General features: G+C 40.0%; 1 protein-coding gene and 1 long non-coding RNA gene across 4 annotated transcripts; one reads left to right on the forward strand and one right to left on the reverse strand.

Annotated features, from left to right (window-relative positions):
- Positions 1-46,694: 46,694 nt before the first annotated feature.
- HERPUD2 (HERPUD family member 2) lies at positions 46,695-77,656 on the reverse strand. Of its 2 annotated transcripts, XM_080818815.1 has the most exons (9): positions 77,274-77,656; positions 76,699-77,096; positions 65,910-65,987; positions 62,350-62,463; positions 60,573-60,727; positions 52,005-52,127; positions 49,088-49,411; positions 48,261-48,378; positions 46,695-47,556 (listed from the first exon to the last, which is right to left on the reverse strand). In XM_080818815.1, exons 2-9 carry the CDS (start codon positions 76,843-76,845, stop codon positions 47,395-47,397), a joined length of 1,221 nt encoding a protein of 406 aa, XP_080674941.1. In that variant the 5' UTR covers positions 76,846-77,096; positions 77,274-77,656; the 3' UTR covers positions 46,695-47,394. The 2 variants fall into 2 exon arrangements, with proteins under 2 accessions (XP_080674941.1, XP_080674942.1); XM_080818816.1 differs by lacking the exons at positions 65,910-65,987; positions 77,274-77,656 and having other exon boundaries at positions 76,699-76,975.
- A 35-nt stretch (positions 77,657-77,691) lies between these two features.
- On the forward strand, positions 77,692-120,100 carry LOC308352565. Of its 2 annotated transcripts, none has more exons than XR_013967662.1 (6): positions 77,692-78,014; positions 79,028-79,148; positions 82,044-82,243; positions 105,004-105,277; positions 115,413-115,562; positions 118,387-118,563. It is a non-coding gene; the product is annotated as an uncharacterized lncRNA (long non-coding RNA). The 2 variants fall into 2 exon arrangements; XR_013967663.1 differs by lacking the exon at positions 82,044-82,243 and adding an exon at positions 118,649-120,100 and having other exon boundaries at positions 77,735-78,014; positions 118,387-118,527.
- The last annotated feature ends 1,796 nt before the right edge of the window (positions 120,101-121,896 follow it).

Raw genomic sequence — 121,896 nt, forward strand, 5'->3', positions numbered from 1 at the left:
ATAATGTAAGTCATGACATGCACCAAGAATGAGCTTCTACTAGCAAATATACCAATACGGCTGGGACACTGGTTTTGCCCAGAAGAGACTGACAGAAACGACAAATGAACACACATTAACTGAATGAGAATTGGAACACCCAAGGAAAGAACGAGAATATGTATTCAGGCCTTCCTGTGTGCTGAGCCCTGCATTTTATATACGTTATAACCATCTCATCTGTATGCTAATTCCCTTGGACAGTTAGGGAAACAGCATCAGAGAGACTGGGCAACTTGCCTGAGATCACACATAAAAAGAGGCAAAGGCAGCACTCGGAGACCTCAGGCCTGTCTAATCCTAAAGCCCCTGGTCTGTCCACTCACGTGTATGGCCAAGTGGCAAGCAATGTGTTTTCCTCATTTTCTCTTTGCTTATAGTTTCAGTCCTATGCCAGAGCAGAAAGCCCATTGTCTAGGCATGGCAGAGCAGAAGTTTGAGTTTGAACCTGGGCTTCAGAAAGTCCTAGGATCTGGTAAGGGACTTAGCTGCTGCTGCAAGGGAGGTGGCAGGACCACAAACTTTGAGGAAGACAGGCCCAAGTTCAAATCCTAGCTCTGCCACTACTTCTTTTTTTTTTTTTTAATTTATTTATTTGACAGACAGATCACAAGTAGGCAGAGAGGCAGGCAGAGAGAGAAGGGAGGAAGCAGGCTCCCTGTTGAGCAGAGAGCCCGATGCGGGGCTCGATCCCAGGAAGCTAGGATCATGACCTGAGCCGAAGGCAGCGGCTTTAACCCACTGAGCCACCCAGGTGCCCCTCTGCCACTACTTCTTAATTAAGTGACATTACACGAGATCCTTTAACCTCCGAGCCTCAGTTTCCTCATCTGGAGAATGAGGTTGATGATAGATGCCTCAGAGAATTGTCATTAAGTGTTTAAAGTATATTTAAAGTTAAAAGTAGGGTGCCTGAGTGGCTTAGTCAGTTAAGCGTCTGCCGTTGGCTCAGGTCATGATCCCAGGTCCTAGGATCAAGCCCCATATCAGGCTCCCTGCTTGGCAGGGAGTCTATGTCTCCCTCTGTCCCTTCCCTGCTCATGTTCTCTTTCTCCCTCTCTCTTTCACTCTCTCTCATGCACACCAGGGAGCCTGCTTCCCTTCCTCTCTCTCTGCCTGCCTCTCTGCCTACTTGTGATCTCTGTCAAATAAATAAATAAGATCTTTAAAAAAAAAAGTTAAAAGTATACTTACATGCTATCATACACCTGCATGCTCCAGTGTACCTGCACACTGTAGTATACCTGTAAGCTATCGCACACCCCACACTCTAGCACACCTCTATGCTACATAGTATATAGTATGTAGTGTATAGTATATAGTGTATAGTATATAGTGTGTAGTATATAGTGTATAATGTCCATATATTTAGTGTATAGTATATAGTGTAGAGTGTAGAGAATATAGTATATAGTGTATAGTATATAGTATATAATGTATAATATATAGTATATAGTGTATAATGTATAGTATATAGTGTATAGTGTATAGTATAGTCTGCCCTCAACTATGTCAGTTCCCTTTCTCAATGTGAGCAAATGATAGGAATTGATCACAATGACAGAGATGGTATCACGAAAGCAGTAGTTAAAAGACGACACCAAATAAAACTATTCGGAAGAACTAAAGGTAGGCTTTTTCCATGGAGGCTCACATCCTGGTGAGAATCAGATCCTCAACTACTCAGGAAAAATGTACAAAGCCCAAACCTCACTGGAAGTACCAAGCATTGTAGACCACCTTCTGGGACGATCTCCAGTGATCCCTGTCTCCCAGTGTTCACACCCTTGTGTAATACTCTCCCGAGTGTAAACTAAACCTGGTACTTACTTACAACAAATAGAACACAGTAAAATGTCATTTCTGAGATTAGGTTACAAAAGGCTGTACCTTCCCTCTTGCTGGCTTGCTCAACTGTTCACGCTCCACCCCCCACTTAGGTAAAGCCAGCTGCCATGTTGTGCTGCCTTCTGGAGAGGCCGCTGTGGGAGAAACTGAGGGTGGCTGTCAGCCGAGGGGGAGACATCTTGATTGGAACCTCACTGGAGATTCCAAGCTGGAAGACCCAGGCAAGCCATGCCCAGGTTTCTGACTCATAGAAACTGTGACATGATAAACGTGTTATTTTAAACTAAGTTTTGGAGTAATTTGTCACACAGCACTAGATAGCTAAAGCACCTAGTAGTCTACCCTTGCACAATCTTTCATTTGAGTAAACATAGTCCAGAAGTTACAAATAATTAAAATCAATCCCAAGCTTAGGACATCTGGCTGGATCAGTTGGGAGAGCATGGGACTCTTGATCTCCAGGTCCTAAGCTGGAGCCCCATGTTGGGTGTGGAGATTACTTTCAATAATAATAACAATAATAAAGCAAATCCTCATTAAAAAGAAATCACTCCCAAGCTTCACTGCCACTTTGTGAAAAAAGTCTAAGCAAATACCACCATCTAGCCACGGCCATAGCACAAAGCCTCTGCCACTGCTTCACACCAGTTATGTCTCCCAGCCAGTGGCTGCTCCACAGCTTCTCTCTCCTCACACCTCATTCTCAACTGCCTGCCGGAACTCGCCACCAAATATGGGCCCTCACGGCCCTTCTCTGGACTTCTACTGTCCCCCTCTTCAATATCTATCGCTTCTCCTCTTTGGTAAGTATACCTAGACCACATCAGACCAAAATCACTAGTGATTCTCCTTCAGTTTTGCCTCTTCTGGCCCTAAAGCGGTTAGAGAACAGAGCAAGTGACAACAGCGTTTGCCTTAGAGAGCAGGGTACTGGGAACCCACACTCAGGGTGAGGATTTGACCCTGTCGCCCCTGTGAGGGGCTTGGGCTGTTCCATGAACAAGCACAAACCCCACAGCTTGTGGGCTTCAGCTTAAAAAAAGAGTAGTAGGTCCTCAGAGAGGTAGCACAGGCCAGGGGATAAGTTGGGGGTGTGTCAGCCACCACTTCTAGACAAATGCAGCCTTCTGGAATGAAATTTTCCTTTAAGAAAATTTTTCAGTTTCTCTTTCCGTTTGTGATTCTATTTGGAAAGGGGAGATTACAGATATTTTTGAGCTAGAGATGTCTTACATCCTCATGAATTAGGTTAGGGTTTTATCCCACAAGTCACATTATTAGAACTAAGAATGTCTTCAAAATAAGAAAAAAATAATAATCATCATAAAAAGAAAAATATCTTGGGCAGGAAGAATGCCAAGTTCCACCAATCCTGAATTTCTCAAGGCCCTGCTAGCTAGCCGGTGTCTGGTTGAAAATTTGCTACAGCCTCGTTTGGGGCATTCAGATAATTCTGAGTATACCCTGATATGCTGGGCAGAGTCATTATCTCCCCTAAGTAGATCCAGTTCCAAGGGCAGGAAATTAAATAGCTTATTTTAGCCAAGAAGACTGCGGTAAATTAGCTAACTCCATTACCTTCATTGCAGTGCTTATCTTGCCCTAAAGGACAGCCTCGGGGCAGCACAAGAAACTCTTAACCACTGAGAGCGGGCGTGGCTTGCGCTGCCTGAAGGCTGAGCCTCACAGTGTCTGCAGAGAGAACAGTGCCATTTGATGCCCCAAATGCCACCACTTTGGGTTCAAACAAGAACGTCTCAGGTTATTTTCAACAAGACAGTGAGCTCTGTGAAGACTAGGATGGTATCCTTTATTTCTGAAGATATTGTAAGGTGCTCTCTGATTTTAGCTAAACCAGAATTTTTTATTCTATAAAATGAGGATAATACATGCACATGTTCAGAGCTGCAGAGAAAATGACCAGTTGTGCACACTGAGCTTCGAACAGTTTCTGACATATATTAGCTACTCTATGTTAGTGAATGGGGAAGAGAGTGAGTATCACAAGAAGAATAATGGAAATAAAATCAACCATAAAAACATATCTTTATTATTATGTATGCTATTCGTCTGGTACCATTTTCAATAGACAGAGAGAATCAAAATATATAACAGAGACCGTATTTTTACCATCTGCAAACTTAATACAGTGCAAGTAACTGATTTGTGTATCTATTAACAATTTATTATGACCATTTTATGAGTGAGAAAACTGCATATTTCAGAGATTAAGTAATTTGCTGAAGCTATTCACAAATCTATAAAAGGTTCTTATAACAATGATAGTATCTTTTGAGTACATACTATTTACCAAACACTTTACATACATGAGCTCTTTTAATATTTTCAGCAACCTCATTATTAAACTAGAGACCATTACCCTATTTAACAGGGTAGGAAACAGGCCCACAGAACTGTCAACAATCAGTAAGTGGCAGAGTCCACGTGCTTCCTCCTGACAATATACCCTGTTGATTATGTAACCAAAAATCCGCAACAAAGTTCTAGCAAACCAAAATGAACCACACACTGAAAGGATCATACACTTCGATCAAGTGGGATTCATCCCTGGAATGCAAAGATGTTTCAAACATACACAAATTAATAAATATGATAAACCACATTAATAGAATAAAGGATAAAAGTCACAAAGAAAGCATTCGACAAACTGTGACACCATTTTAAGATAAAAGTTCTCAACAAAATGGGTATAGAATGAAAATACCTCAACATACTGAAGACTGCATATGACAAACCAGCAGCTAACATACCCAGTGGTGAAAAGCTGAGAGTTTTCCCTTGGAAATTAGAATAAGACAGGATGCCCACTCTTACCATTCTTATTCAACAACAACAAAAAAGAGAGAGAGAAGAAACAGTCACCCTGAACTGACACTCCCAAGGCCAGGTGTTCTGAGGCTGTGTATTTGCAGTTGAACTTCCTCTTCCCCTTAAGACACCCTGTCATTGTGATGAGCAGTAGCCTGGAGTCAGTCAGTTATCAGGGACAGAAGATTCTCTTTAACAACACCTGAAGCCAACCACAACAGGGAGAAACAATTCCAGGTAATAGATACAACAAAGGAGGAATGAAGGAAGAAAAAAGGACTCAGTAGATTAAATCTCTTTTCAAGTCAGTGAATCAAAAAAAAAAAATCAGTTACAGTTCTTGCCCCTTCCCAATGAAATGTGTGTGTGTGTGTGTGTGTGTGTGTGTAACAATTCTTAGAAATAGAATAGCACCTGTTAGAGGTAAGAGAAAGATGGGTTATCTTCCTCAGATGATAGAAGGCTTGCAAATAAGAAACAGCATTCCACTAACGTAACATAATAATAAATAAATAAATAAAGTACAGACTCAACCATTAAACTTTTAGCAAGTTGAAAAAAGAAATAGCATGTGCACAGGTACAATTAAAGTACATTTTTAAAAATAATTTAATTTTTTTAAGATTTTTAAAATTTATTTATTTTAGAGAGACCATATAGGCATGAGATGGGGGAGGGGCAGAGGGGGAGAGGGGTAAGGAGAGGTACAAGCAGACTCCATACTAAGCAGGGAGCCTGATGCAGGGCTCGATCTCATGACCCTGAGACCATGACCTAAGCCGAAACCGAGAGTTGGACGTCAATGTACTGAGCCACTCAGGCACCACTAAAATGATATAATTTTAAGATTCGATTTTACATAGTTTTCCAGAGAAATATCTTATCTGGGTTAAGTGAGAACATTTCTGCCAGCTGATAGATATTGCTTAATATAGTTCAGCCTGGTCCCTCCTGATTGGACAGTATATTGTCCCTATCAAGGAGTTCTGGCAATAGGGGTATGACCTGAAGCTAAAGTAAAGACTGATCAAGAACCTGGAATCCAGAGGAAAAATACCAATCAGTAAGGTGCTTTGGATGACTACTGTTTCCAAGTTGTATCGATTACATGATATGGGACCAAAAGTGTGATGGTTCTGGGAGTTCAGACCAAAGCTTTTGAAGGTCATATCAGAAGCAGTTCAGTCTGAGAGGGGTGTCAAAGGGCAGGGAGGGAGAGTAAGAACTCTAGCAATGGTTGAGCCCTGCCGTAAACTTGATACCAAGTGCTGGTTTTCACGCTTATGCTTTACCTGCCCACTGGGCACTTACCTCAATCTGTGGTTTCTCCAAACTGCCGTATCTTTGGCCTCCCCAGGAATAACCATCTCAAGGAAACTGAGATAACACAATGGCAATTAAACAGCTGGGAAGAAATGAGTTCTTGCCATCATGGGATAAAGACCCCCAAAGACACCGGTTTGGTTGCTAGAAAACATGCAGCTCAGTTCAAGCCTAATGTGGGAAAAAAAACACAGTATCAGAATGCTGGAAAGGTCAAGCTCTTTCCGCAGTGGGAGCTGCTATGGTTGGCCGGCCAAATGTTAGCTCCAATTCAGTAACAAGAGATAAGGAAGGGACAGTGCAAACCCATAAATCTCTCTGCCATGCAGCCTTTTATCTGAATATGTTAAAAAAAAAATCGAGACAGGAAATATGTAACCCTAAAGCAGTAGCCTGATACATTTATTAGCTATAACTGGGTTTTCCAAACATGTAACATAAGTTAATTGAGACTTCAACGGAAGCCTTAAATTGCTAGCCTCTTCTACCCATTTAAAATTTAGAAAATCATAGTGTTCCTGATGAGAATCAAGAGAGCTGTACTGTTTGAAGAAATAGGCCCAGGAACCACTCGCCACTAGATGTCTACGTGTAGACTGCAACAGTTGATCCCTGCTTTGGTACCATCTTGTAAATGGTGAGTCAAGTAAATATGACTAGTCTATGCTAAGGCACTAAATGTGCAAGTTCTCATTATTCAGTGCCCAAATAAGGCCCAAGATGGCCAATCCTGTCTACCAGTTCAGATCTCTCCTCTAAAGAGTTTCTTTTAACTTAAGAAACTTCAAATACTCACTACACAACTATATACACATTAGACTAGATGTCTATCCATCTTTTTATTTATGTTATTAAAGGTTAATGTAAGCATAAATACATACACTTACACGTTCAAATACCATATAATCTGACATGGTTCTAGAATTATCTATCAGTCCTTCTCCCTAGGGAGTTTCGACAGGCACGATTAGGCTAGACTGGTGCTCAACCAATGCCTCCTGGAGGACATTTGACTATGTTTGGAGACATTTTTGATTGTCACAATTTGAGGTGAGGTGCTACAGGCCTATGTGGGTAGAGGCAGAAATGCTTCTAAAAACCCTAAAATGCCTAAGACAACCCCTCAAAACAAATTAGCCAGTCCAACTTGTAGAAAATTAGGATATTGATCATCTTTCCTTCATCATCCTGGTTCCACTTCTACAAGCCTGGCTCACCCATGCCTCACAGCTCCACCACCAGTAAACACAAATGATCAGTTCTGAAATGATAGCAATTTCCCTAAATCTCCACCTGTCAGATTCTTCACTGCAAACTTCTGAGTCCACTCTACCTCATTTAAACAGAAAACGAGGGGCGCCTGTGTGGCTCAGTGGGTTAAAGCCTCTGCCTTCAGCTCAGGTCATGATCCCAGGGTCCTGGGATTGAGCCCTACATTGGGCTCTCTGCTCAGCAGGGAGTCTGCTTTTCCTCTCTCTGCCTGCCTCTCTGCCTACTTGTGATCTCTATCAAATAAGTAAATAAAATCTTAAAAAAAAAACAGAAAATGAATCTATTCAAGACTATCAAGCAACTTGCAGAATTTCCGAGGTGGGGCGGGAGACAGAGAATCAGTTTGGGGGGCTAGGCACCTGGAGCAATGTGCATCCCACCATGCAACAAAACACCACACACACACACCGGAGGGGCCTCTGCCATCCCTGCACCAAAAATTCGAGTCCAGCTAGGGCCAGCTTTCTCTTGTGGCTTACTTCTGCACTCGAGGTTCATACAGATAGCCCCAGTTGGCAGAAAGAGAGTAAAAAAATACCTCCCATGTTTGATGACAGGATGGAAAAGATGGAAAAGCAGCTTGACTTGTGGATTCATAAGACGACAACCAATTCTTAAAAAGCATAGTGGGCAGCATTGTTGTGAAGCTGAAAGCCAAAGGAATCTGTGGTCTCCTACTATAATTAAAATATAGTTTCACTAGAAAACACCACCTTTAATTAATTATGTATAAAATACATATTAAATAGTGTCTTTAAACAGAAACCCACAGAAAACAAAGTTATGGATTAATGTGTGACCAGAGGCATGCGGGAGCCCCACCCTATATTTATTTCCTCTAGGAGCAATGACTCCATGTTCGCTAATTTGGTATTCATGCTAATTCAATATGCTACTGCACATAATGAGAGAACTGACTGCATCTTAGGAAGGCACTTCTCAGAATCAACATCATGCAGAAGTATAAATTCCTGATGGTATACACTTGCCTGAGGGCACATTTGAAAGGCTTACTGAGTGGCTGGTGGGAGGTTCACTGCAAGGAAAGAGAGGCAGATCAAAAGAAGGGACAAATGGGAGGAAAAGACAAACACCTCCTACTTCCACGTAAGATTACGGTTTTGCCAAAGATCCAACAACTCAGCAGCTCCTGGAGTGAAAGCCCAGTGAAATTAAAATGATTTGCCAAACACCAAATAGCTCAGTGACCATGGCGCTCCTACCTGGAGTATGGTTCTGTCTTTTCTGCACTTGCCCCACAGTTACAGAAAGACTTCCTCATGAAAACGTGGCCAACAACACAATATACAGTCATGCCTATGGGTACGCCAGCCATGTCAGGACCGCCCATCGGCAGCTAGCCACCAGCCAATAGTCCTGGAAAGGATTAGCACCACACAACATGATTCGGCCTATGGATATCTTGTTAATCAATTAATTAATTTAGAGAGAGAGTGTGCAAGCGGGGGGAGGGGCACAGGGAGAGAGAGAAAATCTCAAGCAGAGATTCTCAGCACAGAGCCCAATGCAGGGCTCGACCTCACAAACCTGAGATCATAACCTGAGCCAAAATCAAGAGTCAGATGCTTAACCAACTGAGCCACCCAGGGGCCCCTAGCCTAAGGATATTTTAGAAAATAGCCAGGCTGACTGGCTATTCTAGGACTCAAGACCATTACAGACTTCGCTCAACAAAGAATGACATTTCTCAATCCCAGAGAATATACCAGAAAGTATATGTCTGGTAATATTAACATCAACAAAAAAGATAATGACAATATTTATTGAGTACTTCCTCTGTGGCAAACATTGGATTCAGTGTTTAACTTGTTACAAATTGAGAGTTTAGTGTACATCAAAGTCACGCCAACTAGGGCATCATTTTGAAGAAATGGTTTTTGTGGACATGGAAGTTTCTTTCATACTGATGTAAATTTGGGCAGCTGTCATTTCTGAAACTCTCCCTCAGAGACGTGTGCCCTGGCAGTAGATGATACTGAGAACTTAACAATGATCGTATTACATTATATTTATTCATGGAAGACTATTTTGGAAGCCCCCAGTGTGAGAAAGGGAGCAGGCTGGGTGCCAAGCACACCGAGTACAACAGGGCCTCTGCCTGCAGGAATTACAGCTGGCAGAGGACAGGAGTCATGAACTGAAGTAACTGAAAAGGAAGCAAATAGGACTGTAAGAAGCGACCTGTGGTTGTCTCTAGAGAGGTTCAGAGAACGGAGCAAATTCTCCTGCATAGGAGACACTGGGAAGGCGCTTGGAGGAGGGGGTGCTTATACTGTCAGTGAAGAGAGAGCAATGGGGTTGGGGTGGAAGAAAGGGGGTGGGTTCAGAGGCAGGCAAAAGCTAGAGAGAGTCAGTCTCTGGATAGCACCACGCAACACGTGTAAAACGGTATCCAGCATTCATCATGTCCCAGGAGCCATGATAGAGCTCAGATCCAAAGATGGTTCGGCAAAGGTCCAGTCTTTGAGGGGGGCTCCTGCGCTAGAGCAATGCTCCTCCAAGCGCGGCCTTTGGTGAGATAAGGAGCACTCATCGGAATGAAAAGCAACCTGTTGATTCTTTTACTAAGTCTAATTGGAAACAAGTGAACTGATACGGGCACAGACGTGATTTCCATGTTGGCCCAAGGTCACTCGATCGCAGGCCTGCCGCTGACATGCCATACTCAGAAATGTACTTCTCTAGAGCAACAGTCTCCAAAATGGGGCACATGCAAGCAGACATACAGGAGCACAGAAAGAAAATACTGAAAGTCCTTCCTATACAGGGCCATGATCTCTTAGTTACAATCTTTGGGGTCAGATGTGTTTTGCACTTTTGGGGGGGTGCCAGAAAGGCAAATGTGCACACACTGTGTATTGTATGACATACCCTATCGGAGGTAGGGCAACACCAATTAATCAGACACATGAACATTTCTACAGCAAAATTTGTGACTGATTCTCAAACAGCATAAATACTGATCCCAAATAATCTTTTATCAGTGAAGGTCATGCTTTGCTGATGTTGGGAGACAATTTTCTCCACATTTCCTGTCATTTCTACACAGTCTGGTTCCTCTGAGCAAAGGCATTGACAAGCTCTGCTCCGAAATGACTGAATAGCAAACACGCCTTAGAAGCTGGAAAGAGTGAGCATATATGATAAAGATAGAGAATATCTCCCTCCTTGAAGACATTCCAGGATTATAAAGCTTAAAGATGCCTCATTCCTCAAAGAGGTTCCCAGGGGAGTAAAGATAATTTCTTGTCTTCCTCAGAGGCATCCAAAAATAGCAGCCTCCATCATTACTCCACCCCAATGCCCCTTCCCTGGACCTTGGGCTCAGCAAAGTTAATCCAGCAAGGTCACACAACCAACACGCCATGGAACCGGGTTGGAACACAGTTCTAAAGGGTTCTGTGGGATGCCCAGATCTACTCTTACCCACTGAACTTGGATGAGGATGTGCCAAGAGCGCTAGGAAAATCACCAGCGATTAAGCCTTATTTAAGGTCTATCTCTTAATTTCTCTGTTTTGTTACTTGTAGAATGGGGCTAATACTTTCCTATCTCTGAAAACTGTGAGGATGTGGTAAGATGATTAAGAGATGGTACAGGCTGAGATATTTTGGAAATTAAAGGTCAATGTAAAATGTAAGGGATTATAATTTATGTTTCTGAAATCATTATGGTCCTAAAATAAACAAAATGGAAATTAGTAAAGTGACTTAAGAGTCTTGCCACTGCCTCCCACTGCAGCCGGGAGAGGCCCAGCACAACACCCAAGAGCCCAGCCGTGGTGAGTGGACAGGCCTTGTCTGACAAGACCTCCAGAGCATGACCAAGCAATGAGGGCAAGGGAGCTTTGGCCCTTCAGAAACAGAATCATCCTGTTTTCCATTTCTTTCATTCCAGAAATAACAAGGCCTTCTCAGTGGGGAACGGCTATGTTTTGATTTTACCCAGAAGTTATCCAAGGGAAAGAGCAGTTCCAGAGCCCCTCTGAGCAGGAATGAGGATCATGCACTCAATTCCTACTTAGCCAAACACTCTCCCTTGGCTAATCTGACAGAGTTTAGAAAGAGTAAATATTTTTTGGAGGATTAAGCAAGTGATTTTGTTTTCTAAATACATGCTGACATATGGTCTGGATAGAAGAAATACAGATTCGGATTAGGTCTAAGGAATAGGAACTCACATTTGAGCCCCAACTGTGTATCAGACACAGAGCTGGGCATGTGCACAGTCTTCTCCTCACTCTTCATAGCAGCCCATGAAAGAATGACTGTCACCCTCATTTTATTACAGATGAGGGAGGAGAAGCTTGGAGAGGCTAACTGGTCTACCACAGACACAGGTGGCAAGTAACAGAACTGGGGTCTCAATGCAGCTTGCCTGTCTACAACACCCATGCTGTTTCCAGCACACCCTGCTCAGCTGAGTTATTTCTGACCCCCCCTTCATTGCCAGCTAACCAAAGAACAGACACTGTCACACCAGCACCTCTTCATCTGTCCAAAACCATAACTATTTTTCCCTTGGCAGACGAAAAAAGTAGCTCTTTGAGACAATAACATGGTGCCATTGGCTTTTCCATCTTACCCTAGAATAATAATAGACAATACCTTTAGAAGTTGACAGAGATGGCCTGCTTTCTGTGGTTTCATTTAGCATTCAATTGCTAGGTTTGATCTGCATGCGTGATGTTGCCAAAAGGTGGAGAGCAAGTCAGCCAGTTACCAGAGGCGGTGCACCTGACACTGGGTCCAGCCCCAGCAAAGGCCACAGCTCCTGAGAAGAATCTGGGCTCTTCCAACAACAGTGACAGCTTACTGGCCTCTGCTCCTGTAACCCCAGGAGCAACAGAGTTTCTCCTGCTCATGGTCACACACTTTTTTATTGACACCCTCCTCCCAATTTTCCTTGCTATGACTTATATTGTAACCCAGCCCTGGAGGTTCTAGGTCCAGTTTAGACTTGAAATGGAAGGGGAGATTTGAAAAAGTTCTGGAAAAAAGCATTAAACACTGTTAAAGAGTTTAAAAATCAAAGAGATGTTGGAAGAAAGATATGGGGAAAGGGGGAAAGAAACAGAGAGAAAAAGAGAGGGAGGGAAGGAGAGAGGTAGGAAGGAAGGGAGAAAATAGTCACTTTGCCTAGAGAAGGGGGCTAGAGTGGAAATACAGCCAACTCTTTATTTTGGAATGCATTGTTTTTGTTGCAGAAAATCCATGGAGAGATCATCTTTGTTATATCATTGGGCATCCACTATACAGTAGGCACTGGTCTAGCTCTCTACTCACTTTATCTGGAATGGGATGCTCCTTCCAGCACACCCATATTACATATCCACTGATGCCTTTAGAGAGAAAACAGGAATGCAAATAAGGAAGAAGAGGAGGGAAGGGAGGAGGAGGAATAGGGCAGGGGAAGGAGGAGAAAGAAAAGAAACTATTGTGGACATGCATGTCCCAGCACTATGCCTGGCATGTTCCAGGCATCCCAGCATTTCTCCTCACATCCACTCTGCAAACTTCAACATAGGCATGAATAGTGCCATCTGACAGATGAGGAAACTACAGTTCACATTATGGTCACATGGATAATCAGCGAGCTCTCACTGAACCATTACACTAATTTGAGTCAGAGCTGATGAGTGGACCAAAAATTCTTCTAGGAAAAAGAGAGGGATAAAATTCCTTTGTTCCTAAAATAATCATGTCACTAGGGCAAAAAAAATGAGTTTTATTAGATTATTGGGTTACTTGCCTTCCTTCTAAACTTCATATTCATATTCTGTAGAGACAGTCTTATGTTTTAATTCCAGTGCCACATGGGACAGTTAAATCCAAAGTTGTATTACCAAACCTAGTCACTTTATATCTACTAATTTTTTTGCAGTTTTTGTTGAAGTATAACAAACTCGAATCATATACTTATCAATGGAAGCTGCAACCAACCCTCAAGGCCAACAAGGCCCTGACAAGGGTTGCGTGGTTTGGAGGGTGAACATCAAAAGCCTTCTTGGGGGTGGGGGGTCTAAGGTCAAAACCAAGTACATGCTGGGGGTCAGAGAAGCCCAGGAACCAAAGTCTAGAGCCAAAAGAAGGAAAAGAAGCAGAGAAATAGGAAAATGAAGAGCTGGCTGGAGGTGGTCTCAGATGAACAGACTGAAGATAAGTCTGCTCCTTGTGACATGTGTTTTACCTGTTCCAAGTGCACAGGGGATGAATAAATCAGAACTATGTAAAGGAGCCCATACCTGACACACTCTAGCCTGTTGAAGTTCGGATTTTTCATCACATATCCCTGAATTTACCATAAACCAGAATTTACCATTCTGGTTCCTATCCAGATCTCAGTGCTATGTCTGCTATATGGTCAGCTCTCTATAAATATTTGCTCTCTATAAATATTTGCTGCAGTATATGAATTAACAAATTTTTAATATACCCAGAGAGTGAAGTTTCTAGATTCACAAACCTTGACCCCATCTGAGGAGAGATCCACTTGAGTCACCAGTGGGCAGCTCATAATGATTCCTCTGCCTCTTTTTTAACCATCAAGACCCCCAGTTTGAACAACATAGCTTTCCCCTAACCAGGAAGAAGTTTCTCTGCATCAGCACAAGAAATCCGGGCTCATCTCTCAGAAAAGAAGCATGAAATCCTGTAACCTCCACTTGTCCCCCAGACAGTCATTATGTAGTGGCTCCTTGTTTTCGTAGTAATGGGTTATCAGCCTTTCCTAAATGCTTGATTACCTACTCTGAACTCTCACAGTGCAAAGATTTCTGTATATGTGGAAGGTAATACTCAAAGCTAATGACCATGTCTGACTTCTTTCCACTTAATAAGAAATACTGGTAGAAAGAGAAGAAGACTTCATACAATGCAAGAAGAGTGCACATATCACCGAAAATACATCCCTTTCACACTGGTTGCCTGGGTCAGCCTGCATTCCAAAGGCCTTGGCTTGTCGCACCGGGAAATAATTCACAGGCTAGTACAGTGCACGATTATGTAATAGTACTCAAATATATTCAACTAATGGTGAGTTTTACTATTAACTCACTTCAAAACAGCATTATGAAATATTTGTTATCTCCATCTTATAGATGAGGAAACCAAAGCTGGGAGAATAAAGCTACTAAAAAGCTCTATCTGTTGCTGCCTAATATAAATAACCCCAGAACTTCGCTTAAAACAATAGACATCTACTATCACACACAGTCTCTCTGGGTCAGGAGCTGGGAGACAGTTGGGATGAGCACTTCCGGCTTTGGGTTTCAGTCAAGCTCGGACTACGGTCTTCGGAATGCCTGACTGGGGCATGGCCGGTAGGCTGGCGTTGACTGTGGGTGGGAGTCCTCAGGTCTTCCCTAAGCTGGCCCCTCAGCAGGCCGCTTGAGTGTCCTTATGACGTGGTGGCCAGCTTTCCTCAGAGTGAGCAATCCAAAATTTTATTCATTTGGCTGTCCATCATATCACGTTGACTATATTCCATTTGTTAGGAACAACTCACTAAGACCAGCCATATTTAACAGAGGGGGAAATAGACTCCACTCTTTTAGGACAAGTGTGTCTAACAATTAGCAAAATATTTTAAAATCACTACAGGAGTGGAACTGGAATTCTCATTTATCCCTTTTTCACTTTACATCTCCAGCTCTGTCTTTGATACCCAAGGTAGGAAAAAGGTGGCATAAGTATTTCCATAGTTGGCCTCCATACCTGTAGGGGACATCATAAGCAGCCCGGTGTGCATTCTGCTGAAGCTAGACTTGGCCTCAGACTCTCTCCCACTGTGCTTGAGGAAATCACCACCAGTCATGTGGAGTTGGTACATAAGTAGAAACCTATTCCGTCACTGCCTATTGCATAGCTATGTAAAAAAGCCTCTCAGGGGTGGTAGGTTTTGGCTATCTTAGATTCCCTAAGCTATGGATTACCTCTTGAACCCTCTGTAAAACAGCATTTATAATAATAAACCCCTCTCACAAAAGTTGTCTAAGAAGGAAAAGTCTTAAGAAAGCCTCATTTGTCCTATATTTTACAAGATCCTCCAAACTCAAAAACCCCATTATAACTATGTACTCCACACTCCAGTGATGTCATTTATCCTCTAATGACAGAAGAACAGGACTGTATCTAACACCCACAATTTTCTTTATTTGGTACAGGGGCCCTCACTCATGGGTGCACACTGGAGGCACCAGTACTGGGGATTGACTCCAACCCCAGGGATTCTGATATCTTTGAGTTGGGATGTATCCTGAAACCTAGAGCCTTTTCAGAGCTCCCCACATGATTCTAATGTTCAGCCATGCCAGGACAATTGACTTAGCATTTTGTTTTCATGGTCAAATAAGTAATCCAGCTGTGCATGCACTAAAATATGCCATGTTGGGACGCCTGGGTGGCTCAGTTGGTTGAGCAGCTGCCTTTGGCTCGGGTCATGATCCCAGCATCCTGGGATCAAGTCCCACATTGGACTCCTTGCTCAGTGGGGAGCCTGCTTCTCCCTCTGCCTCTGCCTACCACTCCGTCTGCCTGTGCTCGCACGCTCTCTCTCTAACAAAGAAATAAATAAAATCTTTTTTTAAAAAATGCCATGTTGTCACTGGTTAAATGAGCATATTAATAGAATTTAGAGAGTGATTAATCCCCAGGGAATATTCAAAATTTGCTCCTTTGTTTCAAAATGCCAATCTCATTTTGACTGTAGCTTGCCTTCTTCCTGTAGTTTTTCCCATCTTTATTAAGTGGATCAACTTCCCTGATTCGATAAAGATCAAATTACTTTGCACATGTATGTGGCTTTAACACGCATTTTCATAACCACCTCTAAAACCCCCTTTCTTTCAGACAACATTCATTCCCTCTATAATCCATCCCAGTTTCATAAAAATAGAAGATCATCTCGTAGCAAGTATAAAATTCTGCTGATCTGGGGCACCTGGGTGGCTCTGTCAGTTAAGCATCTGACTTTAGTCAGCTTGTGATCCCAGGGTGCTGGGATCGAGTCCCATGTCAGGCTCCCTGCTCTGAGTAGAGCCTGCTTCTCCCTTTGCCTCTGCCTCTCTTTCTCTTTGCCTCTCATGAATAAATATATAAAATTTTTAAAATAAAAAAAATAAAAATAAAATTCTGCTGATCTGGAATTTAATGATAATTTTTAGTAAAATATTTAGTAAATACTTTTCCCCTCCCACATAGTCAACTCTCACAGAGAGAGATTAGTTACATAATCTAAAAAATAAAGAGGGAGATTAGATGATCTAAAAAAAATCTAAAAATTTTTTCAATTATCACATCTATCCTAAGAGGGACATATTTTTAACTGAGACATTTTGGTCTTTACACCTTAGTCAAGGCAAGGATAGACCATCACAAGACACTGAAGGCTTCTGGAGACAAAGGGATGGCTACAGTTCCCTCAACACAGTTCCTAAACTTTATTTCTCATTAAATCATTTTTTTAAATTTTTTGCTTAAATCCAATTAGCCAACACATAGTACATCATCAGTTTCAGATGTAGTGTTCAGTAATTTATCAGTTGCGTATAAAATCACTTTTCAGTTGCACCTCATATATTTAAATCAGAACCACCATGGGGTGGAAGTCAGGCATTTGTAAAATTTGTAAAATTCGTAAAATATTTCTAGGTGGTCTCTAGATATAGTTCGAAAACTATTGCCTTAAAACTTTACTGCTAAATCTGTATGGATCTGTGAACACAATAAATTTTCTATATAGTTGAACTATTTCAAGGAAAAAAATACCTACTCAGATAGGAAATACCTGCATATACAAGTTCATAACGAGCTAGACTGTTACACAGTTAAGAACGTGAGGAGTACATGATTCTTCACTTATCAAGATTAAAAATTAAAGGAGAACATATTATTTCAATAAAGTATTACCCTTTGGATTTGGAAGTTAAGCAAAAATGTAGTTTATCAGTGTGTTCATTGTTCTCCATTTGCTATAGCTGACCGACTTGTCTAGTTATGTCATATACGTCTCAAAAACAAAGACTAAATTAAAACTGATATCAAGAATCAGGTAGTTTTAAAATTTTTATTTATTTATTTATTTGACAGATTGAGAGTGAGAGAGGAAACACAAGCAGGGAGAATGGAAGAGGGAGAAGCAGACTTTCCGCTGAGCAGGGAGCCAGATGCAGGTCTTGATCCCAGGATCCCGGGATCATGACCTGAGCCGAAGGCAGATGCTTAACCAACTGAGCCAACCAGGTGCCCAAGAATCAGGCTTTTAATCACAAAAATAGTTTATCTTTCTATTGCAAGGAATAACTACTTACTAGCTTAACTCACAAAACTTAGCATCCATACCGCTTTTTCATTTCTTAATCACATATTGCAGCCTTGTAACTTCATTTACATAACTGATTTATATCATTACTACTTGTTCAGGATTTTTATTTTCAGTGTGTGCCTTACATGGATTGTAAGAGAAGAGAAGACATCATATACATCAACTAATAGTTACTAAGTATGTGCTATGCATCTGAAGATATATTAGCCCATCAAAACTTTTGTGCTCCCTTTGGCTGTGTTATTCAATTTGCCGTTTACAATCAGTAATAAAATCAGCTTAGTGGCCTGATCCCCTTTTAGTTAATGACACAGTGTAAAACAGAAGAAACTAGGAAAGAATGGCAGATAGCAGTATGCTCCCCACATTTTTTTTTAAGATTTTTTTTTTTTATTTGACAGACAGAGATCGTAAGTAGGCACAGAGGTAGGTAGAGAGAGAGGGAGGGGGAAGCAGGCTCCCCGCTGAGCAGAGAGCCCGATGTGGGGCTCGATCCCAGGACCCTGGGATCATGACCTGAGCTGAAGGCAGAGGCTTGAACCCACTGAGCCACCCAGGCGCCCCATGTTCCCCACATTTTAAGGGTAACTTCAGTTAAGTGAAACTTTGTTTCAAAGTGTGTGTGTGTGTGTGTGTGTGTGTGTGTATACAGGATTGTGGAGCCTTGGAAAATCAAATAGAAAAATATATGATGATGATTAATATCTTAAACTAATTTTTTAAATGCACGTTAGTTTTTTACAAGACTAAAACTCGCACACAATCTGTGATACTCAGGTACTTTATAACTCACTAATAGCCACAAACTGTCCACCACACCTATATCCCTATGATCCTGATTGTGATTAATGTGGTCATTCATTCCTGCTGTTATCCATATAGTATATACAACCCATTTATGGTTTGGACTAACTGAAATGAGGGGAATATGGCCACACACAATGTCTGTAGGAAATTACAAAGTGGTTCAGTAAAAATGAAGCATTGTATTTTACTACAATGCACACACAGTTTGAATGCTGAGAAGACACATATAAAATGATTCAACTAATCAATATTTGGGTACCTACCATATGCTAAACACAAGAAAATTAAATATGATTGTTTATACTATGGAATTATAATAAAGTTCCACCTGAATTAGTGGTAAGTCAAAGGAGGCCACTAATTGCTATATGGATAGAAAATGGTGAAATTCAGAGCAGACATTAAATAATTTGAACAAATTTTAAAATACTGAAAACTCAGAATGTCACAAAATGTAAGAAACCATTGAAGACAAAAATTTCATAAGCCACAAACATACATGACTCACATCAAAACAACAGACTTCAGATGAGGTTAGCTGGGTAAGCATTGCATGAATATGTATTGACAGATAGAACTTATAAACATATAAAATGTATGTCTGCATCGATTATGTTTCATTCTCAAAATGTTTACAATTGGGAGGTAATATTTGGCATACTTGCTTCCTTATCAAGTCATTACAACATTTTCATATACTTTCCCAAATCAGTCTTTACATGAGCTATAAGAAAACAACCTGTGTGCTCCATGGTTTAAATTGTAGTGTGGATGTTCATTGGCCTTCCTTTAGGTAAGAGGCAATAATTGGACAACGATCTTCTCTCACTGCAAAGGGAAGAATACAGTCTTTGCAGAATGTTTCCCATCCTTTATCCTCCTCTCGGCAAAGGAACATTTGCCAAGGCCTTAGACATAGTGTGATAAGCAGGAGTGCTGTAATCAGAAATGGGCTCCATAACACCGAAAAATAGCTTTCTTTTGGAGGAATATCATTTTGAGTTGAAAGATCTAATGAAGGGTTAGGAGAAAGATTTGATAATCACTGTTTAGGCTAGTTGAATTCTGCCTGGAATAACCAACTTTGCTTTAGAGTTTTTTTCCCTCAAAGGATGGGAGCTTTTATTCTTGCCCAGTATAATCATGGTCTTCCAGCTTTTATCTCCACTCTAGGGAAAAGTAAGATACTGAGATACCAAGTACACATTGGGTTATTTTATCAGTATTTGCTCATGATTCTTGTTTTCAGTTTCTTCTAGAGTTTTTATTGCTCGTAACTACTGTTTTTCTGTTCTGATTATAATCATTATAGAAACTTTCAACAATATTTTGTGATTATAGTTCAACTCCAGATCAAAGTAAACTATAATCCACATTCAGCATGTCCGTTCAGCGTCCATGAGAAAAGGCTACAGGCTGGAAACCAAGGGATCTGAGTTCTAGCTCAGCTCGGTCATGCTACTGCGTGATCCCAAGCAAGTCTCTGGCCTCTCGGGCCTGAGTTGTTTCATCTACAAAATAAAGAGCTTAGGGGCGACTGGGTGGCTCAGTGGGTTAAAGCCTCTGCCTCTGGCTCAGGTCATGATCTCGGGGTCCTGGGATCAAGCCCCACATCGGGCTCTCTGCTTGGCAGGGAGCCTGCTTCCCTTCCTACCTCTCTGCCTGCCTCTCTGCCTACTTGTAATCTCTGTCTGTCAGGTAAATAAATAAAATCTTAAAAAAAAAAAAAAAGCTTAGAGGAGATGTTTTCTCCTCCTTGAGATGTTTAAACCTCTTTCAGTGCTAAAAATTGTATAGTTTGGGCTTAACTCTATCACCTGCAAGACCTCTGCACTAGACTTTGTGCATTGGTTATTCACATGCTATCCACAGCCCCCTTTTCTCTTGCCTTCCTCAGTCACGGGCTGGAAAGCTAATGTTCTGGATTCCCAGACTCCCTTGCATTTAGATGGGACGGCCATATAGCAAGTTCTGGCCAATGATGTTAGTTGAAGCCTCTAATAGGAAATTCCAGAATAGCTTTTTGAAAAGAAAAAGCTCAGTTATAATAACCCTTCATCCTTTCATCCCTCTTCTACCTTCCTGCATGGATGTGGCCTGTGAGCCTGGAGCCACGGCATGTGACCATGAGGCACAAACATGAAGATTAAGGCCATAAGCTAATGTTAGCAAAATGTGAAAGGAACCTGATTTGAGAATGCATCCCCAAAGTATCATCCCAGACCCAGCTGGTCTACACTACACTCTTGTTGCTTGAAACAAATAGATCCTTGCCCAGTTAAAGCACTAATTGGGCTTTCTATGCACTGCAAAAGAATGCAACCACAATAAACCTTAAAAATGACCTTTCCAAATAGTAACGACTGCAGAACATACTCCTGTACACTTTAGAATCCTCCTTCTTGAAATCAGTGTCCACTTTGACATCACTTTCTTCACCTTATTTAGAGCTCAACTAACTCCCCCTCAGCATTCAAGACCCTGCTCATCCCCCTCATCCTGTAGAAGTGCTCTCAGACTCTACCAAGTAGAGCCAATCACAGCTTCTTCTGTGCCACCACTGGACCTGGCACTCTACTCTGTCTTTGCCCCATCTCATTGTACTGGGATTTTCTTGGTCTAGCATTCCTCCTTACCAAATCACGAGGCTCCAGGGAGCAGTCAGCATTTCTTACACAGCTTTGTTCACAGCAAGGATGGCTTTGAACCTGATATACATAGATGTTCAATAAATGGCAGTTTAACTATTTAATTTTGAACAAGTGCATTAATTTATTAATATGATTATCATTTGCCAAGCTCCTTGTTATGTGGAAATGGTTGGAGACAACAGGACTTCACATGGATTGTTCTATGTAGAGACTGGATATCCTACCTAGACTGGATAATTGACTCTGCCATTCCCCTCTACATGCATTACAAACTTACTTTAAAGAGGAGTTTCTTTTTTTATTATTATTATGTGATGTTAGTCACCATACGGTACATCATTAGTTTTTGATATAGTGTTCCATGATTCATTGTTTACGTATAAGTAACCCAATGCTCCATGCAATACGTGCCCTCCTTAATACCCATCACCGGGCCAACCCATCTCCCCGCCCCTGTCCCCTGTAAGAGCCTCAGTTTGTTTCTCAGAATCCACAGTCTGTCATGGTTCGTCTCCCCCTCCGATTCCCCCCACTTCAATTTTCCCTTCCTTCTTCTTATGTCCTCCATGTTATTCCTTATGTTCCACAAGTAAGTGAAACCATATGATAATTGACTCTCTCTGCTTGACTTATTTTACTCAGCATAATCTCCTCCAGTCCCTTCCATGTTGATGCAAACGGTGGGTATTCATCCTTTCTGATGGCTGAGTAACAGTCCATTGTATATATGGACCACATCTTCCTTATCCATTCATCTGTTAAAGGGTATCTCGGCTCTTTCCACAATTTGGCTATTGTGAACATTGCTATGAATGTTGGATACATATGGCCCTTCTTTTCACTATATCTGTATCTTTGGGGTAAACACCCTGTAGTGCAATTGCTGGGTCATAGGGTAGCTCTATTTTTAACCTTTTGAGGAACCTCCAGACTGTTTTCCAAAGTGGTTGCACCAACTTGCATTCCCACCAACAATGTAAGAGGGTTCCCCTTTCTCCACATCCTCTCCAACATGTTTTTTCCTTGTTAATTTTTGCCATTCTAACTGGTATAAGGTGGTATCTCAATGTGATTTTGATTTGAATTTCCCTCGTGGCTAATGTTGATGAACATTTTTTCATGTGTCTGTTAACCATTTGTATGTCTTCATTGGAGAAGTGTCTGTTCATGTCTTCTGCCCATTTTTTGACTCGATTATCTGTTTTTTGGGTGCTGAGTTTGAGAAGTTCTTTGTAGATCTTAGATATCAGCCCTTTGTCTGTAGTGTCATTGTGAATATCTTCTCCCATTCCATGGGTTGCCTCTTTGTTTTGTTGACTGTTTCCTTTGATGTGCAGAAGTTTTTTATCTTGATGGAGTCTCAAAAGTTCATTTTCACTTTTGTTTCCCTTGCTTTTGCAGACATGTCTTGAAAGAAGCTGCTTTGGCCAATGTCGAAGAGGTTACTGCCTATGTTCTCCTCTAGGATTTTGATGCATTCTTATCTCACATTGAATTCTTTCATCCATTTTGAGTTTATCTTTGTGTATGGTGTAAGAGGATGGTCGAGTTTCATTCTTCTGTATATAGTTGTCCAAATGAGTTTCTTTCCAGCACCAAACCTATGTCTAACTCAGTCAATCTCCCACCTTTTTTGATGCAGCAATAAGACTGATCCTAAATTTTATTTATTAGCTTAAGGGAAATAAAAGATGTTATTAAGGTCCTGAAACTTATGGGAATGATAACAAACAACAAGTAAATATTTATAATGTTACATTTACAATGCCTAGGAGGCATGCATTATGCCTTTCCCGGGACAGCATTATAACAAATGGAAGAGATGGCAAGATATTCATTCTTTCTGATCTATTGATCTGCTTGGCATAGCACGGGAAGACATTCAGAACTACAGATTGTGTGTGTTTTTAAGGCAAGGAGCACCCTAAAAAGGTCAAAAAAGTAATTTGAATGTAATAGGATTGTGTGAGATTACATTAAAGCCTACAGTTATTCCGTTTATTACATTTTGCTATGAACCACTAAAATGTCTATCTATCTAAGCAAATGGAAGCTGATTCAGTTATGCTTACGAATGCTCAGATAATTAATATTTTAGTGGACCTCATTCACTAAAGCTATGGATAAAACATGTTTTCTTATGAGGAGTGGTTTGTCTAGTGAAAAGCACCATGACTGAGAAAAGCATTCTGAAACTTTAGTAATTCACACACCGAATTCTCAATTTGGGCCACAGTCTTTTCTGTATTATCATACAACTAGTGTATCTGTTGTTTTACTTTGAGAAATTCATTCTTTTTCCTTTCCTACTTAAGTAAATTTATTTTAAAAGGAACTGCACATATTTAAATAAATATGTGCATGCACACACACACACACACACAGACACACACACATCCTTCAAAGCTCCCCAGCCTTGGATAATGTGTGTGTGTATATATATGCATATGTATATATACACACATATATATACTTACATATATATTAGAGATACTGTTATCTGAAGGCTCCGAGCCTGGAGGCCTGATCTTTCTCTACTCAAAAGTGAAATAAGAACACCATAGAGAGTATATGTTAACTAACCAGAATTTAAATAAAAACTTGAAACATAAAAAAAAATAATTAAAATTAAAAAGAACATGGTAAAAAGGTGATGGCATTCAGTATGGGACTAACCTGAGACTTCTCCATTGACATATTAATAAAAATAATTGAAAAGTGAATAACTGGGGCGCCTGGTGGCTCAGTGGTTTAAGCCTCTGCCTTCGGCTCAGGTCATGATCTCAGGGTCCTGGGGTTGAGCCCCACACTGGGCTCTCTGCTCAGCGGGGAGCCTGCTTCTCCCTCTCTCTCTGCCTGCCTCTTGGCCTACTTGTGATTTCTCTCTCTGTCAAATAAATAAATAAGATCCTTTTTAAAAAAAGCGAATAAAATTCTGTGAAAATGTAATTTTGTATTGTATCCCCATGCCACATAAAGTCTGTTTAAATACCATCAGATACACACACAACACAGCTTGGCAAGTATGAGCATAGTAGAAAGAACACCAATTTTGGAGGCAGAGAGACCTAGATACAAACTCCAGCCCCACCACTTCCCATGTAACTTGGACAACTTCCCTTATCTCTCTGTGCTCCACTTCCCTCGTCTGAAAAATGGGCATAACAAAGTACCACAATGGCATACAGTCGGAAAACAGAATGTCATAATTTGCAAAAGCATGCTGATGTATGAAGACAACTATAGTTTAGGTCAATAAAGAGTTCACATGTAATGTCTGTTAGAAAAAAATTTCAAACCTCAATGAAGTAAAAGAATACAGTAAACACCTATGTACCAACTTCTTATATTCAATAATGTTACTGTTCTGCCATTTTGCCATTCTCTTTTCTCTCTCTCTCTATCTATCTATGTGAGTGAGTGTGTGTGTGTGTGTGTGTGTGTCTTTAGAAATTCATGGATGGAATAGAAAAGGGCTTTTGGGGGAGAACAATACATTTTTCAAAACTCTGTCCTTAATCTTTCTAGCCTTATAAATCCAACTACTGACTCAGCTCTCCTTTGGTTGTCTCATAAGCAGCCCAAATGTAACAGAAACCTTGACTCATCATTTCCTACCCCAGATCTGCTCCACCTCTGTCTTCCTCACTCTAGGAAATGATACCACTAACCACTCAGTTGTTCAGCATGAAAATCTTGGAATCAACTTTGATTCCCCTCTAACATGGGACACTTTGAAAAAAAAAAAAAAGATGTAGGGGCAATGACCCAGAACAGGAGGGACCCTGATAGCATGGAGGTTATGAGTATGGATGCCCTGAGTTCACTGTTAGGTAGCTAGCTCATGAGATTTGTGAATGTGGGCAAGATACTAACTACTCCAACATTCAGATTTCTCCTATGAAATATCAAGATCACAACAGTATCTATGACTCCAAAGTTGCTGTAAGAATTAATAAACTCAGAGTGGCAGCTGTCCAAGGTTAGCTCACCCAGGGCACTACAGAGTAAGCCTATTTCTGGTTCACAGTCTCCTCCTTGCAGTAATGGTAGAAAGGTAGAGTGAAAGCTACATGATTGTCCACCTACAATAAGCTAAGCAGCATCAGCAAGGGACAGGACCCATTGCCCCAGAAGCTCCTTCTGTAATTACATTTGGGTTTACATACTTTAACCAAACCAAACCATTTTCTTTGTTTATTCCCTCTTCTAACTGTTTACATTTCCAATCACAGCCCCTCTGGGGGTGGGATGCCTGGTGCCACCCCTTCCATGCTCACGTTAGGCTTCAACACCCACCTCTCTGTGTCATATAGCCACTATGATATGGACCCTAGTTTAGGACACTTTCCTGCCTTACTTGAAGCCTATGATGCCTCCTCATTGGATATGATTTAATAGTTTGCTTATTAAAATGAATGTATTCAAATGATAAATCCAAAATTATAATGACTTCTGGCTTACTGTCAACCATGCAATAAATAAGTTTTCTAATTTGATTAAGTGTCAGAAGCAGATATATTATCATTTAAGGACCAAGTTCTGTGCTATTTCACTCACTGATGAAATAATCATTTAAATATATGTGAATGATAGGAAAAATGTTCAAGATAAACCCAATATAATATATATATTGTTCTAAAATATACCAATAGGTTAATTATATTTTAAAGCTATAGTTAAAATATTTATATTTATCATTTATTTTTATATTTATATATCTGTATATATCTAAATACAGTCATGAAAGATTATTAATAAATCCTTCACTGTAAATTATTACACAAATAATTTATAAAATGAGTAAAACTAGAAGTAGGATTTTGTTATTCAATAAAGTCTGTGCCCTTTACAATATTATTTTTATGTACACATTATCCCTACTCTGAAAACTAGTTAAGTTTGCTAGCTAAGGGGGAATTTATGCTAAGGTAAATGCCTCTTACTTTGCCAGCATGAATATGATTGGAAAAATGAAACGGTCTATGATTAGACTAAAAAAAAGAAGAAACATGACCTGGATCTCTGGAGAAGACCCACCTGGACTCTGGGGCATGTTTTCTTGGCCTGGGATTAGTCATCTGGCCCTGACTTTACAACTTATTACAAAAACTAATGTTGTTCTTTCATAATTGCCTATCTCTCACTTGACTGGCACGTTCTGTACTGTCAAAGATGCACAAACACTGTCAGATTAGATTATTCAATGATGCATCCTTCAATAAAAGGAGCAAGAAGTACTAATTTGTCCAAGTACAAATAATGCTTTCTGGACAACCTCCTGATAAACAGAACCTCAGTAATGGTGAAAATCTCAGTATTGTGAATTAATGTCCTGTGGCCTCGTTTTATCCAAACCTTGACCAGAATGAGAGTTAGACAAATAAATCTCTGAAAGCCAACAGCCGCACTAACAGCAAGACCATGAGGTCCTACCGAAGATAAACAATTTCACAGAACACCAACATCAGATGAGGTCACTCTGGGATCATGTCAGTGAGATAAAAGTGAGACTCCTTTGAAATTATTTCTGAGCACAGACAAGAACAAGGATATTGGGAAAACCATGAAAATAATCAAATGTCTCCTTCTCTCAGCTAACATGAGTGACCACGGCCTTTTTACCAATTTCATCTTTAGCTCCACTCCACTTCTCCCACCTCCTGATAAAAAGGATTAAGTTATCCATGCATAGATTTAATTTGACTTCCTTACAGTATCCAATCTGGAAGAGTACTCTGCTTCTTTGAACACTCCACGAAATCACCTAACACAGGCTCCGATCCCGAGTTGTTTTCTGGTGTTCTCTGTTTGCAGCAAGTCACACAGGCAAATCTGTTCCCCCACAGATATGGTCTTAGGGAACTCTGGCTCCAGAGAGTGTTAACACCAAGAGCTACACTGAGTCATTTGACCCAAAAATGATCCAATGACAGGGGAAACAGAAGAAATCAGAAATAGAAATTGCAATTATCACTCACTAGATGTGTGTCAGGAGGAATCTTCACATGTTTGCCTTTGTTTCACACACCAACTCCATGATTTTTTCCTTCCCTCACAGCCTCTGAGCAATCCACAAGCAGGCTTCCTTAACCCCCTCACAGTGCATCCCCAACCTGACCACGCCTCATCACCTCCACTGCACACATCAAGCCCAGCCTCCCTCAGCCACCACCTGCCCTGTTGCCCTCTGCACCTCAGCTGTGGCCTCCAGGCCCCTCCCATGGCCCATTTGTCTCACCATAGCCAGAAGGCACTTTACAAATAGGAAATACATATGTATATGTCATACTGAGTTTACGAAAAAGTGCTCGATGTCAACAAGCACTTCAACGTTTCTGAATTAAAGTAACACAATGCTCAATGTAGTACTTGGCACAAAAGCACTACAAAAGACTACTCTGTGAATATTTATTGTGTGTATGAAGAACAATTTTTCATCCAACAACTGGCAAGATTTAAAAATAGAAATTCACAGTATTGGCAAGGGCTCACCTTATTCCATGCACTTCTGGAGAGATCGTGCATTTTATCAGAACATTTGTCTCAAAAACCTGAAATGTCCATACACTTTGAGAAAGCACTTTCATATTTAAACTTGTGATTTAAGGATTTAATTAAGGATGTGCACAAAGCTCTATGTACATTCAATAGTCCAGGCATTTTCTTTCTTTTTTTTTTTTTTTAAGATGTATTTGCTTATTTTAGAGAGAGAGGAAGAGAGAGAAAGCGCAAATTGGGGGAGGAACAGAGGGAAAGAATCTCAAGCAGGCTCCACACTGAGCGTGGAGCCCAATGCAGGGCTTGATTTCATAACCCATGAGATCATGACCTGAGCTGAAATCAAGAGTCAGTCACATAATCAGCTGAGCCACCCAGGCACCCCAGTAGTAGTCGTGACATTTTAACTAGCTGTTTAACCTTACATGTTTAAGAATGGATTTTTTCTTTTGGGTTATAAAAATCCATCATGAAATAAAAAGATACTCTTCTGTTGTTGAACAGTGTCTTCATCCCCTACTGCTACTGCTACCATCACTGTTTACCCCAAACTTGTGGCTTAAAACAACATAAATTTATTATTCTAAATAAATGGGGGAGGGAAATCAGAAATGGATCTCATTGAGCTAAAATCAAGATATCAGCAGGGCTGTGCTCTGTCTGGACACTCTAGAAGGAAATCCATTTCCTTGTCTTTTCTGTCTTCTACGAGCCTCCTACATGTAAGATGCCTACATTTCTACAGTTCTTGACTCACGGCTTCTTCCCCAACTTCAAAGCCAGTGGCTCATTAATTTCAAATCTCTCTGTGATTCTGACCTCCTCTTCTGCCTCCCTCTTCCACTTTGAAGGACCCTTATAATTGCAACAAGCTCACTTCCATAACCCAGAATAATATCCCAATTTTAAGGTCAGATGATTGGCAACTAGTTCTTTCTGCAACCTTACTTCTCCCTTGCTATGTAATATAACATAATCAGACATTCTGGGAATTCAGCTATGGACATTTTGGAGAGCCACTATTCTGCCTACCATGGAGGGGTAAGAAAATTTTTATCTCAATTCTAAGATAATGATGACCCTCCCAACTTAGAAAGTTGGTTTCCAAACTTCGAAAGAAGGCTGGAGTTTGCAGCCTTGGCTGCAGAAAATGAGAAAGACTAATCAGCACACTCCAAATACCTTTGATGAGGACTGTAGTCTTGGTGGTTGGGAATCAGCATTGTTCTTATTGTTTGAAATCCAAATATTCAGGCAAATAAGGTGGACTGACCAGAGCCCTGGCGGGTATTTGATCCTCAGACGCTAGGTTCAGTCTACTTGAAGCTATCTGGAGGGGAGGAAGGCCAGAACTTGAGTTCTTAGGCCATCTGAGAGTCAAAATTGAGAAAACAAAGTTCAAATACAAAACCCATGCAGCAAAAGTAGGGCTGACATGGTGAGACCAAGCCAGTAGCAGAAACCAAGTATAAGAGGGATAAAACTGGAATTAAGCATCCAAAAATTGAGCCCATTCAGCTAACACACCTACTGTGTGCCTATTTGACAACTGCTCTCATGGTGTTCAGACAAGTCAGCCTGGCTTAAAGGTATAACTTTGATTGACATCATTTTTCTCAGAGGAGAAATTAAAATTTTCCTTTTTCTCCTACAGATTGAAAAAGCTCAGTAGTTAGAAGATGAACCTTTGGCCCCATGCCTAATAATAATTTGAATGTGGAAGTGGCATTTGGAGCCCCTGGCTGGGGTCTCCTTTCCCAGAACCTCTGCAGGTGATTCACTTATAGTGCATACAAGCAGAAGGGACACAAGATGGAAACCAGCATCTAATGCACACCACTCACACATTTCCAAAGAACCCATATTGCACTGATTCTCCCCTTCCATCCAGGTTTATCTTATACATTTTCTTTCCAGTAATAATGGAATGCCATTTGTGAAGGAAACAATGCATGAAAACTCTAGCTTGTTCCTCTGTGGTTCAGAGAAAAGAGATTTAGTGTTCACACCTCTGACTAATGTGCTTCCTTGATTTGAACGAGTAAAGGAGAAAAAAAAAAAACTATAGCTAACTTCATTCTGAAACACGGAAGGTAGGGAGGATTGTATAGGACAGAGATAAAGGAAGAAAGACAGATCAACTAACTCTATTTTTCCCAACAAAGGATCAAGAAAACAAAAGCCCAAATCTTTACCATAAACTACTGGGTGTCAGACTCCTAAAATTCTTAGGACTCTTGAACCATTACTAATAAGCTAAAAGAAAACCAGGTCAGTGGTTTCTTGAGGTTCCATCACAAATTCTGGTCTCCCTTCCCATACCCTCTGATGTGACTGGTTGGTAGGAAAACAAATTGTCTCCATTTGACTGCAAACGAAGCTCACAGAAGAAACATTTCTTTTGACCCCAGCCTCTGCTTCATCCAGTGCTTATGATTCACTCAGGGCCAGGCCCTGGGGCCCACCTCAGGGGTGAGACTTCTCTTCACCCCGCAGGAAGGAAGCAGTGTTGAAAGCAAAGTATTTGATTTCAAGAGAGGAAGGCCTGTTCTCAAGGCCTAAACATTTAACTGTAAAATGTGTAAACGGTGCCATGGAATTCTGGCTGTGGTATGTGTCAAGCTAAGAAGGCAACATGCCATCTTGCCACTCTGTGTTACACAGAGGTACAGAGAGGCTGAGATAGATAAACACATACAGAACATAGTTCATTGTGATATTCAAATAAGAAAGCCACTCGGAGAACTTCTCTGCTGCTGAAAAATTAAATCTACCATTGTATAAAAGCCATAGACATTTTGGCTTGATATCATCATCAGTTAAGCTGCAGTTATGATAATTTGTTGCTGGAAATGGATAAAGATAAGGGAATACCTTGTTTTTCACTTCACGGGTTTCTGAAAACATGGAATGTATTTTGTAAGTGACATCATACTGGGCATACCACTATTTAAAAACTTTTTTCTATAACACTGACTACCTTCTAGTATATAACTCACTTACTTGTTGCATTTATTGTTTATTGATTCTCTCCCTCATATTGCAACATGCAGATCTTTGCTTATGCTGGCTGCTGCCACTGCTGTGTTTGTTGGCCCAGGACCCTGCGAAAACCTCAGCCCCAGGACTTCCTACTCCACACTTAGATTTCTTTCTTTACCTGCCACTCCACTTTGCAAGCCTAGGATGCTAACACTAACACTTCATTATTCTAAAGGAATTATAGGGTGGTTTAGTCCCCAAACAGGCAGAAGGCATCCCTTTTACCAACCCTTCCCTGCAATCACTATCCCAGGTTAGCATGATGTTCCCACACAAACGTACCCTGATTCACTATTTCAACCTCAACATTTTTCGACAACTAATACTTAATGAGCACCTACTATGTGCAAGGTACTGTTCTGGGTCCTTAGGGTATAAACAGACAAAGCAGACAAAAATTCTTGAATTAATTCAACTAATATTTGTTAATATCCACTGAAGTTGATCCTGTATGCAATGCCTCTCTATAAATTTACCTTATATGTCTAACTCCATGCTTACAATCAATTCCTCATTAAAATCTCAACCTGACACTAATTTCTGATGCTTGCCTTTAAGATGAGCAGACAATAGGGCTTATAATAGTCCAGATCTCTAGGGTTTTTGTGAAAATATCTTACTTTACACGTACTGTAAATGAACAGGTGCTCACCTCTCATATGGCCTTGGGGAAAGAATCATTGAGTGTAAGTATCACAGGCTGTACAAATCTCGTAGTCACTTCAAGGAGACTCCTCACACTCCCCAAGTAACCAAAAAGCCAAATTGAATTATTATGGAATTCTGGAATAAATCTCCTAATCCTCTCAGAAATCTCTGTCAGTCTGTTTCCATCTCAGCATACTGGTCCACAATCCACCCAAGCAGAAACTCCTGCCCAGGCAAACCAATGGACATTTTTAGTTGGAGTGTAATTTATGTGCCATGTTGTAATAACTATCTCAAAAATATTATGAAAAGTCAATATAATGAAAAGCTTTCTCTTGTCTCATTCTTGAAATTCTTCTCCAGCTTAACCCAATTGCATGAGTCACTTAGAGGCCTTTAAACAAAATGAAATCCTAATGACGTCTCTGCCATGAATAATTAATTGTTCATGTACAATCTTCTCAACAAAATCCATTCTCATTAGATTAGAGGTTTCCTCAAGATGCGTGAGTTCATTATGGACATTTTTACCTCCTTCTTGTATCTTTCTTTCTTTGTCCATCTTATCTGTGTCTGTGATCTGAGATTCCATCACCCTGGCAGCCTTCCAAAGAAGAAGAGTTGGAAGGCATTTAAAGAACTTTGAGAAGTGGTCAAATGCCTACTGTTTTAGAACATAGTGGCTTAACTGAGACAGTAAACAACAGATAGTGAAGAACTAAACTCACCATGGTAAGGAAGGGTAGTTTGCTCTTTCAGTGGGAAACAAGGGGAGTAGGATAGGTATGCTTAGCCATCTTCTTAGAAACTCACTTTTTCATCCATGAGTCTTCTGTCTTCATGAGAAAATCTTGATGGTCAAAAAGCCTTGGGAAAAAAGAAAGGTAATAAAGTCTTGTAATTTCTTTTCAGATGATAGAACGCAAGGTCATAGACACAAGAGGAGAAACTTTAGCGGTCATCTCCCACTTACTTGACAAACAGCTGAATGTAGCCATCTGTTAACAGTTCTAGCCACTGGACCATAATGAAAGTAGTGCCTATCCCCTTCACAACCCTTCCCTTCCATACTTCCCTCTTCCAGGCTTACACACAAGTGGGTTCAATTCTTCCAGCTGTATTGCTGAACTGAATCAGATTTATTATATCTGTGTTTGAATTTTTCTAACTACTCTAGAAGAAGAAAAGGATCCCATCTCCAACTTCAAACACATACTATTTCTATTTTCCTCCTAAACATAAGATATACACATTGGATGATGCCTAAATTATCATTGTTGTTCACAGTAATGGTCTAAAGAACACTTTGGCATAAAGTGGACTTGGCATATACTAGGTACAGAGCTTTTTGTTTCACAGTTTTTTAATATAACTATATTCATCCAATAGATTTTGTATTCTCTCCTTTTTCGTCTAGCATATCATATGCATTTTTGAGTTTACAAATAGGCTTTACAACCACCATTTAGAAAAGGTGAGTGACACTCCTTCAGATGGACACACTCTACTTTAACAAACCATGCTCTTTTCTTTCCATTTTTCATGATTATTAATAATACTGCAATGAGTGACATCTTTCTGCATAAACCTTTTCCAATATTTAGTATTATTTCTATAGCTTCAACTCTTAGAAGTGTAACTACTGAATTAAAGGATCATATTTAGCTTGTTGATATGTTGTGAAAAACTTTCCCAAAACACTCCTCCAATTTATATTCTTACATATTCTATTCAAATTAACAGGATCAATTAATGTGCAATTCAAGGTGATCAGCAATGTACAGAAAAGGGTAACTTTAAATGTTTATTGTGAAAGGTATTTTACATGCAGAAAAATATGTAACATACATGGAGTTTAAAGAATAATAACAAAATTAACACTCATGTATCCATCACCCAGTTTAAGAAAGACAATATTATGAATACCTTAGAAGCCCCCTTCGTATATTGTTGCACCTACAGACAGATCTCATAATCTCAATAGATTAAAATTCATATACAGACACATACACTTATATTCCATTCATATCCTAAGGAACTCTCCTTGACATAATTTTGGGCGTTTCCGTCTTACAATTTTGCCATCTTGAACCTTTTTTTTTTCTGCCTCTAGTCAAGTATGACAAAGAAGAGAGACTGCATGGGGGTGTCTGGGTGGCTCAGTGGGCTAAGCCTCTGCCTTCAGCTGAGGTCATGATCTCAGGGTCCTGGGATAGAGCCCCACATCAGGCTCTCTGCTCAGTAGGGAGCCACTTTTAACTGCCTTTCTCAAGAAGTAACACATCTCCGCTTTCTTTGTGAGAACTGCCTCATGGCCTCAACTTTACAGTAAACAAGGTTGGCAGATGCGGCCTCTGTCTATACCCAAACGATGCTGCCCATCACATACAACCTCTGCAATAGCCCCCTTCCCCAAGTGACAACCCCTTCTTGACTTTCCTGTTAATCACTCCCTTGCTTTTCTTTATACTTAAAAACAAATTGCCTAGGAAGCGCAAACCTAATTGTGTGAGAGAAGTACCCAGAGTGATATTCATTCTAGACAATCTATTGTTGACTGACTTCTCAGATGCATTCCTTCTATCATCGTTTTTTTTTAAAATTACTGCCTTCTACATGCAAAATCTAGAAGGAAAGATGCAATTAATTTTCATGATATCACATAGTACTTGGCTCCATCAGTCCATCAGCAAACTTCCCTCATGAGAAAATTCTAACTGTAATCAAGGAAGTAAGTATCTCCAAGAGCTCCTGGAAAAAATGGCTAATTCGAGGGCTGGGGCAGGACATTTACAAGATGAGCCTGGAGCACCTTGTTACACCAGGAAATAAGGGAAGAAAGGGAAAAAAGAAAAATCCCAGTTCGAAAGAAAAATCCCAGGGATGGGAACATGTCAAAGGGACATAGGAGCCAACTAAAAGCTCTCACGATGGCCAAAGCTGGACAATTTGAGCAGCATTGGATTAAAATGCAAAGTATAAAATATGTTAAGATCCATGAACCCAATGGACATAAATAAATGGAAAATAAATGGGAGAGAAGAGACAAATCTTGCATGTAGAAGAATTCTAATTTATGTAGTATACTCCATCTGCAAAGTGGTAGAACAGAGCTCCGTATGACTTAAGTGTGGGCTATACATGGTGACTTCTTACAAAGAGTAGATTATGGAAAGGGAATAATTTTGCAGTGAAGAAATCTGACAAACACTACCTCAACCAGGTGATCACAGTCAATGTCAACAGTGGCAAGTCATGTTGATGGAATGTACCCCTGATATGATGTGAAGAAAAAGGCAATTCACCTCTCTGATCATCCCCCCAAACACATATGACCCTAGTCTAGTGAGAAAAACAGACAAATCCCAAAGGAGGGCCATCCTATAAAATACCTGACCAGTACCTCTTCAACTGTTAAGGTCATCAAAAACAAGTGAAATCTGAGAAACTGTCAGAGCCTAGTTTAAGTAGACAAGATAACTAAATGTAATGTGATATCCTAGAGGGGATTCTGGAATAGAAAAGGGACATTAGGTAAATATTAAGGAAATCTGAATAAAGTATGGATTTTAGTGAATAACTACATATCAGTATTGGTTTGTTAATGCAATAAATGTACCTTACTAGTGTCAGCTGTTAATAATGGGGGAAACTGGGTAAAGGGGACATGGGAACTCTCTGCACTATCTTTGCAATTTTTTCTGTAAATCTAAAACTTCCAAAATTAAACATTCATTTTTTCAAGTTAAAGAAACTAAAGGAAAAGATCAAAAGAAGTATCAAGCGATTGCGGCCACTTTTATCTATAATCTTGAGTTTTAGACAGTAATAATTAAATTCCTGTAATAAGAGCTGAAGGCTGAAGAAAAATGTCTCCCAAGGGAACCATGGGTATATGGCATGAGGCAAAGGGTGTTATCTCACTACCAAAAACTGTGGTCTTATTGGTGAGTTTTCTGTGCATTTGTCCAAAATAGAGGTTGTCAAAAATTTCAATGACCCTCACCTGAAAAATAAAGGTCTGATTCAACCACCAGCAGTCAGCTCTGCACACAGGAAGATAGTGACAGCAATGCTTAGCTCCTTCCGGAATCACTTGCCTCTCTGGCGCCCCCCTCCAGCACCCCTGAGGCACCTGCACAAGCCATTATTCTCTGCATTTTTCTGTATGCTTGAAACATTCCATAATAATATTAAGGTCATGTTTTTCTAGAATTTTTTCCTATTGAACCTTCAATTTTGAAATAATTCCAGGCAACAATTTGCAAAAATAGTACACCCTTCCCCCAGTGTTCCTAAATGTTAACATTTTACATAGCCATAGTACAATGATCAAAACCAAGATGCTAACTTGGAAGGAATACTATTAATCAATCTACAAACTATCTTCAAATGTCACCAACTGCCCCACTAATGCCCCTTTTCTGGTCCAGGATCACACACTGCATTTAGCTGCCACATCTCCAATCTGGGGTTGTTCCTCTGTCTTTGTCTTTCATATCCTTAGCCCTTTTGAACAGAGTAAAACAGTTAAACCCATGGAGTTTACGGCAATCTCCCCAAAACAGTTTCATTGAAGGCAGTTCTTCAAATCGTTGCCAGCACATCAGGGAAGAGCTGTGATATGGGTTCTTACCTGAGAGGACGCAGTCACCTCAAGCGAATTCCCAGGAGCAAGAGGAGAAATAAGGAAGTGGCTGAGCAGGGGCAGGACTATCCTGCACCCAGTTTTAATGCTAAGGTCTCCTGAGCCTCTGCCACAGTGCCAAGCTCCTAGAAGCCCAGAAAAGCTCACCTCATGTGCAGGAACTTCAGAGGTAGGGGGGCCCCACCGTGGGTAAGTGTGTGCCCAAGTCCCCTCAGCAGGGCTTATGGAGGAGTTCAACCCAACACTGAGAGAGGACCAGGCTGTCAGTACCACGCATCCTGCAGCTGACTGGGGGCCATGGTCTTCAGCTTTCCCCACGTTTAGCAGGAAAGACCAGACTATCAGGTCCAAGAGAGGGGATCCTCTCTCGCATGCTTTCTCATGCCACTGTGACATAGCATCCTGCTGTACAGTGCCCCCGAGCTCTAAGTAACCTTCTTCTAGGACTCCCAGCAATAGAGATACACAGTGGCACATCACCATCTAGTGCTGAAATAAGGAAGTGCAACAATGCTCTTCCCCGCCTCTCCAGTTGCTGTTATCCGAGGCAGAAGACTAGTTATTCCGCAGAGGTTGACAACCTTGAAGAAGCAACATGCCAAGATTTAATCAGTTGACTAATTTCATAGTATGACAAGTCAATGTGGTTTATTGGGCAGAGAGACTTCGGAGTCAGATGGACCAGGAGAGAATCCCTTCTCTGTTCATATTCAATGTGGCTTGTTCAGCCTCTGAATGTCACTGACCCTTATTTTCCTCACATTTAAAATGAGGGTAATATAATTACATTTAAGGTTGTTGTAACATACCTTGATAAGGCCTGGGTTCATAGTAGGCCCCCAATAAATATGCATTTCCCTCTCACGCTCCTCTCTATGCCCTTGTGTGCAATTTCATTGAGATTGAGGTCATTGAAAAGAGTTCATGAGAGGTATGATAACATTTACCCAAAAAGCCAGACACGCTGTAAAATCCAGAAACCAGACCACATAGTGCTTAGAGCAGAGACTGTGACAGGGGACTGCGTTGAATACCAGCCCTGCCAGTTGCTGGCTTTTCCCTCTGTAAAACAGAAACAGTAATAAACATACCTACCTCCTAGGGTTGTTGTGAAGTTTAAATAAAGGAATACCTGCAAGGCACCTAGAAGAGTCAACATTTGATGAGTGTGATCTCATTAATAATATTTCTTAATGTCGCTGACCCCAAAATGCAGGGCTGGAAGTGCTAGCATTTATTTGATTTATAAAAAGAAAATGTTACACCTTTTTTGTCCTTTTGAATATCCCTTGTTTTTCCCCTAAAACACACACACACACACACACACACCCGCACTCTATCTCCAAATAGTTACTTTGAGTCTGGTGCTTCTTGACTGTTAGCTTCCTGGGCCAGACGAAGATGCAGCGGGACCTGGGCAGCCTATCTGCGCTTCATAAACAGCTCAAACCCCCAGAGAGTTGCACCTTCCTCATAAAGTGAATCTTCTCTCCCTATGAAATACCCCTCTTACTCCAGTAATGCTTCTTACCTTAAAGTCTGCTTTGGATACTAAATACACCAGCTTCCTGTTGATTCATAATTGCATGGGAAGGCATTTTCAAACACTCTTTTACTTTCAAACTTCCCATATCCTTATACTTCACACTTGTTGTTTTTAAGTCTCATAGAATTAGGTTTTGTTCTTTAACCAGGTTGGCAATATTGACTTTAAATTGTAACGTTTAGTCCATTTACACATGATGTAAATATTGATGCATTCACATTTAAATTTACTTTACTGTTTGCTCCACTTGTCCCCATCTGTGCTATGCGCCTCTTTTCTCTTTTCTTGCCTTTTTCCCAATTTTTAAAATGTCATATTCTCTTTCCATTATCTGTTTGGTTTACATTTTAGTTACTCTTTTAGTAAATACCATAGAAATCAAAATATTTACCTTGCTTTATTATTTCCTAATATAAATTAGTGTCTTCAACATTTCCATTTCCAAGACAATTTAAGGACCTCAGGATTTTCAATTCCATTTACCTCCCATCAGACGTATGGGTTACTTTTGTAGTTCATTATATATGTAAGACCCCATAGAGCATGAAATTCCCATTTTATGGCATTATCTTTTTAGATTTATACACACATTTACCTTTCCACTGCTTTTTTATTCCTTTCTGCTCCTCCGAGTGATCTGTGGCCATTCTCCTTATGCTGAAACACCCATTAGTGTTTTCTTTTGGTACTTTTGGTACTTCCAGATGGAGACAAAGTCTACCTTCATTTGCCTGAAAATGTCTTTTGAAGGATTTTTTTGTTGCAAATAGTCTCCCACATCGGCTGTTGTTTTCTTTCAGCTCCTCGAAAATACCACCTATTAGGCTTACTTACTGTTGCTTCTTTGAAAGTTTTTCTCTGGCTACTTTTAAATTTGTCCTTTTTCAGCACTTTTACTAGGAAGTAATTGGCGTGATTTTCTTTGTATGCTCTGCTCACCACAGTGTAGCTACCATCTGTCTCCATATGACATTATTACAATACCATTGACTATATTCCCTATGCTGTACCTTTTATCCTTGTGATTTATTCATTCTATAGCTGGAAGACTGTATCTCCCACTCCCCTTCACTCATTTTGCCCATGCCTCTATCCACCTCCACTTTGGTAACCATCAGTCTATTCTCTGTATTAAAAGTTCCAATTCTGCTTTTTGATTGCTTATTCATGTTTTTTTTAATATTCCACGTATAAATGAAATCATACATCTTTCTCAATCTGACTTATTTCACTTAGCATAATTACCTCTAAGAGCATCCATGTTGTCACAAATGGCAAGATCTCACCCTTTTTATGACTGCATAATAGTCCTCTGTGTGTGTGCGTGTGCGTGTGTGTGTGTGTGTGTGTGTCTTCATCCTTTTGTCTATCAATAGACACTTAGGTTGCTTCTGTATCTTCGCTATTATAAATAATGTTGCAATAAACATAGGGGCAAAAAGATAAACACATCTTTTCAAATTAGTGTTTCTATTCTCTTCGGATAAATACTCAGTAGTATTTGAGTAATTTTTTGTTTTTAATTTTTTGAGGAGGCTCCATGCAGTCTCCCACAGTGACTGCACCAGTGTGCATTCTCACCAGCAGTGTACGGGGGTTCCTTTCTCCCCACATCCTCACCAACACTGTCTTCTGTTTATTATTTTAGCCACTCTGGCAGGTATAAGGTGATAGCTCCTTGGGATTTTGATTTGCATTTCCCCGATGACTGATGTTGAACATTTTTTCACGTGTCTGTTGGCCATCTGGATGTCTTCTTTGAAAATATGTCTATTCAAGTCCCCTGCCCATTTTTTAATTGGATTGTGTTCTTTTTTTTTTTTTTAGTGTTGCATTGTATGAGTTCTTTATATATTTAGGATATTAATGCCTTATCAGAGATACCATTTGCAAATATCTTCTCCCATTCAGTAGATTGTCTTCCGTTTTATGGATGGTTTCCTTACATAAGTTAGGGAAATTTTCAGCTATTATTCCTTCAAATACGTTTTCTGCCCTTATCTTTCTTCTCTTTCTGGGACCGCTATAATGTGAATGTTTGTTCACTTGATGTTGTCTAAAAGATTCCTTAACCCATCTTCATGTTTTTTATTCTTTTTTTGTTGTTTAGCTTGGGTGCTTTTCATTACCCTGTCTTCCAAATTGCTAATCCATTCTTCTATATCTGTCAATCTGCGTTGATTCCCTCTGGCATATTTATTTCTGGCGTATTTTGTAGTCTTCAATTCTGATTCTTTTTTATATTTTCTATCTCTTTACTGAAAGTCTCACTGAGTCCTTCCACTCTTCTCTGCAGCCCAGTGAGTATCTTTACAATCATTACTTTAAATTCTTTAGCAGGCATATTGTTTACCTCCATTTCATTTAGTTCTTTTTCTGAGGTTGTGTCTTATTCTTTCTTTTGCAGCATATTCTTATGTCTCCCCATTTTGCTTGGCTTTCTGTGCTTATTTCTATGGATTACACAGAAGAGCTACTCCTCCTTAACCTGAAGGAATGGTCTTGTGCGTGGTAATCTCCTGAGTAGACTGTGTGTGCCAGGTGAATGTGCTGACTGGCTGGAGCTATGGGTGGCATGGGCTAGGGGTCCCATGGCTCTCCATGCAGCAGGTGCCCTGATAGGGCAGCTAAGGCTAAAGTTAGTGCAAGCCGGGGTATTCTGAGGCTCTACACGCAGAAAGCAACTGAGCACAATAGCTGAAGCTGAAGTAGGTGTCATCTGGGGTGTCCTGGGGCTTTCCATGTAGAGGGTGCCCTGGAAGGCTGGCTGAGCCAAGGTACATGTCAGGAAGTCCTGGGCCTTTGTACACAGAGGGTACAGGGAAAACAGCTAAAGCTGAAGTGGGTGCAAGCCTGGGGTTATGGGGCACTCTCTGCAGGGGTACCCTGCTGGGGCAGCTAGAGCTGAAGCAGTGTGTAGGCTGGGAGGTCCCTGGACTTGTGCACAGAGGGTGTCCCGGCAGGACAGCTGAATCTAAAGTGGGTACCAGCCAGGGGGATCCAGGGCTCTCTGCACAGAGGGCACTTTGGCAAGAAAGCTCTAGCTGAAATGAGTGTAAGCTGGGGTATTCTAGGACTCGTCACACAAAGGGTGCACTGGAGGGGTCACTGGAGCCAAGGCACGGTCCAGGCCAGAGGGTCCTGGGTGCTCCGCTCAGGGGAAGCCCTGGCGGGACACCTAAAGCTAGGGTGGGTAGAGGTTCCTGGACTCTGTGCAAAATGCACCCTAGCAAGACAGGTGAAACTGAAGTGGTTGCAAGGGGGGTGTTCTGGGGGCCCTCCACACTGAAGGCGGCCTCGTGGGGCAGCTGAGGCTGAACTGGGTGCAAGCCACGGTGTCCCGGGGTGCTCAGCTCAGGGCCTGACGACTGGAGCCAAGGCCAGTGCAGGTGAGAGGGGATACCCCCCACAGGGGGTGTCCTGGCAAGGGGGCTGGGGGTTCCCAAGCACATGCGCTGGAGGCTTCCGGGTAGGGCAGCTAGATCTGAAGGAGAGGTCAGCCGGAGTGTTCTTGAGAGCTCTGGGCCGGGGTTGCTCTAGGAAGCCGTCTGAAGCCCAGGTGGTGTGGGGCTGGAGCGTTCCGACGTCAGCCAAGGCTGCGGCTGTAGTGAGCACTAATCAGGGGTATCCCCGGGTGCAGCGCCCCGAGGCCGCCCTAGAGGACGGCTGGGGCTGGAGCAGGCTGGGGACCCGGGGCTCGTGAGGCGGCAGGCGGGATAGGGTGCTCAGCCTGCGCCCTCGGGGCGGAGGGGGAACATGGAACCGCGGACGGCCGCTCCCACCCCAGAGCCGTCCAGCAGCTCCACGCCTAATGGCGAGTCCTAGAACTGACTTTTCTATGCCAGTCCCTCTCCTAAACCCCGGCTTTTCTCCCCGTGTCCGAGGACAGAGGGGTCTGCTCCCGGTCCGTCCGCACTCGCCCTCCCCGTGGCCGTTCGCGGCGCCGGCGGCTTGGGGTTCTCGCCTTACCTTGTCTCCGTCTCTCTTGCTGTTCTCTCTTGCCTTCTGTCTTTTGTTGCGCCGGAGCTGTTCGGTGGGCCCTCAGTTCTTCCTCCGGAAGAACTGCTCGATAAATCCGTGAAATCTGGCGCCTCAGGTGGAGCGCTCGGCGAGTTCGGGCTCTTCCGACGCCGCCATCTTGGGCCGGAACCTTTCATTCCTTGAAGCTTTTAATCCCAGCTCTCGTTAAGGTCTGTCAGATAATGCTAGATACCTGAATTTTCTGAGGGTCTGTTTCTATTCGGTTTCTCGTTTTAGTCAAATCCTATGTTTCTGTGTTCTTAGTTACCTTTTATTAATGAGCAGAGTTCTAAAAAACTATAGAGAAAATTGAGAAACTACATGTTATCTTCCGCCGGGATTTATTTTTGCTTCTGGCTGTTACTAGGTTTGGTGCAAGTTGCCTTATTCTGTGGGGGATGGGGGTGGTTTGAGACTGGGCTTTGGTTTCTGTAAGAACAGGCCCATTTCCAGTTTGTGTACTGGAGGGGGAGGTAGCCCTTTTTGGGTGCCAATAGAAAGCCTGGGGTGCTCAAAATCATTTCCACTCAGTTCCACTCCTGGACTCTAGTTTTTGTTAACCGATGAGTGTCCCAAACATTTTTGTGCCACTTCCCAGCCACTACGCTTGACTGAACAAGGCTTTCAGGTCGGAAAAAGTGGCACCAAATGTAGGTCACACCTGTCTGGAATACTGGCCTTTGCTTTCTTGGTAGCTCTCTGGTTTCTTATCGGACACACATGTTCTGACTTTTCTAGTTTTCTCAGCAGAAGGGTTGGTGCAAAACAAGCTAATCACCGATTGCTGGAAGCTGAACTCTCCACATGCCTTACTTGAATAATTAATTTTAAAGAGTTCAAGTTCTGAAGTAAAATAAACAAGTTCAAATCTTGACTGTGTCACTTACTAGCTATGGGACCTTAGGTGAGCTATTTAACTTCTTTGTGTCTTAAGTGTCCTCATCTGGAAAAAAAGAAGTAACAATAGCCCTACCTTGAGTTCTTTTAAGATTTTATTTTTTTATTTGACAGAGAGATCACAAGCAGGCAGAGAGGCAGGCAGAGAGAGGGGGAAGTAAGCCCCCTGCTGAGCAGAGAGCCCAATGCTGGCTCTATCCCAGGACCCTGGGATCATGACCTGAGCCAAAGGCAGAGGCTTTAACCCACTGAGCCACCCAGGCGCCCCTACCTTGAGTTGTTTTAAGGAATTTTTTTTTAAGATGCAGGTAGAGCACAGAGCCAGGTATGTAGCAAATATTCAAATGTTATTCAAATATTAGTGATAACTGTTTTCAAAGTACTATAATAATTTACGTAAATTAACACAAAACACCAGCCTCTCTCCTATGCACCCTCTGTGAGGGGTGGTAACTGGTAAAGATCCAGCACAGATCTTAATTTTTCCAACTTTCCTATGGCTTTCGAATCCTTGGATAGAGTGGCTTACTGCACTGCATGAAATAGTTTACGCAGGCATTCATATGTTCATTTTGGAAAATAAAACAATTGGAGTAAGAGAAAATTTAGCAGCAGGATCAAGGAAGTAGGATGCATGAAGTTAGTCCTTCTAGATTATAGCCTGGAGGGTGTATCCAAGTGTAATGAGAGAAAGTAACCATCAAGGTTTGCTCTGGAAAAGGGAGACAGATCTTTTGCTGTCCTCCCCATTTTCGGGCTAAGCCCTCATTGTGCTGGGAAAAGCTTTCTGCTTACTATGACTAGTGGACATAGAGAAACTCCAGGTGCTGAGGAACAAAAACCCTAACTAATTATTCTGGGTTCTCTTTGTAAGAAAAGCCTTTATTTCAAAGCTTCCGTAGTATTTTAATAAGAGGCTTACACTGCTTCACACCACTTCAAGAAGCACCATTTAAATGTCTTAAATGTTTTTAAATGCTACTGTATTGTACACTTAAAAATCTGTTAATAGTCTAGATCTCATGTTCAATGTTCCTACTGTGTAAAAAATTTCAAAAAAATGTTTAAAGTACTTTTAATTCTTGAAGTATTGAAACATCCAAACTATATTTATGTAAGAGAAAATACCAGAAGCATGTTTTATACTCACCATGTGGCCAATTTATCTCACTTTCCCAGGTTACAGTTACAGCATATGATGCCACATGGAGAGGTGGGTTCAGCCACACTGGGACTCCCAGGAAAAACTCTGTCATTAAGAACACTACATTCCAGAGCCTGCAGTTTGCAGACCCAGCAACGAAATTTCAGATATGACAGGCCTGATGGTCTGATTTATACCAGACTTACAGAAAACTGATCTATAAATCAACACACCTTAGTCTCTCCACAGTGAAGCAAAAACAGCCCCCTGGGACTGTACAAATGAGGATCCAAACATGGTCCTTTCTCTCCTCATTTGAAAAGCCAAATTTCAATAGTGATGATAGAGCCAGAAAACCAGTTAGAGAAAAGATGGATGGTGGCATTGAATAATGCCACCAAACTATGGCAAGAATTGTCTCCAACTCTCCAGCCCTGAGGATCACCCTTTTCTTTTACCCTCTCACCCATACTGCTTGGCCATACAAAGTCTAGTCTTTATTGTGATGTATAAGGAACAGAAGTCCTAAGAAGTGTTTATATTCCACAAATCCATTCTGGCTGTTGCTAGTCAGCACTTGGCCTAGAGACCGGTGTCTAAGCTGCTGTGCTGCTCTTTTGCCATCTGGAAACCATCTCCAAGCTACCGCAGCCCCCTAGGCACCGTATGGCCCCAGTATGGACACAGCTCCTCCCTTAATCCTCTAAAACACAGCTGACACTAGGCTGCAGGTTTTGACAAAGACTCACCAAAAGTGAGCCTAACAAAAGGGAATTAATAATGTGGAGAAAATCATTAAAATCCAGCAACACATTCCATAGTTCTTAGAATCCTTAGCCACCCCCCTTTAGAGGGGGCGTCTATGACTAACATTTTTCTCCTTAGCCCCAATCTACGGCTAGGATACAGTGACCTGTTCATTTCCTCCACATGGGTGTCCCCTACAATGCTGTTCCCCTCTATGAATTCTATGGCTCCAATTCTCCCATCTCTAGCTCCCAACAGAAGAAAGACTAATCTGTCTCATTATCTCTGCATTCTTACCCTACCCACCCATTCTGGTTTAAGATATTACCCATGAAGCATTTCTTACAGCTTTAACAGTTTATTTATTTAGCTTCCAGGTTAAAATCCAGACCCTCCCTCTGGATGCACTCTCTCCCATCAGCCTTGAAATAAGCCATCCCTAATGCTGATCCAAATAGTATACAAATGCACCATAGCTCACCCAGATGAACATCTATCAGTTCTAGTTCTTTCCTGTTAAACAATGGCATGAATATCTTAAAGCTAAATCTCACACATATACCATACCCTTTCAAACTTTTGCTGATTCAAAGGGTATGCACAAAAAATAAACAAACAAAAAAAAACCAAAACAAAACAAACAAAAAAAGGGTATGCACATTTTCAATCACTCATTCAGTATCAAACTTATTACTGGGCACCCTTCAAGGACTGGGGATGTAATAATGAGCATATGTCCCCTACCTCATAGTCCTCATATCTCGTGGTAGAGACAAAAGGAAATAAATGTAAACTGCAATGGTGTAATATGTGAAGAACAGTGCTGCCAGGGAAAAGCTTCTCTACAGAACTGGCCATTAGCTCAGATTTCATGAATGATTAGTAAATGTTAACAAGGAAAAAAAAAAAAGAAGAGACTGTGTTCCAAGCAAAAAGAACAATTTAAAAGTCTTGGGGCTGGGAGGATGGAAGGAGAGAGTACTGGGATTGGAAGACCAGCCTAGCTCAAACAGAGGCATTAATGATGAGCAGAGACTGAGAGGGTCCAAGGATCCAACCTTTCAGATCTTTGTAAACATGTTAAGGAATCTGATCTTTATTCCAGTAACAATAGGATGACACTGAATGATTCTGTGTACACTTTGAAAATTTGGTACTTGCTGGAAAGGCTATATACTATTTTATATTCCCCTATAGCTTCACCTACACTATTATTATCTTAATAATTTGATAGTTTTAACCTTGAGACTCATTACATCTGTTTTCATATTTATTGCCCATATTTGTATCTGTTACAGACATAATGTTTGTGGGCCCCCCCCCACCAAATTCTTGTTGAAATTCCAGCCCCCAATGTGACAGTATTAGGAGGTAGGGTCTTTGGGAGGTAATTAGGGCATGAGAGCAGAGCTCTCAGGAATAGGGTCAGTGCCCTGTAAGAAGAGATGGGAGAGAGCCCGCTTCTGCTCTGTTCTCTGCCATATGAGAATACAGCAAGATGGTCATCTACAAGCCAAGAAGAGGGCCTTCACCAGACACAGAATCTGCCAGCACCTTGATCTTGGACTTCTTAGCATCAAAAACTGTGAGAAACAAATGTTTGTTGTGTAAGCCACACAGTCCAAACTGACTAGAGAGTATCCTTGCCCATTTCCTTACTGGGACACTGTCTTCTTTAACAAAATTTAAGACTTATTACTATCTTTTTAATCTTTTTTCCCCCTAACTGTTTGCCTTTTAATTATGTATGTCAAAATATTATATACATAGCAACCTTTTCTTTCAGGAATTCTGCCATAAAGGCATTTTGTCACCCCAATATTATAGAAGTATTCACCTATATTTTTTGTTAGTATTTGCATGTTCAATTGCTCATACTGAATCGTGGTATTTTGACTGACATCTATAAACAGAAATCTAATTTCACTTTTCAAAGGGTTAACCAGTTATCCCTTGAAATGTCACTTTCATCATTATAAGTAAACAACTTGGAAAATAATTTGTTTTCTTCATCTTCTATTTTGTTCTCTTATCTAATCATATATTACCAGACCAGTACCACATATAACTTTATAATACATTTCATGTGAGATGAAGTTCTTGCACACTAAATTCTCCCATCCTCATTTGTCCAATTTTAATTTTTAGCTACCCTATGAGAAACTTACTCCTTTTGTATGAAATACTGAAGTGGCTTTCACCGGGATTTTTAAATAGACTATCAGGGTTTCAGACTGAGAACTAAGAGATATCCAACTGGAACACAAAGAGGTGAAAATGACCTGGAAGACTTCAACAACTTTTCCCAACAACTACTGAAATGTACATAGATTTTTACATGTAATGGGTATATTACTGAAGGGTCCAAACAAATATCCCATAAGACAGTTTACCATAATTGACCTTTTATTTTAAAAAATTACAGGGAGCAATTTCCAGCATATTTTATAAAAGTACTGCCTGTATCAAACATTTATATCACTATTAATTCCATTGAAGAGCTGCCTTTTTTTTAAGGTACTAATTCCAATTGATGGGATACACGCCCTTAAAATAGAAAGTTTCCATTATTTATCCAAATGTCAAAATTAAGATTATTGAGAAGTTTATTGCTTTATGGCTGGGCAAGATGCTGCTAGCACATTTTAGGTAAATAATATCCTTTATTAAAAACTATGAGGTCATTCTGTTTAAAACTTTCAGGATAATTCACAGAAAATAGATATATTTATTCAAATTATACACTGAAGGGCTGGGCTATTGGCTATAGACATTTACATGTGAAGCAGCTCTTTAAAGAAATAAGACACACAAATAGATCTGCCTTGATATAATATACATAATTGAAATTAACAAAACCTGGAAGACCAATATTGTTATACTATGTTCTATTAGGATCTTAAAAAAATCACACGTTTAGTAGTCCATTTGTGCTTAAAATATTCATATGCATGAGAAGCTTAAAGAAAAAAACACCTCTGTACATGATGATGAAAAGAAAGTAATAAATTTTTTTGAAATTGCACTGTTATTTAAAACACTTTCCTAAAGTCAAACCCTCCTTTGTAGCTGGCACAGTTTTTCAGGTCTAATTGGCAACCTGGGGAGGCCCCTCTGGTATCAGTGAAGTAAAGAAGGTGGTGATAAAAGACCAAGCTGATGCCATTAATCCAGGCCTTTGAACTGCACTGGCGTCTTCACCTGCATCTTCTCCACTCTCATCTTCAAGCCCATCATCCATAAGACGCTCCTTTCAAACAAAACAAAACAAGAAACATTCTCCTAAGGGATTTGAAGTTAGTATTAACTCATGACAGAAAAAGAAAGAATTAAATCCTTCCCTACAGAAAAGGAATATGAGCATGTAATAAGGAAGTGGTACATATCTGGTCATTAGAAATCTTTGTTAAATCCAAAACTGATAAATTCCTCAGTGTTCAAGTTCAAAAAGATAACTGCCAATTTAATCAAATAAATTCTCATGGTGTGCATAATTTTCTTTCTAGGCTATTTTCAGTAAGAATAATGCTAATTCTTCCTGCTTAACTCTTTTTTGGGTTTTGTTTGTTTGTTTGAGAGAGAAAGCAAGCGAGCATAGGGGAGGAGCAGAGGGAGAGGGAGAGACAATCTTAAGCAGCCTCCCTGCTGAGTGCACAGCCAAACACAGGGATCTATCTCACAACCCTGAGATCATGATGTGGGCCAAAATCAAGATCTGGATGCTTAACCACCTGAGCCACCCAGGCACCCCCTACTTAATCGAATATATGACTGATTCAGTATTATATTCTAAGTTCTCCCAGAAAAAAATCATATAATTTTATATGTTAACTTTTCTTCCCATGCCATTCCACAAAAACTTGTGGAATGCCCCAAGATTCTTTTATCATGTTGGTTTCTTACACTGTGGAGAAACATCTATATTTGAAGTATATGAAAGCCTCATTAGCATACCATTTCTTCAAGTTCTAGGTTGTTTGCATTTTGCCCATCATTGTTAACTTCGGCATTATTGTTGGGAGCCTGTTGCTGACCTCCTTCTTGCCTAAAAGGAAACCATCCAGCTTGGTGTCTGTTCAGTAAAATAAAGAAAAAAGGAAAGAAGTCGCAACTGTTTTTATTTGTAATGCTGTAAAACATTAGTGTCCTACAAAAGAAAAATTATTTCCACTATAAGAGATAAAAAGACCCAATTTCCTACTTAGGGCCAAGAACTGCCTCTCTCAAAGCAATGAGAGCAAAACAGGAATCAACTTAAGTCTAAAAGTCTATCATGGACTTTGCTGGTTCTATGCCAGATATCTTAACAATGAACTTAGCTGTCTTAATGTCCTAACATATTGAAAGTCATAACATCTTTCCTGATATTTTTCAAAATGAAACTCAACTACATTATTTCTTTGCCTCTTGGAGTAAAGGGGGGCAAGAAAAAGTCTACTTGGGAAAAAAAGACTGGCCTATTTCTATAGGTCTTCTTACTGATAACTTTAACTAAAAAAGACTATCCTTATGCAATAGTGCATCAGACACTTCAAGTTCTAAATAATTGATAGAGCAGGTCTAAATGAATTAATTTTTATGAAAGACAGTAAAAAAAAAAAAAAAACTGCTTGAAGACAGTTCTGATAAATGTTCTTATTCTTACTTTTACTCTTACTCTGGAGTCCAAAACTCCTATTCCTTCACTCAAGAGTCATGACAGACTGCTGCATGCCAAATTCTGTCAACAGTTTTAGAAAGTAATTAAAAGAAAGCACAAAAAGTTAACAAGCATCACTCACAAATAAACCAGTAGCATGGCTCCCATTACCATGATAAACCGACTAAAAGAAGAATAGAAGTATACAATGCTAAGGAGAATTGCAGCTCGTGAGAACGTGTACATCCAGTCTAGCCAGTCTCGGTTGAAGTCTTCTTCATTTAGCACTGGACCTCCCTGTGCATTCATTTGAACATTCTCATTCATGGGTCGATTTTCTTGGGCCACTAAGTTTGGAGCTGGTGGGGGCTCTTCGCCAGGAACATGTGCCAGATTTAGAGGCTGTGAAGCAGCAGGCTGAGCTGGGTTGGCATTTGATGTGGCCTGAGCTGAAACTGCAGCTTGGCTGAAATAGTCACCAAAACAAATATTAAAAAGAAAAAAAAAACTGTATCATACTCTATTTTATTTTGCAAAATGTTCTTGGGGAGTCATATGTATTTTTTCATAAACCTAATATGGAACATCACAACTCCAGTACCACATTTCTTAGGTAAGCACGAATCCCAGTAGAAAAGTGGAGCCAAGACTGATGGTAGGAGTGAGCAGCTCAGGAAAGGATGCTCCCTTAGCCTTACAGTCTAAGATGGTAGGGGAGAGGTGGAAGAGAAAGAAGACCATGGTAATCATTATCTTTTCTCTCTTTCATTAAATTACTTTATACGGTAATGACTGAATCTTTTTCCAAATCTTTTCACTAATGGCCCCTTTTGTTTTTCTACATGGGATGACTATCATGGCACCCTCTCCTTTGGAGCCATGTTTTGAAAAATATGTCTAAATATGTACAGTGATCATTACCCTGTGTGGCCATTGTCAGTGATAAATGATATGTATTTATGTTTTAAGATATTAACCAGATCTCAGATAACAACCCCTCAACCCAAATCCTGACTTTTGGGAACTCCACCTGGGAACCCTGGAATAGGTATTCGCACACCAATGAAGACTTGTGATCCTGAAGTTTGCTTATAATTTGACTGCTTGAAAGAATAAATTTTCCCATACGAGGCTCTCAGTAAAATGATAATATATCTGGGATTTCCTTTAAATTATCCAGCACAGGAGGGACAAGTTCTAGAACAAGAATGCCATGGTTTGATAAATGTTGAGGTTGGGTGATAAGTACACAGGGATTCATTTCACTATTCTATCTTTTCACATGCTGAACTTTTTCTACAATAAAATGTTAAAAAATCAAGATAGCAAAATAAAATAAAACAGTAGTTTCCTGGGCTACAAAAGCCTATTTAATTCAGTAAGCTAATACCTTGTATCTGTAGGGAAAGCTTTTTAGTTTCCAAAACACTTTCTACCTCACAGATACTCTGATTCATAGGTGACTTATTTCATTAAAGGAGAGAACTTGAGGCTCAGAAGTTAAATAATGTACAAATATTGTATGATTCAGTAGCAAGCTACAATAAGCCCTACCTTATCTTACAGAGTTCTCAAGAGGTTATAAATAAGACAAGGGGTGTAAAGCATCCAGCATCTGGCAGAGTATAAGCACAAAGCAGGCAGTCCAATGGTAGCTTTTACCACAGCAACAGGTAAGGTACAAATAGCCAGTCTACAGCCAAGGGATCATGCAAGAGAACATGAGGATACAAGGTTCCTAGAGCACATCAGCTTTATGGGGTAAGGTCTGCAGTAAGGTTAAGGATGCAGACTTCACACTGTGGACAAGGGAACCATATTTGGGAGGATGGGGAATGACTGGCTCAATGTTGTATTAAGCACATTAACCGGGCAGCAGCAGGATGAAATATAATGAAGAGTCTGAAAGGAGAAAGAAGAGTTGCAGTAAAGTAAATCCAAACTGAGAAAAGATTTGGGCAAAATATTGAAAGTAAGGTCTAGGGGAAGAACAAAAGTTAGAAACAACATATTAACCCATCTTGGTAAACTGTTGGGTTTAGGGATCACTGAAGGCAGAGTCAAAGCTGATTAAGGTTAAAAGCCTGGAGAATGAGTAAGAAGAGACTGTGTCACTGACGAAGAAGTCAGGAAGGAGAACACATTTAAGAGGATGGTGGTGTCAAATTTGAGACAGCCTGAATTTAGAGGAAAGGCAAATTTCCCTACAGAAATCTCCCAGCAACCAGGATGAAGCACAGGAGATAAAGAATAGGGGTCATCCACAGAAAGCTAGCGACAAAGCCGCAGAAGAAAGAAGTCCAAGAGGACTGGCGCAGGACTGAACCCTGTCTTCCTTACCAGACTGTCCTGAGGTACATGGCAAGTACACCGATATTTGTCTAACTAAACAAGCAATGTTACCATTTAGAAGAAGGAAAAAAATACGCCATCAAGGACACAAGATGAGTGATCAGAAAAACAGAAACAATCAAGAGGATAGCAAAATCAGAGAAACAAGAGAACAGTAAAGAGAAGCTAGAAATGTTAAATGAATGCATAGAGTCCAGAACAGTGAAGGCTGAGAAGCTGTGCTCGGTGCTAAGACGCATGCTGACCAGAAGCAAGACTTATGAAAATGCTGATAGTCCAGAAAGCATATTATTAGCCTTATGTTAACACGAATCTCCCTGACACAGGATTCCCTTTCACTGAGCGTCCTATCTCTTCATGGAGATTCGCTTCCTTCCAGTGAAACTTCCCTCAGTTTTCTCCTCTTAAGTAGATAAAATGTTATATTAAAGAAAGCATCTCAAGGCTGCTAAATGTAATTAAGGGAAAGAGGGAGAAACAAAGAACAGGTTTAGCTGATGTGAACTGGATGTGAACCCTTTTCTCTTAAGCCAAATAATTTAAAAGAAAGTATCTTTTGAAATGTTGGCAAATTCATTCTCACAGTAATTTTTAAAAACCAATAAAATACATCAGTAAATGAAAGCCCAAATCAACTTACCTAGGCTGAGAAAGAAAATAAAGCAAGTAGCACACTAAGCAAAAAAACCGAACTCAAACTAACTTACTACTGCATGTAATACTGATGAGCATACAGCTGTTGCCACCACAGCATCTGCAGGGGGCTGAAAGCAGGATACACTGGGAACCCAGCTGGAATGGCTTGCCCAGGAAGTTGGTTGTCCACATTTCTGCAATAAAGAGATAAAGAAATGTCTTTCCATGCTCTAGAAGTTGAAAACATTTCTCGGAATTTTCATTTCTTAAGTATAAGCCAACCGTGACAAAATATACTAAGTCATACTGAAAAGAGAAATACTTATTTTCAACATTCTTCAAATAAGATTATGGCTTATAGAAGATGACCCAGGCCCCCAAATATATAGAATAACTAACAATTTCAGCCCAATCTTAATAAGAAAATAAAGCAAATCACCCACAAAATGTGTGGCAGGACTGATCATTTTGCTATCCTTTCATTTCAGCAGAAAAGGCTAAAATACTTTTAATTACATTTTAAGTACACTCTCCTTAAGAACCAAAAGCCCTAAAATAAACTTCACAACAAAATATTTTGAGGAATGGGGAACCTACCAAAATGATATTTTATATTAGTAATATTATTAAAAACATAGCATCTATTACCTATAAAATAAAAAACATTATAAAAATCTATAAAATATTTTTTTAGTTAAAAAACCAAGATTGGCAGAACATATGTATACATGCATTCTTAAAGTAGGTTAAATGTCTATTAACTCAATAAAAGTTGTGGAAGGTCATATTTAAGTTCTCTCTGACTCAGTTTCCTCACCTCAAAAATGGGACTAACAATAGAATCTCCCTCATAAGATTGTTAGTCTGTACTCAATAAATGTAGCTATTTTTACTTTTATTGTCCCTTATGCCTAAATCAGAATAAACTCCAAGGTGTGTAATGTGAGATTTGTAGAAATTCATATATATCAAGACAACTACAGGGATAAACATTTGAGTAAATGCAGAATTTGTGTATTTGCTAACTTTCCTTTTCTTCATATTACTTGAATTTTATCTTTAGCTGATATAACCTGGGTCTAACCCAAATGAGACAAGAATCATTACTAAATTCGTGAATTTTTAATATGATATTCAAAAGACTATTAATGTACATACAATTGGCAATAATTAACTTCACTGCTAACAGGATGAACTGGAATAAGGCTTTAAAAAACGGTTTTACAAAATTAAATACCTTTAAAAATGTTCACTTTTACCCAACTTCCCAAGTAATTCTGCTTCTGAGAATTAACTTAAAGAAATACAAAATCTGGAAAAAAATTTCATATCTCTGCCCAACCCAAATGAAATTTTGTTTTAGCAATATTGTTAAAAACATTGCAGCTATTAGCTATAAAATAAAAAATAAACATTATGAAAATCTGTTAAAAAAAAAAGAGGGGGAGAAAGGAGTAAAGGATTAGAAGAGCTTTAAGAAACATCAACCAAATGTAATATCAACCTCTCTGAATACTGATTCAATCAAGACAACTATAAAAAAACATTTGAGATAATCAGGAAAAACTGAAAACAAATAGGGTATTTGATGATATTAAAGAATTTCTGAGTGTTCTACTGGTATTTTGATTAAGATTTTCTTATAGTCCATATCTGTCACAGATACCCAGTATTCACAGATGAAATGAGAGGGTAGCTGGGTTTTGCCTTGAAAATACTTCAGCCCAAAAAAAAAGGAGGAATAAGAGGGAATAAAGAACGGTTAACAGTTGTTGAAATTGGGTGTCAGGTAAATGGGGGTTCGTTATAATATTTTCTATACTTGTGAATGTTTAAAACGTATAAGCAAACTTGGCAAGGAAACTGCTATGATATACCTGTGGGAGGATATCATTATGTAGCACAAGGGCTAACAGCTTTTTTTTCTTTTTCAGACAGATTGTACCAGTTAGTACTATCTGATAAAAACTAAACAACAGAAAAAAAGGGGTGAGGGAAATTCACAGGAACACATGGAAATGGTTGAGTACAACAGAGATCATGACAAAAACCAAGAACTTGAAAGACTGTCATTCACAAACCAATACTTGAGAGCTATACCAAAAGACACCCATTAGTACGTTTTTTAAAGTTAAGGAATAATATGGAGGACATTAGGAGAAGGAAAAGAAAAATGAAGTGGGGTAAATCAGAAGGGGAGATGAACCATAAGACACTGAGGTCTCTGAGAAAAAAACTGAGGGTTTTAGAAGGGAGGGGGTGGAGGGATGAGTGACACCGGTGGTGGGTATTAAGGAGGGCACGTATTGCATGGAGCACTGGGTGTGGTGCATAAACAATGAATCTTGGAACACTGAAAAAAAAACAAAATAAAATTTAAAAAAAATAAAGTTAAGAATTACAAATGAGAGAAGATAAAAGGAACTGGAAACTTCAAAATTCAGGAACAAATTCTTTCCCAAATAATCTGTGAAGTCAGTTCCATTTCCCTTACCACTCCATAGGAAGATGCAGCAACTGCAGGGAATCCCCACCTTTCTCCCAGAATATGCCTTCTCAAGACTTTCCATACTTGTTTTGTTCTACCTGCTAAACTCCCCTTACAATCAGCTCAAACATTAGCACCTATGAAGCCCTCCCCACTCCTCCAAGCAGAGACAGTCACTTCCTTGTCCAGGCCCCTACAAAACTTTTCTCAAGACCATGATAGCACATCAGCAGGTGGTTAATTTGTCTCTCTGACCTATTTCCATTGAGGGCAAGTACATAATTCATCTTCCTGTCTTCGGTGTCTGGCATATAACAAACTACAAGGTAAACTTTTACTGAAAAAAGTCACAAGGTTCTCAAAGAAACAGATTTGCTTACTCAGTCACCAACTCTTAAAATCTGACCAGTAGTTCTGACTAGAATAAAGTTTTAAATGGGAGGGCAGAGAGGAGAGACACCATTATAAATGAAGTCAAAACACAAAGGGCAACCTACTAAAACAAATGACAAAATAGAGTCACTTCAACAAGACTGTTAAGAACACAGACTTTCAAGTGAGATATGGATTCGAATTCTAGTTCTGCTGCTGACCACTTCTGTGAACTTAGACAAGCTCGGAGCCTTTAAGCCCCCTTCTCGTCTATAAATGGAAGAAAACAGTACCTAGACCACAGAGTTTATGTAAAAGTCAATGTATAGCACTGAATTATAGCACGTATAAATGTTTAACACAATGCCTAGCTTATGCTGAGTGCTCTATAAGTATTATTAATATTCTTTTAGATAAAGAACTGTCGGAAATGAAAAACAGCAACACGCCAACAAATATGTATTTCACAAAACAAAACAAAAAGAATGTCTCTATCATGACTCAAATTAAAACGGGAACATTACAATTCATCACACTGGCAAGTACACATTTGTATGGGGTATCAGACACTTAACAACTGTTATTGGGAGAATAAACTGGTACAACTTTACTGCAATTTTGCAATAGTCTTTAAGAGTCTCAAAAAGTTTTAAGAAACACTTTGACCCAACAATTTCCCTTCTTACAAATTATCCTAAAAGAATGACTGCTAACGTGAGTATTTAAGAATATTGAGGGGCACCTGGCTGGCTCAAGTGGGTTAAGCCTCTGCCTTTGGCTCAGGTCATGATCCCGGGGTCCTGGGATCGAGCCCCGCATCGGACTCTCTGCTCAGCGGGGAGCCTGCTTGCCTGCTTCCCCCCTCTCTCTCCTGCCTCTGCTCGCTCGCTCTCTCTCTCTCTGTGTCAAATAAGTAAAAAATCTTTAAAAAAAAAAAAAAAGAATATTGATTGTCGTGAGGTTTAGTAGGAAGAAATTAAACAACCCAAATATTTATGATAGAATATTACCCCAATTATTCACTCTTCTGTAACAGGATTATATATACTCATACTGTCTGGCATATAGTGGCAAAGTGGGCTTACACCAGCTAATATTGACTCACAAAGCTAATTGCTCAAGTTCAGGAATTTTGTGAGCCAACCCTTGGTATCTTGAAATCAGTCATGGTGAAAGTATAAACACCACAGAAATCAGCAAATGCCACAAATTAGTTTATTTGTCCTCCCCGCGGGAAAAGCCAGTTAGTAAGCATTTACCGGTACACCTCTGTTAACTTGGCAATACCTCAATGCTATTGAGCGTGGCCATGTGACTTGTTTTGTCTAAGGGAACGTTAGTGAATGTGACACATGCAGAGGCTGTAAATGTGGCCAGGGGTTAGCTTCCCCTCTTGTGTTCCTGTCATTTGTCAGAAAAAGAACCTGTTCCAGGGAATTTCTAGTCCAAAGAATGAGAAACATGAAACAGACCAGAACTCAACCTATAGCCTGAAGCAGAGCTGTCCCAAGTGACTAACAAGACTCATGAACAAGGAAAATGAAGTGTTTGTTGTAAGCCACTGAGATTTTGAGGTCATTAGGTAGTACAACTAACTAAAGACATTCTTCATCGACCGAAGAGTAAGCAAAGTGGCATATCCACATAATGAAAAATCTTAAAACTTTCTTAAATAAATGGACACCAGATGTTGAGACATACAAAGATAATGCTAGGAACAGAAAATGTACTGTGTGCATCAAAGTAGTCTTCCTGGAAAGAATGCGCTTTGAATTGGGTGGTGAATGGTAAGAATATGATTAGCAAGTGCTAACCAAAGGCTGTTTCAAACAAGAAGTTGGTACAGAAGGCGACTAAGGGGAAGCCAACCAGGATGTTAAACTAAAGCACTACCTAAACTTCAACAACTGGAGAAACTTGTACTTTTTAGATCTTCTCTAAGGAGAACTACACATATGTGGAGGGAGTATTTCAATAAGCTGCTTGGGGCGGGGGGAAGGGGATGTTCATGTTCAAATAATAATACTTGGTCTTTGAACTTCCTGATTAGCTGCAGGGCTTTTATTTTGCTGTTTGGGCACTGCCTCTAATGGTCTTTGTCCCTGTTCTTTATCCCCACTTCCAACTCTACTCCAGAGCTAAATCACCCTAAATGAATATTGAACAAAAGTCTAAAAAACATTGGTGTAAATTTAAGAACTCATCCAGAGTGCTACGTGTCTCAAGACTTTCAATGTGGTAGATCTATATTTGAACTGGAAATATGTCCTGACTAAATTATATTTTTAAGAAAGGTTTACCAAATATATTATTATTTTTATTTAAAAAGTTTACTTAGAAGAGTAAAAGGATATTACAAAAATAATTAGTTATTTCTATGTGATGAGCTATAAGCAATTTTTACTTTTGGAGGGGGGTGCAGAAGGAAAGAGAATCTTAAGCAGAGTCCACACCCAGCACAGAGTCCAACTGTGGGTTCCATCTCACAACCCTAAGATCAGGACCTGAGCTGAAATCAAGAGTCAGACACTTAAATGACCAAGCCACTCAGGCACCCCAGAAATTTTTACAATTTTTACTTAAAAAAAAAAAAGTCAGGGCACCTGCGTGGCTCAGTCAGTTGAACGGCTTCAACTCCAATTGAATTCAATTGAACTGAACTTCAATTCCAGTTGTTGAAGTTTAGGTAGTGCTTTAGTTTAACATCCTGGTTGGCTTCCCCTTAGTCGCCTTCTGTACAAACTTCTTGTTTGAAACAAAAAGTTGAGCTGCCTTCAGCGCAGGTCATGATCCCAGGGTCCTAGGATTGAGCCCCGCTTCGGGCTCCTTGTTCAGCGGAGAGCCTGCTTCTCCCTCTCCCTGCTGCTCTGCCTACTTGTGCTCTCTCTCTGTTCCTCTCTCAAATAAATAAATAAAATCTTTGAAAAAAAAAAAGTCAGTATGGAAGGGTACAATGAGTAGGTTTTGTTAGTATTAGTGGGGGAAAATCCGAGATACAAAACAGTGGGTATTCTATAACCCAATCAGTAATTTTTGGAGTTAAAGTAAATAAATGTGACAAAAGACTGAGTCCAAAAGAGTCAGTCAGGATTTATACATGATGGGCAGCCACTGTGGTGATGTACATGTACTGCTTTGGTCTTCTCACATTTCCTCAACACCTAGCTGTGGGCAAATAATCACTGTATCAGGATTTCTCAAAGTGAGGTTCCCAGAGTATTAAGTTGGCAAATTCCTGAGCACCACCCCAAACCTAGTGATTCAAAATCTCAGGGGAGTAAGGACCAGGATTTAGCAGTTTTAACAAGCTCACTAAAGACTGAGAACACTAACCAACATGGTGATAAAGACATAACTAGTTAAATGTAAGATGTACTGAATTCTGAAAAAGGAATGCAGAGCTTCTATTTTGTTGGTGAGTTCATCAAGGTCAGTAAATTATTGCTCTTGCACATTTAAGACTAAGGCCCATGTTAAAATCACTTAAAGATAGATTTAAAGTCTTCATTAGTAAAAAATTATACCTGTGAGATTAAGTTTAATTATATTCATTATTAAACTGAATAATCTATTAAACTTTCAGTAAATTGCTTTGTATATCACAAAGTACTCTTCCCAAATAATATTTATTTTCTAGCACCTAGTAATGGCATTCATTCATTCAAGTCTATTTGCTGAATCAATGTACAACATTCTCTTGTAAGTATGAATGAATTTGTAAGTAATTGCTAACACATCACTAAACACTTTACATACAAGAACTCTTTTAATCCACATTGGAATCCTGTATGGTAACTACTATAATCTCCAGATCATGAGCAAACTGAAGCAAAGCAGGGAAAAGACTTGCCCAAGCTAGTCAGCAGATAGACTCAAACCAAGGCAGGCTGACTCAAGAATCTGTAGTCACTAAGCTGTACCGCCTTCCTGATTTGAAAACAAACATTATTCATCTGGTATGAGATTCCCTAAGTAAAGCTGTAATATCTTTAAGGATTTTACTGTTCATCATTGCAATACTCATGTTTGGCAAAATAAACACTATTTCTGAATTTTCTGATCTGTTTAATATATTGCTAAGAGCTGAACGCTTTCATCTCATGAAATGAAATTATTAGAGAAGAGAAACTTTTAGAGAAGTTATTAATCTTAGAGAAATTATTAATCTTTTCCCAAGATATCTATGGTATTATTATGAAGACCTGCAACTTATAAGCTTTGTTGTATTACAAAATACATTCAGTGTAAGTATGGGAAAGAGTTAAAAATCTTATATTCTTTTAGGTTTACTATATACATTATACTCTCACTTTCCAGCACTACCACCAAATAAATAAATAAAATCACGGTAAAAATTGAAAGGAACGGCAACTGTCTTATTCTGCAAAAAAAAAAAAAAAAGAGAGAGAGGAAATGAATTACTGTCATAGGATAGAAAATATTTTAAGCTACTATTCCATAATGTAAACTCTGTGAACATTACTTTTTTACAAATAACTACGTTTTGGTATGCAGTAATCATTTTCTAAAAACAAAAATTGTTTCACAGGTGCCTCATAAAAGCCGACCATCAGCCTTATCTAAATACTTAATTTTACAGAAAAAAACTTCACATTCAAGAAATAGAAGACAATGAGTTTTCTTATATTTTGCTATGCACTCACCTTTGTTTTTCAACATTAAGAATAGAGTTTTGCTGTATGCCTTAACTACCTAATGTTTTATGTCAAATATAATTCAATATAAAAGCAAAAGGACTGAATTAAGTCTAAAGCTCTAAGTAAAAAGTATCTGAATGTTTATTCTATCCCTTTTAAAACAGCCATCAATGGCTACTCCTTGGTTATGTCCCTTCTACCACTCTAAGGTCCTAACTACTTCCTTATTTCCAGCCTCACAATCATAGATCTGGAGCACTGCCACACACTGCAGGACCATAGCATGCTATGCAATACAAAACCATCTCACTACCAATATATTACTCATGTTTCCTTTACTTCAAAAGTAACAATAGTACCCCAGTTAAATACCTTGGTTTCACACATAACCCAGGTCCAAACCGTATTCTCCAGGATCCTCTTTGAGCTGTCTGAAGGATGTGCTGTGGCTGTTGGCTGCACTTCCCCCTAGAACTGCCTAATCCAAGAGGCCCATTATCATTGCTAAATATAATGTAGCCATAACAAGCCTCTTGGGTAAACTCCTCTAACACAGACTCTAGATAACATGCAATGGTTAACATATCCTTTTTAATACATCACAGTTGTTACCAAGTCTGGCTGATCAGAAACACCTGTGGAACTTTTTAAAACCAGATTATTGGGCCTTATACTCTTCCATGAGCACCCTCACTCACCTATCAGCTTCCCAGAAAGCTAATTTGAGTAGATCCATTGTGAAACTGACTAAAAAAGAATTTGTTTAGTTACCTAGATCCTGCTATTTGAAGTGTGCTCAAAGCATCAGAACCATCAGCAGCACCTGGGAGCTTGCTGGAAATGCAGAATCTCAGGTTCGTCAGACTTACTGAAACAGACTTGCAGCTTAACAAGATCCCCAGGTGATTAGCACAAAGAGTAAAGACTGAAGAGCACTACCCTAGAGGATTCTGAGGTATGGCTAGCTTTCAAGAGCACCGCTCTACTTAACCCCCTAATTCTCAAAATGTATAAGGAAGAATATGAATAAATTTCCAATATACATTGATTATTGCAGAGGGACTATCCTGAGATTAGGAGTAACAGATTTTTAAGAAGCCCATAACTACTATTTAACTCACCCTTGCATTACATAGGGGAACTGATGACTCTGTGCTGGGTCGGTTTGTGCTTGTGGAAGGGTACGTTGCCTCAATCCTTCTGAGGAAGAACTGGCAGCTAAAGACAAGGTTTCTTGACTGGATGATGGAGTTGTTGATCCTGACTGATCTGAACTCTACAAACAAAAATGTAATTATTTCTTCAAGGAGACTTAATTCATTGCAATCACGAGATTAGAGACACAGTGTTAAAAATGTATTTATGAACTGCAATAAATGAATTTTAGAAATATACAGATTTGAATCTTGGGCCCAACATAACAGGCTGATATTTTAATTCTGATGAGATTAAGAGTTCAGAAAATCAAAAATACATTTTTTATAAAATGAACAACATACCAATCAAGATTTTAAAATTTTCATGTTCTGATGATATTAACTCACAGATTCAATAACCTTAAAAATGTAATGACTTGAAGACCACCCCAATTTGTTGCTGTTTGAAAATAGTTTGTCACACATTTTATATAAATTTAAAACATAATTACATTTGAAATATAAAATAGCTGGACACAATATAATTTTATCATCTTTCCAACTTCATTAAAATTATATTTTACCTGTACTGCCTTCCTATTAACTGGATGTCTTTTGGTATGTCTATATTCCTAACTCCTGTTAAGCAAAAAGTGCCTGCCAAGAAGAGCAGTCTTTTGCAAAATTAACAAAGCTTTCTTTAAGAGGTTATTCCACATAAAGTAGACACCAAGTAGGTGTCTACCTAATCAGTCTAGGGAGTCTGATTCTTAGGGACATAAACTGGTAAAGGCTTCCTTTCTGTCAAAATTTCTCATTAAATGGACCAGCATAATATGTTAGTCATTTTTTTTTAAATTAACAGAAGAAAGGCATAGCCATTTAGCATCACAGCCTAATTTTGCTAAAACTAATTTTTTCTGACCTTATTAGATAACACTTTCAATGACTAGATTTTTAAGACATTCTCAAATCCCACGGCCATCCATCCCCTCCTTCAAGTTTTGGTTAGATTCTTGACAAGAAGGTAAGTATACTTAGCAGTATGTAAGTTCCTTGCCCAAGAGGTTTAAAGCAACCTTCCATTCATCCAATCCTTTTCTCTCACCTCCAAAGGTGTCATATAAAACTTTAGTGGGAAACCAAAAATAATTAAACATAATTTGTCTTTAAAAGTTGTATGAGTATATCTAAGTTGACAAGTTCAACATTTTAAAAATTTCCAAAACAGTTTTGGCAAATGGAAAAATAAGAAGGGAAAAATGAATACCCAAGTCTGAAAGAACTGGGTAGATGAAGTAATTTTTCCTCCTGAAGTTGGAATGTATGTTCAAATCCAGTCATTTTAAAAAAACAAAATTCTTGACCAAGCAATCTACTTCAAGAAGATTTAGCATACTCAAAATTTAAATAATTTAATCTACCTTGAATACAGTATATCAAGTACCTTTAATATTTGTGAAACTTTACTGGTCCTAGATTTTAAACTATGTAATCTTATCATCGCTCTGTTTTCTGAGTATTTTAGCATTTAACCCCTGAAGATTGGATCTTCAATCCCTATAGCAAAAAACTCAAAGCAAAAAAACTCAAGCTTCTAGGGATAACACTATGCACTAGATCTCTAAAAACAAAGTTTAAACGCCTAACTCAAGCTATTCAAAACACAATCTCACAACTCACAAGCTCCAATTGTTCTGTTTTTTTCACTTCCAAGGATAATCAAAAAACTTCAACATTTACTCCTCCCCAGAAAACTCACAGAACTGCTGCTGGATGCCAAAGCTTCATGACTTTCTCTAGTGGTGCTGGATTTTGGAGAACTGGGAGGAGTCCGAGAAGTACATACTAGATGAACCATATGATACTCATCTTGCTAAAATTAAAGAAAATTACATTGAAAGGGTAGTACTGGAAAGTGTATAGTTCAAAAAGTCAGTAGCTAAGCTGAAATATTTAACTCCAATTTTAAATTCTTTTCTAGCGTAGTCATTTTATTAGTAATAAATCGTTGCCATCTGAAGTTATGGTGATTTACTCTTTCAGTATCTGGGGCCCTTCTGAATTCAATATATTCTCCATGCTCTATAGAAAACCATCTAGTCTAACTACAGACTACGCAGTACCTACTATATGAAAAAATTACTTTGTATATCAAGGAGTCTCAAAGTAAGCAGTGCTGTGAAGTTGTATCAATGCAATCTACTTCTTCAACATAAAGATATCTAGCATTTTAATATCAAAACTATATAACAGTCACATTGGAACTTAGGCCTACAAATTTTGAGTAGTGAAAATATTTCCATTACTTGGGACTTTGCAGCCCTATAAAGAAACTCAACTGTACCTACTCTACCTTAATTTTAGCAAGGTGATGTATAGTTTCTTTTATTTTAATTCAAAAATTAGTTTTACCTCTAACAATTATACATAGATTTAAAGTATATATTTGAACTATATTCTGTACATATTCTATGTGTTTCCACATAAACTTATGACTATGGCTAATGGAAAATATTCTAATAAGGATTAGGACTGGCATTTAAGCTTAGTGATTTCATGAGTATATTTATAGTCAGGCATAAAGCTAGTATATATAAGATGGAAAAAGGAGAGAAAATAAAGGAGGGCAGAGAAGAACAAAGGATGGCTCGGCAACTTAAAAAAAGGAAAAAAGAAAAGAAAACAAGAAAATGATAAAGAAAAGGGGACAGAAAGAAAAGAAAGATTCCCATTTGTGAGAAAGAGAAATGCAGCTACCAGAAACTAAGAATGTATCAATGCCTTCCATCAACCTAGAATTGTGCGTAATTCTGAGGTGAATCCAAAAAAGGGTAAGAGTCAACCCCTCACCTAAAGAGGCTCATGACATATCAGAACAACACATTAGAGCACAGTTAGGGAATATATAAAACAGTATTTTGCACAAAACTGAGAAGCATAAATTACAATTGCTTAACAAGTAAACAAGGTTAGAAAGCTAGGGAGAAGACATTCCCAGAGAAAGCATGACATGAACTATGCCTAGGTAGGTAGGTAGAAAGCACACCTGACTTAATGTCCTCGTAGCTTCAGAATACAAAATACTAAAAAGCATCCAAGTATAAGATGTTTATCCTTAGAAACCTAGTTTCAAAGGTCATATTAATCACAATTAATTAATGGTTTTCATTCACCTTTGGAGAATGTTTCTGCAAAACATTTTATAACTAAACTGGTAAAGCTAATGTCAGCATCTACCTGAAAAAAAGTAAAGGGGTACACTGACTTTAACAAAAACGCTTTTAAGATCTATTCAAAATATAAACAGATTGTTCAAAATGTTTCATATAAGGGGCACAACATTCTTTGAGCATTTTTATTTTAACTCTTCTGGACAGAAATCATTTATGGAAGCAAAAACCTTTTTAAAAATATTCAGAGGCACCTGGGTGGCTCAGTCATTAAGCATCTGCCTTCGACTCGGATCATGATCCCAGATCCTGGGATCGCCCTCGCTGGACTTCCTGCTCAGTGGGAAGCCTGCTTCTCCCTCTCCTACTCCCCCTGCTTGTGTTCCCTCTCTTGCTGTCTCTCTCTCTGTCAAATAAACGAATAATTTTTTTAAAAAGTATTCATACGCATAGTCTAACCATCCTTGGATTAAAACTACAAATAAGTGTGTATTTCAAAGAGCATATAGCAGAAACGTTTTTAAGCATAAACACAGGGGGAAGATGAACAGGTGGAGCACACAGGATTTCTAGGGTAGTGAAACTATTCTTCAGGATATTATAATGGTGGATACACGTCATTATTTACTTGGGAAACCCATAAATTGTACCACACCAAGAGTGAACCCTAATGTAAACTACGGACTTTTGATGATAATGCTGTACCACTGTAATACACTGTGTACAATGTCAGTTATAACAAATATACCACTCTGATGTGGAATTTTGTTAGTGGGGTAGCCCAGGCATGTGTAAAAACACGGGGTATATGGGGAATCTCTATACCTTCTGCTCAATTGTGCTGTGAACCTAAAACGACTCCAAAAATTCAAGTCTATCAGGGCACCTGGCTGGGTCATTAGTAAGGTGGTGGCTCTTGATCTCAGGAATTCAAGCCCCACATCGGGCATAGGCTTACTTAAAAAAAAAAAAAAGAGAGAGAGAGAGAGAGAAAGGGGGAAAAAATCTGTTGCAATCTACTATTTTTTTTAAAGATTTTATTTATTTATTTGACAGAGAGAGAGATCACAAGTAGGCAAAGAGGCAGAGAGATCACAAGTAGGCAGAGAGAGAGAGAAGGAAGCAGGCTCCCTGCTGAGCAGAGAGCCCAACTCGGGACTCGATCCCAGGACCGTAAGATCATGACCTGAGCCAAAGGCAGAGGCTTAACCCACTGAGCCACCCAGGCACCCCCACAATCCACTATTTTTGAGGGGGGTCAAGGAAGAGAGGCTGTTAAACCACTTTGGCAAACTAAAACTACCTGATTAAAATGAAAATGACAACAAGAAGTCACAACAGCAAAGCTAAAATTTCAACTATCTAAACAGAAGAAATATACCAGTGTAAGATTTTTTAAAGTTTCCCACAGGTGACCATAAACATAGAGAAGAGGATACAGATCTTCTAAATCAGATTAGGGATATCCAAAAGAACATTAAGAGTGAAGTCAAAGAGTTAGGGCAAAATATAAAAGCTATGTATTTGATTCTGCTATATTCACAAACAAAAAGCAGCACTCAAATGCGGAAAGTTCTACAAGTATAATTCCACAAATGAACATGAGCTAAGAGATGTCATTATAATAACTAGTGTTCAAGCTGATTGTCAAAAAACTACATTGAAATATATTTTAGCTGTTAGCACCAGCATTCAAAGTTTGCCAACTGATCAACCAACTGGACTTCCTTTCATTTCCTGTCCTGAAATTAAACTCCTACCTCAAGCAACTTGTAGTAAAACATCATGCAGTTTGGTCAAGAGATTAAGGGAAAAGAGATTATCAGTGAAAATCCTTCACTACTACTTGAATACTCTACTGATAAGTCAATACTGCTTTCTTATATAACAAATACCTGCACAGAAACATATAATCCTATTTCATATTTAGCTATCAGATAGATATACAAAACTATTACCTAAATGTTTAAACTAGACTCCATCATTATGTTTTTTACTTTCTAATTCATGTTAATCTGTTATGCTACCCAAAAGGGTTGGTTTTTAGTATCTAAAAACTGAACTAGTTGGATATAGATAAAACTTCAGCACGTATCTCTTTTCATACTCTGAATGTATCTGGTATCAAATAGTGGTTAGAAAAGCTTACTTTTCTGAGAATGTCTTTCAGCTGCAGATGATCGGGAAGCAGTCTGCCCGAATACACCAATCTCTGATCCTTCGTCAACTAAGAAATGGGACAAAGAAAATAATTCAACTTTTTCTAATTATACAAATTGGAAGTTGGGAATAACATGCCTAAATATGAGTAAAGTAAAACTCCCTTTAGGCACAGTTAAGCAGAAAACTGACATAATTTAAGAATTTTTTTTTCAAATTCTACTTAAGACATTAAGAGCTCAGCAAATGATAGTCTATAATAAAATATAGATATGCAGATAAAACAAAATACAGGTAATTACCATTTTTCTAAAAACAGGAGAAAAAGGTAAACTAGAAGTTTGCCTTTTCAGCCATCATACAATGCATGTGTGACTATCATTAAAAACCTTTAACAATATGAGAAGATGGCTAGCCTTCTAATAATAATAAGTCAACAGTGGGATAAAATTTCAAGGTCACCACAGTTATTTTGAATTGTTTTATCAGTATTTATAATTTAAAAGAATACACAAAATTTATTTTCTTCTTTACTAACATACAGCACAATTTATTGGTTTTAATTCAAGAGTCATTTGGATTCAGTTACAGTTTTACGTAACAATTCCAGTTTTTATTATTCCTGCCATTGTCACAAATACCTCTATACATTTTTCAAAAACACAGGACTAAAGAAAAATCAACTCAAGTGCATAGAGATTCAGCTGTCATCTCTATATGAAACCAAGAATAGGAAATACATTCTGGTTACTTCTGTCCTATTTTTTATGTATGATAAATCTGCTAAGTGCTCACACTACTAGTATTAAAGTATTTAAAATCAAATTATTTATGTACGGTCCCCATAGTACCTAAATAGGCGGATGTTCCATGAATTCTATTAAAACAATTAAATATTAGTTATAGCAAAATTGTTAAATATGCCAAATCCAAGCAACAACTGTAACAATTTTCAAACAGAATATATGTATTCAGCATGGCTACTAACAAGGGTCTTATATCAAAAATAATCATAATAGAATAATCATAATAGAAACTGTCATACTGAATAAGATCTGTGGTTCAGGGTTGCTTGAGTATCCAAGATGAAGGGAAAGGTATGGCTATTTCCAAGATACTTAGCTGTTAGGCATAATCTAGCTTCTCCTGGAAGTATTTTGAGTGTGCCATTCCTAAAATGCACAAGTTCAAATTCCCATATATAAACAACCAAATCAACACAGGAGGTGTTTTTTTAAAATACATTGTCACAAATCTTGAAATTTCAATCAATACATATAAATACTGAGTAGGGAATGAATAGTGAATTATATAACATAACTTAAAAGCTAAGTAGATAAAAATTGATTTAACCCATGGACAAAATGAATTCTATAATGCTTTATAAGTTTCCATAATATACTTATTAATTTAGCTAGAATCTAAAAAAGTTTCTTTGATAAATACTACAGTCATCATAAGGTATCATTTTTCCATCAGTCCAAACATTTAATAGATACTTCTATGTCATAACATTCTGTATAAAGGACAGTCTTACGAATTTTTTTTTCTTTACTACTACCATTTTCAAACATACACAAGGTGGAGAGAACAAAACGAACCCCAAGATACCATCTTCAAGAACTCCCAAATATTCAACTCCAACAATTATCAATATTTTGCTATTCTTCTTTCATCTACCCCCCATTGCCTTTTTGAGGGAAAAGAGAATTTTGAAACAAATATCACACATCATTTCTTTTCACCTCTAAAAGCAGTATGTATCTGGAGCAGGTTTTGGGTTTTGTTTTTTTTTTTTTACCCCCAAATAACTGCAAAGTTACCACAGTCAACAAAATAAATATTAATTAGGTCAACTTTGAATAAACCTTTATCTTTCCACAACAAGGGAACATCAATTTTCAAAAAGGCATACAATAATACAGCAAAATTACATGGCACGCACCCCCCACCAAGTACATGAAGCAAAAACAAGTATGGATGAGGATGTGGAGAAATTGGAACCTCACACACCACTGGTAGGAATACGAAATAGGAACAGCCTCTATGAAAGTTTGGCAGTTCCAGTTAAACAAAGAGTTACTCATCGGGGGGCACCTACATGGCTCAGTCGGTTAAGCGGCAGATTCTCGATTTCCGGCTCGGCTCAGGATCTCACGGTCTTTTGAGATCAAGCCCAAAGAGGGATTCCACGCTCAGCACAGAGTCTGCTTGAGAGTCTCTCCCCCTCTCCCTCTCCCTCTGCCCTTTTCCCTGTTCACTCTCTGTCTCTCTAAAATAAGTAAATCTGCCCCCCCCCCCCGCCGGCAAAAAAAAAGTTACCCAATGACTCAGGATATACCTAATTCCACTCCTAGGTATATACCACAGAAAACTGAAAACTTATGTCCACACAATAACTTGCATAAGAATGTCCAGAACAACTTTAGCCATAATAGCCAAAAAGTAGAAACAATCTCAATGTCCATCAACTGATGAATGAATAAACAAAGTATGATAAATACATAAAATAAATACTAGTTAGCCATAAAAAGTAATGAAGAACTGAAACATGCTGTAATGTGGGTGAACCTTGCAAACATTATGCTGAGTGAAAGGAGCCAGACAAAAATGACCACATGAACTATGATTCCATTTATGTGAAATTTCCAGAATAGGCAAATCTATAGACAGAAAGTAGATCAGTAGTTACCAAGAATGGAGAGTGACTACTAGTGAGTATAAGTTTTCTTTTTTGAGGTATCAAAAATGTTCTGAAATTAGGCAGTCATAATAACTGCACAACTTTGTGAATTAACTAAGAACCACTGGGTTGCACATGTTAAAGAGCAAAGATTTTTTTGTTTTTATTCTATTTTTTTATTTGGGTTTTTGCCTTTTTTTTATTAACTAATTTATTATTTGTTTCAGGGGTACAGGTCTGTGATTCATCAGTTTTACACAATTCACAGCATTCACCATAGCACATACCCTCCCCAATATCCATCACCCAGCCACCCCATCCCTCCCACACCCCTCCACTCCAGCAAACTTCAGTTTGTTTCCTGAGATTAAGAGTCTCTAATGGTTTGTTCCCCACTCTGGTTTCATCTTGTTTCATTTTTCCCTCCCTTCCTTCCGTGATCCTCTGCCTTGTTTCTCAAATTCCACATATCAGTGAGATCAATCTTTCTCTGATTGACTTATTTCTTAGCATAATACCCTTTAGTTCCATCCATGTCATTGCAAAAGGCAAGATTTCATTTTTTGATGGCTGCATGATATCCCATTGTGTGTATAGGTATGTATGCATATATATGCTATATATGATATACACACACACACACATATATATATATATATCACATCTTCTTTATCTATTCTTCTGCTGATGGACTTCTAGACTAAAGAGCAAGTTTTATGGTATATGAATTATATCTCAATAAAATCATTTCTTGAAATTAAATATTCAAATGTCTTCAAATAATCAGAAATTTTAAAAGGAGAAAGGAATTCTTTAATTTTACTATGACCGAAAAAAACAGAGAAAAAGGAATTTTCATGTGCCTAAGTTAGGTGAGAAGATCTGAAAATTTTTCTATGTCACTAAAAAAATTGCCTCTTCACTTTAAATATCAATAAATTAATTTAAATATCTGGAAAACCAGTAGTTAGACCTGATAACAAACAACACAATCTGTAATCAACTGATTCAGGCAGTAATCAACTGCCTGAACTTTCAACTAGCCATTTTGGATCATAGAGTACCAGGAAAAATACAGATTTTTGAGATCTCAATTCCATTCAGTTTCACTTATAAAAGTGACACAATTTTATTTATCCAGACTGGCTGATAACAGCATCGTTTATCGTGATTGGAAATCCATTTCTGTATTAGTTAGGTTAAGTAATGTTACCTGCTCTAACAAACTTCATAATCTCAGTAGCTTTTAAAAAAAAATCACGTGGTACCCTTTCAATATAAAAATCCAGAAGACTCAGGATTGGTAAATCTAAAACAAAGTCCTAATTAAATTGTCCATTAAAAGTCTACTGTTAAGATACTGGCTACACAGATACATAATACTTGACCATCTGTGCTAACACCACCACCATTCTTCTTATTGCTCACACCCTACACCCAATAGTCAGCAAGTCCTACCAGATAATGCTACTCTCACTACTTCCACTACTCACCACTAGATAACGCCTAGCCATACCTGGTACCTGGTGTTATATGGTAGAGCAGAGGCAGCTAAATTACCAAGTTAGGAACATCCTGATGGTACTCTGAGGAGCCCAGAGAACGAACTAGGCCACTCCAAATAAATACCTGCTTAACTAGCTGGCCCCCAAAATCCTGCCACCCACTTAACAGACATTGCTAAAAACCAAGGTGAGGAAAGCCCATCAGCTAGTATAATATGTAAAAATAAGTCATAAACTTCCTAAAAGGTTTACATATACTATCTAAAGTATCTGACTTTTTAACATTTAACCAGATATCAAAAACAGACAAAATACCATCCATCCCTAATGCATTTAAAATAGTCACAAGAGTCTGATAGATGAGTTTACAAAACCAACAACAGTTTCATATTTCTAGAAAGTCACCTCATTGGTATCAAAAATTAAATTTTGTATATGAGGAACTAAATACAGTCTCTCATTATGGACAGCTTAAAAAAATCATGTTCTTAGTATATCTGAATCAACATAGTCAAACACCTTAGTAAAAAATCCTCAACTTACATGTTAGTTCGAGGAACTAGAACCCAAGTCCTTACCCACTGAAAGTGGTAATTATTAGTATTTCAGTACTTACATATAGCTCAGTCACAAGTATCAAATAGCTGTAAAGAGGTGGTTCCCAGAAGGTACACAACATATTGATTCTGTGGGAAATGAATTCTATGAATTTGGACTGAAACATATCTTCCTCCCATTCCCACTAAAGTCGCCCAAATTAAAAACCCCAGAGAATTCAGAAGCACTGTAAATGGAAGCATGGTTTACCCAAACTGCCTCTACCCCTAATCTCCTTGGAACAGCAATAAACAAAACCAGCATACAGGGGCTTAAAAAATAATTTTCTCTAGAATTCCAAAGGGACATCCCTGCTTAGCTGTTTCCATTCACAGGCCATTTGCAAATCAGGTATACATACAACAGAGAATACCAAAATACATGACTGCTATGGTTTATACAAACAAGCAAGAACGTGAAAAGATAAAGCAAAGCAATGTGCTTTGAGGTCTTAAGACACTAGGTTCCCCTATCTTCCCTAAAATTTATCAAAATAAACAGAAATAGCACACACTAACATGACCTGCATTAGAACACTATTAAGGCTATGTGATCCATTCATCTACAGCCTTTAAATGACAAACCATCTAAACATATACCTCTTTTTATACTTCACTTCTTTTCAGTTTGTAAGTACATAGCTAAGATGGACAGGTCCCTAAATGCCTTTCTTCATCTTATTACATATAACCATCATATACAGTGTGAATTAATGGTTTAAGCACTGAGGCTTGAAAGTCAGACCAACCTGGGTTCAAATTCTAATTCTACTACATAAGGAGTTCTATTCTCTATACAATAGAGCTAATAAATAAAACTTACATCATTAGGTGTCTATGAGGAATAAATGTGATAAAACATATAAAATACTTAGCAGAATGGTTAAGATATACGGCAACCACTTAGTAAAAAAGTTTAAAATCTGAGCACCAACTGTGACAGTTAAACAAAAGCATTTGAGACCATGAAATCACTATCTGTTATGTAGAGGTGAGAAACTTAACTAAAAGTTCTAGAAAAATCCATATCTTAAAAAATGCATGATTAAACAAAACATAGTACTATTATTTCCCGAAAGAATACATTAGAAAAAGACTACAAAGGAGTTAAGTAAAACAAATTTAGGGATGCCGGTGGCTCAGTTAGTTAAGTGCCTCCCTTCAGCTCAGGTCATGACCCAGGGATGAGTCCCACATAGGGCTCATTGCTCAGCAGGGATTCTGCTGCTTCTCCCCCTGCCTCTAGCTCCCCCTGCTTGTGTGCTCCTTCTCTCCCTCCCACCCTCCCTCCCTCTCTCTGACAAATAAATAAAATCTTCTCAAAAAAATTAAAAAATAAAAAATAAGGGGCACCTGGGTGGCTCAGTCATTAAGCATCTGCCTTCGGCTCAAGTCATGATCCCAGGGTCCTGGGATGGAGCCCCTCATCAGGTTCCCTGCTCAGCAGAAGCCTGCTTCTCCCTCTCCCACTCTCCCTGCTTGTGTTCCCTCTCTTGCTGTGTCTCTCTCTGTCAAATAAATAAATAAAATCTTTTAAAAAATTAAAAAATAAAAAATAAAACAGATTTAGTCAGCACTCATTCAAAACTTTTAACTTTTCATCAATCTTCACAATGTAATATGTCCTTTGTTCAGAGTTTTAAAAATATGAACTATATTGCTATGTGACATAAAACCCTCTTAAACATATGCACTAAAATTGTAAAGACAAGTCTTATAAAACAAAATTCTCAGTTCTGAGATAGTTAAGTAAGTTTTTAAAATGATCTGCCTGAGTAAGGTAATAGGGAATTAAAAAAATGAGGCAGATATAAACCTCAAATTATATTATTCAGGCTATTTCCACTGCTAATGAAGACTTCCATCTGAACTATAGGCAATTTGGTTATGGAATGTTATATTCGCCGAACAGAACCCATACAACTGGTTCTATTCCTATGTCTTTAATTCTAACATAATCACAGAGCAGTGGAGCAATTTGAGAAACCAGAACAAACCTCCCTAGCTGAGCAGGAGAGCTAGAAGGGGAAATGATATTGACTGCTTTAGTTTAACAATATAAAGCACCTAGACAAAGGAAATCTACCCAGAACCGAGGGACACGTTTAACAGACATTTTGACTCAAGACTGAAAAGTGAGAAGAAGCTAAGGAAAGCCCCAGTTTATCCTCAAAACTGAATTCAGGGTGAGTCAGGTCCATCTTGGTTATTGTTCGTGTATGGGAACAGTAAGTAAGAAAGAAGCAATAATGAGAAAGAGGCCTAAAAAAACCTAGAGATCCCTACTTTTTTAAGTTTTCTCTAAGACAGTCCATTCTACTGAATAACATTAAGTTCAACTATTTTCATATTTACATCTCTAGCAAGTAAACTTAAAACTAGATTAAAGTCGGAAACTACTCAAGTAAAAGTCACCTTCCTGACAGATATCTTCATGCCCCAGGAACAATTACCCAAATTTACAGAATAATTATTTCACATTACAGGCCAATTTCAGGATCTGAAAATCTAAAGTCATGAATTGATGACAAATGTTATATCAGAACATAATTCACAATTACTATGTACACTATCAACATGAACTGATGCACTTTTCAATTCCTACACCAAGTCCTAAACCAATTATCAATAACATTCAAAGTTAAACAAAACTCCCAAAGAGTTCAAGTCCAGGTTTTTTGTGATGGCACTATAAAGTTTTGCATAAATATGGCAACTGCCCTATTTCCTAACTGGAAAACACCTTCCCCTCTGGAGCCCATCATAGATCTGTAATCTTTTTACATAGTACAGAATTACACTGAGAATCATCAGAGCAACATTATCTTTGAAATAAAAGGTTTTAAAAAAAAAAAAAGGCAGCTACTTGTCTGCTTAAAACTGTTATCAACTCTTTAAGAAAAATGACCCCAAGAACGCCTGGGTGGCTCAGTTGGTTAAGTGACTGCCTTCAGGTCATGATCAGGAGTTCCAGATCAAGTCCCGCACTGGGCTCCCTGCTCAGCAGGGAGTCTACTTCTCCCTCTGACCCTCCCCCTTCTCATGCTCTCTTTCTGATTCTCTCTTTCAAATAACAAAATCTTAAAAAAAAAAAAAAAAGAAAAGAAAGAAATTAAAGAAAATAAAGAAAAATGTCACTGTGAACCTTTTTCTTAAATCAGCTACACATTCCCTTACCTCCCCTTCAGAGTTGACCATTCCCTCCCTATGCTCCTACAGCATCCCTCTCCTGTAACATAAGTCACGTAATATTAGAGCTTTTTTCTACATATCTGTATCCCCCACTAGGTCTGAGCTTCATAACAGCAAAGGAATCATCATCACCTTCATGCTTAACATATAGACACCCAAATGCCAGGTCAATAAAATCCTAACTAAATAAATAAATGAAGCCCAAGAAAATATGCTTTGGTGGGAAAGGGTATATTTGCTGTGGGTTTACTGACAGATGGAAAACTGAATTTAAATATTCATGTGGAGATTATCTGTGATTAAGTCAAATCAGTATCTGACGATAAAGCCAAAATCTTAAGACTAAATATGCTCTTGTTCAGCCAGTTCTGTTAACTGTTTAGCCAGTTAGCTAAGAGCTAACTCTGTTAGCTCAGAGTTTAGCCAGAGTTCTGTTAACAGCAGTAGACATGTGACCTATTTTAGAGATCCTAAAAGGACAACTTCAAATCTCCATTCTTCTGCCTCCAGAAGCTCCTATTTACTTTCCTAGAAGCCACTGCCCACAGAGACGAAGGCCCTCCACCCACCCTTGGTCCATCAGACCCAATTAGAGCGCTACTGACCACAGCCATCAACTTTTCTACTCCTTACTGGAGAACACTTACTTCTACAAGGCACTGGAACCATACTCTGCTTCCAAATCATCCACCTCCACCAGGAAGATGTGCAAAGAATCAGGCCTAAGAAATAATCTCTGTTAAACACCAAATAGCACTTAAGATGCCTAAACACAGAATTAGTGTCAAGCAGTCTTTGTGGGTGCTCATAAGAACTCAAACTTCCCTCATATTAATACTGTTTATATTACGAAATGTTCTGTTCTAAGTAACCATCTTATGAAGTTAACTTCTAATACTCCAGTTCCTATACTGAAGACTACCTGGGGGGTATCATGAAATAGTTGATGTGTTCAACAATTAAAAAACTTCAAATTAGTTTTCATGTGGCAAGTAAATTAGAATGTAAGCCTGTCAAATCTAATAACCACAGGAAGTTTTCAGTAAAGTTCTAAGACAACAAACACATGGTCCTCACCCCCAGTTCCACCCACTCTCATTAACTAGAAATAAATTTCAGTATTCTAGTTCACTTGGAGGGGTGCCTGGGTAGTTCAGTGGGTGAAGCATCTGCCTTCAGCTCAGGTCATGATCCCAGGGTCCTGGGATTGAGCCCTTCATTGGGCTCCCTGCTCAGCGGGGAGTCTGCTTCTCCCTCTCCCTCTGCAGCACCCCCTGCTTGTGCATGCACGCACTCTCTCTGTCAAATAAATAAATAAAATCTTTTTTAAAAAATACAATTCACTTGGAGATAACTTGCCGGAAGAGAAAAGTCAGGTTTGCTACAGTTAAACCTGGAAGTGTGTGTACGAGCTGTAAGTGGGTTAGGGAGAAGGTGTAGAAAAGTTTGCAACTGATCTGTCCTCCAGCAGCCAAATGATCCATATGGGTACTAGAGATTAGTACTAGGAGGGCAGAACTCCTGCCAAAAACTGACTTCTACTGGGTGCAGGTTAAGGCAAATGGGTTTCACACCACTCTTCTCTTAGATACTTTTTGAAATAGAAAAAGTTTTAGAAAAGTGGTACTCTTGGTCTACCATAGTGCAAACCAAGTCCCTTTTGGTTTAATCATACAATATAAAGATCTCACATAAGCACATACTTGAGCATATATCTATGTATGTATATGTATATACACACTTTTATATATAAATACATATATAGAGACAGAAAAACACAAATACACACTTAGATATATGCTCAAGTATATAATTATATATTTAAGAATGATATTCCAGCTATGTTATAAACAGCACTATGGAAGCATCTGACTTTCAATTCTGACTATTCTGAAAAACTATTTTTCTACTTTGAAAATGTGTAGAATGAATCATATGCAATAGGAAATCTTCTGTAAACCAGAAAATTTTAGAACAAGTCTGTTACCCCCTGTGAAAATCTTAACTTTAAAACAAAGGATCTGAAAAAAATGACAGTTCCAGCTAGTTTGTTCCAAGCACTTAAATAATTCAGGGTTTTTATTTCCTCTATTAAAAATATTTGTATCGGGACGCCTGGGTGGCTCAGTTGGTTAAGCAGCTGCCTTCGGCTCAGGTCATGATCCCAGCGTCCTGGGATCGAGTCCCACATCGGGCTCCTTGCTCCGCAGGGAGCCTGCTTCTCCCTCTGCCTCTGCCTACCACTCTGTCTGCCTGTGCTCGCTCGCTCTCTCTCTAACAAATAAATAAATTAAAAAAAAATTTAAAAAAAAAAAAAAATATTTGTATCAAAAATACTGACAAGACCAACTAAGAGTTGTTTTTCTAAACCTCCTGCTTTTGCAGTAACTGCCTTATTTCTGTAGTTGTTCTAAAAGTCTCAACGCCTAACTAAAGCAATAAAAGCTTTAATATAGGTTGTAGTGTTTACCTTTTTTTTTAAGGATCCATCTGTCTCTCCCATACTAGGCCAATGACTTAAGTCCAATGAAAATGGTCCTTTTTTATGCCTGTCAGTTATTATGCCCCTTGATATTTTTGTACACAGTACTCTTACTAATTAACTGAACCTCATGAGGAAGATATTAATGATGGTTGAGACACTCAAGAGACACACACACACACCTCGGAACTCAAAATACTTCGCAGTCTAGCAAGAGACCTATTTGATTCAAGAGGGGAGGGGATGAACAGAGAGACGGGAGTGCATGGCACGAAAAGTCGCTGGCCAGAGCAGCTGTGCCCAGCTTTTAAGACACTTACTGGTTTGCTAGGGTACACGTTAGATAGATGCGTTTTTAGTTTCCCCACGGTCCAGTTCAAGAAGCAGCTTATAGTCTGGTCACTGTATTTCTGATTTGGTGCTTTAATGATGAGGGTCACAGGAATCTCCATCCCATTTTGGTCCATCGTGCCCCCGAGTTGAACAGTCAAGAGGAGCAGCCCAAATAAGCCGAGGTGGTAACTGCCGGCGCGACTGGCACAGGGACGGCAGCAAGTAGGTTCTTAATATTCCGTGTCCAAATCAGTCACAAGTGCATCGGGCGATACAAAGGCCATTGCCGGTACCAAGGATGATGGACAGTGGCGGCGGCGGGGTCCGGGGACCCGGCCGTGGGTGCAGCTTTCCCCGCCAGGTCCGGGCTCCGCCGGGCTCCGGACTGCGGAGAGAGGCCGGGAGGGAGAGAGAGAAAGCAATGATAAGGGAGGGAGTCACTGCCCCGCCCCCGCCGCGACCCCCAAGCTGAAACGCAATAAGGCCCCTACGCGACGGCCCTGCCAAGCGGACCAGAGAAGGGGCCGAGCCGCTCTGGGCGACCCGCCGGGGCAGGGGGTACCTGAAAGAAGGCCGCGGGGCCCGCCACCGCCGCCCTCCGCGCCCGGACAGGGCCGCCGTCCGAACAGGGCCGCCGTCTGCACAGTCCCACCGGGCGTCCTCCGCGGCGGCCGCTCCCTTCCTGCTGCTCCGCGGCGGCCACGGCCCGGCCCCGGGTCTCGCGAGGCGGCGCGGTGGCCGCCGGAGAAGTTGGCCAAAGGGCGCGGTCCGCTCTCCGCCTGACCCCTCGGGCAGGACACGGCAGCGCGGCGCAGGGCCGGGCGCGGCCGAGGCGGCGGCAGGTGGCAGGAGGGCGGGGACTAAAAGCCCAAGGGCCCGGCGCGAGCGCGCTGGTTTTGTTGTTGTTATGAGGAAGGTCCGGGGCCCCTTTAAGCCGGAAGGCGCAGGACGGAAGTGCGTCACGCGCGGCCCGCCCCGGCGCCCGGCTTTGGCTCTGTAGCCGGAGCCCCTAGCTGCCCCCCCGACCGCCCGGGGGACAGCGGGCTGAGCTCTGGGTCGCCCCGAAGCCGCTGGTCTGTGCTGGAGCCCACCTGGCCTGACCGCTCGCTCGGTCCCGTCCCCCAGCCGTGCTCAGGCCTCACCACGAGCTGAGCTGGCGCTAGCACGTCCTGTTTGACCACACCCTGAAGACTGGACAAGTGTTCTCCACCCTAAGAGTTTTCTCTGCAGAAGTTAGTGTCCTTCGAGATGTCGAATCAAACTTCCGCTCCAAATGTCTTGTGTCGACTGTCTGCAAAGCACGGTACCAGGAACTTTGGTGGAGGAGACACCCTGGGGTACACTGCGTAGGGAGCAAAGGCTTTCAGTGAAGCCTGAAGCCTGCCTTTACTTTCCGTGTGACCCTGGTCATCCTTTCTGAGCCTCGGTTTAGTTCGCCAAACGGTAATGGCTATCTAGCTGCGTGTTGATGAGCTCATGAGCCACGTATGTAAGCCATCTGGTACAGTTCAGGCATATGACAGTCTCTCAGATATTAATTTCCATCTCTTCTTAGTCTTCACAGAAGTTGGCAAGTGTTTACTGAGCCCCTACTGTATGTTCAGTTCAGTGGGAGATGAAGAAAGATGGCAGTGTTATTTTTCTGTTTCACGGCTTGGGCTTAGAACGCAAAGGTTTTGTCCACTGCCCAAAACTGACTTATTCTCCATTTTCTGCACGGGTTTGGGGATCAGTACAGCAAGTTAAAGTTGGACGTGCATTTTCCACTTACAGGAGAAGGCAAGCAGATCATAAAGAGAGCTAGTCTTTTTCCCTCTCGCCTTCAGAAGGGTTAATGAAGGTTAGCTACCATTTAGTGACCAAGGGGGAAACTCTTCCTCTCTATACCTAATGCAGCAGGATCATTTACGCCCTGACTTCCTTCACCTCCTTCTTTGTGGTAGGACATCTACCATATTTGAGCCATACCCTCTAAATGCTCTTCAGAAATAAGAGTGAGGCCCCCTTTGTTTTTTATCATGTACTGAGGACAGCTTACTATGACTCAGGTTTTCTGTAGGAGACCCTGGTCTCTTTCTACCTAGTATTTAGTCAACCTAATGGAACTTTAACTTAATTCTAGCTAAAAATACCTTTTCTAGACTCCTATACATCTAGGGGTAGTCCATTTGACGCAGCTCCAGCCAATTAGACAAAAGTTGAAGTTGCCGCTGGCCCTTTCAAGAAAACTTTTAGATGGACATGTTCTGTGGGCCAAAACATGTCCTAAACCTGTTTTTTTTTTTTTTTTTTTTTGCTTGGGGAATACAATGCCAGAGGTGCAGCAGCCATAGTTCGGTCATGAAGCAACAAACGGAACAGAGGCCTGCATTCCAAGGATGACAGAGCAGAACAATTCAAAGAGGCTAGATCCTTTATGGCATCATTGTGCGACCATGTAAGTCCTAAGCTGTCTGCCCTAAGACTTCTTTTGTGTCCATTTCCTGTTTGAGCCAGGAAGTTTCCGCAACCACCACCACCTAACTCTGCAACTCTTGTCACTTATACTTGTGACTTAGACTGAGTAATGTGGTCATCTCACTTGGCACTGTGAAATGTACATTTTTGGTGATATATACGTTAGTAATTATTAATATTAAGACAGAATGTGCATTTCACTGTGCTCTTCACTATTTAAAGCAGACGTTCACTAGTATGGACAAAAACATTTAAAAATGTAATGAACAACCAAGAGATTGAAATATATGGGTATAAAAATGATATAGACAAAAATGACTTTTTTAAATTTCACAGTCACCTAAGTGCTTTAGAAATGCTTTTGATGCTGTTGAATTTGGCCATAACACATGATCCTGGAATGTGATCCCATTTTTGTTACATATACATGTGTATAGAACAATCTATGAAAAGATGTGTTTACCTTGTGGATAATGTGTGGATAGTGTGGATAGTGTTTACCTTGGAATATGGGGTAGAAAAAATTGTTAGCATTGAGGAGATGCAAGATTGCAGTTACTTAAATACTGCTATGAGCATTGAACTACCTATTTAGATCATTGTACAAGTTACAGATAAATGGAAATGGGAAAGAACAATTGTACATCTCAGTTACCATTTATTGCTAAAAAAGAGCCTCCAATGAGAATACTTAAGGGTGTGATGCTAATAGGTAGTAAAGGATTTGTGGTGGTTAAGACTAAATATACTTAAGGGGCACCTGGGTGGCTCAAGGGGTTAAGCCTCTGCCTTCGGCTCAGGTCATGGTCTCAGGGTCCTGGGATGGAGCCCCACATCAGGCTCTCTGCTCAGTGGGGAGCCTACTTCCACCTCTCTCTGCCTGCCTCTCTGCCTACTTGTGATCTCTCTCTCTCTCTGTCAAATAAATAAATAAAATCTTAAAAAAAAAGACTAAATATACTTGAACAATATTAACTATTCAGCACACATAATCCTAGTAGATAATTCAGTAGTTCAGGGTGACTTCTGCCCATGGGGTTAAGAAAGTAAAACACATCTAAAAGAAAATTATTTGTAAATCGTGACTTGATTTACAGTATTTATGGGACATTTTCCACTTCTTTTCATCTTTGGGGTGGGAAAGAAGATAGCTAGATAAGCATATATTGACTCATACTGTGAGATTCCAGTTTCTCCTAAAAATCTAAAGAAAATAAAGTGCTTGTTACTGAACTTTTCTTAACTGAAATTTGGACTATCTTCCAGGAAGGTAAAATACTTTTTGATGTTGAATAATATAGTTTGTGGTGTTTTGATTTTTTTTTTTTAATAATCTTGAGAGGAAAGACTTCAGTCAAGTGATGATCTTGCAGTTGCAAATTTCAAAGATGATGTTGGCCATCTGGTTTCTGATTCCTTCTATTTCTACTTACACCAAACTTGTCTTTTTTTTTTTTTTTTTTTTAGGACGCTGTGCCACAAAGTATCTAATCAAATGTTAATCAAGTTCATTGTTTAAAAACAATGAAATCCTACACTTAAAGTCTAGGCAAATTAGCTCGTTTCAACACTACACTTTCAAAATCTTAATGGGTCCCAGATGTTTGATTATAAACCATATTGTGGAAATGGAAGGAAGAAAACCACACATGCATTAAACACCAAATGGGTGATTTGAGGGATGTGTCATCTAATGAGTTCTCAGAACAGCCTTGAGAGGTAGTGAGGACAGTGAAGCGCAGAAATGCGAAATGTCTTGCCCAAAATCGCACAGCTAGTTCTGACTCCTGTATAATGCAGACTCTTCCCACTACACTGAACTTTCTTATTTAAAGATATTCATACATACCAAGACACACTCAGGAGGAGAAGGCTTTCAGGAACAACATCTTAGAAGTTATCTAGATCAGTATTCCAACTCTGCCAGAATCACCATATCTCTGAAGGGCAGTCAGCCAACTTTGGCTTGAACCCTTCTAAGGAGAAGGAACACTGTTGTTTTCACTACAGCATGACCTGATGTTAAACAGCCATGGTTATTATAAGTGAATTAAAATCTGCCTTCCCGTTATTTGCCATTAGACAACTTTTCTCCTTTTGACGAATCTAAAATATGTTTACTCTTATACCACATGCCAGCCCTTCAAATGAATAAATGCTCTGATTTCTCCAGACTAAAAAGGCCCAGATCCTTCAGTCATCCTTAAGAATAGTCTCCAGATCACCCAGAATACTGACTTACCTTTGGACACAGTAGTTTGTGTATCCCTCATCAATTATGGTGACTGCAATAAGCATTTAGACACATGATTTCCCTAGAGTAGTCTTCATAAGGACACATCTGTATTTCTATTAATTTGTGTATTAGTAGAAATCTTCATAAGCTGGTTTAACCGTTGGATTTCTGCTTTTCAGGAACTATGTATGTAGTGGATACTTAGAGTGACCATTTGGCTAAGACTGAAGTCTCTCCCTGATAATTCAATCTAGTGACTTACTTATGACAGTCCTTGGAGGAAATCGTAGCTAAATAATACCTCACTGACTTCTTTAGGTGACCAGAGAAGCAGCGAAGGGCTAATCCCTTATACTTTTCACCCTTTAGAGAATTTTGACCCAAATTTATGGATTGTCTATTGCTGCAAAACAATATACACCCAAAATCGTGGGTCAGAATTTGGGGAACAGGTTAGCTAGTGGTGTTGGTTTAAGTCTCTCATGAAATTGTAGGCAGGATTTCAGCTGCAGGAATTCAGATTCAATTTCTAAAGGCCCTGTTGGGATGACTGGAGGTACTTCTTCCAAAGTGACTCACTTGTAACGCTGACAAGCTGGACTGGTTATTAGTGTGAAATCTCACTTCCTCCCCATGTAGGTTTCTTCACCGCACTGCTTGAGTGTCCTCAAAACAGCGGGATTCCCCCAGAATGAGAGGTCCAAGAGACAAAGGCAGAAGCAGGAATGCCTTTCATCTCAGAAGTCACACCTTATCACCTCCATGGTGCTCTATTGGTCACAGAAACCAGCCCTGAGTCAGTGTGGAAGGAGAGTACATACAAGCATGAATACCAGGAGGTAAGGACCACCAGTCTCATAGTAGAAGCCAGCTACCACCATAATGACCCTTACCAAAACATAGCAGGTCATAATAGACACCCCATTCTCTTAATATACAACCATCCAAGTCCAAATCCCAGTCGTAGTCTTGTGATTGTTTCACAACTGCTTGCCTTTCCTCTCTCTCCCCCAGAGATCTTTCACCAATTTCCTTCCCCCCAAATTAGAACCATCCTCAACACTATTGGCTCTATTTCTCAAATGTTTATAAATGTTTACATTTGTTACTAAAAGCAAATATAGTTGAATTTGGGAATATTACATTTGTTATTCCACAGTAGTCAAGAATAATCACTTAATTGAACCTGGAGAATAGTCCTTAGGCCTTACCCATGGCCTTATCTCTTAATCTGAGTTCAGAGATGTACCTTGAATCATCTACAGAACTGTGCACTTATGTTCACGTATGCATTTACCCAGAGAGAGAGTCCATGGTTTTTATCAGTTTCTCGAAAGGGCCATTTCTAATGCCTTCCAGAACCCCTAGTAAAATCCAGTCCTCATTGTAAGGTTTTTCCAATTAAAGGAAATGGGTTATTGAGCCATTTATCAAGTTTTTGCCTCAAAAATCCAAAAATACTCTTCACTGCCTGGTTTGTGATAATAGAGATAAACCCTGTAAATATTTCTCCTTCTCTAGCTGTCATGAAACTAAGCTTTGTCAGTAGAGGGCACTGGAGGGACACTGGAGGAAGAAGAGATCTCTCCACCTGTGTAGTGTCATATTCTTTAGGTGGGCTCTTCCAGCCCACAAGGCTACTGCAGCCCACGCTGGGTAGCAATCCCATGAGCAACTTCTCCACGAGCCCTCTCAGGCAACTTTGCAGGCAACCCTCATGAACAGCTTCACAAGTGGCTTCACAGTGGAGACCACCAATACAATACGCTCCAGAAGCAGCCGCCCCTCACACCCCTTAGGCACCCTTGAGCAAACCCCTCTGAACTCAAATGAGCCATAATCACTGGACTTCTTTTAAAAGGGTCCATCTCAGGCCTAAGAGCAATTGGATGATCCCTATATCTGATTTTCCTATATTCTTTAGAATTCTCTTTGCTCCTACTAACCATCTTTTTATCATTCCAATTCCCTGTTAGAAGGAATAATTCTTTATATTTAACCTTCCATGTTTAAAATATTGTTTGATTTCTCTCTTGATTGGACCCTGATACATAGAATTGGCATCAGTAGTGGTCCCAGGAGATAAACATATAAAGAATTTAGGAATTGTTTTGGTCATGCCTTTTGGCTGAACTCCTGTCAGTGGGAAATGAGATAAGGGCATTACAATTAAACTACCACTTGTGGTTGGTTGTGATGACATACCAGCCATAGCAAGGGATTGCTCAAGTGTTGTACTTGACCATTATGGCACTTAAGATGCCCATCAAGACAGTGGCATGGGACAGATTCTTCTGAATGCACTTTAGCACTTATCAAGAGAAAGTGAGGGGGAAAAAAATGATAAGTTCATCTTTGAACTCTCAGTTCCAGTCACACCATAAGACCAGAATGCTTCCATGATAGCTATAGAAGAATCTTTTAGTTCTTGCAGACAGAGGGATGATGTTGCTGAGAATCAAGCACAAAATTTGAAGAGTTGCTAAATTATAGCAATAATTGAATTCACAGTCCCATCACATTTTTCACTTAAAAATTAGGGTATTGCATGGGAAAGAATGAGATCCTGACGTTGGATTGGGGACATCTGCTTAGACCCAGATGAAACTGACAGTCTTAAACTACAAGTCACTCTAAGGTTCTCAGTTAATGAAAGTAGCCTGCCCTCAGGAGACTAGCCTTATTGCTTAAAAACTCTATGATAATCTCAGCTGGGGCAGAGTCCTTAATAGAGGATGTTTCTTCTCCTCAAGACCCACCATAACCATCTCCTATTGCCTATTGTATCTCATAGACCTACAACTAGGGTAAAATGATGACAGGTAACACCATGAAACAGGAAGAAAGAGCTTACATACCAAAATACTGGCAAGCCTTTGGTAACCTCTATCAGCAGAAATTGGGAACATGTATGGCTGTATATTCTAAGAGTGTTAGACTGAGAAGGATGAAATATAACACTAGATTGGGACAAATTCTTCAATATGAGTGTACTTACTAGAGATTTCAGAGTTCATGTGAAATCTGGGACAGATTTCATGTGAAATCTGGGACAGAGTTCTGGGACAAATTCTTCAATATGAGTGTACTTACTAGAGATTTCAGAGTTCATGTGAAATCATGAGAACCGCCGTAAAACTAATGGCGGTTCTCACAATTTGATTGATTGACTGAATCTTGGACTCAATCATGACCTACATTTAATACAACTAAGATACCAGAGCTTTCCTGGCATGATGTAGCTAAAGGAATCCAAAGGCCTAGGGAGATAGGAATGTTAAACTCTATCATGTGTTACCTACACACCCATCCCCCCCTCCAATGTTCCATGAGAACACCCAAAAGCACTCACTTCACCAAGATATTGAGAAACCCTTTAGCGAGGGGAGCACTCACATGCTTGTAAAGCTCTGTGGTTGCTCTTATTTGTTGACAAAGTATGGCTGAAAGGGATGCTGCCACTGAGATGAACTCCCTAGTATAGTGCCAGATAGGAGACAGCACCCTGAAATGATGGGAATGTTTTCTAGGACATGGCATGTTTGAATCAGTGGCCATTATATGCAAAGAGACATGTGAATTCTTAGCTCAACTGCAAAGATACTTAATGTCCACCATTTACATAATAATAATTGGGCTAGTCAGTGTAATAGAGGATGTGAAGAGCGGTAAGATGTACTCACCTTCGAGGAGTTTGCAGTTTAGTAGGAAAAAATAAGAAGCACACAAATGACTATAAGACAAGATAGGTAAAGAGATGCCCCGGGCACTTCTACACCCCAGCCAGTTCATGCCTCACCCAAAAGCGGAAGAGGAAAGGGAGATTACATATGTGATCTGTTACATGAAAGTGGTCTGGGGCAATTTGCAGAAGGCAAACGGTAATTTGACATGATTTTTCCTTTCCTCGGCCTTTTCCAGCTTTTCCTCACATTTCCCCCAGATTATATGTTCATTAAAAACCTATCCACTGCCTTTCTCCAGGCCCAACTGAGCCTCTTTCAGTTCAGCCACTAGGAAGCTAAGAAGATGGCCTCCACACCATCGGGCATGCATGCATATCTCCCCTTTATTAATGCCTGTTTTTCACTGTGCCATTCTTAAGGACAACCTCAACCCCTTTCTTCATACTCACTACGATCCCTCCCATTTTGCTTCCAGTAGGTACAGTAATTTCATTCTGTTGCTAGTGGCTTCCTTGTTAATTGTGTTAAGATTCTGAGGCCAGATCTAGGATCAGCAGAATAATTGATTGGTTTGGCTGACAAGGGCAAGGGAAAGAGGGAATGGCAACTAAGTATTTCAAACACTGTACACTAGAAACCCATTTCATTCACTCTTTCATTCATTCATTCTATGCATTTTCACACTCCAAAGATTTTGACTTATCTTGAAAAGCAGTTCCAAGAACATGTGTAACAGTTTTTAAATAATTATGAAAGTGGTCAGGGGAGGGGTGCTTGGGTGGCTCAGTCAGTTAACATCTGATCTCAGCTCAGGTCCTGATCTCAGGCTCAGCAGGGAGTCTGCTTGTCTCCCTCTCCTTCTGCCCCTTCCCCAGCTCACAAACATGGGCACGCATTTTCTCTTTCTCTCTCTGTCTCTAAAATAATGAGTCTTTAAAAAAAAAAAAAAAAAAAAGGGCAGGCGTGGTCAGGGGAAAGGCCACAGTTCTTGAGAAAAATCTTGGCTGAGTTCATATTTTCTACTCTTCTTAGTTTCTTTGTGTATTTTTCTTCACGACTCCCTATGGTTTGTCAACTAGGTGGAGTCTTTGAAACAGCAAGCTAGCTTTAATTAAGAAAATTTGTTAAATTCCAGGCTTTAGAGAGTACTAGGACAGTTTCTTGAGTACAGTCTATGTACCACTCATTCTTAAAGAATGCAGGATTTTTATCTCCCTGAAGGGATTTATGTTTCACAACTTTGATGTTGCCCAGTGCACAATGCCCAGTTCTGTTGCAAGAGTTTGTAACTAAAGTCACTCAAGAAGGAAACTAAAGCAGCTTAGCCACAAGCAGGGTACCCATTACACATGTGGAGTGTGCTAGGTGTTTTTGTACAGTGATCTTTTTGAATCCCCTCAAGACAAAATGCTGAGCCCCTATTTCCAAAGTTCCCCATTCTTAGATGCTTTCTTTGTGCTTCCACGTGACATCTCCTATCGCATTTACCATGTGACCGTTATCTCTTGAAAAGTGTGTCTCTTTCCCCAGACTGTGAGCTCCCTGAGGCTACCTAGGATGCTATCACTTTTTTATCACTAGTACCCAGGCATTTCCTATTGCATAATGACAATAAATATTATCGACAAAATGATAAAACTCATTTTACAGAGAAGGGAGAAGAGCTGTGGAGAAGCTAAGTAATTTGCCCAAAGTCACTCAGTTAATAATTGTTAGAGCCGTTGATATAAAAGTCCATTAATTTGTTCCTATTTAATACCACTTCTGGCTTCTGATTCTATAGGATTTTTGTGTAACTATCCATGTGCTCTTTTATGTGTGTAATAATAGACAGTAGAGTGTCTGGTAGAACTACAGGATAGGTATCTGGGTCAGTAAGGAGATGTACCATGAGATTAGCAAAAAGACTACCGAATTGTCACAGAGACAAAGTTCAGAAGTGATGGGGGGATGTGACTCTTCATACACATGTGGAGAATCTGAGGTAGCTAAAAGCAGCATCCTTGATAACTATAAACTTGTTTGTTATCTGTCCACAGGTATTTTAGCATTATACCTAATCCTTATCTATTACACCCTTCTGTCATTTAATGATGGGCCAGACCACAGGCATTTTTCTGATAACTCCCCTGCCAAACTCAGTATTTTAATCTGTTATTTGTTCTTTTACATGTAACTGGAATCTCCTATAATTATTATATGCTTGTAGCATTTTTATTTTGAGTCTGTGAAAGCCATTCCTTGGTTAACACAACAATGTTCTATTCATTCTTACCTGAAAGTACAGCTTATAGAGTAACGCTTCAGGAAGGGAAGAGTTTGAGGCACTTCCTATGAACTACCCATATTTGTGAAGATGTCTAGGAATTAATAAAAATAAACAAATTTAAAGAAGGAAGAGAGTGCTTTGCATAATCTGGTATTTTTTTCTCGGATTCATGTGAGACATGAACTTTGCTCCTACCAATTACGTATTGTTTCTCCAGTTTTTGCAAGAAAATTCCCTTAGAAGCCTCTGTTTGGATACATGGTTTCATTTTGACTTATTATTAACAGAAACCATTTTTAGATTGATATTTTATAGAAATATCATAGAAAAAATATCAGTTGTGATTTTTTATTAAAAATGTATTTTTTAACTTTATAAGAAACTTTTGGTTTTTATAATCCCCCTATCTATTAGCAACTATCTTTATTTTTTATGATGTCTTCCAGTTTTCATTATGTATGTATGCATATTTATAATGAATTCATGCATATGTATAGTTTTATAAGGTTATAATATATGTGTAAGTAATAGTATGTAAAAATATTACACATAATACTATTATTATAACCTTATATTAATAGTATTATATAATACTATTATACTATTTATTATATATAACATATAAATATTGTATTTATTATACTATTATTACTATACTATTAACTATTATATACTAATACATATAATATATATAAAAAACAGTAACACTGTTTTAGAAATACCTTTTTTCACTTAAAAGTGTTTTTGTAAGGGGCGCCTGGGTGGCTCAGTGGGTTAAAGCCTCTGCCTTCGGCTCAGATCATAATCCCAGGGTCTTGGGATCGAGCCCCATTCGGGCTCTCTGCTGAGCAGGGAGCCTGCTTCCCTTCCTCTCTCTGCCTGCCTCTCTGCCTACTTGTGATTTCTGTCTGTCAAATAAATAAATAAAATCTTTAAAAAAAAAAGTGTTTTTGTAAGTTCTTATTTCTATTTTATTACTTTTTTATTTTACAAAATCATATTATCAGTGCTAGAGTTTCAAAATATAATGCTATATTAACATGCCATAATTTTATTCAGTTGTTTCTCAAGTGATAGGTGAGTTCACAATTTTTCATTATTAAAAATAATACTTCTGTAAATGCCTTGGTATGCTTAGCTCTTAATCTTGAAACATTGCTAGGAGAATGATTACTACGTCAAAGGAACTGAACATTTTGTCACTCTTGATATTCATTGGCCATTATATTTTTATTTTTTTTTTTTTAAATTTTTTTTTTAAAGATTTTATTTATTTATTGGACAGACAGAGATCATAAGTAGGCAGAGAGGCAGGCAGAGAGAGAGGAGGAAGCAGGCTCCCTGCTGAGCAGAGAGCCCGATGCGGGGCTCGATCCCAGGACCCTGGGATCATGACCTGAGCCGAAGGCAGAGGCTTTAACCCACTGAGCCACCCAGGCGCCCCAACCATTATATTTTTAAATCAATTGAAGTAAAGTTTGAAATGAAAGTAAGAATTTGGCATTATTTTATTTTTAACTTGCTTTAGTTCAGCTGTAGATATAAAATGTGTAGTCATCAACATTTTGAAATTTTCCTTTTTTTTTTTAAGATTTTATTTATTTGACAGAGACACAGCGAGAAAGGGAACAGGGGGAGTGGGAGAGGGAGGAGCAGGCTTCCCACTGAGCAGGGAGCCCGAAGCAGGGCCCAGAGCCAGGACCCTGGGATCATGACCTGAATCAAAGGCAGATGCTTAATGACTGAGCCATCCAGACACCCCAACATTTTGAAATTTTCCAAAAATAGACATTTTGTCTATTTTGTTGCAAGTGATACTAGCTTACTATCAAAAAGGCATGGCTGGATTCAGTTCTCTTTCCCACTCTTTGATTACCCAATGATATATTGCTATCATTCATTATTGAGCATTCTCCCAGTAGAAAAGATGGCCTACATCTTTAAGACTCATGACTTCCATATATGAGATCTCATTGAAAGATTCTGATTATCCTTGCTTGGCTCTAATGCCTACCCTGGACCAATCATTATGTCCATGAAGATGTAGTACTCTTATTGGTCCATCTTGGTCACATGTTGATGGGATGGGGCACTGTGACTTACAGCCCTCCCAAGGAGCCATGAATTTAGAGAGGTGATTTTCTTAGAGGAGCTATTGGTAGCCAGAAACAATGTATCTGTTATATACATGACCTGTGTTGTTTTTAAACTTCTTTACATTTATAAATGTAAATGTAAACTTGACCCTATTTAAGATTGTGAAGTAAGGAAGTTTTACTTTCTCTCTTATCTCCCCTTTACTGCATCTTTCTTTCTCCTTTCTCTCAGACCTACCCTCCACTGTCCAGTGACCTAGTAATCTTTCTAACCTGTTTCCTGTCAAAACCTACTCTCAGTTAGTAGAGTTGAAAACAAACTGAAGAATCAAATTAAGACCCAGGATTCAAATTTCTATCTTCTTTAAAGTTGGTTTGTTTTTAATTGAGTACAATCAGAAAGGAGTAAGAAAGACAGAACTTTCAGGAGAGTTGGGACATCTGAGCACCTTCAGATAATTGCCCTACACTAAGAATTAATTTCCCCCCTTTATTTATAAAAATATTTATTTATTTGAAAGAGAGTGAAAGAGAGAGAGAGAATACAAGCTGGTGGGGGTGGTTTGCAGAGGGAGAAAAAAACTCCCCACTGAGCGGAGAGCCTAATTCAGGGCTTGATTTCAGGGATCATGACCTGAACTGAAGGTAGATGCATAACCAACTGAGCTACCCTGTGAAATAGCACCTATGAAAGGATGTAAGAGCTGCCTGGGACCTAGGATCTTGAACCCTTGAATACTGTCCATTCAGCTAGTCCCCAGAGAAAATACGCATGTAGAAAGCAAGGTGAGCCAATACATGCTCTCTATTCCCATGACACTATTGTGTAGCGAAGTAGAAGTAGTCAAGAGCTTAGACTCTGGAGTCAGACCAGCCTGTGTGCAAATATGGCTCTATCATTTATTACCTATATGATTTTGGGCAAGTGAGTTAACCTCTGGGAATGTTAGTACCTTTGAATATAAAATAGGGATAGTAATTTCTACCTTATGGTGCTGTGAGGACTAAAAGAGATAATGCATGCAGACTGCTTAGTTCAGTGCCTGGCACATAGTAAAGCCTCAGTAAATGAGAATTGCTTGATGCTGATGATGAAGAATGAGGAGGAGGAAGAAGAAGGGGGAGGAGGAGAAAGGAAGAAGAAAGAGGGGAAGGAGAGGAAAGGAAAAGGGAAGGGAAAAGAGGAAGGAAAGAGAAAGAAGGAGAAGGAAGAGGACATCATCTTCTGACCCAAAAGGACAAATCATAATCCTTTTCGTTTAGCTACAGGTGGGTCTTAGGGCCTAAAATAGTAATCATCAAAAATTTTTGTTCTTACAGCTCCAAAATAATTTTTTTAAACTGTGAAACCCCTCATGCATTTTTAAGTTGATATCTAAACTTTTTCATCGTGAGTTTAAATAGTTATAAAGAGATATTATTCCTGGCATTTTTATTTTTAAATAAAACTATTATGTCATTTTTAGCTGCTCAGTTGTTAGAGACATTCACTTATCATTATCACTGGGTAATCACAAAAGAAGCCTATACCAAGACATCAAATAATTATACCCATTTTTCTTTCTCTTGGAAACAACTTGTTAATCCACCAGATTCAGAAAGGGAAATTGGAAATGAGTTAATTTCAATACACTTTTGTCATTACCATATGCTTAAAGTATATTTTCATAAAAATCTTGGAGCTACAGATTTCACTCATTTATTTCATGACTCTTATTTGTTATTATACTTTAATTACCAAAGCTGGCCTAAACAGGTATCAGACTGTTTTTTCTTTAGGAAAAGATTAACTCCCTATTCAATGGATATATACAGGTTGACAAAGGGAAGTGAATTCTTTTTTTTGTTGTTGAAGACTTTATTTATTTATTTTACAGAGAGAGAGCATAAGTAGGGAGAGCAGCAAGCAGAGGAAGAGGGAGAAGCAGGCTCTCTGCTGAGCAGGGAGCCCGATGCAGGCTTGATCCCAGGATCTTGAAATCATGACCTGAGCCGAAGGCAGCCACTTAACCAGCTTTCCTGGGATGCCTTGGTGTATGCCTTCTAAGTGTATGAAGTATGTATGTACACACACACACACACACAAACACACACACATCTACATAATTCACACATATGGTTTGGAGATCCAGGCCTCATACCAATAAAAGGAGGCTGTCTCCCTGTCATGGGCCCTTTTCATCTTAAAGCCACTTGAAAGTCCAGTGCTACATCAGTCTGACACTGAGAAGTGATCAATCCAAGGGAAAGGACACGAAATTGAGAAAATGTTTTGAGCTACAGCCCATTCCTGTACCCAAGCTGTGTTGCACTTGTGTCTGACACAGCTTGGGCAGGAGGTCAGTAAAGGCCCAAGATGTGCGTATGAAATATAACAGTAGAAGTGAGCTGAAATTCAAACCTGAGCTGTATGTCCAAATACTGTATGGGAATCCGGGCGCCTGAGTGGCTCAGTGGGTTAAGCGTCTGACTCTTGATGTCAACTCACATCATGATCTCGGGGTCTTGAGATCGAGCCCCATGTCAGGCTCCTCGCTCAGCTCAGAATCTGCCTGTCCCTCTCTCTCTGCTCCTCTCCCAACTTGCATTCTCTCTCTCTCTCAAATAAATAAATAAAATCTTTTTTAAAAATTACTGTATGGGAATCACACATAGAAAGTAAGCATTGCCAATGTGACATGTGATGTAGTTCCATCTGAGTTTTTACTGTTGGATTCATAGACCGACAGATTGCAGTCGCTGTGGACACCTAATGTATTGCTTGCAGCAGTCTAGATGAATTCCACATTTCTGGGAATGCAATTTGATAATGCATATCAAAATTTTAAAAGAGGACTGTAATCAGGAAGGGGTGGGATGTATTCTGAGGGCCAGTAATGTTCTGTATGTATGGTAGATACACTTGCTTACTTTATAACCATTAGTTAAAGTAGGCAAGTCGGATATATTTTTTCTCTATGTTATAGTTCACAATTAAAATATTGTTGTAAAATATGCCTATTTGACTATTCACTTTAAATAATTCTTCCATAGTTTAAAAAGGGTGTAGGAATGATTCTAGATGATTGTTTATAGTAGCAAAAAATGAAAACTAAAAATCCAATACTAAGGGGTTGGTTCAATAAAGCATAGTGTAAACATACACTGGAATACTATACAGCTTTTTTTTTTTTAAAGATTTTTATTTTTTTATGTGACAGAGAGAGACACACAGCAAGAGAGGGGACACAAGCAGGGGAAGTGGGAGAGGGAGAAGCAGGCTTCCTGCTGAGCTGGGAGTCTGATGTGGGGCTCTATCCCAGAATGCCAGGATCAGGACCTGAGCCAAAGGCAGACACTTAACAACTGAGCCGCCCAGGTGCCCTGCTATACAGCTTTTTAAAAATTATATACAGATAAATATATACTGAGATAGAAAGGGTTCATGGCATATGGTGAGAAAGTGTAGAAATTAGGTTCGGTAAAATCCCTTTTCACTTAAAAATCATATAATCCATATATGAAGAACAATTTCTGGAAATATCTTAACCAGAATATCAGTAGTGGAATTGTGAATATTTTACCTCTTTCCGCCTATCCATGTTTTTTAATTTTTTATATAAATTTGTTTTACTGTTTTGATAAGAAAAAATGTAATTTTTATTAAAAACTCACTTATCCTTTGATTCAGCAGCAAGCCTCATTGGCATTATTCTCAGTTTTGGCCTTCCTGATTTTTAAATAAAATACACATCTTACAAGGACAACCAGTTCTTCTCATAAATCATTATATTTGGGGCACCTGGATGGCCCCGTTGGCTAAGTGTCTGCCTTCTGGGGTCCTGATCCAGGATCCTGGGATTGAGCCCCACGTTGGGCTCTCTGCTCAGCAGGGAGTCTGCTTCTCCCTCTCCCTCTGCCTGTGGTTCCCTCTGCTTGTGCTTGCTCTCTGTCTCTCTCTCTCTCTCTGTCAAATAAATAAGTAAAATCTTAAAAAAAATAAACACTTATATTTTAAAATATTAATATATTTTGTTGTTTGACGATCTGGATGGAGTCAGACATTGTGAGGCTTTAAGTTAATTTCAAGTTTTAAGTTTTCATCTCTATAAGAAATACTTTCTAAAATCAAAACTGTTACTAAAAAAGGAGCCTACTTTGGTGGTTTCAAAAACCCACCTTTTTTTTAGGGGCACCTGGGTGGCTTAGTTGGTTAAACAACTGCCTTCAGCTTAGGTCATGATCCTGGGTTCCAGGATCCAGTCCCACATTGGGCTCCCTGCCCGGCAAGGAGTCTGCTTCTCTCTCTGACCCTCCCCCCCTCACTCTCTCTGACCCTCCCCACTCTCTCTCATTCTCTCTCTCTCAAATTAGTAAATAAAATCTTAAAAAATATATAACACTTTTTTAAGAAAGTAGGCAGGATTGAATGATATTTTTATTTTAAAAATTTGCTCACCAATTCTTCAGTCTTTTAGATAAGGACCTAATTTCAGAGTGATATTCACGTTACAGATTTCATATTTATTATCACATTATTAAATTTCTTCTTAGAGGTGCTTAGTGTAGTATTTTCATGAGGAAGTATACTCATTTGTAGAACAGGAAACAGAATGAACCATGAAATGCACCATTGCTGCGGTTAACCACATCAGCCACTGGGTGGCTCTGCTGTTTCACTCCGTTTGCTATCTCTACTGGTGGAAGTTTCCAATAAAACCCAAGATGAAGAGTCAGGCTTTATTTACAGAATGCTTAATTAGGAACTGATGCAGCATTTACATTCCCAACATTTTATTTAGAAACAGTTCTGCTCGTGTATGCACTATTTTCTTGTGTTCTTTGATAACTGGGCATTTGATTTGCCAAGGAAAGGAAGGGGAAAGTTGTTTTTTTTTTTCTTCTTAACATCTCATCATTTCCTATTCCAATTTTTTAATCAGAACCAAAAATTCTTCATTTGTGTCATCTTAGCTACTTTCATAGCTATCATTTTCAGAGTCCTGTAATAAAATAATTCCAGTAGAAACAAGAAAAGTTACCACTAGACAGGAACTTAGTATCTTCTTTTGGAAATGTAGAAAGGTACCTCTTTTGTAGAGGTAGCTTTTGCCTCTAAAAAAATGTCATTGTGTTCTGGTAAGGACTCGTGAGTAGAAGACAGAAATAAACCCCACAAATGCATCATTAGCCTCTCAATAAGGGATCCTTCAGGCTAAATCTCTCTGGAATTACAGATCTACACCTTGGGTTTAATCATAGTTTAGGAACCTGAGCTCAGTTTTTATGATTTGATGCCATTACATTTGCATTTCATGCATTTGTGATAAAATTTTTTTCTCCATCCTGCTTTCTTTTAGTCTAACTTTTCAACCCTAAACCTATCACTTTCTTCTGTGTTCTTGGTTTCCTTTCAATTTCCTGTCCCCATCTTTCTCCTTTTTTTATGTCCCTTTTCATTTGCTAGGTTGAGCATATAATTTTTGAATGAGAGTCATTGTTTTAAAAAGTCTACTTTAGCCCTGAATCATTCCTTCAGAGGAAAGGAATTCTAGAAATCTAACAAATGGTTCAGAGCTTCAGATGCCCCTGTGAACACAGTTACATGAATACTTGAGTTAGTAATCACTGCTATTTAATAAATTAGCTGTATAACTGATTTACTAATGTGCTTGGGAAAACTAATGAGTAATGGGATCAGATTTTTAAAAAATTGAATTCAAACAACAGTGAAAGTATAAAGAGAACAAATTTTTGATGCTACGTACTATAAATAGAGTAATTAAGAACAGAATTTGGTGTAGACTACAGAACTCCAGGGGAGAAAGTAGAAATTAAACAAGTTCACCTTTTCAGGAAAAAAATACAGTCTTGACTTAGAAAATACACCATTTTAAACATATTCAAATAGGTAAGGAAGAAGTAATGTAGGATCTTGGATACCAGGTTTGGTAATAATTTAATCTCATAGAGTTTTCTGCAGAAGGGGAGAAGAATAAGCAATCTGATTGGTAATCAGGGAGAGAATAAATCACAGCTATTATTCTGTCCTTAGAAGATTAATGCACACAAAACCCTAGAAGCCCAGTCATGCCATATATCCCAAGGGTGGGTCAAATCCCTATGCAGTCAGAAACAGACATATTTGCATAGTGTGGCCATCCCAAGTCTTCTGGGATTAGATTTATATTTTTTTGAATGGAACTCTACAGTGGCTGAATCTCATGGGATACAAGCTTATATTTGAATAATAACTCTTAAATGGGGCTAAATCTATAACATTCTTCATCCATAAATAGACTTGTGTCAACAAAGTTTTAGATCAAAAATGTATTTAATATTCCTAAATGTCTCATTTGTGCAAATATTCAGTTCCCTCTTGCTGCAACTTGAGTCCATTGTTACTTCTTTTTAATAATGAAATGTTTCCAGGATATAGAAAATTATAAAGAATCATAGAATGAACTTCCAGGTGCCCATTATACAGCCAAGACAATTTTTAACATTTTCCTTATTTGCCTGAGCATTTTCCTAAGAATTTTTTAATACAACTGAAATATTTAGATAACAGAAGAAATCCCTTGTACTATCTCTCCTAACTCCACTGCCTATCATCCTTTCCTTCAAGTAACCACTACCATGAATTTGGTGTTTATCATCCCATGCATGTTTTTTGTTGTATATATTCCTAAATAAAATATATATAAATGAACATTTTAATCTTTTCTAAAGAATAGCACCATATTTTATATAGCATTCTGCAATTTGCTTTTTTTGCTTAACATTGTATTTTTAAGATTTACCCATTTTGAGAATATTACTCAGCCATTAAAAAAAAATGAAATCTTGTCATTTGCAACAACATGGATGGACTGAGAGGGTATTATGCTAAGTGAAATAAGTCAGTCAGAGAAAGACAAATGCCATATGATTTCATTCATATGTGAAATTTAAAAACCAAACAAGCAAACAAAGAACAAAAAAAGAGAGAAACCAAAAAACAAACTCTTCACTACAGAGAATAAATTGCTTGTTACTAAAGGAGAGATAGGTGGGAAGATGAGTGAAACAGGTGAAGGGGATTAAGAGGACACTTAATCGTGATGAGCGCTGAGTAATGTAGAGAATTGTCAAATCACTATATTATATACCTGAGACTAATATAACACTCACTGTTATGCTGGAATTAAAAATAGAGAAATGGGGTGCTTGGGGGGCTCAGTTGTTTAAGAGTCTGCCTTCGGCTCAGGTCATGATCTTGGGGACCTGGGATCAAGCCCCACATCAGGCTCCCAGCTTAGCGGGGAGCCTGCTTCTCTCTCTCCCCCTACTCATGTTCTCTCCCATTCTCTCTCTCTCTCTCTCTCTCTCAAATAAATAAATTGTAAAAATCTTAAAAATAAAAAAAAAATAGAGAAATAGAGAAATGATTTATCCATTTTGCTACATTTACCATCAGTTTTCATTTGTTTTAATTTGGACCTGCAGCTCAGTTCTATCTGACTTTGCATATTCATTAGGCAGTTTGGCCTTACAGAAGTTTACCATTTAGTGGAGAGAATGCGGAATTGCTGTTTTTCAAACAGCCATGATTTTAATCTTATCTGTTTACCATGGAGAAACAGATTAAGAAAAACAGCCTGTTTTCAGATTTTTTCATATATTTTCTTTCTTTAAAAAAAAAAAAAGATTTTTATTTATTTATGAGAGAGCATGAGAGTGTCAGAGGGAGAAGCAGACTCCCCGCTGAGTGGGGAGCTGGATATGGGTTTTGGGACTCAGTCCCAGGACTCTGGGATCATGACCTGAGCCAAAGGCAGTGTATTAACCATATGAGCTACCCAGGCACCCTTTTTTCATATAGTTTCTAAAGATGACCTGAGCTATTCAAGTAATTAATACCCCAAACGTTTTTCTGTGTGTGATGAACACCATTAAATGCATTTGGAGCTCTGGGTAGAGTGGAGTTCTTGTCCCTAGGAATTAGTGGTCTTACAGTCTTGTCTTGACTCTACTGTCTTCGGCACTCTATCCAGCTCCTCTGGGCTCTCATTTTTCTCGTCTGTAAAATGAATCAGTTGGACCAGATCCTTTTGGTGCTAATTTCAATGATCTGTGAAATAGTTAAATAGAAATTATAAAATCTTAAAATTTAAGTCATATGCTTTAGTAGAATTTCATTTTCTGTCTGAAATAAAATTTTATTACAATCCTTTGTTAAGGAAACTGCATAATGTTATGGAAAATGCATAATGTGAATACCCATTTTTTATGACATTGAGTGTATTTAGCTGTTTAAATTAGTATGTAGGCATATAATTATATTGACTTCATGACAGGCTTTCTTCACATCTGTTGTCTATATGTAGGCAAATTATAAAGACTGCAGATGGGAGTGTGTGGTATTGGAATCACCTGCAGATATTTGGCAGTTTCAGTTACTCTTCCTGGACCCTTCAAATACAGGAGTAAGGTCTTTTATTAAAGCTGCAACCTGCAGAATCCTCCCTTGATCCTTTATCAGAAAATAAGTCATGTTAGAGGATTTTTGAATTTCTAATTGCAGATATAAATAACTATGAGTCTGGAAAATGGCTGCGTGTAATCAAAAATATAATGTTCTAACACTGGGAGCTTTATAGTAACACAAAACTGCCACTCCTCTATCTCACTCATCCTCCCACTCTTAAACTAACTCCTGTCCAAAATTTCAAGAGACATGGGAAAATCCTTTTAAACCACCATTTACCTTGAAGTAAACTTAAAAAGTGTGATCAGGGATAGAAACAACATAGGTGCTAAAAGTATGAAAATAAATCTTGATGATTGCCTAAGCATCTAATAACTTGTCCACCAATACTCTGTTTAAGAAGTATCAATTTTCAGGAATAACGGATTATAATGATGATTCGCCTTCGAACAGACGGTTTCCTTCCCACTCCTTTTTAGCGTAGGAGCATCCCTCACTTATTGCTATGGGGACTTGCCCTATTTTGCCTTGTTTCAGAAAGAAACCGTCTACTTTTGTGGGAAACCATTCTCATCACATAATGTTTTAATCCATTTTCTCCCCCAAGATTTTTGCACTCAAACACCAATTATATCGTCTCTTGGGGTATGATAAAATTACATTTAAAAACTCATGTTAAAGCTGCAGATTTCCTTTACGGCTCTACATAACAGCCTTACTCCCAGAGAATTCACAAATTATATTTAAGGAATAAGGGAACTTCCTTTCTTCATTTTATTCTCACTAAATCTTCTAGGACATTGATTGATTAAAGAGGATTGGTCTACTAAAGTGTGTAGGGCATGCCACTAGTCAAATGCCAGGGCTCTGAATGGGTAGGGTTTCATGGTCAAGTATAGCTCTCTTAATACTCACAATCTCCTTCTCATGCCTCCTCACTCCCACACTCTTCCATTTTACTGCTCTTCGTTCTTACTCCTACTAATAACTCCACTTAGGTTCTTGCATCCCACCTCCTTTCCCATAACTCCTTCCTCTCAGTAAGTTTCACTCTTCCCACCTATATTTAGCCATATCTGCTCGGATCTGTAGGCATGTTTTGCTGTAAACCCTAGGCAGGTAAAGAGAGGCAACACTATCAACCTGTCCAAGAAGCACAGCAATTGTGGAGGGTAGATAAGCAGGAGGTAACCAGAGCATCCAAGTGAATCTGGGCCAGGCCTGGGGACCTGCTGGGCTGGCCTACTCACAGGCATTAATGTGATAGCCGCATGAAGCAGGAGGCATCACTGTTACTGTAAGTTCCGAGCACAGGAAGGAGGGAGCAGCAAGGGGGAAAGAATTCTCCAAGGAAAGTAGAAAGCCAGGATTAGAATCCCAGGAAGGTCAAGTCCAGTGCCACATCCAGCGTGTTGGGGGAAGGACCAAAGTCATTGTGGTAGAGCCAAGAGTTTGCCTTGTGCTTTGGCTTTATTGGTACGTGGGCGCAAGCAAGTGCCAGCAGCGGAGCCCATCGAAGCCAACACAAGGAGAAATCAAGCGTGTCAGAGAAAATGTGAGGGCAAGGATCCCACCACAGGCGCTTGTTGAGACACAGCTTAGGAAGCAGCCGGCCAAACTGGCAGAGGCGGCTGGGCAGATCAGGCCCCACCAATGATAGAGAGGCCGGCCCAGGTGAACAGCAGCTGCCGGGCAGGACAAACCAGCTGGGCCAGTCCCACAGCTGAGGCCATGTTGGGCTGGGATCAGGAAGGTTGAGGCAAATATGAGAATGTAGAAGAGACCTAATAGGTAAGCCAAAGTAGTGAGTGGCCAGGATGAACAGACCCAGGGCAGGCCAGATGGCTGTTCCTATGTGTCCAACTTTCCAGCTGTGATCAAATAACCGAGTTAAAATGTAAGTCATTTTAGGTCAAGGTCAATTTGAATTCTGTGCTTTGCTGGTGATACAGGTTCATTACCTGCATCAGTAATGCCCACACTAAACCCATTCTGAAATGGGGGCAATTGTATCCTTATTGCTGGTCTGGATATGTTCAACAAAAAGGAAATGATGGAGGCAAAACTGTGCAACTATTACTTATTTATTTATTCATTCATTCATTTATAGAGAGAGTGCACATGTTCACAAGCAGGGGGAGGGGCAAAGGGAGAGGCAGAGAGAGAATTTTAAGCAGGTTCCACACCCACCCCAGCATGGAACTTCAGGCCCAGCTCAATCTCACAACCCTTAGGTCATGACCCAAGCCAAAATCTAGAGTCAGACACTCAAGACTGGGCCGACTGAGCCACCCAGGCGTCCCACCATGCAATTATTTTTAAAACTGGTGCTCATTAATAAGGTCTAGGGAATCTGGAGGAGCTTTAACTTGACCATGTTGAGATTCATGTAACTTTATGTTGAGAATTCATTTTCCAGAAATATTTTATTTCAATTAGTCACATTTTTATCTTACACTAAAGTGTAAATTTAATTTAGTGTAAATATCTACCATTTGAATACTAATACAATCTTTTACCTTACACAAAAAATAAAAGAACATTTATGTATATGCACATGCATGCATCAAGACTAAAATTAAATGTAGCTTTAAGTCTTTAGCTAAGAACAAACAATTGGCAAATTCACAAATTAGAACTTAAAATTCCATTGTGAATATAAATTCACTTATAATTCCATTGTTAGTGTAAATAAGATTGTGAACATGTAAAAAAGGTGAGCCTGTCTCAGTTGTAGCTACAGATTGCAAATCTTGGGTCAGTTCAAATTTTTACCAACAGATGCTAATGACTTGACTGAAGGCAGAAAATATTTAGAATGGGAATGGAAGTGCAAACACAGCACTAGTCATTTAACATGCTCATTGTACTTCCTCAATATGATACTAACAAATATTCAGCTTTTGAGTTGATCAGTGATATATTCAACATATCATGGGAGCATAATTTTTTAAATTATTTGTCCAAAGTTTCTATCAGTCCATCCTAGCAACAGAGCCAAGTGTTAGAGTTATTGCCGCCTGAGTTACAACAGCTGCCCTGGGAATCTTGCCCAAACAGCAAGTTAACTGCTATTCACAGTACTATCTGGTCTTTCCCACCCCCAAACATACACAAAAGATTTTTGTCATTCTTGGCATTGAGCAATAGAAGTAGCAAGACATGCCAGTAGAACTCCAAAGGCAGAATGTCCTTCCACCTGTTTTATGCTGTAAGACAGACTTCCAAGTGCGAGGCGGTGTGGAGGGCTGCTTCCTTGAATGGCAGCTGAATGCACCAGCAGGATCCTTGGCAGCAATGCCCAGGCACTGAAGCTGGGCATTCAGGAGAGCAATGGAGAAAAGAAACTTGAGCAAACCGCTTCCTGGAACACTGAGAACCTAAATGAGAAATTAAGAACTACCAGATTCTCTCTGTCCTTATACCAGCCAAGGTCAGATTTCCAAGCTCCTATTTATTCTAATCTTTCCCCCAAAAAAGTGCTATGGCAAGTTATGAAGATAATTAAAAAAATTTTTTTTCCTTTGAGAAAATGGTGTTGCTTACTGCTTTATTATGTTCTTTCTTGAGAATTTTTCCCCCATCCTAAAGTAACAACATTGTACTGGGAAAAAGGTTCATCTAGGGAGATACGTGACTTACTCTACATCTCAAAGGGCACCTCCTTAGGTAAAAGGCATCAGATATTCCAGTTTGCTTTTTGAACTTCGAGGTATCACATTAACAGAAAGCTGGGGGGAAAGTCTGGCCTCTGCCTGCTTGGCAGACAAAAATCTCACCACCCAGCAGGACACGTAGACAGGGAGAACTTGGAGCAGGAGTAACTCCCACAGTGGAGCACTCATTACCAGGCACGAGGATAAACTGATAGCAAAAGACCTACAAGTCACCCTACAAGTTACAGGCTTGTGTCAATTTTGTGCTGTCTGCCTGGTGCCAAGTGGAATGCTAGTGTCAAACCTAGAAGCTTAGCAGTTTCAGAAAGTAATAACCATAGTCCGAGGGGGCAGGGGAGAATTCCTCCAGCTGCTTTCAGCGTTTCAAGAAGCTTAAAAGTAATTGTTTACTCAAAGCCGCAAGGATGACTTTCAGTTTTGGGGGGGTGGGTCTTGATTCCTTGATTTCCTTTTGGGAAGATAAATTCATTGTTAGTTAACAAATGTGTCTGTTTGCTTCTATTCAAAGCAGGGATTCTATGGGGGAAATCATATTAAAAGGGGTTTTCAGTGGGGAAGAGATTAGGAAACACTGTCCTACAGAAAACTGTTTTAGGGATGTGAATTTTCAAGTTGTTTTCATAAACATTTCACAAACAGTGGCTTACTTCCCATTCTGCTTGCATCTAATTCAATCAAAGTACTGAAGCTTTACAGAGCTTGTTGGAGGAGTGGCTGTGGGAAATTCCAAAGCTGCCGCCTCCTGTGGAGACTTCCTTTACTCAGTGTCTCAGATCCCAGACACTCAATCCAGATCCCACGGTCTTATTTGCCAGGGCTGCAAGGAAATGATAGAAATTCAGTAGAAGTAGACCTTGCTGCCGCCAGGCAGCCTTCTCCTAAAGTTAGGGATTCTTCAAAGTGGTTTTACCAAAGTAGAGGCAGAGCATGCGTATGGACTTACACAGATTCAAGAAATGCAGGCAACAACGTTTCTTATTTGCCCTCCTCTCTTTTCATCAGCGAGAACAAAATCCATTGTCCTCACTTGGCACAAAAGTATATTTATTCATTAACCCATCAGGCATTGCTCATGTACCCATCATTTGCCAGGCTCTGTGCAAAGTGCCAGGGATATAAAGATGAGTGAGACTCAACAGTGGCCCAAGCAGGATTGTCAAAAACTGACCTCGTTCTGCATTGCTTGGACCTTGGGACCTTGGGCTCCTCACTTCCCACAGAAGGGATTGCACCCAAACTTCTAACAAAACCAGTTTCTCCCTTCAGTAGAACCAAGGCCCTCGAGTGCTGGACACCTGGTTTTCCCAGGCAACTCCTATACAGACAGTCTCTAACCCCAGACTGGATGATATCCGAAAAGATTGATTATCTCCACCACCATCTCAGTCATTCTCACCCTTGCCTTATAAAGAGAGCAGCAAGGGAACAAGTTCCCTTCCCTGGCATGTCTACCCATGGTGTGTCCAGCAGAGAATCATGGTCCGTCTCTTCTGTTCTCTTGTTCATTCTTGCTTTGCAGATTTCCCCAGTAGAGCCTATGAGATTTCATGGAATTTATCACGAACCTTGTTGCAGGACAGGTGATGAGCATGAAAGCATCTGTCTTACAGAACAATGCTTCCCAGCTTCTGTAATACTACTCAGTACCATGCTGAAATCACCTGTTCCAGAACAAATCCTGTCCTTTGACACAAAGGATTTAATGTTCATTTCAGTGGGATCTGGCCAAGGGAGGGAGTTGGGAAACACTTCAGGGGGTCAAGACCAACTTCCCAGGAGGTGGGGGGAGAGTTTGTGCCCTGGAACTCCAGGGTTTCTTCTGTAACTGGTCAGCTCCTGTGGACAGTGCCTGCATTAAACCTCCCACAACCATTGATCACATACATGTTTGTTTCATGCATTCATTGGTTTAGTCACATAATCAGAGCTGCCACATAAACAAGGGCCTTGAAAAAGCATAGTGCTCTATCCAAGTAATATTATTTGGATATCAAAGCTATATTTACCATAGATGATCGGTTTCATTTTTTTGTTGTTTGCTTTTAAACTAAGAACTTATTCCCCAGATGAAGGCTTATAATGAAGATCAGAATATAAAATACATTATGTGGACCTGCATCAACTGAAGTGAGGCAGAGGGGTAGGACGTCAAGGATCCCAAGGAACACTGTTTGAAAAGCACTGTGAGAAATACCAAAAGGGTAAAAGAGCTCAGAATTTCCTTGGGGGGGGAAAAAAAAACCCAGTTGTTATGTAGCTTGACTATGATGGTGAATACACAAACCTACACGTGGGATGAAACTGCATAGAACTAAATAGGCTCATACACAAATGAGGACATGTAAAACTCATGAAATCTGAAGATCAGTGGATTGTATCAATGTCAATTTTCTGGTTGGGATATTGTGTTATAACTCTGTACAATGTTGCAACTGGGGAAAACTGGCAGAAGGGTATACCAGGTCTTCCTGTATTAGTTTTTCCTACTGCATGTGGCTCTCCAATTATCTTTAAAAATTTTATCATAATTAAATAAATAAGTCCATGGCATGAATTTCTCATCCTGTCCTTTTCCTCCTTCTGAAATCATAGAACAGTCAAACAAAAACTAACCTGTGACTGCCAGCTGAGATTCTTTGGTGTTCATATTGATGGATGTAGGCAGGTGTATCAGGAAGCTTTCAGCTATAAGTAACAGATAATGCTGGGGCGCCTGGGTGGCTCAGTGGGTTAAAGCCTCTGCTGTCAGCTCAGGCCTGCTTCCTCCTCTCTCTCTGCCTGCTTCTCTGTGATCTCTGTCAAATAAATAAATAAAATCTTAAAAAAAAATAAATCCTAAGTAACAGATAATGCTGACCCAACTGACTTAAGCAATAAGGAAAATGTAGTATGTTATATAGTAAGTCTAGAGTAGGGTAGTCCCATGGTCACTTGGATTCAGTAGCTCACCATCATCAATCAAGGACCCATATTCTTTCCATCTCTCTACCCTACCATCTGCCACATGTTAATTTTGTCCTTAGATGAGCTTCATTAGCAAATAGCCCCTATCATACCAAACCATATCATTTTCTTAAGTTTCATGTTAAGAGTAAGGAAACATTTGTGGATCTTTCTACCACTCGCTTCACCTACTTATTTCTATTGACCAGGATCAAGTCACAAGCACTTCCCTGCATGAATCACTGGCCAGGGGTATAATTTTACCTAGATGTAGTCCCTGGTGGTGGGAGATGTTTACATCTTAAAAAAAAAAAAAAGAAAAAAGAAAAGAAAAATCAGCACTCTACCAATGAGTAAGAGCCAGGGGTGGATGGGTGATAGATAGGCAACCTGTTACCACAGAGCCACAACAGTGTGGGGGTGAGTTATTCTAGAAGATTCCAGGCATTTTTCAAAAGTACAGCCATTAAATCTCCTAGAAAATTTTGAGGCAAGCGATGAAGATGGCAAGTGATGAAGATGAAGCAGGCACCTTCCAGCACCCAGAACAACTGGAAGGAACATACTCTTACAGCCAATTCCTGATTCCACACCAAGGAGAATGATGAGTCCAGCTTCCCATGCAAGCCTGGGGAACTCAGAACCAGGAGAAGAGCAAGGGAAAGAGGCTGCCATAGCAGAAACCCAGAGAATGAACCTCCTCCCAGGAGTTGGCAAGACTGTCCTTGTTAAAGAGCCTGTCCTGGTCTAAAGGTGAGCAATTTTTTTGCTTTGTTTTGTTTACCGTGGGTGAGGGTTGAGTTAAAGTAAGATAATGTATAAGGATTATTTTTTCAAAATAAAACCATTTTAAAAGAGGAAATGCAACAGCTGCCTTTCAGATGATTGATTTCCCAGTCGTTATTTATTTCCTTTTTTATTTACCCCAAATTTCTGACCAACAAGCATAGCACCTAATGCAGTATTTGTCATTGAGTCCTTGCTTAATTGTGTAAGATAAGACTCCTTGAAACTGGAGGCAGGGTTTGAGGGACATGAAGACCAACCAGAAACAAGGATAGACTCTTACCTCTGGAGTTGGTGCCAGGAGACACGGGGAGGGAACAAGCAGTCAGTGTGTATATCTGAAGATATGCCCGTATTTGGTGTGGTTGGAAGGGTACAAAATATGGGGCAAATGACTTTTACTGCCTCCCCCACTGCAATGTCAACCTCAAGGAGGCAGAGACTCAGACATCTTCCCCAGTGCCTTCTGTATGCCCAATGCCTATCACATAATACATGTAAATATTCATTTAATTAGTCAAAATTTTCCTCATGTACTTTCAAATTATAAAAGACCAGAAGGGTATATTCTTTCTGGACCATGGCCTCAAGAAGAAAGGAAGGAAGCTGAAGATAGCTGCTTCAGGCATTGTCACTCATACCCCCTACATTTGTGGTCCTCTATCAGGACATCCACTTGCACCCAGTCCTGGAGCAGGAAATGGTGGGCAAGATGGAATCGCCCAGCTCAGGAAGACCTTACCTTCTCCAACCAGGCACTTGAGTAAGGAGTGGGGGTGGGGGACTATTACTTACAGGGTCTAAATCTTAGCGCTGGAATTAGAATTTAGTGCTATGTCAGCAGATCTGGAGGGCCCGGCGTCCCGTAGGCCAAAGGCCGTTCTTCCCAAGGTCTGGGCAGTGGAAGCTGTGTGAACTGAATAGTGAGCTCACCTAAACTGTGAAAGGATGGGAAAGACTGTTGTTTCTCTCCCCCTGCAGGAACTTTACAAGTGACCTCGACAAGCAGCCCCTCAAAACCTACAGAACCAAATTTTTCAGAATCCTCTTTATCCCTCCGTTTCTATTTTCTTTTTCTTCCTTTTTCTTCCTTCTACCTTTCTTTTCTCTCTTTCCCTTCCTCTGTTTATTCTTGTCACTCCCTGTTTCTCTCCCATTTCCCCAACTCTTCCTCCTCCTCCCCAGTAAAAGGGATAATTTGGAACTAAAAGTATACGTCACGATTTATTGAAAGCAATTGTCTTTTTCATAGGATTCTCTGACCTTTCATAGAAAATGATTCTTCTACAGGGCGCCTGGGTGGCTCAGTGGGTTAAAGCCTCTGCCTTCTGCTCAGGTCATGATCCCAGGGTCCTGGGATCGAGCCCCACAGGCTCCCTGCTCAGCGGGGAGCCTGCCTCTCTGCCTACTTGTGATCTCTGTCTGTCAAATAAATAAATTTAAAAAAAAAAGAAGAAGAAAGAAAATGATTCTTCTATCCCAGGGTGACTTTCAAAATAATTCCCTGGAGACTAAAGAATTATATGTAAATTTAGTACATTAAAAGGAAAAAAGAACATTTAAATACTAACATTTAAGCATTCTGGCCTCTATTACTTTAAAATTATAAGTTTGACTTGATGCCATTCATGTTAGAATTCCTGAAACTACAACCAGCATCTATGGTTTGCAGGCTTCTTTTATCTACACAGACATTTCCTGTCCCATTTTCTCTTTGCCCAGAGACCCATAACGACTTACATATTGTTGATTTCAGGTTCTTTGTGGGAGGGTAAGGGGAGAGAAGCCATTTTAGACAAACGTTTGAGGCAAGGTGGAGGACAGCACGATATGTCAGCCCTCACATAGGCTGGCATGTTTACTCTTGCCTACCCAGGGCACTTGGGAATAAAAATATCATCCCACTTGATTAAATTAAAATTAGTTTCTTGAATATCTTTTCCAGAATTCAGTGTGCCCACACACAATTGTGTATGCCACATTGGTGCACGACATCACAAGTTCTCAAAACCCAAGTCCATAGATTTGGGGTCAACAAGGCCCACTAACCCTCCTACAGAGCCTCCCAGGTGCTGCGCACCGTGCACATCTCTTCTCACGTATCGGTTCATCTCATCCTTCAACAGCCTTACAAGGGAGGTGTCTTAGTCGCCTCGGATGGCCATCACAGAATACCATAAACTGATGGCTTAAGCAATAGACATTTATTTTCTCACAGTTGCAGAGATTAGAAGCCCAGCGATCAAGGGGCCAGCAGCAGGGTTGGTATCTGGAAAGAGCTCCCGTGTTGGGTGGCAGATAGGGCTCCCTTCTTGCTAGCTACTTACACGGCCTTTCCCCATGCTCCTGCGGAGGGAGGAAGTGAGCAAGCACTCTGGTGGCTCTTCTTACAAGGACACTAATCTTACTGGATCAACCCCCCGCCCCCCTCTTAGGACCTCACTTAACCTTCATTACTGCTCTAGAGGCCTTGTGCCTAAATACTGCCACACTGGAGATTAGGACTTCAACATGAATTTGGGGAGAACACATTCAATCCATGACAGCAGGTAATGTTGTTCTCATTTTTCAGGACAGGACTCAGAGATCTAGCCGGATTGAAGAATTTGCCCAACATCACAGAGCTAGTAAATGGCAACAACGGGATCTGAAATCCAGCATCATGCTCTTCAGCATCCTCCTGTGTGTGTCTCTTCAGCCTGTAGGAGTCCTAGTATCCCATCTAACAGCCCCAATCCCTGGCAGACAACGTACACCAGTCCTAATATTATCAGAGTGTTGCTGTGCCTTTTTTAAATTGCTTTTCCTGCAAGGACACAACCTCTCGCTATTACTATTATTATTTTATTAGAGATACATTTTTATATTATCAGATTTAGAGAAAAAATGTATAGTTACTACTTTTTTTTTCAAGATTTTATTTATTTATTTGGCAGAGAGAGACAAACAGCAAGAGAGGAAACACAAGCTGTAGGAGTGGGAGAGGGAGAAGCAGGCTTCCCACTGAGCGGGGAGCCCGATGCCAGGTTCGATCCCAGGACCCTAGGATCATGACCAAAGGCAAACATTTAATGACTGAGCCACCCAGGCACCCCTATAGTTAAATTCTTATATATCTTAGTTAATCATCTAGTGAAAACTTCTCTAAGTGTCTGTAGTCTGTATTTATATTCTAATGGCTGTAAGTATAGCCAGTAGTGATATTTTAAAGGCTCTATTACTTTTTTGAGGACAGAAAACTTTCAATCCAAATTTCTACTCAGAAAACTGGGACATTGTAATTTGGTGAGGCTGCTCATAGAATTCTTACCAGTCAATGAAGAAAATATTTATACCAACTTACAGACTGCATGATGTTCAGATCAAATATGTACTAAATGGAATGTGATGACCTGATTGGCAACAATTCTAGGATTTTCAGTGGAAGTATTCATGGGTAGGGAAGGTGGAGAGGAATGATGCATTGGATAAGAGCAAAGATTCTGGAATCTGGTCATCTGGATCTGAAATCCTGACTCTGCTGTGTCCTGGAGCAAGTCACTGACAACTCCCACTGACAACTCCTTATTAGTAAAATGAAGCCAGTGGTAGCTTTTGGTTATGTAAGGATTCGTGAGAGAATTCTTAAGTGTAAATTAAATAGTGCCTGGCTCACTAAGAATTAAAATTTTTCCTGCTTTATAGAAACATAATTGACATATACCATTATATAAGTTTAAAGTATACAGTGTAATGATAGATATAGATATATATGTGTATATGATTACCACAAGGTTAGTTAACATATCCCTGACATAGTTACAATTTTGTATGTGAGAACTTTAAAAATCTACCCTCTTAGCGACTATCAAATATCCAATAACTATTGTTAACTATAGTCACCATACTATACAATACATTCCTAGAACTTATTCATCTTAAAACTGGAATTTTATACCCTATGAGCACTTTCTTCCATTTCCCCTACCCCCCAACCCCCCACCCCTGGCAACCACCAATCAAGTCTCTGTTTCTGCGTCTGTTTTTTAGACTCCACATATAAGTGAGCTTGTGCAGTATCTGTCTTTCTCTGTCTGACTTATTTCACATTGCATAATGCCCTCAAAAACTGAATCTTTTAAAATTGTAAACTTCTAAAGAGTACATTTTGTATTTCTAAAAAATTTTCTAAAAATCCCCAACAGGAAGGGACGCAATGAGTGTTAAATGAAAGAACAGTAAATGTCTTGAGAGGTCAGTGTCCCACCGTGGCCCATTCTCAGTATTATTAGTTTCACCAGGAAACAGGGGGAGCTCTGTCTTGATGTGAAACGGGGCCTCACACAGGCAAGAGCATTGCTAGACCACAGGCCTTGCTCTTAAACCACAGCTCCACACCCCAGCCCGATGTGAGACTGGGGCGGAGCTCTTGCTTCATTCCCAGGATCAACAGGTTCTCAACCTTTGCAGTTCTTGTGATATTTTTTTTTTATACAAATGTGCATGTATGTTTAGTCTTTCTTGGTGATGACATTATGACATGGAGTATTTCTCTTCAGAATCTATTTAAAACTAGGTATTTCAGCTGTTGGAGTGAATTAAAATTATTAAGTACTACAGAAAATATATTTTGGTCAGCTGAGCCTAATTTTAGATTGTGAACACAGACACCCATCAGCACAACTACCACCCCCACAGACACCGTAGCATCTGCTTGCCTCTACTGATGTGATTGGGAAATTTGTGACTTGGAGAGGGGACCCAAGTGTAGCTCGCTGAGATGGCTGAGAACCAGAGGTGGGAGGGACGGTACAGATTCTCTTCCCGCCTAGTTTTTTGGACTTGGTTTGAAGCATCAGCAGTTAGAGGTGAGGGCCAGGAAGTGAGGGGACTATTCAGAAGAAACCTGTCTGACTCAGTCCAAAACATCATCGCTTCAGATCCCAGCATTGAGCTGGGAGGCAAGAAGCCATGTTCTCCGCTTGTTTGTGGAACGTTGCTCTGCTCTGACAAGCTGAGGGCTGCTGGGCTTGGCAGCACTGGAAGAGACCATGGGCTTGGCAGCACTGGGAGAGACCGTGGACTTGGCACCAGCAGCATTGCTTTTATGACGGGCAGCTCCAGCACCAACTCTTTCCAAGTGACCCTGCGGGAAGCAGACCAGGAGGAGCCAGAGCAGGAGGGAGAGGACCAGGTGGATCTGCGTGGTTGCAGCAGCTGGTGTGTAAGCACGAATGACATATCCTGTTGGGGACGCCCTGAAATAGCTGGAGGACACTAAGGTCAAGCTAAGATCCTGTCATTACCTTTGTAATTTGGACATCAAAAGGACATGTAGCCTGGTTTTACATAGTCTGGGAGAACTGGACATGCTGTCACTAAACTATAATTGCAGTTAATGGGCTGCTTTATAAGTAACCTAATTTCACAGAGTAATTGGTAGCTTACAATAAAATAAGGAGATTATAGCCATTGCCAAAAACGCCTATGAATTGGAAAGATTAATACACAGGCAAAAATTTTGAATGAAGTTATGCAGAAAGAGAAAAATACAGAGCTTGGAAAGAACGAGACTTGCTTCATGAGTTCCAGCATTTCTTTACAAGAGCTTAGGAGTAGAAATGCGGATGAAAGATGGATGGATGACTCTTTTGGCATTGGCATGTCACTCTACATTGTTTTAGATATATTTTTCTTTTCAAAATTTGTTAAATTTAAATTCAATTTAGTTAACATATAGTATATTGTTAGTTTCAGGGGTAGAATTTAATGATTCATCAGGTGCGTATAACACCCAGTGCTCATTACATCACATGCCCTCCTTAATGCCCATCACCCAGTTACCCCATCCCCCGGCCCACCTCCCCTCCAGTAGCCCTCAGTTGGTCTCCTTTAGTTAAGAGTCTCCTATGGTTTGCCTCCCTCTCTGTTTTTTTGTTTTTGTTTTTAAGATTTTATTTATTTATGTGACAGAGATAGCAAAAGAGGGAACAAAAGCAGGGAGAGGGGCGAAGCAGGCTTCCCCTTGAGCAGGGAGCCTGATGTGGGGCTCTGTCTCAGGACCCTGGGATCATGATCAGAGCCAAAGGCAGACACCTAATGACAGCCACCCAGGCAACCTCCCTCTCTGTTTTTATCTTATTTTATTTTTGCTTCTCTTCCCCTATGTTTTCCCATCTGTTTTATTTCTTCAATTCCACATATGAGTAAAATCATATGGTATTTGTCTTTCTCTGACTGACTTACTTCACTTAGCATAATATCCTCTAGTTCCATCCACATTGTTGCAAATGGCAAGATTTTATTCTTTTTCGTGGCTGAGTAATATTCCATTATATACACACTTCTTTATCCATTCATCTGTTGATGGACATCTGGGCTCCTTCCATATTTTTGCTATTGTGGACATTGCATGCCACTCTACTTAAGACCAAGAAAATGTCAGGGCACCTGGGTGGCTCAGTTGTTAAACATCTGCCTTTGGCTCAGGTCATGATCCCAGGGTCCTGGGATTGAGCCCCACATCAGAGGCCCTGCTCAGCAGGAAGCCTGCTTCTCCCTCACTCTCTCCCCCTGCTTGTGTTCCTTCTCTTGTTGTCTCTCTCTGTCAAATAAATTTTTTAAAAATTTTTAAATAGAAAAAAAAGACCGAGAAAATGTCAGTTGTTTTCATCAGAGGATGGGGTGTTAATGGACATGCTGACCCCAGGGTATCCTTAGGTTTTTAACCACTTCCACACTAGGCTTGTCAACCATCATTGACTTCCTTTCCCCCCAGTGAAAGCCATGCAGGTTGCAGACAATGGGTCCAGGACTGGGGGAGGCATAGCCGTGGCACTAGGAGACACCTCACACAATCTCTGCCCACTTCCAGTTGACATCCCACTGTGGATTCCAGTGAGAAACACCTTCTAGCAAACTCTATTGTTAGATCAGTTTCCCTAAGAACAGGAACTGGGAAGCCCTGAAGGGCAGCCCACCTTACCATCCCATTCTGTCTGCCCATTTCCCTCCAGCAATGAAGCTTTCTCTACTCATCCTTTACTTTTCAGCTGCTAAGTCACTTTCTCAGGGAAACCTCCCCTGACTAGGTTAGGCTTTTCATCACCCTTTTTACTTTTTCATAATTAGCTAATACTGACTTAATTGTGTATTTAATTACTGCAGATAATGTGGGCAAGGATCAGGCCCATATTGTTCACTGATGAGCCCTCAGTTCCTGGCACACAGTAAAATATAAAATATCTGTTGCATGAGCAAATGCTGATATCACCTGAGAGCTCTCCCTACATGGCTTAAGGCTTCGGCTAAGGCATTGGGTGTTTTGCCTCCTACTCTGAATATTTTAAAATTGTTTTTAATATTATATAAGCAATATGTCAGTATGTGTTCATTGTAAAAAAAAATCAAAGAACACATATACATACATATGGAAGTCATGGTCTTGTATATGTGAATTAGGCCATAAAAAGCTATTTTTAGAAAGCTCCAATTTTCCTTCACAATTTCACACCATCCCAGTCCTATTCCTTTTCCCAGGCATAGAACCACTTCCAAATCCTCTTCTGTGGGCTTTCATACATATATGCATCTTTATACAGGTATATTCATACACATATTCACATTTCCATGCATGTATGTGGTGTATGCAAACATTTAGAGTCCAATCAGAAGGCAGAAGCTATGCTAGAAATTACAGAGGTTGTTTAACACAGGTGAGAGAAAAGTTAAGAGACCAGAGAACAGCAAGGAGCCACCCTCAACTCTGGGGCTAGAGGGACAAGGGAGAAGGCAGTGTTATCCCAGTGCCGGGCCCACCTAGAAGGATCTGGAACCACTGAAGCACTTCCAGGCTAAGGCTGAAATCACAGGGAAAGGCTTGTAGAGCAGAGGCTGGAGAATCGACAGGATGCTGCTAGACAGCATCTGAAACAGAGAGAAGGAAAGAAATAACCTGGCTTTCCCCTTCCTCTCATTCTCCAGGGTTTCATCACTGACTTTCTTTGGCTGGGTCTGTAAGGGACCCTGGAGAAAGCAGTTCCCAGGGATGTTAAGCCCAGGATAGAGAATGGTAGAGAATAGATCTGAGAGCAAACAGACAAAAGACCAGCATATGTGGTTGAAAATAAAGCCCATAAATAGCATCATGGTATATGCAGTGTTCTAAATCTGTCCTGTCATTTTTGCAGGCAAAAAATCTGCTTAAAATGGCCATTGAGAGCAGGCTTGATCCACAGAAACAAGGTTACAGCAATAGAGCACAGAGGAAAGCAGCAGAAGGCAGAGGTGTTATAGGAGAAATACACTCCCAGCCAAAGGGAAGGCACATCACAGAGTGGCAGGTCAGAGGACTGGTGTGGGTACAGGTCTGTTCTGAAGTAACCAGGCTGACCTGTTCTGCAGACAGGTGGGAGGAGAGCCTTCTGGCGTGTCTTATGAAGGAATTCACCCGGGGAAGATCTTTACCTTAGAAACTGTTTTAGCCTCCAGAGTCTGGTTTTAATTGCCTTTGGCAAAATTTCAGAACCTTCAGTGCACTCCAGGAGCTGAGCTGGATACAAAGACGCACAAGATACAATAAAGAATGAGCCTTGTACTTCTTCCAGGAGTCCTAACTCTCATGAGGGTCAGAAGTGAATCAAAGGATTATGATACAATGGGATAAATGTAATAATATCTGTGCCACAGAAGAGGGAGGGAGTAACTGCTGGGGGGTGGGGAGCTCAGGAAAGCAGACTGAGAAGGCCTCACGAAAGTGACATGATGGAAGGTGAAGGAAGGAGAGGAGCTCCTCGGACCTCCGCGAGTCCAACTCTGAAATAACAGCATTGAACCAAACTTCCCTAAACACCACTATTACCCCTCAAGGATCGACAAAGCAGCTGTTCTTGCCCCATTTACTTCTCATGTAATGGAGACCACGCATACATGTAACATGTTTGAAAGTAAACGATGGATAAAACGAGTCCACGAGCCCCATCAGTCAGCATCAGCAGGGCCAGGCTGACCTTCAGAGACGGTGCACCAAAAAGTGAACGATGCTCTTCACATATAATTTAACGTTGCAGCAATGTGCTTCTAAGGAAGTCCTGCACAGTTCTCTTTTCCCACAATAACACCTCTCGTATGTTTTCGAAAGTCCCAGATAGCCAACCGTGGCCCAGATGACACTCTCGTCATTGTTGCCGTGCCCCCACTTTGCCGGTACCCCATGCACGTGTTTGGCCTGTCGGCCGGTGATCCTGCTGGGAGGAGGCAGCCCCTTTCCGCTCTAAGACACCCAGACCGGGTCAGCTTCAACAAGTTCATGTTCCTGTTCTTAAGCTAATGGACGCAGAGCTGCTCTCTCACTTCCCCACACAGCCCGTGCATTATGACTTTGTGCTTGACCCCTTCTGTCAATACCTTGCAGCTCAGGAAAGCCACCTGAAGCCTTGCGGTCTGGCTCCCTGAGAAGAAAGGCTGATGTGAGAAACTGTTTCCTTACACGGAGCTCAGCAGCTGCTTATCAGAGGAAGACTGTATCGCGGTGAAGTGTTTATGAGCCCGGGCGTCTGAAACAGGTCCTCGTCGCCATGTGATCTTGGGCAAGAGATTTCACCCCGGTGAGCCCAAGGTTTGTCTCCTAGAAATGTGCTTCACTTATAGAAGCAAGTGACGTCATTTTTTGACACAGACTTCAAATGTCCCTACTATGTGCCCAGCACCGTTCTTGAAGAAAGAGACACAAGAGTGAACAAACAAGAATCCCTGGCCTAGAGCTGACATTCTAGGGGAAAAAGATAGACAATGCAAATAAAAAGAATCTGTATCAGGTTAGAAAGGAAAGGGACTAGGGAGCTCTGGGAGAGACGCCACTTTAGGTGGAAAGACCAGAAGGGCCTGAGTGAGCAGGTGACTTGTTAGATGGAAGATAAGCAGCAAGAGGACGTGTGGGGGCCTGCCTTCCAGGCAGAGGGAACAGCCTGAGCGGAGACCTGGAGGCAGAAGCAGGTCTGGTAGGTCTGAAGAACCGTGAGTGAGTCTGGCTGACAGCGACTGAGAGTGGGAACAGACAGGAGGGAAATGAGGTCAGAGCTCAGGAGAGACGAGGAATGATAGGCTCTGACTTGCCTTTGAATAGGCTCACTCCCGGGAAACCGGTCCGGAAGCTCCCATAGCGATCCAGGTGAGAGAGAGAGGAAGCACACGGAGTCCTAACCTCGGCGCCTGGCCGGAACCAGCTCTGGTGAGTGCCCACTGACCTGAAGCTGGCACATGCGCAGCTGGCGAGGTAAGACCTCAGCTTTGTTCTGCTTTCTGCCCCTCTCTCAGCCATCCATCTACTGTCGGAATCATCGTCTTCCTCAATCACGCGCTGTTTGTCATCTTCCTCTTTTCTTCTCTCTCTGCTTCCTCTTCACTCTGCTGTCTGCTTTTACTTTCTCTGATGAATGGTCTGTCCTCCAGGGCAGAGTTGTGGGGGGTGGTATTGCATCTTGGGGAGAAAGCAGTGCACCCCCAGGCCTGTCAGTACCACAGGATGCATCAGTGCAACCAAGGTGGGGTGACAGGCACAGAAGGTGCCCAGAGAGACAGCTTTGCCATGCGGGTGGTACTGAGGCCACAGGCAGAGCTCTGTAGACTGGTCAGAGTGCAGCCACAAAAAGAGAAGCCTCTCCCGGTATTTCAGGCAAGTCCTAAAAGGACACTGATGCAGGGAGTTAGAGGCTGACAGACCACAGCCAGACCAGGAGAGCGAAGATTAAAAAACCATTTTCAGAAAATCAAGAAGTATAGGGCTTGTAGGGAAACCACCACAAATAAGCCCAAAGCCTTCAGCACATAAGCGAGTGATTCTCAGAAGGAACCTCATTGATACCAGCCACCACCTTAGTGTCACAATATCAGGTAAATGGTCACAGTAGGCCACAGGGGGATTCCCAGAAGTCATTCTGACAGCAGGACCACTGGCCATAACGTAACTAGGCATCATGACCCAAGTAGGCATGACATAACACAGAAATGTCTGCAAATCACAGCAGTATATTCCACTGAAACCAGACTCAACATGTCCTGAGCTCAATTTTCCCTCATCCGGAGCCTCCGGTACCCAGGGCCACTCTCATCCCCCTGACAAGGTGACAGAAGGGAAGTCAGAGTGGAGAGACACAGCACCTTAACTAACTGTGATTTAAAATACCTTACTAGAGCACTGGTCTTGTAAAATATCTTACTTTTGCTAGTTTTACAAAAACATCTGGCCTTGTGCATACACACATTGCTAAGACCTCTCCCAGGGCCCTCGAGGGTGTGCTCTGAGTGAGGGCTCCTGAAGCTTCAGCTTCTCATGGAAAATCTGTCTCTGCCTGGAGCAGAAGCAATTTACCTTCACTGGCCAGAGACCTGATTCCATCATAGGCAGGGGCGTTGGGCCAGTGTGAAGTTTCCTTGGGAATTGTTTGGAGCAGTAATGTTTTGCTCAGCTTGGAAACTGCTAATAACACTACTAGATGATTTATTAAATTGATACAAGTTTGAATTAGTAGAAAATGAGCCATGGTGTGTAGCCTTTACTCTCAGACTTCTGAATCACTCCTCTTTCAGTCAGTATGACCCAAATTTGTCTATTCAACAAAAATATATTAAGGGCATACTCCATGCAGGCACTGTGCTAAGCTCACAGTGGGGAGGAGGGTAACCATGAACTCTGATTTTAAGGGGCCTTCAGGGGAAGAGACAAATAATCAAGTCACAGTAGACTAGAGGGGGTCCCACGGAGAATACAGACAAGTGATCCTTACCTAGTGCTCTAACAGGAGAGACTGAGGGATTCATTCTTTCAACAATTTGGGGGGCTGCCTACTCTCTGCCCACACAATGCTAACGGCCAGGATAAGGGCAAGTAAAAAAACTGCAGTATCCATGCCTTTCCAGAACCATCCACTGGAGGAAACATTATCACAGAATCGGATTGCATCTATCCTTACTGACAACCCAGCAATGGCCTCCGTGAAGGAGCGCGGCAGGTGCACCAGTGAGCATATTTGAAGAGGGTTGGTGCCGCAGGACAGACTTTCAGGAGGGGTCACAGAGCGCTGAGAATGAGAGGCGAATTAACTGATGAGTGAGAAGGAGGCAGGGCTTGTGGGGGTCTCCTAGGCAAAAGGAGCTGCAGGAAAAAAGACCTGGGGTGGGGTGAGGAGGAGTAGTGGGATTGAAGTGGGGGGGTGGAATGTAGAAGGGAGAAAAAGACAAAAAGAAGCCAGCGTGGCTGAGGCATCTCCGGGGGTGGTCAGGAGAGAATATGGATACATGGGGCTGGAAAAATAGAAATGGGCTAGTGTGCCTAAAACCAACGGGAGCCCCAGAAGTTTCTGAGGAGTGGAGAGACATTGCCCAGTTGGCATTATATGGAAGGCTCTGGCTGCAGCGAGAATATTGGATGACGAGGGTTGCTTTGGCAGGAGCTGCATCCTAATTACTTCCCCCTTTCTCACTTTCCTTTCCGGTAGCCACAGAGATCTAAATAAATGCATGCCAGATAGTCAGTTCAAAGCACCGACAATGAAGGGTTGTGTGGCTCAGAGGAGAACACACTGCCTTCAGTCAGGCAGACGCAAATTAGATCTTCCCTCCACCTCTAGTCAACCGGTGGCTCTGGGGAGTCGCTCGCCCTCTCTACAACCCACTTTCCACCCACTCTAATAATGCCTCCCACGCAGACTTAACGAGTGTCAGAAAGGGTGTGTGCAAATTACCTGGCATTTGGCAGAACTCTGGACACACCAGCTACTATTGGAAGTGACTACAGGGCAGGCAAGCTAGTCAGAGGAAGATTTCCAACCAGAAGTAATACAAGCAAAAGCGCTGGAAATACAGTACAATCTCTCCTATTACAAAAAGATAGAAATATGTGCAATATCCTATATTTATGTAACTAGCACATTTTTAGAGATAGCTGTCTAATGAAATCTTCCTAACAGCAGAGTTGGAAAACAAGCCTATGTTATATATGCAGTTAAAATATATACATATATACAATAAAGCTTAAGAGCTTTCTCAATAAATTATATTGTGCAAGACTTGCGTTATCTCTGGCCTTTTTCTGTTTGCAGCTGTCCCTACAACAAATGAGAAGCTGAATTCATTTGTTAGCAGATGCATCTCCCAGACTGAACAACATTAGCTTCTCAAGCATGGGGCTATTGATTTCTGTTTCTGTAGATCGTGCCGGAGACCCTGGCACTCAGTAGTAGGTATGTAGTGAATACTTGCGGAACAGAAAAATAGGTAAAAAACAAAAGAAAAAAATTGAATGTATGAGTCTAGCAACTGTAGTTGATGAACCAAAATCAAGACACATTGTCTCTTCCACAGAATATGGATGTCTTGGAGAGAGCTTGGCACGGAAAGTTTGAACTCCACAGCATCCTGGAAAATTCAGGATATACGATCGGCATACACCTCAAACAGCTGACTCGGTTTGAAAAGAGCTATGGCCAGTTCCACTGTGAGCTTGTGTTATACTTATTTTGCAGCAGAAAAATGGTTGCAAGTCCTTTGTTCACAGTGGAAGGAACAGTCTAGAAGATTTAAAGGATTTCTGTTTAGCTGTTGACACAAGGACTCGGGATCAGCTTTTCTCTTATCTCACTCACTGTAATTAATTAGCTGCCCTGATGAGACCTCTACTGGCACAAAAAGAACAAGTGAAACAGCCATACATTTTGTTTGTGAAGCACAGCTGAGCTGAGCTCAACAGAGTGTCGATTCAAAAGAGGGAAATAAAATATGCAGCAAAGTTGGGGACAGGGAACAAAGAATCCAGTATGACAATTGAAAGGAGAGCTAAACAAGCATTCAGAGTACCATCAAGAAGGTAAAAAGCCTCAAGAGTCTAGAAAAAAGATAAACTGGTGGGACAAGGCTGATAAATTGGACCAATTTAATAATCAATGAAGAAATTTAAGACTTTGTTCCAAAGGAATATTTTGACAAGTCAGGTTTATTGAAGTAAAATTTACATACTATAAAAGTCACCCTCTCGGGGCACCTGGGGGGCTCAGTGGGTTAAGGCCTCTGCCTTCAGCTCAGGTCATGATCCCAGGGTCATGGGATCGAGCCCCGCATCAGGCTCCCTGCTCAGGTGGGGAGCCTGCTTCCCCCCCTCTCTCTGCCTGCCTCTCTGCCTACTTATGATCTCTGTCTGTCAAATAAATAAATAAAATCTTAAAAAAAAAAAAGTCACCCTCTCAGTGTAAAGTTCAGTGAGTTTTAAACATCACATAGGGTGTGTAGTTATCACCACAATCAAGAGATAGAATAGTTCCATCATCCCCAAATTCCCACTTGATCCTTGTTAATCAATCCCTCCCTCACCCTTAGCTCCTGGCAGCCACTATTCTGTTCTTCTGTTGCTCTAGTTTTTCCTGCTTTAAAGGAATTTAGTAGCAGAACTTAAAATGGGAGAGAAAGGAACTGAGATATTTTCCCCCTACCATCCACTCACTTCCTATACCCTTCAATAGCATCATTTAACAAACCTAGTTATATTGAGGATCTATTATTTACTAAAGATTTTAAATACATCATCTTTCAGTTTTATAGCTTGTCAGGGAAGGAAGTTTATTCTCCCCATTTTCCAGGTGGAAGATGACACTCAAGGGTGTCATTCGGTAAAAAGAACAGAGATTCCAAGTCAGAGGTGACCAAAAATGTCACCATGGTTTATCTCAGGGTGTTAGGTTAGAGCTGGTTTGTACTTGCTTTCTTATACATTGTTTGCATTATCAAAGTTTTTAACAATGAGCTTATGCTATTTTTATAACCAAAAAAAAACCTTTTATAAATAAATACATAAATATACACTATAAACAAGGTCTGATTCCAAAGCCTATCCTCTTTACTGAGCAAAGGGGGGAAGACAGGGAAAATAATTTAGAAGGGAACATAGGAAAGTCTCTTCTTGGCCGTAGGCACCCATTCAGAAATGAGGGACCAGAATCAACTTTACCAAAAAGACTAGAGCACAGCTTTGCTCTGTCTCTAGTTCTCATCTCTGTTGAATATCTTCAAAAGTTTCCCTAGCAAAAATGTCTTTCCCAAATGGTGAACATAAGCCCCAGAGGCCAGTAAAAACCCACTGAGACCACTCCAGACCCAGCAGACAATCCTGTGTATTTTCCTGCCTCGTCTCCAAAGACCAGGTAGGAAGAAGCTAACCATCATGGGCAAGTGAGGGTACAGCAACCACTTCTGGAGAGACAGGATGGTGAATACCAAGGCCAAGGTAAAGGGAGCAAGGGGTAGGAGATCAGATTTAAATATGACTGTGTATGGGGTGCCTGGGTGGCTCAGTCCTTAAGCATCTGCCTTCGGCTCACGTCATGATCCCAGGGTCCTGGGATCAAGCCTGCATTGTACTCCCCACTCAGTGGAGAGCCTGCTTCTCCCTCTCCCACTTCCCTCACTCACTGTGTGTCTCTCTGTCAAATAAATAAAATCTATAAATAAATAAATAAATAAATAAATAAATAAGACTATGTGGGGGGAACATTACCCATTCATGGTGCTGCAAGGGATTCATGAGGGCATTCTCCAATCTTTAGGCAGAATCTATTTATTCCTTGTCCCAAAAAATATTTGATGGGTCTTACAAAGGTATACATAATACAAAAATTTTTATGTTAATGAATGTTTATGTTTATGTAATGTTTATGTGTGTAATGTAATGTTTATGTATGAAAACAGACTGATATGAACTTAAAATAAAAAACAAGGAAAAAAATCGTGTAAGTACTGGAACCACATAGCCAAATAGAAAGACAATGAACCTTGACTCCTATCTTATACTATACACAATTAATTCAAGAAGGTTCACAGGCCTAAATGTAAATGTAAAAACTAAAACTTCTGGAAGAAAAAAGAGAATATCCTCACAAATAGGGATAAGCAAAGATTTCTTAGACAAGAGGCAAAAAGCAACAACCATTGAAAAACTGATAAATCGGATTATACCAAAATTTAAACCTTTTGCTCCTAAACAGATAGTCTTAATTAACTACATAGACTGATATAAAATATTTGTAAAAACATGTATCTGACAAAGAACTAGTGCTAGAATATGTAAAGAACCCCTATGCCTCAAAAAAAAATTTTTTTTAATCATAGACTGAGAGAATCCATAGAGTGATATGAAATATTTATAGAAACATGTATCTGACAAAGAATTAGTACTAGAATATGTACCGAACTTTTATACCTAAAAACAAACAAACAACAAAAAACCCAAAACCAAATAACTCAATTTAGATTGACACTTCACAAGGGAAGAGACATTAATGGCTCAAAAGCCTTTTAAAAGATTCTCAATATCATTATTCATCAGGGAAATACAAATTAAAGACACAGTGAAAAACTGCTATTCACATAAATGGCTAAAATAAAAATGACTGCCAACACTAAAAGTTGGAAGAACATAAAAGAACCTGAACTTGCAATGCCGCTGTTGACAACCACCACTTTGGGGAAAAGGTCTGACAGCTTTTTATGAAACTAAACATGCATCTCCCCAATGACCCAGCCAACTGCACTCCTAGGATACGAGGCCAGCCAAGAGTTACGAA

This window comes from Martes martes (assembly GCF_963455335.1).
Source record: "Martes martes genome assembly, chromosome: 11".
NCBI lineage: Eukaryota > Metazoa > Chordata > Mammalia > Carnivora > Mustelidae > Martes > Martes martes.

Bases quoted from the DNA above. Each gene is read 5' to 3' on its own strand.
- HERPUD2 (XM_080818815.1), bottom strand. From the start codon at position 76,845: ATGGACCAAAATGGGATGGAGATTCCTGTGACCCTCATCATTAAAGCA. The intron at 65,988-76,698 runs GTAAGTGTCTTA...CCCATTTCTTAG, and splicing joins ACGTGTACCCTAGCAAACCA to TTGACGAAGGATCAGAGATT. The intron at 49,412-52,004 runs GTAAGTTAGTTT...TGACTATTTCAG, and splicing joins CATCAGTATTACATGCAGTA to CCAAGCTGCAGTTTCAGCTC.